Source organism: Symphodus melops (assembly GCF_947650265.1).
Source record: "Symphodus melops genome assembly, chromosome: 15".
Taxonomy (NCBI): Eukaryota; Metazoa; Chordata; class Actinopteri; order Labriformes; family Labridae; genus Symphodus; species Symphodus melops.
In genome coordinates, this window is record NC_136705.1 from 9,198,656 (window position 1) to 9,328,412 (window position 129,757).

At 39.5% G+C, this 129,757-nt stretch overlaps 3 protein-coding genes across 5 annotated transcripts; 2 read left to right on the forward strand and 1 right to left on the reverse strand.

Moving 5' to 3' along the window:
- The first annotated feature begins 10,947 nt into the window (after nt 1-10,947).
- On the forward strand, nt 10,948-13,623 carry LOC306836063 (uncharacterized protein). Its single transcript, XM_079362962.1, has 6 exons — nt 10,948-11,072; nt 11,179-11,261; nt 11,467-11,584; nt 12,762-12,874; nt 12,981-13,095; nt 13,334-13,623. The coding sequence occupies exons 1-6, from the start codon at nt 11,030-11,032 to the stop codon at nt 13,513-13,515; spliced, it is 654 nt and encodes a 217-aa protein (XP_079219088.1). The 5' UTR covers nt 10,948-11,029; the 3' UTR covers nt 13,516-13,623.
- Nucleotides 13,624-16,483: 2,860 nt separating this feature from the next.
- On the reverse strand, nt 16,484-28,078 carry LOC306835864 (coiled-coil domain-containing protein 172-like). Its single transcript, XM_079362642.1, has 8 exons — nt 28,072-28,078; nt 27,374-27,459; nt 26,407-26,538; nt 25,304-25,469; nt 24,427-24,528; nt 23,739-23,841; nt 17,040-17,133; nt 16,484-16,811 (listed from the first exon to the last, which is right to left on the reverse strand). Exons 3-8 carry the CDS (start codon nt 26,482-26,484, stop codon nt 16,782-16,784), a joined length of 573 nt encoding a protein of 190 aa, XP_079218768.1. The 5' UTR covers nt 26,485-26,538; nt 27,374-27,459; nt 28,072-28,078; the 3' UTR covers nt 16,484-16,781.
- On the forward strand, nt 27,629-118,292 carry gfra1a (gdnf family receptor alpha 1a). Of its 3 annotated transcripts, none has more exons than XM_079362635.1 (11): nt 27,629-27,998; nt 30,870-31,166; nt 32,604-32,684; nt 45,152-45,289; nt 90,877-91,055; nt 92,529-92,701; nt 96,144-96,253; nt 97,726-97,860; nt 105,769-105,950; nt 112,938-112,985; nt 116,734-118,292. In XM_079362635.1, the coding sequence occupies exons 2-11, from the start codon at nt 30,938-30,940 to the stop codon at nt 116,884-116,886; spliced, it is 1,428 nt and encodes a 475-aa protein (XP_079218761.1). In that variant the 5' UTR covers nt 27,629-27,998; nt 30,870-30,937; the 3' UTR covers nt 116,887-118,292. The 3 variants fall into 3 exon arrangements, with proteins under 3 accessions (XP_079218761.1, XP_079218760.1, XP_079218762.1); XM_079362634.1 differs by lacking the exon at nt 27,629-27,998 and adding an exon at nt 28,933-30,421; XM_079362636.1 differs by lacking the exons at nt 27,629-27,998; nt 45,152-45,289 and adding an exon at nt 28,933-30,421.
- The last annotated feature ends 11,465 nt before the right edge of the window (nt 118,293-129,757 follow it).

Consider the following 129,757-nt stretch of genomic DNA (forward strand, 5'->3'; position numbering starts at 1 on the left):
ACTGGTCTGATTAATGCTATATACCAGGGGTGGGCAAACTTTTTGGTTCAGGGGCCACATTGACTTTTAAACTTTAACAGATGGGCCAAGTCAGCACCAGACAAATACATATGAAACATAAACAAAAGTCATTACACTGGTAATACTTTATTTTCTTTTAGTGAGAACAGTGTTGTTGATAACTATTTTTTGCAAGTGCATCAAAGTCTGGTGTTAGTTTTGTTGTGGCAATTCTCAGAACAGACCCGAGGTGTTCATCACTCAGCCGGGATCTGTGGGGTGCTTTGTTGGTGTTCACACTAAAAGGCTGTTCACACACATACGTGGAGCCAAACAACACCAGCATCCTCTGTGCCATCTTCTGGATGTTTGGAAATTTGGCTCTGTTTAGTGAAGCATAAAACTCATCCAGCTTAAGCGAATTAAACTTCTCCTTTAAGACGGTGTCACTTTGGAGATCAATCAGTTCCAACTGCAACTCCTGTGGCGCCATTTCTGGATCCTGTGTGAAGGGACATGACACCAGCTGAAGTGACTTGTTGATTTTTCCAAAGTCAGAGAACCGACGGTCGAATTCTCCATGCAGGTCGTCCAGCGATCTCCTGTATTTTTTCACATGTCGGGATGCCTCTTTTAATGTAGCCAGTGTGGGGAAATGCCCGAACCACTTGTTCGACATTTGCTTTGAGAACAAAGCTAGCTTAGTTTTGAAGGCTCTGACGTTTGTGTACATTTCATGCACAAACTGGTCTTTCCCTTGTAGCTTCACATTCAGCTCATTCATGGGTGTCAGTATGTCCACAGCAAACGCTAAATCACAGAGCCAATCTGTGTCACTCAGGAAAATCGCCAGCTTTGTCAAGCAGCTCCAAAAATGAGATTATCTCCTGTTTGAGCTCCCACACTCATTGACATACTTTTCCCAAACTTAACCAGCGAACATTTGAGTGGTCAAGTAAGTCCTGGTGATCTGCATCAGTTTCTTCGAGAAACTTAATAAACTGACGATGCTGAAGTTCCCTCGCTCGAATAAAGTTCACAAGTTTTACAACTGGCTTCACTACAGGTTCAAATTTAAGTACAGATTTACACAGCGCTTCCTGGTGGATTATGCAGTGGAAGAAAATTACCTCCTGTTCAGGGTTGTCCTCTTTCACCCTGTCCTGGATTCTTTTGAGCAGTCCGATGTTTATTCCAGTCAGATTCGGTGAGCCATCCGTGGTAACGTTGGCGAGCGTACTCCAAGGTAGCTTGTGCTTGTTTATGATCCCCGACACGCTTTCATACAAGTCCTCTCTCCGTGTTTTCCCCTTTAGGGACTCCATGGCCAAAAACTCATCCGTAATGTCAAAATTGTCATTGTCACGGGTTCGTGTTTTAAAATGAAAAGATGATGGCTCAGTCAGGAAAGCTTCCGTTGGTGGGTTTTTATTCACCACACAAAAATATATACAACCATGTAAAAAGTGTGCCCAAATCCCTGTCAGTGACCACACCAAAGGAAAAACAAAGTATTTACAAGATTGTACAGAAAAACAGCAACACGACAACTTCAGCATCAACCTCCACTTTCAACTCCTACTCCCACACTGGCAGAGCAGAAGTGCTCTGCTTTTATACCCCCTGGCCCCTCCTTCGTGCGGACCAACATTAATTGAATGGGGGGGTCTTTCCTAAAGCACAGGTTTACTCCATATAACCACAAAATTAATAAAACATAATGATATAAATCAGACAGACCCAAACTACCCCACATTTGGCCTCTTAATGGTTACAACACTCAAGAAAACACTTAATGAGTTTAACCCTCAACCCCAAATGGTTTGTTCCGTGTCACCTGATGGCCACAAGCGCCACAATGCACTATTTAATTCACCACCCGGAACACCTCGGTTTGGCCGTGCGGGGGACCGGCAGCAGAACCCCGTGGGTGAGTCATTGTGTGTGTGTGTGTGTGTGTGTTGTCTTTACATAGCCCCGTTTATATGGCCCCGTAGGCGTTCAAGTGTGCACCCCTGACGCACTTACGGGACCAGAGTCTTTGACTGGAGAACACAGTTTGTATTCAGGAAAATGTTTGAGCAGAACCGCGTGAGTGCGGACCTGCCGGGGAAACAATGCGAGCGCCGTACGCGCGCTCCCGCTGCTGCTTCTCTCCTGGCTGAGGAGAGAGGTGCGCGCAGCGAGAGAGGGAGACGGAGCAGTCTAGCGCTCCGTCACAGTCATTAATCCCTCTGATAAAAATCAAAAGCTGAGCGGTGTCCTTTATATCATTACTTTCGTCCAGTGCCAAGGAATATAATTTAAATAACTCCGCTTTTTCGTTTAGCTTGCTAGCTAAGTCTTTTGCTCTCCGAACACAAGATACCTGCTGTCTCTACCATGCAGTGTTTGAGAAACTCTCCTTCGGAGAAAGGCTTGCTGGTCATTGCCAACTTGAATGCCAGTAAATAACTTGCCTTCGTGCTTGACTCTTGGATTGCAGTTTGTCGAATAAAGGTGTTTTGCTGAGCTTGCAAACTAGCTGCCAACTTCTGAGCTGTAGCCGCTCGTTCTGGCGCCGACTGGTTTCTGGCGTAGTTGGCATGCTTGGTGGAAAAGTGACGGCTGATGTATGTATTCATTAAAAACCGCAACCATTTCTCGGCAAATAAGACATACAGCCTTTGAACGGACTTCAGTGAAAAAGTATTTAGTTGTCCAGTCCTTATTAAACACTCGACACTCACTGTCAACTTTCCTTTTTATCGGCCCACTCATTGCTAAAACGTAGATGGGTCGGTTCAGAGCAGTAATATAGGTAAACGACAGAAAATGTAAAGAGCAAGCCAAGCATACGCGCCATCTGGTGGACCACCAAAGCATTGCAGAATACGGCCAAATGAATGAATTCATAAATATGATTTAATTTGGGCAATTTTATACCAATTTTGGGCCGGATTAAAAAGGCCAACGGGTCAGATATGGCCAGGGGGCCGTAGTTTGCCCACCCCTGCTATATACAGTATATGGCTTTCAGAGCATTTTCTTCTGCCCCCCACTCACTTCCAACTAAACACCTCACAACATTTTAAACGTTCTTACATTATTCACTCCTTGACATGCACTGCCCATGTATTTCTCTCATTAAACCACAATCCCAAAAACCTAAAAGGGTTTTACTCGTTCCAGTTCTGGATTATACAATTTTAATCACCGCCAATCCTTTCATTGTGAAAAACATTGTTCTTGTTTTCTCTTCTGAATACCTAAAACCCCATTTATAGGACCACTGCTACAAATCACAATAGGTTTGGACCCAAACACACGACTCAGAGACAGAGTAGTCAATATAAACAATTTTAATTAACATGAAGTAGTGACACGAGTGAAGTAAATGTGCAAAAGTCAACTATAAGCAGTGAAGCAAAAATAAATGTAGTGACAATCCATGTGAATCCCAAATCCAGCAAGCGTTATGTGAAGCCAGGTATGATGAGCAGGAGACGACAGGACGACAGAGGCACAGGTGAGTCTTGACAGGGAGCTGACGTAGGGAAAAAACACGGGAGGGTAAGTACACAGGAAAATCACAAAACCTCTAGGAATCCAAAAATGTTCAAGAGAGAGCCTGATACAAACTACGATACCACAGTGTGTAGAACAATAATCTGGCGATGACTGCACGTGGAGAGCAGGCTTAAAGCCATGAGTTGATGATGATTAGCTGCACCTGTGAACCACACCTGCTGCAAATGTAGATCTGGGGGTGGAGACACAGGAGGAGCAGACAGACAATACACACGTGGAAGGCACTATCAACCCCAGATCATGACAACCACTCCTTTACTTTCCATATGGCTGCCTGCAGTTTCTTCACAATGAACTCCACCTTTCTTCCCCATGTCCACATTGCCCCATCATCTCCAAAAAGTGAAAACCCCATTCCATTCTCTATTTCTCTAAATACATCATTTATCATTACAGAAAATAGCACAGGGCTTATTATGCTGCCTTGAAGTATTCCATGTTCAATCACACACTTCCCAGAGTAGCCTATTTCGTTCCTATTCTTACCTCTGTTGTTCAAATAACATTATTGATTCATCTATAAATCCTACCCTTGATTTCAAATTTATAAAGTTTGATTAACAATCCCTCTCTTCACATTATATCATACTCCTCTATGTCAAAAAAATACTGCCACGATGTTTTACTTGTTTATTTGTGCCTTCCTAATGTCATGTTCCAAAGATAAAGCTGGATCCATGTTTTTTCTTTCTCTCCTAAAACCACTCTGGTATTTTGACATGTATCCTTTATTTTATAAATAATAGATTAATGTTATGATGCACAGAGGTGATTAATATTTTGATCCAGGCGCACGACTCAGAGACAGGTTTCAAGATAAACAGTGTTCTTTAATGTTCCAAAGTGAATAGTGAGTAACCAGGAGGTGAAGTGAGATCCCAGTGAGTATCTTGAAGTCCACAGGAGAAAAAAAAAAAACACGTGAAGGGAGTGTTGATCCGCAGAGCAGCAGGTGAGACCAGTTGTCACACACTGATGACGCAGGGAAGAAACATGAGAAAAATAATTAGTAATGAGGAACATGTAAAACTAATATTTTCACAAAGAAGTTCTGGAGCCAAGATTTGAGTATGCTACCACTGAAGTAGTACAATAATCCGGCAGGGAGTGGTCGAAGAGTCCAGAGAAATAAGCGCAGGAGGTTGATGAGTTGAAGAAGATCAGCTGACTGCCAAACCCCCGCTGATTGCACACAGAAGACACACATGGGGTGAGAAACAGGAGGAGCAAGACAGACAGGGAAAAACAGACAACACACAAGTGGGAGGGCACTATACGGAACAGAATCGTAACAGATTAACCTATCATTGATAATTTTCTCCATTATTTTGCAGACGTTAGACGTTTTGGCTGTTGTCCCTTCCCTCTCTCTTTTCCCCTCTTCACTAATATTGTCAGAACTATGTATTTCAACAAATGTTTTTACCTGCTTTCTCCTCGTCTCTTATTTGTTTTTTCACCATCACTTAAGACTGGATATCCATACACTCTTTTAACCCCCTTCATTCTTTGAATCATTCTCCAAACCTTATCAATTCTTGTTTCCCTTCCTATTGAGTTACAAAATGTCCTTTTTGCATTGTTAACAGTTCTCCTCACCGTTGCTTGCAATTTCTTATATGTAATGAAATTCTGCAAACTATGATTCTTCTTTAACAGTTTAAAAGCTTTATTTCGCAACTTCATTATTTCACCACTGCTTTGTCCACAATGAAAGTCTTTTTCCTGTACTTACCGCCATTCTCTTGAATGGACTGCTTTGGTGCTTCAAGAATAGCTCTACAAAAAGAAACGTTTAATTTATCAACATTCTCAGTAATATCAACTTTTTCCATTTCTTGATCACTAATACATCTACTTTTTTCTCAAGCTCCACTGCTAAACGACCATTTCTGTTTACATCCATTGTCACATTCTTCTAATCTTAAACCGACTTCAGTTATTATAGGATAGTGGTCACTTCTTATTGTTGTTCTCTTAATTACGTTCCATGTACAAATCCCAGCTAATGTTTTGACACCAGTGTAAGGTCTATTGCTGATTCTGTCCCAGTTCTAATATTTATTCTTGTACCACTCCTATCATTTAAACACACCACATTTTTTTTAAATTTCTATTAACTCTTAAATCCCCATTCCATTTCCATTATTACAATTACCCCATGCTGTGCTATTTGCATTAAAATCTCGACACCATCTCTTTCCCTGCTAACAGCTAGTTCATCCATTAATTTAACTGACAACCTGTTACAAGGATTGTAAAAATTCACTTTTATAATGTTTCCTTTTTTTGTCTAAAGTTCAGTTATAATATATTCCAACTCTGATCCTTTTCCTATTACTGTATACTGACTTCCTTGTTTAAGAATTGTTGTACATCCTCCTCCACTACCCTCCATTCTATCTCTGCAAATACTTTCATAACCACTAATGACAAAATCTAATGTGGGCTTCAGCTATGTTTCTTGAATACATATAACCTGTGGTTTCTTTCTTTGAACTCTTGGCCATTTGCTTAGAGACTTCTTACATTCCATTGTACACTATTCAGGTTGTTCTACCACCTGACCCTCCTTGCATCTGTTCAAGGCTTTTATTCCTCTGCTTACAAACTCAGCAAATGACATTTATCCAGAGGTGAATTATTATAGCGGTCCAGAGGCATTTTTTTTATACCCCAAAACTTCTCAGCTCCCTTCACAATGATTTTGATTTTTTTTGTTTGGTACAGTTGATTACATAAGCCACAAACAACGTCAACTTTTCCATTGTCAGTGCTAGATTCATTTCCTCTAATTGACCTACCCTTACTGTTGACATTCTGTTTACTCAATTTGGTCATCTTACATTCTGTCTTTGAACCCTCTTCACTGCCTCTGCAAAACGTAAGTTGTTTACTGCTTTCACATGTTCAATCTCCACTGCCTTCTTTCTAGCCTCACAGCCACCATACCCTGTGTTGCCCACCACCATTACAACATTTCACCTGCTCGTTTTCTTTGTATTCTTCAAATCTGTGATCTCCCCCACATTTAGGACCTCTCTAACTGGAAAACTCATGTATCCAACTTTAATCCTGTCTGGAAGTACAGGTCCCTGAACTTCCAGAGGCATAGACAAGTTCGCCATTCTGTCACCATGAATTGCTCTTAGAAGTCTCTTTATTCCACTTATCCTGGCCCCACAAATACTGCGTTTGAGTTTTTCCAAATCCTCATCTACAGGAATACCTGTTATCACTCCTCTCACCACTCTCTTCTCCCCCAAAACTCTTCTTTCACTCACCATTTTCTTGCAAACACTTTCGACGTGTAGCATTTTATTATTCTGTTCTGCCATTGTACTATTACCAACAAACTTCCATCCTTCAGCACTTTGGCCGTTTCCACCCCTCCTAGCTTTTTCTTTAGCTCCCTTAACAATGCTATCAGACTAGGCTGAATGTGCTCACCCTCTTTTCTAAATTGACGGATTTATTTGACAGTTCTTGCTCGACATCTTTTGGCAAACAACTCTGCTCTCTTCACCTGAACTGTTCTCCTCTCAGTTCCTTATTATTTTGACTCCTGAAGAGAACATCTTCATCTCGCCTGGTTTGACCCCTACCTTGTCCTATCTGGCTAGGTACTGAAGTCCAGCTCCCTAACTCCATATCATCCTCCTCATCTTCTTCCTGTGTTCCCATTCTGATCCAGTCACAAACCAGTTTATGCCAACCGCAGAGTCCAAATTCCAACATCTTTGTCAAAATTCTAAAAGAAATCCAAGATGTTTGATGTATGTTTGTTTGAATTGACCGCCAAACTCCACTTCCCATTTCCATTTTTCCCTCCCCTACCCAGCTGTTGTCCAGTTCTCCATACAGTCCCAGATTAAAGGGGATGGCCCAGCACTTCTTGGGTATTTTTAATGTTGATGATGCCATCGCTGACATAACTAGGACAAACCATATGGAAGAGTTTTGTTTTCTGTGAAATGTTTTCTGCTGTATCATGTCTTTTTTTTTTTTTTTTAATCTAAGTTACAGGTAAAATATAATTGAAGTATTTTAAGTTCCTTTTGATGAGTAAATGATCTGACGTTGAAGGTAAAGGTTTATTTGTAGTCCGGGCAGCCATTTTGTTAATGGGGCAGTCTGTAAAAGGAGGTGACATTTGTTTCTTGGGGGGAGAAGGGTGAGGTTGTACTGCCTTAAACACGGTCCTTAATCTGATTTAGGTGTGTGTTAATATACCTTATTATTAATTGAACTTTTGCTGTTTTATTGAGTGTTGGGATTATCACTGCAAATTGATGCTCACCTCTAGATAAATGTCATCTGCTGAGTTTGCCTTCCTATCATCTATAGACACTTTTGTCAAAATATTTTACAGAATGACAGCATGTTGAAAAATTAACCGGGATTGAACACTTTTGACATCACAGGTATCATTTAACTTTATATACCTCTGAGCCTCTGCTTTTATCCAACACATGAATCCTTTTTGCTGTGAACTGTACCTACCTGAGATGTCTTTACTATTTCATTGGTCCACAGCTGAATGGAAATTATTTACATTTTAATGTTGAGAGAAGCTGTCAGTCATGTTTCACAAATTTCAAACAACAGACCTTTTTGTTTGTAGTTTTTGAATTAGAGTTTGAGGTTAGGACAGCAGGTAAGAAGAAAGGCTTTTATTCTGCAACTTCCTGCTGTGATTATAATGTTTGATGTGGCACAGCTGGAGTTACAGAGCATACTTTCAACTGCTCTGTTGCCTACTTGTATCCTAATTTCATTCCCTTTGTTTTTTGTAATGACAGAAAAGCCTGTTTTGACTGGCAACAGCCGCTTGTTTTTGTCTGCATGAGCTCAGAGTTGAATATCCGTGTTTAACCTTCGATTTTGGAGGCTTGTGCACATTAATCTCCTCAAATCTCTTCCATGGCTGTGGGCTGCACCTTCAAATTTATGAGCAAGTGCTGTAACTTCTGTGTGTAATAAATAAATAAATCAGCTTTCTGTGATGAAAGCGAAGGGGTAATTAAAATGAAATAATAGCTATTATTAGCTATTTGTCAGCTATGATTGCATTGAAACATTCCCGAGAGGCACAGTGATTGTACCAGATGTTAAGAAATAAAGTATTTTATACAGGTAGTGGCGCGTCCTTTGGAATACCAATTAGATCCGACTGCTCAGGTGTCTATGGCTCCACTGTTTGAATACTTTGACAACATAGAAACCATTTTCCACGGCTGGCTAATTCGCCACAGCGCCTCTGACAGAGGTAGACAAGGAGCAGTGTGGGGAGAATGTCACAAGTGTTCGAGAAAGGTTAGACAGAGAGAAAAGCATGTCGCTATCATGCGCGCTATTCATCACGACTTTTATACCATACAAGCACAAAGGGCAGCTGTAGGTGTGTCTGTGCTGACAAGTTTGGAGGTGTCAAGGTAGATTACCCCACTGTGCGTTTGTATTCTAAATCTGTCCATTCATACTGAAGCTCTTGTGTTTATTGTATTGCCATGACTTGGATGATCTGTCTTGTGATGCCCCAGTAGGGACATTAGATAATGTTTCATTGTATTGTTTGTCTTGGAGGTATGCCTATACTGTCTTCACGTTTCAACACTAATCAGACTAACTTATCCCACCTGGCCCTGGTGTGCAGAATTTACTTAAAGGTCCCATATTATGTCCTTTTTGGGGTCCATATATCTAATTTATGGGCCTACTAAAGTGTTCACAATTGTGTGTTTGTATCATACATTATTCTACCGTATATGAGAATGAATTGCCTTCATATGTCTTCCTCATAGATCAGTAATTGCTGTCAGTAAATAAGTGGATTCATCAGCATATCTGTGCTTTGTATTTTTGTTATCTTGGTAGTCAGGTTGTGACGTCCTCCCAGTCTTACATCATGAGCAAAAGGAGAAGACTGAATGCTCCTACATAATGTGCTACGAAGTATTGTAATCTTTGTCAGCCTGCTCATGTTGTTGTGTATTGCTTTGACTCTCTTTCTTATGAGATTGACGCTTACGCCCTTCTGCTTCTCTGCAAATGACACTCAAAAGACAAATTTTGTCTCACCGGTGATTTCTTTATCGTTTATCTCATCGTTCAGTAAATATTTTCACTGCACTCTTTTGCTGTTGTTGATCAAATACGATGTATACACCTTAATCTGAATCAAGTCCCATAGTAAGTGTCCCTGTTTAAACACACTGAGGTGACCAGTACCTGTGTGCAAACTTTTGGATGCTTAGTGGAGTCAATGTGCTCCTAATTGGATAAATCAACCAGAGCATCCATCTTCAAGTACTTAGAGACAGTTCATTTTGATTACAATAGCCAGTAGTGTTGGTCAGAGAAGTGCACAAATTAAATAAAAGCAGGAGACATGATCATGAAGCGTTGTATAACAGTAAAGTTCATACATGTATAATTGCTGGGACAATTCAGAGGTAGCCAAATAACCATATAGGGTATGTCTGTTCAGCAGCATCATGAACACACAAAGACAAGTTCATCATTAATGGAAAATGTTGTACTTGTCCTCCTTTTACTTTTGTTCCTCTTTTTTAGTTTGGCAGCACAGTCTTTCAACAAAATCAGTACATCCATTCAACTATTTGTGCTGTGTGTCATGTCTTTATTAAACTGAAGAACACTTTGTATTTCTTTGATCTCTTGAAAAGAATTACAGACCAAAAGGCCAAATGTGGGTACATGAGAGTACTCATTGGTAAGAACATGATGACAGCTCTTGAGGTCCTTTCAGAAGACAAATCTTTGTTCGCAAAATCAAACATAAAACGGCAATTCTGCAAGTTAATTAAGAGTTTCAACGACTTTTTTTATGAAAGCTTCAATAATTCATTCTTTTTCCAGATTGTCAGATATCTATAATGAATTACATCCACAGTGAATTATTTACACAGGCATCCTTCTCTGCACAACTTACTGACTGACACTGAGTCCCCCAGTGTGTCTAGTGTGTGCGCGCGTGTAGGTTTCCTACTGACATTTGGCTCTATAATGGGCTCACATCCAAGAGTTACTAGTGACAACCTGCGTGAAGACAAACAGTACAAAGTATAATTCCACATGTTGTTGTGTACTACCAGCTCCCCCAGCAGCACAGTGGAGGAACATAGAGTACAATGTACAGCAATGACTGAATTATTTGTGGAATCCAGGACAGAATTTTTAGATCAAATCAAATCTAAAATGATATTGCACTTGTGACAATATGAGATTCTCGTCTGCAGGGCCAGAATCCATGTTACATTACAGCTTGGAAATGGAAGTTGTGAAACATGGGCAAGAACAGTGACTCCCTTCTTGGCTACAGACCATAAAATTGGCCAATTCCGTAAACTTTGTCCTCACAGGCTGAGTCAATAAATTCACCTGTCACAGCTTTCTGCCTCAGGTTTTGGGTGAGAAAAAGTCAAATTCAGTGGCTATGGCATTAAAAGGAGCGCTCATTTGGCTCTGCTCACTAGCAGGTACTGTAATATCAAAGTTTTATTTTCATTTTGAGAGAGATCAAGAGGGTACATGCATGTACATAGCAGGAAGCAAGATAAATTGTGTATGTTTGTTATGTTGCAGTTTTGTCCTTCTCTGCACCTCAGGATGAAAGTGTTCTTCAGAGCTGTAACTTACAAACTGAGGAACTATCTGCTTGTCTCAAGGTAAACTATTTATTTTCCCCCAAAAAGTCCTGTAAAAAGCACATTTATGTATCTGGCATTGTTGTTATTGAGGATGAAACTGAAATCCTAAATTATTTATTAAAGTCTTTAATATTTTTGATATTTTTTATTTGATATTAACCTCTGTATCACAGCACATTGTCAGAAAAGTAAAAGCAGTGTTGTCTTTAATATTAACCAACAGAAGGCAGAAGAGTGCCTTGATCAACTACCATCCGCTTTGAGTGATGGACAGCAAGCAGCTTCACTACTGCTGTTGATGAGGAATCTGACAGAATCTCTGTATAAACAGCAGGTGACAGGTAGGATCATGAGCCTGAGGCATGTCTATGTTTGAATTCTGTTGTTTGACTTTACGATAACTGCTTTTCACAAAAATATCTTTGGCTATGTAAGCAAATAAATCAGAATAAAGGTGTTCTTCTTCAATACTGAGAGTTAGAAGTATCTGCCCTGGTTTCTGATTTTGGGGCATGGAGAACCAAACTGTCTGGGTATTTGTAATTATAATGGAAGCATATTTGGGCCAGACTTAGGTAAAATGAGGTAGAGCAGGCACCAAATGAACAGAGGCTACTGTTGTCCTTGGTGCATTGGTCTCAGGTTTGACTGCAGATCTTTACAGTTTTTGGTGCACCATATATACACACTCTTCCTGTAAATCCTCAGCTGCCCTGTCCCATTAATGCAAAACGCCCCAAAATGTGTTTTTAAAAAAGAGAAGGTTAAGAGTTACTTTAGGATTTTGAATGTAATATATAATTTGGTTGAAATACCATTATGAGGCTAAGGTTGAAATCAAAATACATAATACAATTTGAAATCGGATTTTTTTTTTTTTTCCTATTTTCTAAACACTCATACTAAAGTTTTTAGATTTTACATTCTTCGTTCCTTGCTCTATTGTTGCTTCATACCTTTGTTGTAAAATATCCACTGTTAACGGACGGAAGAATAGAGAAATCATCCCTATGAGCAGAAGGGAGCTCATGAAAGCAGAAGGCTTCCCTATTATTCCGGGCAAATCTATCGCTGTATTGAGTAAAATCCACCTGTAACACAGATTCCCAGATCAAACATGAATGAGAATCAAAAATATGTCATTAACCCCAGGGGAAATTCGGTTGTTGTCGTTGCTTAAAAACACAGTACAGAAGTTGTATAGACATGCTCTCATAACTGATGAATGTAAAATGCAGGTTTATAATATCTGCTAATCAACCCTTGCAGCTCGTAATTGCTGAAGTGGCTTTTAATTTATGATTAAAATATACAGTATACGGAGGGTTTGACTTGTTCAGGCAGCTTCATATTTCAACAGGTTTGATGAGATTGTCTGGAAAGATTGAGTAGTGTCGGGCTAAGGCCTGAATAAGTGTGACTGAAAATAGAAAAAATGAAACAAGGCGTACCCAAAATAAAGATCTACCTGATTCATTAATTATTTTCCACATTTATGAAATAATCTTGGATTTATAGAATGCCATGGTGCCGAGCCAACAAAATGTCCCGCTGCTGAAGTTCCCAACAATGGAGGGTTGGTATGTGTCACAGTGGACAGCAAGCGTTATTGCAAACCTCTTTGTAACTGGGTGAGTGGTTCATACAATCCTACATATGGGATTTAAAAACATATTGGAATACATATAGGCACTTTTCTTCACGCCTGAAGAAAACTCAAGGTCTCCTTTTCCACAGGGTTATGATTTTGGGTTCATGAGGAGGAGTCGTATCTATGATGAATGCAGTAAGCAGACAGGATATAAATGGAATACTCAGTACGTAGGAGGAAACAAACTGGCTGTGTGTAACGGTAAGTTGTCTTCTATAAACTAATGCAAAGCTGTATGTAAATTTGCTCCTTTACTTTATCTCCAGCTGTCTTCATGTGAACTCTTGTTTTTCTTTTCCAGTTCAGTTGTGTTTATTACTTTTTAATGCCTTTAACTGTCTGTTCACGAAAAACGCACATTATATATTTATGCAGTGGCACTTATTGTAGGATGTCCAAGTTAGGAAGTTGACATAACTTGCCTACTTTCCGTTTCTAGATGCATCTATCCAAGTTTCTGGGGCAGCGACGGCCTATTTTCCCAAAGATCAGGACTGCCTAACAACCAAGAGCAGCAGCCAACTGGTGGCGAGCATTATTCAACTTTTTACCTCTGAGCTGGAGAGTCAGGGCATACAGGGAGAGTCACAGAACAGTTGTTTAGTATGTGGACGCCCATGAGTCAAACAAGTTCAGGGAACAACAAGTTGGGCTGTTAAAGGTTGCACTAAGACATAAAGCTTTGTAATAATTAAAGAACATATAGTCATAAATATACCTGAGCCTGAAGTGTTTCTTTTCTTGACTACTGGGTTATTTAGTGGGAGATGATTTTTAATTCTTTAGCCCATAAGGTAGGGAAGGCATTTTATTGTTCAGCAGTGTACGCCTTTAACTTTAACTTACTGACGAACACACTTTCGTCCCACTTTTACTAATACTTTAGCCATTCTAGCAGATCTGTAATGGGTTAAAAAGTTGGAAAGTATGTTTTTGTTACACACCTCACTATAGCTGAACGCTAGCATATGGTGTTGTGAGTTTCCTATGGGTAGCTCATTAGTGGGGGTTTTTCCTTTAAAAAGGACATACAGTCCCTCTGGAGTTTCTCCATCTATTGTTTTTTACAGTTAGTAATTATTTAAGAAGTTGGGTTACATCAATCATTTTTATGTCCCCTATAACGATCTGAAACAAAGCTGTACAAAATTATACCATTCGAGCTTTTATCACTGTGTTGTCAGAGGACAAAACGCTCAGTGAATATGGACAGAAAACAAAAAACAAAAAAACAAAACTCCATTTCTTCAGTACATCCATCGGTTTCAGTCTGACTAGCACCAGGGGAAATGGCCAATATATCAGGGCTTATGGCGTGTCTGTCGTATAACAGGGAATAAACTTCGTCTCTCTCTCTCTCTCTCTCTCTCTCTCGTACTGCTCATAACTCATCGTTGGACGACAAACTTGAGATGTGAGGATAAGGTTGAGAGACCACGTAAACAATCGAGTTGTTATCTGCAGACAATGTTGAGATAGCTGAGAAGAGCATGAAATTGCTTTCTACTGGTCACCAACTCAAGTTCTGGGATTGCGTAACTCTCTTTCTCTCACTGCCAACGACCAATGCCAGTTCGTCATGATTATTTTGTACTCCGACTACAATCAAAAAGCAACAAGATAAATAAATAGTAAGGTTGGGTGTTGGCTTCTAACCACTCAACTACATCAGCAGAGTTTCCCATGGTGCTGTTGTTGATTGTAGCATTCATTCAAAGACAATTGGCATTAAGAGGTGACGTGTCCCTGAAAATAAACAGCCTACTATAGTTCTGATTGCTATCTTCACTACTTTTCTTTCTTCATTTAATTGAGAGTCATTTAGTATTCATGCCTTTAATGACAATTTGTGGATGAGAGAGACAGTTTAAATGAGCCTAACCACTCAGCCAAATGGACTGCTTTGTCTGCTGTTTTTTCTGCCCTCAGTTTTTGCCAATGCTTCCAGACGTGATTCACTGAGGTCAGAGTTGAAAAGCCAAAATGAGATTGCAGGAACTCATTAGGCCGCCATTGACATTCCACATCATTCTATTAGGAATCACACTAATCAGAGACAAGAAATACCCACCCAATGACCCTCTGGTTCAGGCCCCCTGACATCTAATCATCGATCATGGGAATTACATTCTGTGGAATAAGGGATTAAAAGTGGGGACCTGTAAAGCCACACTATACCATGAGGTGGAAACAAACATAAAACTGTTGTTCTTCCCAGCATTTTCTTTCCTTTCAGTTTGGCAGTATGCTTTATTTCTTTTTTTATCTTATTTTAACTTAAACATATATTGATAAGTTTGTGAGAGAGTTTTCACCAGACTATTAAGTCCTGACCTCAATTCAGCTACTGTGATAAAATAAAAACCTCTAATGTGAGCCAGACTTTGTAACGGAACGTTAGTTTTTGACCTCACTCACATCTTGTTTGGGTAAATCAGAGCGAATACATGAAGCCAGGTTCTCAAATGTGCAGAAATTCATTTGAATTTAGTTTTGGTTCAGGTATTTTTGGCCAACAATGGTCATTCCCTCTCTTGTTACTTCTTCAGCATTTATTCACCTTGAATTGCATCCTGTTATTATACTTGTGGATCTCAAACTAAATGGTATTTTAATAGATAGATAGATAGATAGATAGATACTTTATTGATCCCGAGGGAAATTCAGGGCATCCAGTAGCAGTATACAGACAGGCAGGACACAAGACATTTCAGAGTTTCTGTTTTCACAATAGTTTAATAGTCTACTTTTTGTTCCCCATATGTGTGTAATTTTGTCTCTTTTTTGTTGTGTTTCCTAAATACCTGTTCACTTATTCTAAAGGCTTATCTCGCGATGGCAACTGAAGAGTGTTGTGTTGCGACATCTATTTACATGCTACATCCTTTCACCTACACATGGAACTATTTAATAAATAAATTGTGTATTTATTGTCACTTCTGGACTAAGAACGTCAGAATGTCAATTAAATCTGAAATCTATCATGAAATAAGGAACATTTTCTTTTTAAAGCTTGTGTGTTGTCTGTTTTTCAGGTGTCCAGATAATGAAGTATCAAAGTAAGACAATGTATGTTTAGGTCATAAGTAATATGATGACTTAATAGAATGATCATCCACACTGTATGCATATATTGAACTACAATATTGAGCCAATAAGGAAGTGTTCATTCCTTATTAGCTCAGTTTGTCAACCTCTGCTTTAGTTTCACTTTTAAAGGTCATACAAGGTCACCTCTAAAAGGCAGTCATACAAAAGAAGATTTTTTTCCAGATTTTTGTCTCCCTGCTCCAACGCAGCTGAAACCAATGAGCGACTTGTTATCAGGCTTCTGCAGAGCTTGATGACAACACATTGGTTTAAAGCAGGTGTGTTGGAGCAGGGAGACATCTAAAAGTCTCAGGTATCTGGCCCTCGAGGACTGGAGTTCGACACCCGTGCTTTAAACGAAAAAAGTGGAATCCTTTAACAGCAATGATGATCTTTGTACACTAGAGGGCAGTGTTAAATCACTTTTAAATGTATGTTGGTTGTCTGTTCACTGTGCATCTGTGTCGTTGCAAATAAATACAAGGCAAATGCAAATAACTAGAAGGTTAAAAAACTGACTAGAAGTGTATTGTGTTTATTAATAAAACAAATATCACAGTTACACGTCTTGCATTTTCATGTTACACTTTCGTTGATTGTTGATCGTTCATTGAGCAACCGCTTACACCTGTTGTTAACATTTGTAATACACTGACCAAGAGAAGTGATGGAAAGGAAAATTTTCTGTTCACAGTTAAGAACCCTGTTTCGAATGTCTCTGCATGCTTGTTTATTTAACAGAACAGAACAGAACACCAGTGAAACCCTCCTGTATCACCGTTGTGTCAAACCAAGTGCTAATCACTTCCCTGGCTGCTGAACAGCTTCTGAAAATAGAAAAATAAAAAAAACCCCAAGTGAAAGACTTCATTGACTTGAAACAACACCTTTTCCATTCCTAAATTTTAAAAATGAAAAACAATTTGCTGTGCCTAATCTTTATTTGAAACGTATAATTATTCCGGCACTTGTCTGAGAGATTCTAATTCTGGTGGGATAAGAGTAATTGTGTCATATAAGCATATAAGAGCTTTCTTCAATATACATCAACTTACTGGTTTCAGGAACTGAATCTCAGAACTCAGTGCCTCTTTGTGACGCTGAAGCTCCAGCTCTCCTTCTTTATAGCTCTCCAGCTCCTTCTTTAGTCTGGGAAACACAAGAAACCAATGTCAGAAGTAAAAAGAATAAAACAAAGAAAGGCATCTTCTAAAATGAAGCTCCAAAAGTTCTTGTTGTGCAGATCAAGTTTACATCTACTGATGTTTATCTTTTCAATCACTGACATTGTCTACCTAATCTCTCTATAAGTAAAGTTCAGAATGATAGCTTATTTTTGTCTTTTACAAGTCTGCTTTGATATAAACAGAGGACTGTGTATTAAGTATTCAACAGACACTTCGGACTTCAGTGTTTACATACATAAACAGTTCTGTGTGAGACCGTATGAGTTTCAACACTGGCCACTACCTCCAAATTAAGTACTTTGACTTTGTTTTAATTTTTAACTGGTGTTTTACTATCAAGAACAGTGTTTTGTAATGTCAGTATGTAGCTCCTCCTTGATACTAGAACCTGAATGTATTTGGCCCAACCAATATTCCCTATTGAATACGAAAAACAATTTTTTCACTGGACAGATACCTGGGAAACCCTGATGGAGGTTTTATAAGCAAGTAATATGTATTTATATGACACTTCAAAACAATCACATGCGTCACAAAATGCTTCACAAGAGAAGATAAGATAATCCTTTATTCATCTCGCGAGTGGAGAAATTTACAGTGTTACAGCAGCAAAGCAGGATAGCAGAAAAAAAATCAGTTTAAAAAATTAAAATAGATAAAAATATAAGTATGGAAAAAAAACAATTCATACGGTGAGAAAATGTACATAAATGTACATCGATAAATCACAATCAAACGAGGCAAAGGTAAGATCATGAAAACAAACATAAGTAAGCACACAAAAGGGTTTTGGGGGTTACTTGAAGGCTTGTCTGTACAGCTGAGTATTTATTTGCTTTTTGAAACAGTCCAATGAGTGTGCAGATCTGATGGTTTGTGGGGGTTGATTCCAGAGAGTTGGGACTAGAACAGGAAAAGCACAATCAGCTTTTGTTTTCTAATGAGAGCAGGGGATGGAAAGAAGGCCCAGATTAGATGATCTGAGAGGAGGGATGGAATGAGGGTGTCAGAAGTGTAGTTTGAGGCGAGGTCATGCTTTGGATGTGAGTGCATCAGTATTTTGAAGTGGATTCTGAATTTTACTTGGGGGGGGTTGTGGGAATGACGGCTGGCTCGTGTTAATAATCTGGCATCTGTAGTGAAACCTCCTAATTATGCATAACTCCAAACTGGGAAAACAAAAAAACAAAACTTGGAAGTGATTACCAGCTTAATTAATTTTTTTTTTTTTAAAAACAGCCTCCGCTAATTGCACCAGATAATAGTAAAACTTAAATTTAATTTAATTGAAAGAATTCATAAAGGCTGTTTGATGTTAAAGGTTTATTAACACGTTGTTTTGAAACAGCCACTGAAGAAGTAAGGGTACAGAGCAGCATGGAAAGTGACAGTCTACAATGTTTACTTGACTGATGAGCTGCATCCTCTGCTGCTCTAACAAGCTGCAGTCAGTGTTGTCAGTTGCCTTTTATTCTGTATTTGATTATGTTATCCGTAAGGCACAGAGGTGAAGGTATACGGAGGCCCCTGAGGGACAAATTACTAAGCAGAGAGTGGACTGACGGCAATAAATCAAGTTTAGACATAATCATCCAACTGGAGCAAATCTCAGAGGTCCGCACAGCTGTTGCACAATGATGCTTTAGAAGTAATATTAGCATCCCTTACATGAGAGATGACCATGTAAACAGACTTCATCAGTCAACTCCATAATTGTAAGAATACACTTTATTCTGTTTCGTCTTTTGTATTAAATAAGGAAATCCTTTTGTTTCTTGGATAATGCCTTTAAAAACAAGCAAGAACGGGGCGCCGGTGGCGCAGCGGCAGCGCGCGCGCCCCATATAGCGAGGCTTTGCTCCTCGCGCGGGCGGCCCAGGTTCGCGTCCGGCCCGTGGCCACTTTCCCGCATGTCTCTCCCTGCTCTCTCCCTTTTTCCGACTCTATCCACTGTCCTATCAATAAAGGCATAAAAGGCCAAAAATAAACCTTTAAAAAAAAACAAAAAACAAGCAAGAACATCTCCAAAATTCACTTCCACGAGCAGATAAATGAAGTGTATGGCAACACTGCAGAAGAGACTGCAGTCCCTTTGTTGTGGTTTAAAACGCCAACTGATTTTGTCTTTAAAAAAAAAAAAAAAAAGTTTTTACAATGTTGCATCACAAATCCAAAATTGGATTTCTTTATTCAGTTTGCTCGGAGAAAAGCCCTGCACCTGGTCCCTGATAATTCCTTTCATGGAAGTGATTTACCTGCTATGCTTGGTGTTTCAAGGTTCCACACAATCTATACTATCTCTCTGATTGAAAGTTAATGAAAAAAATAAAACAACTGAGCTTTTATTGCATTCACACAGCTACTGTACGTCGTCAACCTTCCACTCCTCTGTGGAAATTGCAAATCAGATCTTCAAGGTGAGCATGCAATTTTTCTTTTTTTTTCCAAGAACTTCAAAGATTTATTCCTACAGTGACTGACTCAGGATGGCATTCTGGATATCTGTGGTTTCTGCAGTTTGAAATTAGATTTCTGCAGCACCATGACATCTTCAAATGAGCCTTCAGAGAGGATGTAGCAGGAATATATCAATGGAGAAAACATCCAGAGGAATCCTAAATCATCAATCCCAAGTGCCGAAGATTCCAGGTATCTTTCTGTCGCGGCGGAGAACCCTGTTTTGCACACTGAACACTTTTTAAATGGCTGTAGCACTCATTCAAATTGACATGCACTCAATTTCCAACAATCAATGAGCGGAGGGTTTAAATATGCGTTTTAAAGAGACACTGCAGCGGCTGTGGGGAGGATTGATAGTTTCAGTTCCGATGGATGATCATAAGAATGAGTGAGAGGAGGCCGCTCTCTTCTAAAGCCACGTCCTCAGCACTTCCTGAAGGCTAATAAGCTCAGGGGTAATGAAGGACCAACTATGTTTAATGAGGCTAACGGATGAACAGGACATGCTGCTCACATGCATGATTTAAGGCAGGGCCCGGGAGAGGCGAGGGAGGGGGCTCAGAAAAGGACAAGAGCAAAAACATGCAGAGGCAATAAAAGAGAAAAAAAAAAAAAGCCAAACAAACAGATGATTGAAGAGGCGAGGTCATCGACACACACACACATTTTACACCTCATCCTATTAAATGGCATCCAAAAAACTGAAGAAGTGTACAAATCATCATCAAGATTTTTTAGTTAGTTTTTTTTTTCCCCCTTCACATGGACAGTATCGTAGGGAAGACATTATCAAAATTAGTGGCATCAGCAATAACAATGACCTTTCCTTCCTGGAACACTATTGATCTGGAGTCTTTAATCACATAAAGGAAGGCTCTTTGTGGAGAATGAAGGAGGGCCAGCTCTCCCAGTTATGTTTCAAAACAGAAGGTCCTCCATTTATGTCTGACATGACGTCTCATGGTGTACTGTGATGGGCAGACAGATGTCAGAGAGGATTTTTTTTTGCTTGTTGTGATCTTTGTAAATACATTGAGCCACATATGTTGGAAATCTGTGTTTAGTAAACTGGTTAAACATTAACACCAAAAAGTAAAAGATGCCCCATAAAAAAATGTTTTTAATGGAATGTCATTTTCTACTATGAAAATAAATGTGTTTTAAATTAGAATAGCTTACTTTTGCATCAAATGAAAAGGTCATTTTCTCCAGATAAACTTTCTAAGATTCTGGTTGAAATTGTCTTTATTTCCTGACAGTAATTATTAATTTGCGTGCTCTGAAAAAGAAATGAAAAAAATCTCTGTCATCTGCAGCAGCTGTACACACTTAAAAACTACACTCAAAGCATGAGCTGAAATCCGTTCTGGACCAATGGCGCTAGTGCATGTAAGTGAGGGGCGGAGCTTTTGAGGGAGCACAGAGGGGAGGGGGGGGGGGGGGGGGGGGTGAATACTGAGAACGGAGAGGATGCTACTTTCAAAATCATGCTAGTTTTAGAAAATTACAGACCCTGCCTTTAATACAATAACAAAAAGATTATGTCAAGGCTGGCAGAGAATCATGGGAGTTCCCTCTGCTACCCACCAACCCCGATGAAAACAAACCCAGAGTTGACCGTACTCAAATGGGCGAAACAGATCTGAGGAAGAGAATCCGTTTACAAACGATGTAACAAACTCACATTTACAGTACGGTGCATTTAGTAGCAGTTACGGCTTCCTTATGTAGCCGCCTTTGACGTAATATAAGTTGTTTGACTGAGGATGAAATCTGTTCTGCTCTCCACCCACCTAGACACCAAGAACTCTTATGTCAGAATGCTGTTCATAGACTTTGGCTCCGCATTCACTACCATCATACCACAACAGTAAGTTTTGTAAATCTGTTTTTATCCTTTGTATTTCTGTACGCTTAAAATCTTTCTATTGTTAATTTACAACTCAGACAGAAAAGTTTTTTCGATTTTTCTGTATGTCCAGCACATGTTGAGAAATTGACAATAAAGATGACTTTGATTCTTTCCATGGATTTTTTCCATTTTGTCATGGCGGCTACTGCAACGAGACACTTCCTGTAACAACTATAAAATTACAGATTTCTCTGGCTTTGATAAGTGTTGGAAATATCTGAGGTAATTTAAGTACTCGACACCAACAAAATATGTGAAGCATAAGTTTAGCCCGTTTTTAATCATTTAGATTTGTTCGTGTCAAATTCTACGTATTACACCTTTCAGACTTTATTCAATCGTCTGTCGACCTAGAACCTCGTTCACATGTTTTTGAGTTTCACATTTTGTTTAATCCAGCACCTGAAAAATCCTGAGTGGTACATTTGCCAATTTAAAATAAATCCACGAAAGGGGCTTTTCCCCATCTCATTCAAGGAGCTCATATTATTATTAAAACTGTCCAGCAACATTAAGAAGAGTATTCCTACAGATATGTCACACTGACTTTAAGAGCGAGCTGCTTCTTGAGAATCGTCAAAAGCAGCTGTGGCGGATTTTGTAAAGTATATCTCTGGAATACTATGCTGACAGCTTGCAGAAAAGCGATCACCAGGAAGTGGATGTCTGATGAACTACCCACACTGGAAGAATGGGTAGAGCTGGTTCAAGATATTGCTCAGATGGGAAAACTCACATTTGTATTGAGACTCGACCATGATAAATTTTAAGATTGCTGGGACCCTTGGATGGACTTTATGAACTTTTTAAGGTGATTCCACATGTGACACCATATGTTCGGGAGCTACTCAAATGTTCTTGGTTTTATGTTTCTACAAAAAAAAAAAAAAAGGTAATGAGAAAAATAATTGTTCATGGAGAGGAAAACTACTTAAAAAGGAAAGCTAAGAAATTCAGTTAAACTGTATATGTATATATATAATGTTTTATGTATGTGATTGTGCGATGTGTATCTCCATTGCAAAACCGAATAAAAAAATTTAATGGAAAAAAAAGCAGCTGTGACATCACTCTCTTCAAGGTTACCAGCTTCCATTGACAAAAAGGTCATTTTTACCTCACAGAAAACAGGAGCTGTCTGTCTGCTTCTGCCTGAATGAGTCGTTGTTTGTGTTCACTTGTGTTTCACACAAAGGAAGGGACCCATCAAGGCAGCAGTAGACCAGCACCTCAGCTGCTTTGCTGAATAAAATCACTGCTTCTGACTGCTTTTGAAAAGAGGATCTGGTGACAGATGAAAGTGGTGTAAAAGCTGACTCTAGTCACAAGACAAAGGCCTTTTACGCTGAATGGTTTGATTGTATAGTCTGATGAGAGACTTAAACATGAATGCACATATACGTCTGAGCTACTGTCACAGATTCAAACATAAGAAGGCTCCTCTATGTGATGTGTGATGTCAGGATTGAGTAAGGCAGATCATTGCTCAGCTTATTGGGAGCAGTCACCTGTTTAAAAGCCCAGAGAGCATGCACACCTGTTAAAACATTTCTTTTTACGTTTTCTGTGAAACAAATGTCTCCACAGGTTTCTTTTAAACTTCACCGCTTCAAGACTTGAACCTTTCTTTTTTTTTTTTTTCATTCCTTCAAATATTGTAAGTGTCCACATTAGAAATAGACATTTTTTTTCTGCCAAAACATGATGTATGATTACACTAAAACCATCAAGTATTACTTGGTTGCTGAGAAGATGGATTAGCAGTCAGTATTAATGTTTGAAGTCTCTGGCCCTCATTAATTTTCCCTTACAAACCTCCCTGCATCAATCACATTAGCCTCAGTCTCTCTCCCACTTGTTGACTGAATGAAATACACTGCAGATCAAAGCATTCATTAAGCTAAATGCTCTAAATGCTCTGTTATTTACACTTCTAGATTTGGAGTCCAGCCAGCAGGATACAGAGAGAGAAACACAGTTTGTTCAGCACTTCTCACGGCATGATTCACTTCAGCTTGTCATAAATAACACCTTCTATTTTAAATGGGCCTGAAGACCGCTGTGGCTAATTTGTTTCATCCTACATTGCCTTTTATTTGCCTGTCCGTCACATCAGCATCACTCACTTTGATTATATTCTTAGACGTGTCTATGTTACCTGTGCAAACCCACCTCAGCATCCTGATGACACTCACCTCAGACAGTTGCTGTCAGTGAGAGGTTTCTGACTGACAAACAGGCTCTCTGCTCTCAGACTTCCTGCCACTGCTTCCGCCTCTTTCAACTGAAGCTCCAGCTCTGTAGTCAAGAGTCATAAATAACACACACACACACACACACACACACACACACACACACACACACACACACACACACACACACACACACACACACACACACACACACACACACACACGCACACACACACACACACACACACACACACACCACCAGTTCAGGGGAGGCGCTTCCAGTGGGGGCAGCCGCCGCACTCTTAGCATCTCTTCATTAGTGCATTAGTCCCAGGTCCTGCTTGTGCATGTGTGTGAGTGAAGCATGTCTACAATAACAGAAAGTGAAGCACAATTTCCCCCTCTAGGATTAACAAAGTATATACACAAAAAAGAGACTCTTTTTGGTATTTCATGTTCATAACACAACCTTTAGACATCTTTCAACCTGACCACCCCGACCAAAAACAAACATGTGAGTGAAGCTTCTGTCAGATCATCAAATGATGCTCGCTTACAGGAGGTGTAAATGAAACAACTCGCAGTTTGTCACATGGTGTCACAGGAAAACAAAGTCAAAGTTACTAATTAGTGATTTCATATTATGTTCAGAACCACATGAAGTATAAGGAAATGAACTGTGGGTGTTCACCTTTGTCGCTGTGATCCAGGCCCTGTCGTTCAAGTTGCAGTGCTCTCTTCTGCTCCCGCAGAGAGCTCAAGTGACTGTTGCTGTGGATCATCATGTCCATGTCTGATTGTGGAGAAACAAAAAAAGAATCATGTTCGGACCTCCATCGCTTGGAGGGCTCAACCTTGTATTTAATGTCTTCTGCAGAATCGGAAAAAAAACAAAAAACATTGCATCTTCTGAGGAATGCAATGCTGTTGTTAAAAACACACACAATTCATTTGTGGACCAAACACGACGGATGAATAAGAGAGTGGGTGCTGAACCTTGAGGCTGTAGGTTGAGAACAAATTCATGATATATGTTAATGTACTTGACAATAAAAAAAACAACAACATTCTGATTCTGAAGATATAAGCAGCAGAGTCCTGGACTTCACTGCCTTTTGTTCAGAAAAATGAAATGTGCTCAGTATCATTTAGACCTGGGTTCAAGCTGTGTCGGAGTAAATATACAGCATGTTTTCCGTTGTTTTGTGTTTCTAATATAAGATGGAAGAGGAATGACGGGGACAGGTGGGGTTTAGCAGGTACCTGTAACAACAGGATGAAAACCTTTAATCACCAAACACAACCTTCAAGAGCTCCGGTTAATTTCCCTCCATTCAGCATTCAAATCTCATTTCTTTCTAGTATCAGTTGGATTTTCTCTCTCCACCAAACATTCATCAGTCTGAACAGAATTCTGCCTGAAATCACAATCCTTCACGTTACCTGTTAACTCCTTCTAACTTTGTTATCGACAAACAATAATGATGATTTCAGAAAAAGCAACCAGTGCTACATGTGCGTTCTACAACCAGAGTCTACAGTGACAACAGTATTAAAAAAAAAACGACCTCTGTGCAATGATTCCGCCTTCCTCTCCAGCTCGTATAATTCAGTGCGTGTTTGGCTCTCAGACTCGGTCTCTCTGTTCCCTCCGAGACAGAAGTCACTGTTAAATCTCGTGATCTCTCCGAGGAATGTTTCCCTTTCCTGCGTTGACTCCATCTTTATCTTGGCCTGGTAAGAAAGACGTATGGTGAGAAAGTGTCCCAGGAATAATACAGCTAATACAGACTATAGCTGCTTGATAAGTGGTGCTATGTTGATGATTTATGCGAAGGTCAAGAGACAGAAGGGTTTATATCACTTCTACAGAACTTTTTAACACGTGTACTATTTTCCGTCTCTCTCTCTCTTTGTGCGCCCTTTAACACGCACTGCATGGTTCTGTTTCACAACAGACAAAGACAATGGGTGAGTTTCTATGAACTGTATTTCTCTTGTCCCAACATGACTTTGTACCTGAGATCAGCTCACCAATACTTTTGTTGAAATAAAGATGTTAGTTGTTTTGTTTTTTTGTTTTTTAAATCAGATCATTTTTTTTTTTTTTTTTTAAGATTTATTTTTGGCCTTTCGCCTTTATTATGATAGAGGGAGGAAGGTGGATAGAGGCAGAAAATAGGGAGAGAGCGGGGAGAGACATGCGGGAAAGGAGCCACAGGCCAGACGCGAACTCAGGCCAGACGCGAACTCGGCCCGCCCGCGCGAGGGCTACGGCCTCGCTACATGGGACGCGCACGCTGCCGCTGCGCCCCAATCAGATCAATCATTTAAATTAAAAAAACTGTAAAAGTAATTTTGAAATAAACACAAAACAATAAAACACTTAACTCTTTTCGTACGTCTCAGAGATTTGTGCTTTGAACTTTTGGTAGTATGAAAACCTCCTTGTGGCCTATGGTGACAAAAGCAACAGGCACTTTTCCATATGTTGATATTTTATACACAAACCAATCCAATATGTCAGACGATGTTTTAGTTATAGCTCATGGTTTGTTTTTGTTCCAACCGACTTCTCTAAACAGATGAGTAAGTCGGTCTGTGGACACCAAAGCTGCACGACAAAGATTAAAAAGGTACAGTCTGATATACGCTGTAAATATTGACCCACTAGACGTTCCTGGAGGTGGCTCCTCTGGCAGAGCAGCTCCTTCTCTTTGGTCAACATCTGCTTTTCTTGTTTCTTCATCAGCTCAAACTGCAGCCTCAGTGCTGACAACTTCTGATCCTGGAGCCCAAAGAGCTGAGTGAGCAGTTTAGCCAATTTGCAGACAGGAGCAAGACATGACGACTGATTAAAGACATGTTAGTTCTCTCAACTAACGTAAACGTATACGTGTATAAGACTCCCTTTTAATCTGGTTTATGTTTATATTCCTGTCCTCAGCCTGTTGATTATAACGTTCACCACAAAGAAAAGAACATTGCTTCATTATACAGAAAGGTGGCTTCATGTAAGATGATTTGTAAACATGCCTGACTCTCAGCCTATTATTCCCGCTCTTCATCGCTTCTTACACCTTAAGTGGAGGGGCACTGTATGTTTTCAGCAGGTTTTCTTAACACTGTAATTATCTTAAGACAGCTCTTATAAACAGTAAGCCATAAACACACTGTGTGGTAAACACACCCTGCATATATGCATGATGTAAACACTTCATTCTACCGGGTTGGAAAAGGGTTTTCTGAGCTGTGTGCTGTCAGATCATCATTTCTAATTCGAAAAAAAAAAACAGTTTGCTCTTTTGATTGGATGTCGGCTTTTACAACAGGAAGAAGTTGGGGGATTTTTCCGAGAGGTCCATGAGCCGCCCTTTGACATCATATCTCACACATACTTAAAGGTTTCACTAATGTTATCCGGTGGAAATTAGACATTGATTTTACAGGGGCACTTGCAATGTGCGCAGTTGATGAAATGAATGGGAGAAATGAAGTGTTTTCAATCATCTAAGCAGATCGACTGATCAATATGCCATTATGCACCCCTTGTGTGAATGACACTTACAAGTTACGCTTTTAAAGTAGGCGTTATGACAGTTGCTTCTCTAGTCGAAAGATAATGATTGTTTTCTCACCTGTTTATCACGCTCTTCTTTCTTCTTTTCCAGCTCTTCAGTGTTTCTCTTTGTCTCCTCCTGGCATCTGATGATGTCTTTGTCGACTGTACAACACCAGATAAAGATTATATATTAATAACCAGCTAAAGTCATTGGTTAGCAGCATAAAGCCAATTCTAGACATAGGTTAAAATACACTTACTATAATATGATGACATTGGTACCAAAGGTAGTTAACATGTTAGGAAGCTATAGTTTTAATGAAGAAATGTGATAGGCTTTTTAACTTGACCTGCCTTCTTTGAGTTGCTGTGCCTGATCAGTTGAATGTTGTTCAGCTAGAAGGATCTGCTTAAACAGTGAGTCTAGACTCATTTTGTCAAAAAAAATGGCTTAATGTAAAAAAAAATAAAAAATGAATAAGTTTAACTGTGTGCAATGTGAGCCAGTAAACACCGAACTAGTCAGACAAAACAGCGAACTAGCTAGTACGGTAAATTTCTTGCGCCCAAATACTTTGGAGCCATGAGCCCGCCAAACCTCTGCACCTGATAGGCCAAAACACCAAACAAGACAACGACTAAGAGCCAATCAGTGGTAGAGGGCGGGCCACATACATAATCACTGCCTGAAGAATACACCTGTGGGTTTTCATAATTTAAGTTGCAAATAAGCGTAATATTATCGATATTGTGTCACTTTTAACTGTTGTTTACCTCTCAATAGTGTTAGCTAACAGTAGGCGCTGCACTGACAGGTCAGTCTTCACTCACTCTTGTGTTGAATGAACCGCTGTAGGCTAATGTAACCTAGGACTCAAGGACTACATCATTCTGACATTCATTTGCAAAATGAACATTATATATTGATTGAGCCCTTTTCATAAATCATCAGACTGAGCCTTACCCTGACTGGCAAGGCTCCCTTTGAGACTTTGGAACAGCTAAGTCATCAAATTGCGAGCAGACAATTATCCCAGGTAGTAGCCTGCACCCGTCTTTCATTTGAACCCGGTAGGCGTATCTTCTTGTCAGTGACTTTCTAAAACAGCTCTATGGACACTCGCCCATGTTTTTGACATGGGACAAGTCATTCAAAAAACCTCCAAGATTAATAATCATATCGTAGAATGGTTTCCTTTTAAATCAGGAACTAATTGTTAGCGCTCTCATTATAGGCTACGGCTCTAGACAAACCAGTGGAGTCGTTTTAAGGTGAAACTTTTCTTGTTAGACGCTCTTCCCGTAATGCTTTTATTAAACGCGCACCTTAAAATAGCGTGAAGGCTGGCTTGAACGCAGTGTGGGTGTGTGCCGTCTTGATTTACTGCACTGCACGCCGGTATCCTTGATTGATTTATCCCACTCTTCACTGTAGAGGCAGTCTCATTGACATCGCCTTTTCCAATGTATTTAGCCAAGTGGATTGGCCTCTGAATAAACCTTATAAGCAATCAATGTGCAATAGGATGAGTTACAAGTCACATGATGAATGTTCCTCTGTTATTATAATCATGCTGTTGTTGAATTTCTAATAAGTTCAGTCCAATTGATCAGACTGTGGTGTTTAAAATGTATTATCTTAACGTGAAGGCTACTTTTAATAAAGACCTGCTATACTCTAACTCACCATCAGATGGCGACAGTCGCACAGTGTCCACCACCCCAGTGTGTGGACGGAGCGCAGCGCTGACACACTGCTCTAAGTATCAGTGACACATTTTTCCCAGGCTGTATTTTATCAAACGACCCCTGAAGCGTGTCATAATCCAAGCCTATCAAATAAACCAACCTCCTCAGAGTTGGCAGCTACTATTGCATAACCCTTTTTGTCATTTGAAAATTGGATTATCATCATGGCAATCTGGGAGGAGCGCCACAAACACACAAGTATCTTGGAATATTGTGCGTATAGGGATGAAAGTGCAGCAAAAATGTGTCTATTATATTTCAAAGCACTTCAGATTTTAAGCTGATCCAGATCTAAAAAATTGCCACGAATGATAAAGTTAAACACATGTTACCGCATGCTACAATCATGTTGTAAAAATGCACTTGAGTCATGCTTTTTGTCCTTTTCTTGTCAGCAAAGTAAGACTCAAATGTATAAAAAAAAAAAAAAAAAACATCCCACACAGAAAGTGATTGGACTGCTTGTTTTGAATTCTTAACAGATTAAATGAAACCAAATGCCCTCTGGGGTTTGACAACAAGCACGGCTTTCAGTGCATGGACTCTAAAAGTGGTTATTACTTTGGTTTGGATTTGTTTGTTTTATTCAGAGAGAGAGAGAATGTGCAGACTTTATAAAAAGTAACGATTGAAAATAATGTAATTATCAACCGAAAAAAAATAAAAAATAGGTGGTAGTGTGCAGTGAACCTTTCAAAATAAAGATCCCTGTATGTCTCCAGTGCAGCTCCTAATTAGAAAGTGCGCTTTAAACTTTATTTGCCTGAGTTTTCATTGTGAAACAGATCCGGGAAGCAATGGGGAAATAAGTCATGTAGGCTATCTTTGCCGTTTTATGATCAGATTACTGTACATCATTGCGAGGGGGGAACTGGCACTCTCCTCCTGCTGAATTCGCTGTAGACAGCAGTGGGGCTCCAGTTGGCTGTGTGCGCTCAGACGCACAGACGCAAAGCATCCACACTGGCTGGAGTTGGACGACACTCGGCTTTCGCTTCCACCGCTCTTCTGATCCGCTGCCTTTGTCTCCCCGCGGTGAGAAGACCACCCGCACGGGAGGAAAAAGGAAGAAAGCAACATTTTTTGTTGTTGTTGGTGGGGTAAAGACTTGTGAGAGTCAGAGACTGTGTGAAATCGGGACTTCACGGAGGGAGAATTATTTCTCGCATGAGGCGAGCAGGATCAGTTCTGTGAAGCGAGGCGCACATTGTTACGTCTTTTCAATGGATTTCAGTATCGCGGAGGTACCCTGGGAATTAAACTCTTATTAAGTCACTTTTAGTATAAACTCATTCCATCCAACAAGGGTAAATGACTCGTATTGAAAGGAAGACGATGATCCTCGCAGTGCTGTATGTGGTTTTGCCTCTTTTGGGTAAGTTTTACTTATATTTTCTCTACAAGCATTTGTCCATAGCCTAGCTGAGACTACCAAATATTGTTGCTTATCGTAGGCTACTGATGGGGTAATAGCAGTTCTATTATTCAAGGGGAGCCCATGGTAAAGACTGCTCTTCGGGAGTGTGTTTTGGAGACACTGTACAGTGGTTCTCCGAAGTGCACTAAAAGAACTAAGTGATTGGAAACTGTCACTCTCATCAGTAAACTTGAAAACGCAACACTCCTGCAGAGTGCGTTCAAATTAAAATGCCAGTAAACTGGCAGCGTGGGTCAAGAAGTTGTAAACAGTTCGCAGCCCATGGAGCCTGCGTAATATTATCATCCCTCAAATCAGCTTGCGAAGTGCATAAGCTTTTAGTGAATTACAGAAAAGAAAATATAACTTATGGTTACTAAAGAAGGAGTGTGTATTTTTGTTCCAGATGTGTTGTGTTATGCTGAGGAGAACCTGCGTGCCAGGCTGGACTGTGTGAGGGCCAGTGAGCAGTGCATGAAGGAGCAGGCGTGCAGCACCAAGTACCGCACCATGAGGCAGTGCGTGGCCGGGGGCAGGGAGAGCAACTTCAGCATGATGGCCGGCCAGGAGGCGAAAGACGAGTGCCGGAGCGCTATGGACGCTCTCAAACAGAGCTCGCTATACAACTGTCGGTGTAAAAGGGGCATGAAGAAAGAGAAGAACTGCCTGCGCATTTACTGGGGAATCTACCAGACATTACAGGGTAGGACAGGAGCCTTTGTTTTCACCTTTTTGTTTTCATACAAATCTCTCCCACTCTCTTCAAAATAGCTCAAACTTTGGATGTAGCTTTATCATTGATTTCATCCCCCTATTGTAATATCCGAACACCTAGTCTTTTTTACTTGTACCTTTTTACTTCTTTCCCTAACCCTATTTATTTTCAAGTATAAAAATATTCTGAGATGGCACGATATGTTTTTTGTATAGTTTAACATGCCCTCAAAATGACTTGATGTTCAGATGCAAGAATTTATAAAAAGTTATCCCAAGACGTTTTTGAAGTGGAAATATACCTTTTCTGTTCGAATGTCCATTGTTTATAATCAAATGGACATTTACCATAGTATTTTTTTTCAATCTGTTCTGTAAGGGGTGGAGATGATTAGTTGCCTGAGCGACTCCTCCTTTCTGTATGTGAGAAGAGGAGGAACCATCGCCCTCCATTCTCCCCCCTCCAGCTCTCTGACTCCCTCCGCTTTGCAACCACAAATACTCCTAAAAGTAGCACACAGCTATTTGCTACGAACGGTCCAATGAGATCATGCACAATCACTCAACTTTCATTCAAATTTGACCCCAGGCCCCCCACTCGGTTCACAGCCACAGTCCTGCAGAAGCCGTGGTAATTTTTGAACTCCATAATCACGGCTCCCTGCGGGCGATGGAGCATGAAGCCCCTCAGCGATGGCTGGCAGTGTCACAGAAGGAGGGCCCTTCGTAGTCCCTAAACTGCATCCAGACCATGGCTGGAGTCAACTTCCAGTTGTGCAACACAGCTGACCAACCTACCTAACCAAGCGTGGTGCTATGTGGCAGGCTGCGTGGATATCGACTGACCCAAATATCCCATGTCACATGCAGGTCAATGTGAGGGGTGATTAAGGATAAACAAAAGAGGAAAGGGGTTAAAAACAGATCTATCCAGCGAGCAATCAATCTTTATACATATAGGGTTCAAACAACAACAAACGTTATCTCAGGACACTTTACATATCAGCAGGCATAGACCATACTCTTTGTTATATTACTTAGAGAGACAGCATTGATCCAGTGGTAGAGAAATGAAGTTTTGAGAGGCGGGACCAGAACTTTAAAAAACAAGTATTTATTTAACAGGGACAAGAACATTGACTTATGTGTGAAATATAAAGTATATGCCATATATATAGAGGTTTCTATGTGGCTAAATTGCAAACCCTCTCCCTGGCTCGGCTTCAAAATATACACATTAAACTCAATACACGTAAGAGACCAGATATAAGAAAACAAATAAAAATGAGGATTATAATGGGAACAGTCAGTGCTCACTGACTTGCTTGTCTCAGCCAGTGTTTTTACTCAAAATTTGGTCGAACGTCTTCTGCCAATACTCTCTCTTGATGCCTATCCGCCTCATATCTGTTTTCGTTTCTCACAGGTAATGATTTCTTGGAGGATTCTCCGTACGAACCAGTCAACAGCCGTCTATCAGACATTTTCCGCCTGGCTCCCATCATAGGTAAGAATTGAAAGAGAAAAAAAAAAAAAAACATTTCTTGGAGGCTTTCTCTCCATCCCTCATTTTTTATTTTTTTTATTTTCTGCATTGTTTTATTGGTCACTTGTCTGAGTTGAGATACAGTTAAAGCTCCAAGCTGTGCATGCTTTCACTGAAGGTTATCTGTGTGTCAAGTGTTTTGTCCTCCTTCCTCATCCTCTCTCTGCTATCTGTCTGTCCTCCTCTCTGCTCGTTCTCTCGCTCCAGCAGCACTTGCATGTTGGCTGGAAGTGACCTTGCTCGGGGGAGCTATAGTTCTGAGTCTCATCAAGCAGTGGATACAAGTGTTTCAGTGGTGGAAGAAGGCCCTCTGTTTGCTGCTGGTGTGTTTGACTGTGTGGTGGTGGACAGATTGGATCCACTTGTTGAAGAGAGTGAGTGAAGAGCCCTGTTGGGAAAGAGCATGACAGGCATTTTTTTTTTTTCCCTCTTCACATCTGTGTATTGGGAGCGATGCCGACACTAGCCTCTAGATGGCGATGCTATTCCCCTCTTAACAGCCACTCAGGTACTCCGTGGTCCTTCTAATGCTGCTATTTGAGAGCCCTGATCTATGAATGCGGTGCAATTATGTAGCTGCTTACATTTTAATTATTGCACTGCAGGTGATGAGTTCTGTGTCGAATCAAACAGACGTGCTCTGCCCCCACATCTTCAAAGAACAAGGCTGGTATTTTGACCCCTTTTGATGATGACGAGCCTTTTCTTTCCTTTTCCTCTGCCATTTTTATACCACAATAGACTGATTTGCCCCCAAACCAAAGCTTCTCCCACCGTCTGCTTAGATCATAATGTGGGTGGTGAGGTACGGATAAACAAAATCTTGGACTGGGTACTGGCTTCATGACCAATTTGCTTCCTAAGAAAAACCGGGTGCTGTTTTGTTTTTTGTAAAGCCTGTTCTCTGCTCCCTGCTACTCTCAAGCGGAGGACTTTGAAAGAATGATCATGTCACTCCAAATAATGGTATGCCTCTGGCCCTTAATATGCCAGCAGGTCTCAATAAGGACGAGACACCCATGGGCCGTCAAGCGCTGAAGCATGTGCAGCACAGGATCATAGTTCACATCAAAGACAGGTGACGTGTCTCCAGTGTGAGCTGGAGGATTCAGGAGTAAGAGCAGATTTATGGTGCAACTTTCATAGTGGAGGCAGGTACTGATTAGATATATAAATGCGTCTGTACCTTTATTGATGGCTGTGCATATACTCAGCAGCAGTGCTCTGACATGTACATTTATTGTATGACCCGAAGACACTCAAAAGACATTGGTCTGAAACAGAAAAAAAAACATTCTTATTTCTGAGATATATGATTCACATTTTTTTTAGATTCTTCTCTTTTTAAATGTATAATCAACTTCACTGCTGCAGTACGCTTGAGATGCTGAGGTGATTCGGCATATGATCCCTAATTATGAAAAAATAGCCGCATGTCCTTCCTTATTCTATTACTCATTTCATTAAGACATATATATATATTTTTTTCATAATAGTCTGAGGAAAATATAATAATTTAGAATCTGTTGGTTTAGTAGAGGAGGTTAAAAAAGGCCTGACAACACCTGCATCTGAACCTTTTTTCCTTACTGTTGCGTCATTGATTGGAGTATTTTCTGATGCTTTTTAATCTGACAATCTATACAGCCTAAACACAAAGAATTTGAAATATACACATTACTCTTGTAAGAACTCAGCGGGGGAAATAAAAAACCCTTCGTCATAATTATGCCCCTTTGCCCTTCTGTGAAGTTACATAACCTACCCTGTGGTCCTCAGTCTCCACCACAACCAAAACAGCATTGCCCCTTCAACAAATCCCAGGCTCTGTTTATGTGAGCTCCAGGTAGAGACAACACCGATATTACACTGTCCATAATGGCCCCCAGGACATCGTCAGGCTGGTTAAGGGGAACTGGTGTTTCACCAAATAAGTCTTGACACCTCAGGAAGACTGGACAGTTAACCTAAACGTAAAGATTATACCTCTAATCTTTCCTCTCCAAAATCATTATTTTGTTTTTGCGAAACAAGACTGATGCAATGGTGCAATGTTACTATCTGCATTGAAGTAAACACAGGGACTAGGTGTGTTTTTGTGACGAGTCACTTGAAGTATGTGCTACATATACCTAAAATCCGTACTACAATCTGTTGTACGGATTTTAGGATTTTAACTCGTACAGGTATTTTTAGATCCATTAAAACAGGGCTCTTGTAAGACTCTTCAAAGAGTTAACAACAATTGAGAGAAGTCAGAACAACTTAGAAAGATAAACTTCATCTTCTGGTAAATCTGACATTTTGACACTTCAGATTTTTTTTTTCTGGGACACCTTAAGAGGTTTGAATTCTTAAAATGGCGTGTCTCTACTTCCTGTATATAGATGAGGAGTGTGTGTCAGAGAAAAAACACACAAAAGAAACAGTGACAGTACAGAAAACAGAGCAAGAGTGAGAACTGGATGGAGAATACCTGTCTGATCAGCAGAGGAGTCTCAGAGATGGAGGGGTTGGGAGAAGACTGCGGGGGGTCAGGGGTTCATCGGGGAATTGCATGGGTAAGACTGAGAGGATGCAGAGCTCAGAATCAGGGTGCATGGGATCACTCCGCTCTCTCCGTGGGAACTAAAAGGCAAAGCTGACAGGAGGGGGGACCGAGGCAGACATTCATAGAGCTTAAAGTCTGTTTTTGGTCATTCAGTGTGATGCTGCAGCGTGCTTGAGTGAAAAGGGGCCTGAAAAGCCACAAAACAAATGTGATCGAGGACAGTGCAATACCAAACCTGATTCGTTTCTGTCAGTCCCCTGCACATTTTTTCTATTTTTAGAGGTGCAACATCACCAGCATTTTTCTCCTGAACATAGTTTTTGACTTTTACATACCATCATTTCACTTTATCGGATCACACAAGTATACCTCTGGAGCTCAGGTCCTCAGACAGCAGTTTGGGTACAACTTCAGTCGGTCTGTGGTCCGCGCACAATTTCAGGAGTCTCTCCGAACATGTCTAACGTTTGACTCAGTTCGACAGTGTGACTTGTTGATCCCAGGCTATAGGAACAATGGATAGCGACAGTGATCCTGTAATTCCACGACCGACCCCCTCGTCTCTGACTTGAAGCGACTAATCCATAGTGACACCAATACATAACGTGCGCAGATGCACACACAGTGCTGCGCCCTGCACACCTGTTCCTAGTGATGCACGCATGGGCGTCAATCGGACTTCACAAGGGAAACGTGCCGTACACATAACAGGCATGCACCTTTGGTGGATACATGTGCTGATTTACACAAAGTCATCCAAACCTTTTTAAATATTTTCCTTTTTTTTCCAGATAGGACAGCTGAAGAGAGACAGGAAATGTTGGGAGGGGAGAGTGGGGGACTACAGGCAGCAAAGGGTTGGCATGAGGAATGTACATGGGGTGTGCAGACCTAAACCCAAAGGCTACCCGGCACCCAAAATGATCAAATCTTAATCCATTTCTTTAAACTCTAGATTCTGTGTAGATAATAAAAAATACTTTGATTTGTAATATGTTTGAAACATTAAAATTGTAGGAAGATAATCCATGAGAGAAAAAAAGAGCAGTTATTCTGGTTTCATTTAGCTTTTTTTTTTTTTTTTTTTTAGATCTTTACCGGCGGCAGAGTGCCGTTACCTCTGGGGTTTAGTCTATTTAATTACAGTCAAGTGTGATCTGCTCACTTTGGTTTTTAAATGTTGTTTCAGACCCACAGCAGAATTTAGGAACACATAAAAAAAAAGCCTCATCACTAAAAAAATACAAAATAAAAAACAGAACCTTTCAAAGGTGGAGAGCAGAAGATAGAATTGTACTTCTAAGACTTACTTTGCAACTGATGTCATCACTTCTGGTTGAAACAATCTTCTGGTGCAATTCCAAAAAAATATTTAGTACCTATTTAGTCAATTAGACCGCAAAATATGTAAGGAAAGAGGGCAATAGTTTTAATATAAGAGTAGTACACAAGAATGTGTGTGACGTTTATTACATTGCCCACATATGTTAGTGTGCATGTTAGTTTTGGACTTTTCTGCTTCTGTCTGCACACTTCACTTGTATAACCTTTCTTTGAACTCAACAGCGACATGCTAGCATTGTAAGGGACTATAAAGCAGTAAACAAAAAAGGTAGCCATCATGCTGAGAGGAGAAATAAATAATATCCCATCACACCCTATGAGTTTATATGTAAGCTGAGAGGAAGGAGAGGGTAGAGTTTAGATGAAATGGAGGGCCCGTGTTTATGAGTCACTGATCCATGCAGGAGGGAGCAACACAGAAACAGAGAGCATTATTCTGAGATTAAAGTGGAGTTGGAATTACTGCCACACCATTTGGCCCGGGCGGCTAGAAAATCAAAGTAGTGCAGGAAATGGATGACTACACAGTGCGGGTACTTGACTTTATTCATGAAGACTTACTGTTCCAGATTTTCTTTTTGGGTGCCTTTCTGGAATTTTTTTTCCCTTTTTCTGCTATTTTTGAAGTTTTTGAAAAACATTTACATGAACGATGTAGTTTTTTTAATTTATTTATTTTTCCCAGCTAACCCCATCGTCATGACCTCTTATTTATTATTCCTTTTACCCTTTACAGGGCACTCATTTAAATTCTTTGAAATTCAAAAATTCAACCGGATCTGTGACATAGGGTGATCTCTTCTGATTGGATGAGTGAGAATCACATGTTTCTCGATCTTACTGAGGTGCAGAAGGCTGGCCATATGTAATATGTAATGTTTGTGGAAATTACTAAAAATAGTCACTTATTATTGTTGTACTTTGCTGCCTTAAATGGCAGCAAAGTACAACAGAGGTATACTTGCTTTGGAATTTTAAAAATGTTCCATGAATCTTGAATGATTTTAGTGTTTACAAAGAAAGTACCACTTTATTGTGTTAGCCCAGAGTAGGATGCAAGATCTAGGAAATATAACACTGGGCACTATGTGCGGTCTATAATCGACAGTCTGGGCTGTGGCCAAATGCGCCTCAACGTAAAGGCAGCAGCTGTGGATAAATGATGGGGTGACAGCGGGGGAAAACGGATAAAAACACCACAGATTCCTGGAGGTTGCAAACCACGAATAACAATGAGTTCATACAGCTGTCACTCTCCACTGACCTTTACAGCTGTTGGGCAGTTTTGAAGTGATAATACAGCATTTAGGTTGGCAGCACTTATCTTAAACCACTCTTTGAGTAAACAGGGCAGCGTTTGGTTTTTGCTGCATTTTCAACTTAACTTTCTCCTCCATGTTTTTTTCCCTGTTACATGTCAAGAGCATGAGAAACGGTTTCTCAAATTATACTTCTCAGAGATGTTATTTGGAGTTAGAGTTTTTTTTCTTTTTTTCTTCTCCAACCTGTGTATGTTTTAAATTTTCCGCCAGCAGTTATGCAGAAATCACAAACTGTGTTCTCTATAGCTAGTAATGAATTTGTTCGTACTGATGTCTGCTTGGCTTAAATGCTCTCCTTAAGCTCTGTCCTCTTCCCAGTTGGCTCTCTCTGTATCACCCACTCACAACTCATAAGCCCCACCATGCTAAAGCTCAATATTGTGTCTCTTCCATGTGTCAAGACTTCAAACACATCTCCCTCCTCCTCCCTTCCCCCTCCCACCACCGAAGTCAAGCTCAAGGGGAGCAGTCGCGGCGAATGTGTGCATATGTGCAAATGTGAAAACATCTGTAAGTGCGTGGCCCCGGCTGTCAAGCAAAGGCAGCGCTTCAAATCCCCCCCCCCCGACACGCAGCGCTCAGAGGCTGTCAGCACCACTCAACCCTTTGCTGCAGAGGAAGTCAGTCTCATTATGAGCTGCCAATGGTAGAGATAAGAGTGTCTCCCACTATCTCTTTCCCTACTTTTGTTTGTGCATGTGTTTACGTGAGTGCACGGTAGAGTCAGGCGGGGAATGCAGGGGAGTTACAGATGCAGGGATATAGTTTGTTGTGTTGCAGGAGAGAGAGAGAGAGAGAGAGAGACAGACAGAGAGAGAGAGGGACTATCTAGCATGTTGTCTTAACTTTATTTTCCTGCTTTTATTTATCCTGGGTTGGTTGACTGAACACACTGCCATTCCCCGCTTCACGCTTTCTCAGTCAAATGTATTTGGAGTTGGTAGTTGCTCTGGATATTTAGAGTCATGCACTCTTTGCCACCGGGTAGATTCTGGGCTTTTTATATAGTTCTTGTTTGAGTGGGTGTTTCTTTTTTTTTTTTTTGCCTTAGCCCAGAGATGCAAAATTTAGATCAGGTCTGAACCTTGAATATAAACAATTTGAACCCATCTCTTAGGAGGACCCAAGTCAAACTTTTGTTTTCTCAGCTAAACCGCTGCTCTAAGTTTTAGGCTGCATCATGGTTAAAAGTGCAATTCAGGATCAACAGCATGGCCGACTATAAACTGTAGAAACTGAGTCTCAGAATGATCCTTAATGATTTTACCAGGGGCTAAATGATCCTCTGAGGTTGTCATCTCCAACACAAAGAAACCTGTTTTTTTTTTGTTTTTTTTTTAAAGTGAAAAAACAAAAACCAGGGTGCTGGTGGCGTATGGGTGTCGCATGCATCCCATGTGTAGAGGCTTCACTCATTCCCCCACTCTGTCTTACCTTGGTCTAGTTAGAGAGTGGGGGGAATGACATGCAGGAAAAGAACCACAGGTGGGATTTGAACCCGAGCTGTTTGCTTTGAGGACTGTAGCCTCTGTACATGCTGCGACTTACCACTAGCTCATCGACGCCACAGTTTGGCCAACATTAACTTTAACTATTTGTTTCTCTTTGATCTTAGCATACAGATGTTTAAGTATGAAAATCAGTGAACTGCTTAAAATATATATTTAAAAACTGCAGAGACAGGAGTAAGAAAGTAGTGCGTTGGTAAAGTTTAACTGCCGATTTTTAAAACGGATACAATTGCATCCCAGAGATAAAACATGAAACTGTTTATTGGACGACCAAATCTGATCCGACAGACAGCCTCCTGAAAAACTTGGCTATGTCATTACTTAATCCTCATGCCAGCTCGGAGTCACAGCACTTAGAATATGATCTTCAGTTTTTCTAAGAACAAGCCGGTGAAGTCGTGGAGGTTCCCAGTTTGGTGTTTAGTGTCATAGTCATGCACTTCTGACCTCATCAATGCTCTTAAGCCTATCCAACGTCAGTTTTCAGGAAGTTTTCCCTCATAGTGTCAGCTAAGTAACTTAGTTTCTGTGGGAAGTTTCACTCAAACTCCATCACAACATCTACTCTGTCACTGGCATGTGGATCTTCATTACAAAAGTCAATCAAGCTTTGTTTTACAGAAGGCTGTGTACGGTGAGGAGAAAGTGGGACGGTACGGATCGGTTATTTGGGAATCTTTCCCGGGATTAGTCTATGGAAACGCCGCAAAATGTGCGCTGTACCGAGACGAACCGAGCCGGACCGCTCGGTGGAAACGGGGCTTTAGAAGAGAAAGCTATGCAATCATCAAACCTGAGTGTTATTTAGTGAACCTAAAAAAGACAGCCTGCTTTCCGACATCTCTTGAAGGGTGTTTTTCACCAAACGATAACGTAGAGTTGAAATTCAATCAGCTCTTGGTTTGACCACCTTCAGGGTTGCAGTTCCAACAATTACATCTGATTAAAAAAATGTTGAAGTCCTTTTTGATGAGGACTTTCTGAGTCTGTCGAGGAGTGTTTGTACCGAGGTTTAGAAGTCTTTTCTAGTGTAGCAGTTAACATTAATCATGTTTACTCCATAATGCAAGTCCTTATCCACACTGTGTCCTCTGTTCTGAAGCAAAAGAAAGAAAAAAAACAATGTAGACACCATTTTCCTGTCCTCTGCTAGAGTTTGTTTTGTTAAAGACTCCCAAATCCACTGCTGACATTACAGTCCCTGTGCCTTGTCTCATGTGAACCCTAATCAATAGAGCGCTGTGTTAGATTGGAAACTAGAGGCTGTGTCTACAAGAATATATTGATTGCTCCCTTTTTTTTCCGCTGTTCCCTCCTCCTTTTCTGCCTAAACTCTTCCGCTCAGGCCGGGATCAAAGGATTTATCCTTCAGCAAGGTTTAAGGTGTACAATTCCAGACTCAGCTCCGCTCTCATGTTCTGAGGGGAAGGACACAGCCCATTGGGGATTTGTGTTTTCACTGACCTGTATGTATTGTACAGCTGATTTTAGGATAAGTGTGCAGCAGCGTGACCCAGACAGAGAGTCTTAGAGATGAATCTGTGTATTTTAAGCCGAGTAGAGGTGGATAGAAGCCCTTTGTGGTTTGGGAGGAAAGTCAAGGCTTTGGGAAAATTCCTCTGAATTGTGGTAAAAAAAAAAAAAAAGATTCTGATTCACTAGCTGTCAGTTTGCATCGTTAAACGTGCTCTTATTGTGCAGCTAAATCCAAATCCTCAAGGCAAGGTCAAGGGAATGCCTTACATTGTATGTATCGCTGACTTCATTTTTATATTCCCCCACTCAAACCAGCCTTTTTTACATTTTCCCCCCTCCCCATGCAGCGACATGTCAGCAGGCCACTTAATTCACCACACTGTTTCAGAAATGACTGATCCAGCTGTGGGACATTGGCAGAATAATTCAAACAGCAGCCAGATCATCAGGTCGCCGGTCCAGTCGCTAGCTGGCGCGCCATGGGCCAAGAAAAATCATTTAGTTAAAGGTGACCAGCTTTGAGTCCCTCGGAGAGGCCTTTGATTGGATGTGAACTGGAGGGGTGATTCATCATACTTAATAAATGTGGCTGACAGCTCAAATCAGCAGGAGGGAGGCTGTGCCAGGTCTGCGTCTCCCCACCGCTTTATACTGCATGCAAATATGGACAATTAACTTTTCTCATACACTACTTCAGACACCTACGCTGATAGAGTTATAGCTGTATAAGCACACATAGAGTCAGGCAAAGGATGTACTGCTTCAACTTACACAGTTATAACTTTACAGTTTCTTGAGTGCAACTTCTGAGTTAGAAGTAGTTTCCCGGAAACATGTTGGTGTGAAATGTAAGTTGATCAAAGTTTAGTTTTAACACACATATGCTGGATGTATATGGAGTGGTAGCTTTTTGTTTATTGTCATAGGTCTGTAAGGTAGACGTCTTAAACAACTCTTGTTCTCTTCTCAACGAAGTCGATCTATGCTTTTACCAAGATTTCAGCCTAATTTTGAGACGAAAACAAAACAATCACTAAATCAATGCATTCAGACTTGTCTGGGCCTTGGTTTACCTCCTTCTTCAGCCTTGTTTGAACACTCTGCATCAAGGGCACATTATGTTGTCTCAGGATGGACATCACAATGAGGGCATGTGTGACACACAAATTATAGGTGGTGCAGTGTCAAGCAACTCAGACATTTCATAATACAAGTGTCGCTCCACCACCTTCCCCCGACTCCACGTGTGGCCGTGTCAGAGCCACTGTCAGAGGGCTGGACTCAGTGTGTCATGAAAGAAGGTTTAGAAAGTTGGAAAATAACTCTACTGCAGATTGCTTGTGGAGATGATCTGCGGCAGAATGATTCCTTTCGTTGCTACACCTGCTGTGAACACACCGCGCAAGGTTGTACCAGTCAGAGGTGGTAAAAGACCGAGAAACAGAACTATTTGTGCATTTTATTGCAATATAGATAAATTAGTTTGTAGCTGGGTTGGAGGGTTTCACCTCCTCAGCTGCATGTTTATTTTCCACTACATAGATTACGATTGTCATACTTGGTTATTGAATGTGCAGTTACACAACTGGGGTATAAAATGTATTGTTTTTTTCCCAAACCCAACAGTTCTCTCTCTCTCTCTCTCTCTCTCTCTCTCTCTCTCTCTCTCTCTCTCTCTCTCTCTCTCTACACGCTGGTGTCAGATGTTGGCATAGGGCTTGAACCATATCTGGAAGAAGTAGGAGAGGGCGCTGGTTTTGTTAGAAGATTCTGAAAGTACCTTCATGATAACAGTAAAGATATCTGTACATGCATTGTACAGATGTCCAACACCATGTCCATTATTTTGTAGCACATGTGATGGAGGGAAAAAAAAAAAGAAAACCTGCCAACTTAAGTCTTTCAAATGCTTTTAAATCTTGTACATGACTGTGTTTTAGACCAAAATTTAAGAGGAGATTGTTTTAGCACACTGTTGTTAATTAAGGCTTCTTATCATCCCATTGTGCTTTGCTCAGTTGGCTGTAGGCATGACTGACCGCTGGCAGGTGCGCCAGAGCTGCGGCCTCGTGTTAAGCTGCTACTCTAAGCCCTCAGCTGCACACAGTCAACTCGCTAGGATTAACTCAGTCGACTCCGGCAGTCAGAGCTTTCACTTACGCCGCCTGTGTCTTAATAGAATTTCATACTCTTACAAGTGAAGCTGTGCTGGTTTGGACTACAGCATATACAGATACAGTCTTTTCTAGACGTGGATTTGTTAAGGTGTGCGTCCTCCCCTTGCTGTAAATTGCTGGAATGTGACATCCAATCGAAATGATCAAGTAGTCTATCAAAGGGGAAATGAAGTCCAGTCTCACTTGGTTTACTAAGTTTATTTGTGCCATAAGTGTGTTGATGATAAGAGACAGCTTCCATTGGCAGATCTCAAACAGGACAATATTAGCATAGTAGCATAAGCTATGCAGTGATTTTAATAATAAGATGTCTTGGTAGGGAGTGCAACATCTAACTCTACTGTACGAGCCAATTCAGTACATTCAGTACTCAACTGTGAATTTATGTATTTGGTTCAAAAATGTGACGGACACAACAATGCTAAGCTAATGAGGTGGAGTGTTTCTGTCACAACAGCTGGTTGGTTCTGTCATATAGCAGCAGGGTCGGCCGTACTGTACTAATTAATTAATAAAGACAATGAACGTCTTATTATGATTTTATTTTCTTTCTCCGCCGGGTTCTTCTTTATTCTGTTTGATGGTGCAACTAGCTTCTGCTCTGTTCCTGATTTTGAAGATACGATGAGGCAGTTCTTAAAGTGTTGTTTGTTAATTGTGCAGTATGCAGATTGTTTATTTGGGTCGGATTGTCAGTGTTTTGGTTCAATCTTTTTAACTACTTTTTGGGAATCGTAAATTCCCCCCTTTTCGGGGGAAATTTCGAGTCGCTTTCAAAAGTATTAAAAGCATCATTGTGAAGCTTTTCTTTTTGTTATTGTCTCATTTCTTGCTTTGCACACTTTAAAGTTCCCGTTCTGTTTAATTGGTATATCCAGTTTCCTCCTCTGGTGTCATGTTGGTCAACAGTGACAGAGCATCTGTTTAAAGAAGGGGCTCTAACTAACAAACGCTGCTCTGATGAGGGTAATAGATTCTCCCATTTTGTTTTTTTCCTCTTTTCCCTTTGTGCCTCTTCTTTTGATCACAGAACAGCAGCAAAACCCTGAAAAGCAAACACAGCCTTAAACACATACACAACCAAGAGTATACATGCGCCCATGGCTCCCAAAACACACACACACACACACACACACACACACACACACACACACAAACAGGGCACCCAGCTGAGCTCTTGTTCTGTGCCAGTCTTGTTACAGGGATGTTAAATGAGGGCATTGATACATAAATTTGCATATGTTTCAACCTCACAGTCCTCCTAACTAAAAATCTATATCTGCATGCCCCCAATTTGCCAAGCAGCTTCAGATGCTTTCTCTCCGGGCTTTTTTTTTTTTTTTTTTTCCATGTGAGGCTAGCGTGACTGTCAATCGATCCAGCTGTCTGTAGTGTACACTCTGCCAATAAGTGGGCTAAAACAACGACCTTTCACAACATGGACTGTGCCTTAAACCAATGGGTAATCTTGGTAAACAACGTGCATTTGTCGCAGCCAGGTTCTTCTTTTTTAGTAAAAGCACCTTTCAGCTCTGGTTTGGGTTTGTGAAGAAAATTTCAGAAAAGACACTGATGTGAAAGGATTTCAGGTGTGAAATGTGTTCAGCTTGGGATCGGATTTCACTGATTGACTCTCGCAGGAAATTAAAAAACGATTACATCTTCTTCTCGGCTACTGATAAGAACTATACTCCCTCAGCGATGTTACAGGCAACAGTTCCTCTTCCCTTTTTCTCTCTGTAGTGTTCTGAATGTTTTCTACAATTCTTCCTACTCAGTGTCCGCTTGAACTTTTCTCCTGTCTGCCCTTTCTGCCTTCACCTATTCCTACCTGTGAAACACCCAGAGTATGACCTTTTGCCCTTCAGGTGAATGATCTGAACGTTCTCTTTCCAAGTTCTTGTTTGACCTTTTCCCCCTTTTGACCTGTGAGTATCCCCGTTTTATATCGTTTGGAGTCTTGACCTCCCTGTGACCTTTGTGAACCCTGATGACCCCTTGATGGTTGTTTTGGTTGGTGGTCCTGAATGAAGCGCATCTCTTGCAGAGGGCGGGGAACCTTGGAGCAGCTCGGCCACTTCGGCTCCAGGCAGGGGGGGCGCCCAGGGCAAAGGGAACCCCTCCTCCACGGAACTTCAGGATCCCAGTAGAAACAGGAGAGCTCATCCCAATTGGGCCATATTGGGTAATGAAACAGAGTTGTGCTCTTGTGTGATCATGCTCGATTTACGTCTTGAGGTAATGAAAGACAGAATACATTGATTACATGGTGCTTTCATTTAAATAATAACCTTTTATTTATAGGTGCCTTTCAAAAAACCTAAAGGACACCTTACAAGCAGGGTTAAAAACAAACAATATAAAATGCAGAAATTAGAAACTTAATAGCAAATAATCAACAGTTTACATAGCCAAATGAAAAACAGGAGTTTTGCAGTGAAATGGATGGAAATCAGAATGAGAAAGGCTTGTTTGAACAGGTGGGTTTTGAGACGTGATTTGAAGATGGACAGAGAGTCAATGTTACGGATGTCAGGTGGGAGGGAGTTCCAGAGGTGGAGGCGCAGAGCGGCTGAAGGCTCTGGACCCCATGGTGGTCATGTGGGCAGGAGGGATGAGGAGGCGAGGAGGGCGGAAGATGATCTGAGGGTCTGATTGGGTGAGTTTATGTGGAGGAGTTCAGTGAGGTACGGAGGGGCGAGGTTATGGAGGGCATTGAAGGTTAGGAGGGGAGTTTTGTAGACAATGCGGTGTGTGATTGGGATGAAAGGTGCAGCATTCTGACCCAGTTGGAGTTCATGTAGGGGCTTTTTCGGGAGACGAGAGAGAAGGGCAGTAATCCAGACGGGAGGTGACCAGAGAGTGGACCAGGATGGCGGTGCTGGGAGAGGTAAGGGAGGGACGGAGGCGGCTTATGTTTTCAAAGATGGAAGTATGCAGACCGAGTGATGTTATTGATGTGGGTTTGGAATGACAGAGTGCCATCGAGGACGACACCCTTGACCTGAGGGGAGCGGGAGACAGAAGAGTTGTCGATGGTAATAGTAAATCTGTTTGCGTTTGTGAGAGTGGATTTGGAACCAATGACTTGGTTCTTTTCTTTGAAACTTTTTGAAACTTTTTCCAAGTTTGGAGAAGGGGCAGTTGGAGTGGACTTGAGATGCAACTGTTTATTCCAGGATTTTTGAAAGGAATGGTAAGTTTGAAATGGGACAACGGTTATTGAAGTTGCTGAGGTCTGAACCAGGCTTTTTGAGAATGGGAGCAGCAGTTTTGAGAAGTGAGGGGACAGAACCAGAGAGAGAGAGTGGATGACAGAGGTAACCAAAGGTGACAAGGAGTGAAGACGGGCTTTGAATAGGGGTGTCGGAAGGGGTTCTAGTTGACAGGCGTATGCTTTAGGTTTCCTGATGAGTTCAGATATGTCAGCAGAGGAGCGAAGGTGGAAACATGAGAGTGGCTGACACGAGCTGGGGGAACAGGAGGGAGTGGACTGCAGGAGATGTGACAAGTCAGTTTCTGTTTGATATTACCAATTTTTGTGTTGAAAAAGTTCATCAGTGACATTTGATGCAATGTCTTCACTTGGTATGGAACAGACTTAAAAACAAACAAAGTCTACTGCCATGTTTCAAAGGCAAAATGTGTCAGAGTGGCTTTTCCACTGCACAACAAAAGAAGCAGACATAACCACCATGATACGATACCCATTGGTTTGTGGACTACAATTTTGAAGATTGTAGTTTTGATTCCGACCATTCTCAGATTGGACATTTGATTTGGCGCTTAATGACAATCTGCTTGTATCGTGACTTGTCATCTTGGGTAGCCAATCCCTTTAGCGGACCAAGACCTTTCGTCAATTTCACTTTAAATGAACTTTAAGATTTACCAAAGAAAGTTAAAGGCTAAAACTCTTTCGGTAAATGTTTAAAGGGAAAGTGTACAACTTTTGGATTGACTAAATTTCGCTCTACGAGCCCCAGCATGAAACAAACTGTTTGGCAACGCTTCCACCATACTGAAGCCTCTGCTCTCCTCCATGACTGCCATCCATATTGCGCCATAAAGTTAAGAGAAAGTGAAGGACAAAATCCTTTTTTGCTCATAGTTTCACATATTTATATTGAAGACAGGATGGCCATGCTATAAAAAGGCTTGTGTTACATCAAAATAAATGGTGACTATATATATTTTTCTCTAGCCCTTGACTGAAACATCTAAACATCATGTAAACACAGCTCAAACAACAACACAGCCAGATGAACTATCTCATTCATAGTAGACTGTCATTTACATAGGGTACACTTGATTTCTGAAATCCTTATGTGTAAGATGTTGCACTTTCAATAGATTTAGGCAATATATCTATTGAGAAGTAGGCTAGTTTCTCATCTGCATCTTTACAATAAGACCAGTTTTCTAACTAGTGGCTTCATTTTTTAAACAAAGTGGCTGTGTCCACTGGTCGACTGAATTCTTCGATCTTTTCTCATTTTGTTAACGGTGGACTTCTAAAGCATGAACTACCACTGGTTATAGACTTTCTTCTGTTTCTACACAGAAGACAATGTGTTCAGGCTGTTCAGCCTGCATTTAGTTTAGACAGGCATCTGTAGATTTGTTGGTTTGCAGGTAATACTAACATTCGATAGACAGACATTTTTATTTGACACATCTTTATTTAACACATCTGTGACACATTTTTATTTAACACATCTGTTCCAAAGAGACATGAAACCTGGAATCGCCATTTACCTTGATTCATTTACTGACTTTAACATTTTTGGTGTCAGATTTAGCCGCTTAGAGAAAGAACAATAGATTGTGGTTCCCTTGGGTCCATGTCAGAGAGTTGTCCACCTGTCTCCTTAGTGAGCTATGTCAGGGAGGGTCAACATGTCCTTCAGAAGAGTTTCTCCAGCAGATGTGCTCTCTGTTGAAAAACCCACGAGAAAAGCAAGGGGCTGCGGCAAGAAGCACTGAGAAGTGAGGGGGTAGAAGAAGGAGAGGATATGTCATTTTTGATATTCCCACTGTGTCATTTTGGCTTATAAATTTCCATTTTAGAGGGCAATCAATGTCTGTGACTGCTACACTAGTTGTATGGCCAAATACAGCTTATTGCCGGTTGTATTGCATCAGATTTTTTTTATTTTTTTTTTTTCTCGACATGGTGTTCAAAAAAAAAAAAATCACTGCATTATTCCAATGTGTATGTTTATAACTGGAGTCTAAATGCAAACAAACAAAGCAAATACTTGTTCTGGACTAAAAAGACTTTGAGTATTTCTCACAAACATGTGCTATGTGTGTGTGTGCATGAGCACACACGCACAGACAAAGCCCATCAGGTGAATTGGTGTGCATCTTTTTGAATGCACAACTCCACCAAGAAGCAAGCATGGAAAAACACGCGTCTCTCGCTGTGAGTCTTGCTGAAGGGAGGATTACATCAATAAGGTTGAGAGGTTGAATCATGCTGTGTGTGTGCTCTGACTAAAACCTGAGGGGAGACTAAACCTGTCCCCTCCTCCTCCTTTAGTTACTCAAAGACCATTTCCATCCCCTTGTTTTAATACATGTTTTCAATATTCATGCCACTGGAAATATCAGAAATACATTGTAATAAAAAAAGGGCAAAATCTACCAAGTTAATTTTGTAGGTTAATATTTTTCATGTTAAAAACAAACTTAATGCAGGTGTTTGCTCCAGTAGAAGTACCACACTTCTTGATGTTCTGTAGCCTACAATTTAATATCTCTGTGCAAACAGACTAAAAACAAACGAATAAAAATAACACTAGCAGCATATAGCCCAAGCTTACATGCTAATATGTCATGTTTTGTACCTCATGGAGAGGTCTGAGTGTCACTGAGGTGCATGTTGAGGTTTGCCTGCTGGTACCCTTCATGTGTAGCACTTTTAGCCTACAGGTTCAATAAACCAGTATTTTCTCCATCAGCCTTAGCTCTGTAGGTAAGCAAGTCCCACAGGAGATGTTGGCAGCCCGTTCCAGCCAGAGGAACACCCTGCCTTTGCATGTTAAGGGCAGGGTTAGATATTTTCAAAAACTAGCATGATTTTGAAAGTCGCATTGCCTGAAGTGCTCCATCTTCAGCCACTCCTCCTCTCTATACTACCGCAAAACCACGCCCCTCACTTACATGCACAAATATCATTGGGCCTGGAGGCATAATCCCCCCTCCCCCTCCCCAATGACACTTTAAGATTGGCAAACTGTCTTGGTCAGACTTTTGGAGTAGAAACACTTTGGCTCGACAGGTTGAAGGGTCAGAACTAAACTTTGCATGCACTGCATTTTGTGAGTTTGTGTGTGTGTGTGCGTGTGTGTGTGTGTGTTTAGAAGAGAGTGAGTATTTGATTTTGTATTCTGAAGGATGCTAGCGTTCAGATTAATTCAAAAACTTCCATCCCCCTTTTCTCTGACATTAATGTGGATGCCACCCGGGGTTATACTTGTAAATACTCTTTGTCTTAATTTGTAATTTTTAAAAATGTCAAATCTGTGTCTGACATTTCCTTATGTGTGACGCACCACAGTGAGGATTTTAAAGAATAATAATATATCAATGGATGGGAATTTTTTGAAACTCTTGTGTGAGGATCTCTTGCTCGAAGTTGCTATCATTAAACATCCATGAAATAAATCATATATCACATTACACCTCGTTCTTAAACAATTGATGTTGTAGTCTTTTTTTCTCCCCCCTCCCATTTTCTACGTCTTGCATAATTACAAATAGAGCAGTGTCACATGTCCATATTTTTTTCAGATATGACTTTAAATTGATTTAAAGAAAACACAGAACAGTTGAATCGCCCCACTGACGGGGATTTCTTCAGGGAGAATCAAACCTGCGATATTCCCCGTCATTCCCTCACCACCTAGAAAAAAAAACACTCATCATCTTGTAGTCTCATCAGCTCAGGAGATTTGGCCAGCGGCTTGCAGTCTCTTGGATGAAGCATTATCTTTAAATGAGGAAGCTGAAAATCTTCTCCCGAACCAAATGAGTCATGACTGTCTGAAAGAGAGAGAGCTTATTTTAAATCAGCATTTTCAGACAGAGGAGCTTATGATGGGCCACGCCCAGAGCGTTTATCCTCTTATTTCATTCTAAACTTTGCGGAATTCTCACAGACTTAATATAAAATACTGATGATTCATTAGAAACAGAGCTGTGAGGTTAATACTGTCTGGCTCTGTAACGCTATTAAGTGTTTGAAATTAGCATTTTTAAAGGAAAAGTATTATACCTCATAAGAATGCAAATACAACAATTAAAACCGCATGCGGTGATGAAGGGGCACGAAGCACCCCGTGCATGTCAGGGTGTGTTGCAACTGCGAGAGTGCGACCGCTGGAGTGCAACCGTGACACGTGGCCAAGCAGCAGGTCATACAGTTTGATTTGTGTAAAAGTCAAAGTTCGACGGTACGCAGTGGCCACGCCCCTTTTATGTAGCACATGCGAGAGATCTTCAACTGACATTGAGTGTGCGATGATCTGATGAATAGAAAGTAAATATGTTTAACAGTAAATACACATTGCAAAGATTTTTTTTCTTCCAAAATCAGTCTTCTTCTTTGATACATTACTCTTAGTTTGTGTCCTAAATAACTCATCATGAGTTTGAACGTCATGATCATGATGTGAACATATCATATACTCAGATCATTCTTATTATGTCAATCACAGAAACACAACCTAAAATGCTATATATTACAAATCACAGGTAAAAAAAAAAAAAAAGATCATTGTGAGCTTTCAAAAGTGCAACACACTTTTGACAAATACTGCTTTTAAAGGTCACATAACATTCTCCTTTTCAACCAGTCTGAATAAGATTTAGAGTTCCCAAAACATGTCTGCCAAAGTGTCCTTCTAAAAACAATCAACTCTGATGGATGGACTCAGAGGGCAAAACAAATACCTAGCTGTGGAAGTGTCACCTACCTGGGATACTAGTTACTGCCCTTTGTGATGTCATGAAGGGAAAATCTCTTAATGGCCAGTTTAAGCAGACATGTTCTGGAAAAATGAATCAAGCAGAAGACATAGAAGATGGACTTTTCTCATAATTAGGGTTTGTATAGAGACTGGGGATGCACAGTAGTGTTAGAAAAACATAATAAAGTCATAATATGTGACTTTTTATCCTGAAAGGGAAATTCAGTACAAATATTTCTAAATATAGTATAAAGAAATAAAAATATAAACTGATTTCAGTCTTGCCCCGCAGCGTACCAGAGCATGTGAATGATTTTGACAAGGCAAAAAAAAGCCATTTTATTTCACTTGAATGAACACAATATTGAATGATTCAACACACAGGTACTAGAACTACGGTAAGACATGTCTAAAACGGTTTCAGAAAAACAATCATTGAGTTCTAGAAAACCCCAAAACACAAACATCATCAGGGCTGATTGTCAAAACAGGGATGGACTCAAAAGATCACACAGTTATTTATCTCTTTTTATATCCTTCCCTCCCTCACCTATGTCTGCAGTATTTCCTCTCGCAGGGCAGCACAGGTCACTGAGCGTGGCATGAGCCCCGGCGAGAGCAGCGGTTGCCGACTTACTCGGCGGGAGTGAAATACCCGCTGCTACCCCCATAGGTTACTGGCACTGAGCCACAAACACCTTACCAAATGCCACATTGACTGTTCACTACACTTAGATCATGTTTCCACCAGCGACCACACGTGTTCTCTGTACACATGCCCGCTGAGAAAAAAAAAAAAGAAGAAGAGAACGACAGAGAGAGCATTCTGGGAGAGCTCGAAATAACACACATAAAGAGCATTGTGAGAATCAGAGCTGGCATGGTCGTGCCACCTTGAGGGGATGGAAAGGAGTGTGTGTGTGTGTGTTGGCGGTGCTTTTATTCATGGATGGAGACAGACCTGGTGTGAGTGTTTTTAAGGTCAAAATAAAGCAGTAAACAGTGAAGCTTTTCCACTCAGGGTTTAAATAACACCTGGTTTAGCCAGGCAGGACAACTAGCTCGCTGAAATTAATTTTCAGCAGCCTGATGTGTGTTATTTTGGAGTTAAAAAGAGAAATATTATCCTGCCGATTGGTTATCATAAAGGTTGGAGAGTCCAAAATCAGAGAGGACAGCGTCAGAGAGGAATGCCTGCTGTCCCTGCCATGTCTCTCTTTGTGTCCGCATCCATCATGTGAGTTTCTGTGATGCGGTCGCTCACAACTTGTACTTCATCCATTATTCACAGCTTCACGTTGACTTATCATCGTCCGACCAGAGGGAGGGAGAGGTGAAAGGGACGTAATATGCAATTGCATGGCCAACCGCGCTAATGTGTACCTCAGTTTGTGTTTGTGTGTGCAGGTGCTTATGTGTCGGTGAGCATGGAGTCGGCCATGGTGTGTGTGTGTTGCAGAGTGCCAGGTATCCTGATGTGCGATGCACAATACTTCGCTGTTGGAGCCGTGGAGCATATCCATTTAAATCGCCCATGTTGACACAGACACACACACACACACACACACACATTCATGCACTCCCATCCGAGTGCCACCTTGGATCCGTTCTGTTGACTCAAAAATGAGCAGGGGCATTTTCTTTTCGACTGCTCCCAGTATGCAGTGATGGTGGAAAGCCAGTGGTACGCTCAGACCCCAGCGGGCAGTGTGATGTGCTGTTTTGACTCGGCACATTACGCTCCCGAGGACAAGCTAAATTACTCGGCAAAACGGCTGCAGCATTTCAGGTTGTAGGAAGCATAGCTGATTTGGAGTGTTTAAAATTCTAAAGGAAGACATCAAATATACAGCAACAGTGATGAAACAACGCTAAACTCTTTTTTTCATAACCATTATTATGTGAAGCCTTACATCTTCATACTTTAGGCAGTAAAGCCTTTTTCTTCAGTTTTACCTGGAATACAAAAGCCTTTCCTCCACAGGGAGACCATTAATCGTAAACTTTTCATGCTATGTTTCTTCCAGATGTAACCCAACCTTTGGGTCAGTTCAGCTGTAGACAGTTCTACACTGTAATTGGTCCTAATAAGACACTCATTTTCCATTCAAGGCTCTGAGTATAACAGACATTGTTCTTCTTTCTTTCTAAGAGTTATCAGTTAATTATCTGCATGTTGTGAAAAGCAAGTCAACTGGTGGTGCGAGCCAAAAATCCAGTATCAATTTCAAGGTTTCTTGTACCCATAATACAACAGGCCTGGAGCTATACACTTCTCCTCCAATGCAATACTATGAAGAGACTTCCTGTAGGCATTGATTCAATATTGGAAATCACAAGTTTTGCAACTTAAAAAGTTCCATTCCATTTAGATGGAATGATTTGGGTTCAGCAGCAAACAATTCTTATTGTTGGCTTGATATATCTTTATGGAAAAATTAAAAATATGTTTCCATATATCTGTTTATTTAAATTGAACTGGAGTTGGGACTTTGTCATTGTAAGCATAATGATTTGATTACATACCTTGTACAGTTGTTAAATGCACAATGACTGTAAAGGTCAAAGGTATTTACTAGGTCAAAACTTGATTCATACAGTGAATGTTTGTCTTTAAATTCTGAGTTGTCAGCAGTTGACAGGCAGCAAGATTCTTGTGTCAGATTGCTGCTGTGCTGATTGAGTGTTGTAAGTGGGGAAGGCAGAGGGGATCATGGTGCAAATATTGAACCTTTAAAGCCACAGTGGTGCAGAAGCGGATTTTAGCTTATGCTTTGAGTGTGAACTCGTGCATGGATGGTGTAGTGAACAAGCAGGGAAACAAGGAGGCATGATTGGTTTTATGAAACTCGAACCAAGCGCAGACATTGGTCGATGTTTTAACGTGCTTACAAGTGGTACAAACGATGGATATTCTTTGTTTATATTTCAGAGCACGTGAATTAATCATTTCTGTCAGGACCTCAAGACAATTTCAACCAAAATCTTAAAAAGTGTATCTGCACAAAATTAGCAACCCTGCCTTTAATGACAGACAGACAGACAGACAGACAGACAGACAGACAGACAGACAGACAGACAGACAGACAGACAGACAGACAGACAGACAGACAGACAGACAGACAGACAGACAGACAGGATGTTTAGTCTCAGAAGGGAAAAGAAAAAGAAAATGTGCAAGTTTAGATGACAGGAAAATGTTGATAAGTGTGTGTAGGCGTCTGTGTGTGAACTTGCCAGAGACTTAGCCTTACAGGTGTGTTAATGAGTCTGGGTTTTCACTCCATCTGCATTTCTGCCAATGTCAGTCAGTTTGAAACTGCCCTACAGGGAATTTCACAAGGAATACAACTTATGGAGTTTTAAGAGAGTTAAAGTCAGAGTTGGATTTGCCGCGCAGCTTTATGAGTGTGGGGGCATGAGGGAGCCTGTGTTTGCGTGTGTATGTGTGTGTGTGTATGTGTGTGTGTGCGTGTGTGCATGCATGTGTGTGTTACAGAAAAAAGAACGAGTCAGAGAGAGTCAGAGCGAGCCAGCGAGCGTAGGCTGTGTGCTTAAACTTGAGAGATTTACATGCAAAGCGCCGGTGCTCCTGCATCTTAACTTGGGGAAGTGAAGGTTGAAATGCACTCATTGCAAATGCGCTTAGGAATAGCGAGGAAACCAATTTCATTTACAAGTGGGAACTCAAAGTAATGTATTCGTACACTCAGGCGCACTCCATCTTAAGATGTTTGACTTGTTTTTGTAGGGAAAGAGATTTACACCCCGGAATAACAAGGCAGGGATATGATAAGTTCATTTGTATCCGCAGCAGTTTGGCTGATGCACTTTTGAGACAGAATTAGCCGACCCCTATGCTCACCTTGTGATAAATTACACAGTGAAACCCCTCTATGATGAAACATCTGTATCTAACATTTCCAATTACGTATAAAGCAGAAGTTTGACATTTCTCAGAAGTGGACACCATGTAAAGTACAATTGTCCTCTGGGTAAAAGGAGGGGTTAATGCAGATTAAAAAAAAGAATAAAAAAAAGGATGAAAGCGTTCCTGAAGTGAGCCGATGAATATAAAAAGATGTATTAACGCACCAGTTCATTTGTTGGAGGAGAGCGAATTTGATCCCGATGGAGGCTGGGGTCATTCTTGCAATTTGGCTTCACTTTCACAAGGGAGCAAAACTCTTTAATTTGAGCACTTTCAAGCCTCTTTTCAGATGAAGTTAAAATGTGCATAGGCATAGAAACTTTAAGTGGTGAGATCAAGTGTATTTGAAACTTAAAGCAGAGATGGCGGGTCTGTGACCCTTTACTTCAGAGCCAGCTCTGACATCATTGTATGTAGTTTAATAACTCAACCTTATGGACAAGTCTTAGTTGCCTGCAGCCTCATCAATAATCAATAATGGACAATCACTTCTGATATTGTAGGCTCTGAGATGATCTTTACATCTGGGTTTATAGGTTATAGTAAGAGATCTCGAAACGGCCATGACAGAATTTTTTTTTTGTCCAAAGTGAAAAGTTAAAGCTTACTTCTGAACTCATGTTTTTGGCTATAGATCAAGAATTCATACAAATATAATGTCCTGATCACACAATAAACATCTGAACGATGAAAATAAAGTAAATAATGAGACTACTTTCCCCTTGAGGTCGAGGTCAGCTTTAACTGTGACATAGCATAACAGATATCGTTGGATGATCTCCTCGACATGTGTCCCAGATGAACCTCTTGTTTTTTTCTCATCTTTTTTATCGGGAAGCTCTTTGTGACGTCTTCTCTTGAAAGGTGCTGTACGGGTACACCTTCGACTTCGTCCACATGAAACGATAACTTGAAGACAATGATGGACTGACTTCGTTTTGTATCAGATTTGATATCTTCATCTCACTTTTTCCTCATGTCTGTCCCAGGATGAGGATGACGATATTGTTAGAAATATTCGAGCAAATGTAAGTACTCAGAAGAAATATATTTAAAATGAGATTAGTCCATTTTTAACTAAATCATGTATGTTATTGTGAAAACTGTAGTGAAAATTGTAATAACACTTTACATATTATACGTTGAATTTTTTTAAAATCTGATTGTTTCCAGCCCCTTTAGATTAACGGACATTCCTCCCTCGTTTTGATCCTGAAATACTTATTTTATCTTTCTTGAGATTGAAGGCTCTCCTGACTCACACTCCTCTGAAGAGAGAAACATAGAGAGAGAGAGAGAGAGAGAGAGAGAGAGATACAATCCCTGGTATTATTATCCTCCTCTAAATGATTGTGGTGAGACCGTTCATGTTTAATTTAGGCCTAGTCATGCTGTTAGTTATACTTTCATTTTGTGGGAAACACTGTTCATGGATCTCATTAAAAAGTGTCTGTGTGGTAACTTTGCACCTGATTTGATTTGTATCAATACTAAAACGTTCAGGACAAAAGATGATCTCAATCTTTGCTTTCTGAGAATTTTCTTTTGAAATCATTCAAGTGTGCAAAATGGGAAAAATACAATTATTGCATTGCAGGATTTACAATTGCATGACACATTCCCAATGCAGTGTCCTTGGATTTAATTTTTTTTGTCTGTGTGAGAGCTGTGAAGTTAAAATGCTGCATTTGAAAGATCTTTAAGGGGAAAAATCTACAAATAGGTAGCGCACAATTAATCACCATGTTGCCTTGTTCACAGAAAGTGACGTCAAGCTCATGTGTCCGTTTCTTTTACTTCTTGTTCTTGCCACCTGCAAATGATCTGCACCTTTCTCTCTCTCTCTCTCTCTCTCTCTCTCTCTCTCTCTCTCTCTCTCTCTCTCTCTTTTCGTTGTTCACATTTTATTTATCATTCCTCCTCTTTCCCCACCTCCCCTCCTCCCCTCCTCTCCTCCTCTGCTTTGTGCCATGTTGTAGTTGGGATTATGTGCTCAGGCTGCCAGTTATGCGAGGCTTGCTCGAGCTGTGCTTCCTGGCCTATACAGAGTATTTACACAAGGAATTGAATCAGTTGGAGGACTGCCTGAAACCACTTCCTAATATTTGGCTCCAGATGCGTTATGAATTTGAACTTTTAGTTGTCAAATAGCTGTTGGAACAACCTGGTTTGATTTAGGTTTTTGCATTTTTGAAGCATCATACTTCATATTGAAGCACATTGTCTGTAAAACAGTCAAATATAGGGTAATAAAGGGTTTTTTAATGAGTCAACCAGAAACCTGTTGATGCAGTGAACTCCAGCCTCGACTCTGTTCTGCTGCGGGAAATAGACCCTGAAACTCTCCCGTTTGTCTGTAGATGCTTAGTAAAGGAAAGCTTGATTCCTGAGCCATAAATCTGGATGTGGAGAACAGATGTTACCCGTTCAGGCCGGGCCTGGCATATCTCTAACTGCAGCTAATCTGATTGTCTACACACTAGATCATATAGCATCTCCATTCGCACACAGACAGAGCGGCACTTAACTGCACAAAGCCAGCGTGAAGTCTCACAAGAGCAATTAATTTGTGTGTCCTGGCCAAGCCTGAGCAATATGGGAATATGACCTTTGACTGTATATTGTGTTTTCTTTTTTCTATGAAGACATTTATCGTCGATCCATCAACCAGCTGTTGATAAGGACTGTGGTCCATGTTAGTAAGTCCCTTCACTGTTGATTTATAGAATTTAACAGCTCTTAAAAAAAAAAAAACATTCACCACAGACATACAGTGTAATGCCATTTGTGGTTACTGGAAAGTGAAAGTGAGATCCAATAAAAAGTGGCAGCTGCAAGTTATTGGGATAGAATGTAAAGCTGACTGATGTTTGGGATGTAAGGGAGATGGAGAGATTATGAGGAAGAATGTTGTATCCAAAACAACACAACAGTTAAATGTCACCACATTTGTGTTCAAAGCAGAGCCAGCTTTCTCTGTTTTTAGTTCACTTTCATCACCTACAGACTCATGGGTGTCGACTTGCAGGGTTTTATTTGTTTACTTCAAATGTGCGGGTTGTTTTTGTACGTAGTTTATTTTATAAAAAAAAAAAAGCCTAATTAATTTACTCTAAACATGAGGTAAGAATAATGATGTACACATGTTTTAATTCCTGTGGACACTTGAGAACATGTGTGAAAGAATATGAATCATGAGGCAAAGTAAAATGGCTGACACACAGAGTCAGCGGTCATAGCGGCATGGAGGAAAGAAAGGAGGACTTGGCAGACAACTTTTGATGTGACAAGAGCTCCAAGAAGGCAGAAGAGTATGAGCTGAGAGAGGCAAAGAGAGACAAAAGAAGTGAAGAGAGAGAGAGAAAAAAAAAAACACGTTTGAATTGCATGAATAAAAGACTGACATAAGATAACAATTAAATAATGTGGCCTTTGTGTCACGATTCCCATCACGTATCTACTCTTTCTTAGTTTGGATTCCAGTCTGTATTTGTCTGACCAGAGAAGGTCTGCGGCTTTAGGGGACCGGCAAACCATCAGACGTTACAGTGATAGATGTAGGCAAGCAAAATGGTTCGGATATAACTGATTGTTACCCTGAAAAGCCTCTTCTTCTTTGTCATAGAAAATTGTAAAGCTGTAGGATGAATATTGGGGATGCTTTTGAAAAAGGGAGAGAGGTTAGAACGCAGAAAGGTGGAGGTGGGGGGAAGACAGCACTCTCCAATGTTTTGAATTTGGAATGAAGAGTTACATATTGCTCCTTTAACAGGAGGATATTAAGGGAAAAGAATGTTCACTGACATCGTATTTTGTCATAAAGTCTCTCATTGCTTTGATTGAATAACATCTCAATGGACTCTGCGCTTGTTGAATTTTCCCTGCACACTCCATATGTCAGTCAGTCTGTGGTAGCATTCCAAAATGAGTCTTATATCGAAAGCTCATGTTGCTTTTAGCTTGATGCTACAAATATTGACAGTGAGAGGAGTCTGTTTGTGAAATGAAGTTAAAAAATCAGGAGATTGAGGCCCGGGAGTGTGTTATTACTTTGTTTCTTGCCTCTTGCCAGAGTAATCTCTTTAGGCGCTGACACTAGATCTAATCAGTTGTCTGATAGACGGACGGAGAGCTGCACATTTACGTCTGCGTAGAGAAAAACTGTGTGAATCAAGAAAAGTAATAGCCATCTAAAAGTTAGATTAAAACACATGAAACACACAAACATAGATTTACAGACACATAGATGCACACACAGAATGGAACATACACCAGCACAGGCACAACCTCCCACAAAAAGTCAATTTAAGATGGAATTGCTGGGACATGGGTGCAGTGGCAAAAAAAAAAAGAATCCTTTGTGTACATTATACCTGCTGCTCACAGGTAAGGAGACAATGCAGTGCACTGATTGTTTTGCGCTTTTTGTCCTCTTCTGTCAGGAAGAATACTTCATAGACATTTCCGTGTGGGAGGCTCTCATTTAAGGAAAAAAAAAAAGAGGAGAGGAGAGGAGGGAGCATCTAGGATGTTGTTGCTGTGGTAACGCTGCTAAGCTCAAGATTTCATTAGCATACTCATTTTGTGTGTGAGGTGGAGCAGAGTTATGTGGTACTTTAAAGAGGCTGGACATAAGTGTGTCTTGGGCCACAGGGGGGGTTCTTTATATTTTATTTACAGGGACAAAGGACCTATCAAGCCTTAGAGATGCAGATAATAACTATGACAACCTCTCTAATATGGAGGTCTATAATTTCATCCGGAGCAATTATTTGACTTGGACTTTGAGTCACCGTAATGGGTTTTCTAAGAAACTGAATAATGGCTTTTCTGTGAAGTTGCTTTATCTGCCTTATTCACTCTCAAATCGTGCCAGATTACCATTATTACCACAGAGTTTGGGCCTGTGATGTTAACGAGTTTGAACCAATGTGTGATAGCTATCAGTTATTCTCTGTCATATATTCTTTCGTATTCTTCTTCACTCAATCAAACTGTATTTCTTTGACCAAGTGTCAAATGAAACCTAAAGGTGCAGTTGTTGTTAAACACCACACATGCAGTACATGCCCTTTTCACCTTTTGTCCTGAATATTTCACTCTGTTTTGCTACTTGAGCTCCAAAGTCGTGAATAATGAAGAGCAAAGCTGCATGGTGTAATATAGTTTCACCTGTTCACCAGTGTGTGCAGGTGGTCCAGCCTGAACGGAGTTTTGGCATTTGAAGTGTCTGCAAGTCTGCGTTATGGTGACTTTGTAAGTCAAGATATTACACATGCCCATTTACACTACAGAAGGCACAAACACTGACAGCCAACCCATGAGACGTCGGTATGTGTTCTGATTCAACCACCACAGCAGCAACAATCTCCGCATCTGTCAGACCACTGACAAAGAAACAACAATTTTACTGTCTTTTGACACAGGTTCATTATAGTCTCCCCATAACACAATCACCATAAAAAACCAGTATAGCTGCCTCGGAAAGGGTCCCCACAATCCATAACCAGTGAAAGATCGAATCCAAATACAATGCATCCATACAGTGCAACCTGCTTCTTCAATTTTGCCAAAGCTGTACTTTCTGTAATGATTTTTTTTTTCATGTATGACATGGAAGATTGGAGACAAGAAGTTTGGAAGACACCCCATTTGGCCATTTAGGAACTTCCATTTACTGTTCAGCCTATAATAGCCAATGAGAGCCTTTGTTGAAAGGAGGTGCCTGAGAGTGTTCTGTTCCAGCCAATTGCCTGTGACTGTGCCGATGACTGACTTTTTTGTGGAGATGGTGATTTCTTCATGTTCTTTTCAGAATTGCACAAAAAATATTAATAAGTTCATATTCATAGCAAGATAGGCTATGAGTCCTCTCCTCTCCTATCACATGTCCTGTCCTGTCTTTCTTCACTACCTGTTCTTTCAAATCTTTACTTAGCCCCCCCCCCCTCCCCCCGCACCCTAAGGTTCTGGTTCAGTCTATCTGTGCATTGATTTTCCAAAGAGCTATCGGAGTTGTCAAGGCCAGGCAGAAGTGCTCTCGCTAGGCACAAGTTATGAACGTTATTAAGGAGATGTTTCTGGAGGGAAGGACGCCAAGAATAAAGAAGGATGATACACCGCAAACACGCTTCATATTTGTGTGTTTATGTTTTCACGGCGTACAAATGAACTCTGTTGCAGCTGCGGCTTGGTTGCCATCATCATTTATTTGTCTACAAATATGGCGAAAAAGTTGTCGAATTGAAGTTACTGATTGATTGACGTATTGTCAAACGACTAATTGAGTTTTTTTATTTGAATTGTAATTTGTATTTGCCATTCCTCTTTCTTGTTTGTATGTCTTTGTGTTTGGCTGAACATTTTCCTCTAGAGGCACAGAAAGATTTGATCAATGTAATATAAGGGCTACTAGCGATCAGCTGCAGGCGTCTATATGCATTCATGAGACCAGGACTGAGCAGAATTGAACTTTAAGATGGAGAGCTTCAGTCACGGGAATGGTGGCAATTATTTTTGATGTGTATGATGTGCTGTATTTGATGTGTGTGTGTGTGTGTGTGTGTGTGTGTGTGTGTGTTTATGTGTAGGTATGTTGATGGAGAATACAGCTTAGCCCTCCAGTCTTTCGTCCTTCCAGCCAGCCAGCCTGCTAAGCTCCTGCATTCATCTGAAGCTGTTTACATCCAGCTAGGTTAGGCCTTCGCTGCTCTGCCACCAGTGACAAAATCTATCAACAAGGGGCTGGATAAAGTGCTTGAATGATCTATACATGCAAGTTATAAGTATATGCATACGTGAGGAGAACAGATTTACAGAAAGGATCTATTTGACAAATGCTGTACCATAATAGTGTTTTTCCAAATGCAGGAAGAGTGAAAATGTCAAATCGGCAGAACAGCTTTTTTTGTATCTGTCTGTACTTAACAGCATACCACATACTGAGAAAGAAGCAGCGATTACTGGCCTTTTCGTTGCTAGTTTGTTTTTGTTTTTTTCGACAATATCCTTACTGTTTTTTTCGCATTTGCGTTGCTAGTTTATGATCCTGGAAATCACAACCCTGGCAAGGACGAGGTGAATGAAACTTCTTCTACGTCTTTGCCGATTGTAAAGCTGATATCAGAAGTCCTGCCCCTGCTTGATTGTGATTGGACAGTGAAGAAGTGTTATTGATGAGCGAGCTGGTTTTCGAAATGTCAAACTTTTTAACTGAAGGCAGTGTGAAGAAAAACAAAATTGATGCTGATTTAGTTTCTCAACTGTCAGAGAGCTTCCTTTAATTCTATAGCAGACACAACAAGTCGCACTTTCATGGTACCGGTGGGAAATGAAGTCGACAATCAAAAGGAATATTTTCATTAAGAGTTGAGTTTGCTGTGTGCAAGTCAATGTTAACTCCATTTGAGAGCAACATGGGAGTACATGCTAGAGGGAAAGACTTGTGTAAAACAATTTCAACTTCTTCTGTTGTCTCCTTGCAGACAAGGTATTTGTAATAAAAATAATATAACAGCTCATACAGGGGGGTTGGAAAATTTCGCTCACAAGAGCCTTTTAAAGTATTAAGTATTTGTTCTAACTTGAATAAACACTCCTGGATTTAGTAGTAGAGTGTATTTTGTGAGTTTTTCGGGTATTAGGACTTATTTCAAAGTCGAATGAAGTGCACACAGTTGAATATGCACGGAAGCTCCTGCTGCTGATTGGCGGTCACTTTCTCCTTTCGTCTTGTCTCTCACACATGCACACACTTTTATTCACACACCAAAAGAACACGTTGACACGCAAGTAGAAAAAGTAGAAAAAAAATACATCTTTGGTATCAAATGGAGCTGTTTGCTTTCCTTCTCTTATGCTTAGATAGAGTATTCAATATCCGCTGAAACTGTAGCCTGTTCCTGTGTTTTTCTTCTGAGAGCTTATTCAGGCATATTTATGGCTAAACCCCCAGGGGAGGCAGACAAGGCCTCTGGCAATGGTAAAAAAGCAAATGTACATTTTCATAGGTTATTAGGCATTGATTTTCCCCCAGATTAGGAAGTGTCGTAATGCTAAGGAGTCAAAATTGGAAATGTGTCCTGAAATACAGTTATCAGCTGGATGGGAAAAGCTGTAGAGAGTCAAGGCAATGACTAGGACATATATAAACGCTCACACGCACACAAGCAAATATACACACATTCTGCTTCACTATATGTGCCGTGATAGAAGGACATACCTTCGTGAGTGAAATCCAAAAGGAGACAGATAGGAATATCTACTTAGAGAACGATGGAAGCAAATGCTTCTTTAAAAAATTCACATCTAATCTGTGTATGAGCAGCCTCTCCAATTAGCTCTCCTTATTATTCCAATCTGTCAGATGGAAGGGAGCACAGCAGAGAGAAATCAAACATCCCCAGGCCAAGCACATTTAACATATCCTCTCAGGATGGCATGCAGGCGGGCAGGGAAATTAAACAGGAAAATTTCCAGGGAGAAACACTGGCTGTGTTCTACACCTGCAGCTATCATACAAGCATGATGGAAATTTGACGGCAACCATTTGCTGTGTGCTTGTTTTATCTCCATTCGCTAAACGCTGAAAAATATCCACATCTTGGAAGAAAGCTGATTTCTTTTCCTTTGAACTACAGTCCACTTGGAGTGCACTTGGGTGGGATGACTCTTATTTGTCTGCAGGAATCAAAAATAATAACGATTTCACTTTACTTATATGCCGTGCTGAGGTAGCCTTTATACACCATGCCGTGATAGATCCTTCACCTCGGAGAAAACTTTTGATTCAAGTGTTGTCAGCCGTTTGACGGTATAAGAAACATTCTGCTCGGTGCAAAGTTTTCTATTTTCCTCTTCCATACATGTATTCAACTCAGTCAGGAAGTTGAACAATGACTGTTCCGAGGTGTTTCAAAGGATAATTGCAGCTCAGATGTAGGGTAAGGATTTTTATTCAGTGGCAAGCACTATAATTATACTGTCCAAAATCAGATCCTTGCTGCTGCTGAACGCCCAAAAGTCCCGATAATACTGTGTTAAAATTTTGACAGGAGAAATAGTCACGTTTATGTTGATGCTGGGTGATATGTCACTGAGACTACACTATACAGACAGTAAAATGTGTGCCTATGATGCAGTTGAAGTCACACAATGAATGAGCTTTAGCTGTGTCTTGCTAGCTAGAATTTCACATGTGGCTAAAGGGAAGGGAATGAGCCCTACAACTCTATGTTTTGGTGTGTATGCTGCATATGTGTGAGAATGTTGAGCTGTTTGACCCAGATCTGCATGTGTCTGTCAAGGTCAAACCATTTCCATTAAATTAGATAGTCAATAGCTTTGGAAACTGCTCTGCCAGTTTTAGCCTGGAGGCTGAAATTCACATTATTGACAATGTTTGCCGGCAGCGACAGGAGTTTAAAAAAAAGTGTGTCTAATTTGGTGACAATAAATTAGAACCACTTGTTTCATTTTCCTATCTTACAAACTTATCTCTCCTTCCCTTTCTTTACCACAGACAATCTATTTTTTAACCACAGATTTTTTTTTCTTTTTTTTTTCACATTTGCCTGAAATAAATATTGTTTCCAAGCATTGGCGCTGCAATATCATCCTTATTGAATAATAAATTACCCTCTCTGTGAAATGCCTTCAGGTTAATAGACATTCAATGAATAAATAACAGGAAAACCCAACAGTGAGTTAGTGGAACAGGATATGCAGCTTTTTAATGATTATTTTAGGCCAAATGAATGAATTCTTTTGTGTGCTCAAATTGCAGTTGAGTGCACTGGTTGCTTTAGAATTTAATTAATGCACTAGGGTGTTTAATATGGATGTTGGTTGAGCCATATTGTGCTGGCAGCAGTTAAAAGAGAATTAATTTTCCATTCCAACATTGTCTCTTTTAATTGAATAAATAAAGCTGTTTCTTGTTCAAATAGGTTTTTTTTTTTCAAGGAGTCAATATTTGAGCCAACCGTGATAATGATAGGTAAGTTTGATCAGCGCTGTTGTTAAAATAGCACGTAGGGAAATGGGTATGTTTGAGCCCCGTGTCTCTTATAATATTCTGTATATTCTCGTCCAAAGTTACAGTTAATCTGCTATGTCTCTCATGCTGTCCATAAGGAAACAGGACATATTCATATACTTGTCTCTCTGTGTTATATCTATTGTCCATCTCGTTTCTCTGCATTTCTCTACTTACCCTCTATTTGCCTTTGTTCTGCTTTGACTCGCTTAGTTTCTCACTGTGGCCCACCTGTGGGTCAAAAAAGCCTTCGCCTGTTCTTTAATCGCCAACCCCTGTCACCTTCTTATTCCAAAGTTCACCACTATTGTTCCCCTCAGTTCCCATCACGTTCACACAAACCACTCAAACATATCAAAAGCCCAGCAGGCCATTGTTGCTTCGATCGGCTTTCATCTCGAGCCGCCCTGACACAGTCACCTCTCAGACAAAGGTACAGAGAGAGAGAGAGAAATGGGAGAGTATACAGTTCCACCGCCTGGATAGATTGAAATCATATTTCACAGCTGGAAACCATGTCATGAAGTGTTATGTCTAAGAAATAAGAGCAGTCCTCACTTTACAAATGGTCAGGGGTAACATATTATTTAAGTGCTACTCTATGCTGCAGAAGTGCAGCTATAAGTCAGGTATTTTAGCTTACAATCAAGAGCGGCACAGCATGCCACATTTCATTTAGAGGAATCTCTCTTTCTCATGAATAATCTCTAAGGGTATTTTGGCATTTAGAACCAAAGTCTGTAGTTTTTTTCCCCCTAATGTTTCTGTTGAAGTGGTTTCAAGAGGTGCTTGTGTGGATGTTTCCTTTTACTTTTCTGGATTTTAGGTAATGTCTGTGTTTAGGATAGACATTCAGCGTCAAATTGCAGTACCAACACAAAAGTCCTTATTAAGTTTTTAAATCTTGCTGTAAACCTTAAACAATTCAATCCCCTCTTTGTTGTAGGTTTGGTCAGCAAAAAGTTCAAGGTTCAGAATGATTGGACTTCAGGTTCAATCAATCAATCAATCTTTATTTATATAGTGTCAATTCATAACAGGCGTTATCTCGAGACACTTTACAGTTCTCACAGGTTGTGAGCAATGTACTGTAACTTCCAACCATCCTCCTCAACTTCCTTCCTTAGAGGTTTTAGGGCCATACATGCTTTTTGTACCTCCTCCTTTGGTGCTTAGATAGCTTTTGTTACATGCATTATTGCCAAAGGTCTCATAGGTCATGCAAAGGTAGTTTTAAGCAGACGACTAATACAGTATTTTTTTAGGTTAAATCGTCTTTTTTTATGGCTCAATCTTTTGTCTGCATATTGCACAGGTATGCTATCCAAATATTTGGCAGGTGCAAAACACTGATCAAAATCACAAATTGTTTGTCTCATTCAGGTCTGCGATATCAAGGCTTTGTAGAATTCTCCATAAAACTTCTAGCTAATAAATAAACTCAGTTTCCTGGAAAATAGTCAGACAAACCATTTCACTTTGGCCACAGGTTTGCCAGGCCATTGCTCACAACGACATGTCTAAAGGGGTAGAGAAAGAAATTGCACAACAACTTGAGCACCTAATGAATGGTCGCTCAACCAAAACAACAGGAGACCCCCGCTGTCTTCTATTGGCTCCCTGGTTCCCTCTCCATGTTGTTTATCTTCTCCATCATCTTTACAACCTGGGAACATGCACACTTTTTCACTGGGGTTGAGATAGTCTGACATCTGGACTGTGTCTAGAAGACTAAAGGGGCCTGCAGTGATAGAGGGAATGGTTTGGTAGGGAATAGTTTTTCACTGATAAATGTGCTCTAGAAATAAACCTTGATTGATTGATTGATTGATTGATAGATAGTTTGAATTACAAGGCAAAACAAACATCCTTCTGGGAAACTTAGTGGGACTTAGTGATCAAATGGGAGAGCACTTCAAATATTCACACACATATCTAGTCTGCAAAACGGGTCTCACTACCCTGAATAATTGTATATATAAGTAGGATTTTGTCTAAAGTCATCATTTCGTCATTATGTTAAAAAAAAATGTATGCATACCACAGGGGCAGTCACTGTTATCTGGACGGTTTCCATAAGGTCAGAGGTCACAGGCGGGTTCACAGTGCGGTCGCTTCTCCATGGTCACAGATTTGTTCAGAGTGTTATTCAAACACTGTCAGAGAGGTGCAGCTCTGTTTCACAAGCTGATGGATGAGAGAGCAGCTTTTACAAGGTAGGCCGTGAGTGTGTGAGTGTGTCTATGCTCCTGCGTCCTCATTTGTTTGTGGAGCTCTAGGTCCTCTTATAAACAGAAAAGGATCAGGAGTGTAACAGCATCTGGGTGGACATAGGCAAATCTGTGTGGCATCAAGAGCTCCTCAATGGCTTTTTACATAGTAACTGTTTAACTGACAGACATGACTCATTTTGCTAGTGGTGCAAGTCAAGGAATTATGGTCAACACAGGTAATACAGTTGATTGTGTATTATTGTGTACTATTTTTTCAATTTAAATTTTATTTTTTCTTAGCCGAGGATCAAGCTGAATTTAAAAGCAAATAAGTCAAAAAGTCCTTAATTACATCAAATTATTTTTTGGCGATACATTTAAAAAAAAAAAGAAGCATTTTTTGTATCAGAAATCCCAGTTTGTGTTGTGTTGTGTTGTGCTATCAGTCATTGAGCTGTCTCAGCCAATCACAAGGTTTCAGACAGACCTAATTTCTCCCACTGAATAAATGTCTGGTCACAAGGTTTATGAGCACAACAAGCCCCATATTGCTTTGTCATGTACAGTATGTGTTGGACTTCAGTGGTTTAGGGTGTTGTGATTGTTTTTCATCCCCAGTTTTGAGAGGTTTTGAGCCTCAGTCTTTCAATCCTCAAATTCAAGTAACAAAAACTTGGTTTAAAGTTTGAATTAAGTTTGGACTCAAGTATAGCAACATCCCGTTTCCTCGCTTATAGCTGTTTTTTTATGTTGTTTTCCTCACCCTTTATGTTACAATTGACCCAATTTCACTGGAAATGATGTCACCGCTGGTGATCTCTACAATATAAATTAAGTTTGATTGATTACTCAGATTGTGTTCTTTGGGATCTCGTGTTGGTGTGAAATGTTACAGCTGTGAGAAGTCTAATCCTGATTGTGTTTTTTTGACAGTGTTGACTCTCTAACCACCTGATGACCTGATGGTCATAAAAAAATGTAGAATATAATCTGCTACAATTCACAGTTTGAATAACTGTTATACAGTATAACACACCCAGCAGCACTTCGAGTTAAACAGTCTCTGAAATATCAGTTATATATCTGGTCATATATATATATATAACGGCTTGCATGCAGTTGTGTATTGTAACCAATAACTAACTAAGTTAAGAACTTAAACACTTATATCGTTTAGTATTTTTTTGTGGCTTTTAGCATTTGGTAGATAAATTACATTTCAATGTGTCTGTTCTGTGAATGAAAACTTAAAGTTGTATATGTTGAGACAGCTGGGTAGGTAGAATATGATATGGGGGCCTGGGAACCTATTATGTTGAGTGCCCCATGTTTGAAATCTTGATGATGCTTTATGATGCTCATTGAAGGGCCCATTGGTTCAAATTCGACCTAAACCAATTGTTGCATGTTATCCCACTCTCTCACACTTCCTGTCCCTCTTCAGATGTTCTGTCAGTCACAAGAACAAGGTCCAGCAAACAGCTAAAGCAAAAAGTATAATCATTATCTCATATTTGACCTGCAAAAAAACACCTTTATTAGCGATGTTATTAAGCACTAGGTGGACCCTGGACAGCAGTTTTGTTATTTTTACCGTTTCGGCACATGTCGGTGTGATTTCCACTACATTTTTCTTTTTTTTAATTGATTGAAGGATTTTAGACATTGAGAATCTGGAGGATCTTAGGTTATCAGACAAACAAGCTAAGCTGAAGATAGTGTCAGCTCAGCTTGCAGGTTTTGACGCCCAGCCCAAAGAGTGTTGAAGAGACACTGTTTTTTTAAGATAAGGAAACCTTTGTGCATTAAATGGTGTAGAATGCTTGAAAATCAATGTGCAATTAATTGACTGAAAAAAAGGCAGGTTGATGGGAACTTCATTGGACAGCCCTGGTTAAACTCTTGTTTTTTGTAAACTCATATTGTAAAGATAGATATAACAATTCATAATCGCAAATTTGTCGTTCTTTAACTCTTTGTCAGATTAGGGGATTTCATGTCATGAGGAGTCAGATTTGAGGGTTCATCACATTCATGATGCCCTCAAAGATTGTTTTTTTTTTTTATCTCTATACCATCTGGAACAGTTAGTCTTTCTATCCTTCCCTCATTGTGTTCGAGCAGCTTGGTCTCCTGGAGGTTTTTGGAAATTAGCATAACATCTCAAAAATGCAAATCAAGTTATGTAGCATGAGATGTGTTGGAGAAAGTAAAACAGTTAATCCATGAAAACTGCTTTACAGAGCAGACAGAAATGTAATAATTCTGTGAAAAGTAAGGGTGTTGTATCACAGAGGTGGGTGTTTATACATCTGTTTGAGTTGAAAGTCAGAGAAATAAGTTTTGTTATGTTTTTTTTTTTTCTCATTTGGTATTTGTTATTCCTTTCCAGATGGATTTAATGAGGTTTACAGTAGCAACCTTCAATCAACATAAAACTTTAAAGAAACATTACAGTTTCTTAAAAAATAATGTGAGGATGATTCTGTAAGAACAGGCCATGAGGGAAACAGTCCACATGTAAAAACAAACATCGATGTCAGCGTGGTTAGGATTCTTTAAGGTTTAGCTCCACCTCCTCTGTCTGTCTTTATGAACTTAAAAACACTACGATAACTTGGACTACTAGAGGTGCAGCTAGTTGGGACTGCACAATCCTACTCCGGAAAACAACATTGGGCCAGGGTTTCTTTTCCTTCAGAGCATCACATCAATGTTATTTAATACCACAGTCAATCACAAGGTCAGCTGTATTATGGCCCATGTTAGATGTTAGTTGTTGTCATAACCCATACCAGGACCATACTGTAAATATCTGTATTTTTAATTAAACATTGGCTATATTTAATTATATGATGTCAAAGGGAGGGACTGCAGAAGAATATTAGCCTTTCAGTTAAATACGTTACATTGGTCATAATGTTGATTTAGAAGAGCGAGGTAACCGTGGAAACGTGAAACAATATTGATTTATAAACATATTACTACTTTGGTTGACTTTGTCCATTGATAGTACACATTTCTGTGAATACGTTCAGTTTGGTTACACTTTGTAGAGGTGACTTTGCTGTTTGCAGACTATGTTCTATTCTGAGAAGATATGACCATATTTGAAGAGAAGAATGTCATTAGAAGTATTCCAAAAGCATAATGTATGGCCTCAGTTGACAGTAGAATGAGGAATTGTTCTTCAAATGGAGGTTTGACATTGAAAGAGTAAAGGTGATGTGATTCTTCAGACCATGTATAGAAATATCCAAAGTGGGAAGGAATTTATGTCACCTGTTGTGCTGTATATAATGGCTCCAAACTGAACATTAAATCTTTCAGCCTGCACAGAGTCTCAGTGTCTGTTAGATTAGAACCACGGCCGTGATATGCTGCGTTAATATTATCCAGTCTGTTGATAGATTCAGCTTTAGGGACATTTATATTATTTATATTATCCACTTTTAACATTCAACCGTGTCCTGGTTTAGACTTAGACTTTAGACTTTGCTTTATTGTCCCTGGGGGGGAATTCTTTTCCACAACACAATACCATACATTTTACGGCTGCACGTGGGGAACAGACATAGAAGACAACAGGACATACAGTGCTTATAGTCATGAAAAACTATATGCACTGTACGTCCTTTAAAAGTTTTTAAAGTTTGATCCATCCTTTGCTCAGACCTTCACCTCCGGCAGAATCTTCCATACTTCCTACCTTGTCCCCAAAAAAGCCATCTGCCACTCGTTGTTGCTCAGTCCAGTGCTCCATATTAGCTTAGGATTTTATATGTAACATACAAGTTACAGATTTTTAAATTTTTTTGGAGGTATAGGTGCAAACACTGAATGAGAACAGCATTTCTAATTACTTCATAATCTGGGGTAAAGCTTCCAAAGCCAGATGGCTACCATAATTTCATTTCCAAAAAACACTTCACAACCAAGGTTTGCTTTTAGCGCAGGCTAGCTTCAGCCTCCTGTCGGTGCTGTTTCTGTTGAGGAAAAATTTACACCACATTCTTTGACTAATTGTTAAAATGTGAAACATTACCAAGTTTTATGTGAACGTTTGTGGTTTGAGAAGCCCTTTAAATTGGCTGCAAGACTTTCAGCTATACTTTCCGTCAATGACTGAGATGTACCGCAGTGCTGACAAAGTTTGGCAAACGCAGTTTATCTGCGGCTGTACTTGCTTGTGTCTATGTGTGTACGCTCTTATGTGTCTCTGAGTTTGATCAATTATTAATCGTTTCAGTAATGGGCCTAGAGCCTCTGGAACGGCTCCATGTGTCCCTGATTAATATAGCCACAGCACTCGATACGGTTCCTCTCATCAACATAGAGACAAACGGGCAGAGGGAAACAGAGAGCATCAGCTAAAAGAAATGCAAAGACACAAAGGTAAAGTTCTCGGGAGACAAAACTGGCCTCCCGCTGAGTAGCAGTTAGCTTGCGAGAGGGACGGGAAGACAAACAGAAAAAGAGACTTATCGCTAAGACAGGGAGCAACAGAGTGAAAAGGAGTGAATTAACAGCCAGGCAGAGGTGACGGCTCCATCCGTGCCTCTCCAGGCATACTTTACGAAATGGAGTGGACTCGACTGTGTTGAGTCCTACTTAATAGTCTCCAGTGCTGTTGTGAATGTCCTGATTAGCGCACACCTCTGAGATTGACTCTGGGTAAAGTGTGCGTTGATGAATACAAATCTGCAACGTGGCCTCGGCCTCAGCGGGATTTGTTGAGTGAGTGAATCCAGCGGGCAGGTAATCAGGCTGTTGCAGGTTTATCGGCGGGCTCTCGGCTCACCGTGTGATGCATGCAGTGCAGCACAGACATTATGTTTCCTTCCAGAGGAAATGTGTTCAATCACCACAGGCGCAATGCACTTTGCCTACACATATGAGGTGCAGCAAAGGAACTATTTCCAACGGTTTTGTGCACCTGCATGATAGAACAAAAAAAAAGAGCCCTGGCAAGCTTTGTTTAACACCTTGGAGAGTCTTGTTAAAAAACACACGATTCTAGTAGCTGCTACAGCTGCTCACGATCTTACTTTGGTCTTCCAAAAAAGCCCGAAAGAAAGCTTTCTCTCAAACACATCAGTCCCTGTTCCAATCAGTCACTGTCTAACTATCCCTGTCTCTCTCTATGTCTCTGTCACACTGTCACTCTCTGTCTCTGTCTCCAGTACAAGGATGAAACTAATGCCTCAGTGTCAGCAGCTGCCTGTTCCGTGGAAGCCCTTTTTTAGATTCAAACTGTCAGACCAAAGGCTGTTGTTACCAACCTTATAGCACATTTACAATCTCCTGTCATACGTTGTATTTGAGGGAGTTATGAGCCATTCCATCACACACTGACTTTTCTCTTCTGCTATTTGATTACTATATTAAACTACAGATGCTTACTTGGTCTGACCTGTCAATACTGATTTTCTTTCTTTAAAACACTTTAAAATATATATATATATATATATTTGTATTAATGATTTAATGGAAATTGTTTATCATGTTTATTGAACTGTAAAACATTGAATGTAGTATGTTTATTACAAACAATCTTAAAAAATATTCACCATCGAGGGCGAAGGTAGCACAGTTGCACTGCGTGCGTCCCCATGTACTGAGGCAAAGCCCTTGAGCGGGCGGCCCGGGTTCGCGTTCCCCCCCGACCCTATCCACCTTCCTCTCCACATTAAAGGCTCAAAAAGCCTGTAAATGAAACTTAAAAAAAAAATAAAATACCTGTTTTCCACTTTATTTTGTGTGACAACATTTAAAGTGGAAGTGTCTTCAAATAATTCAAAGTAAAACTTAAAAAAAGCCACTCAATTATATTTTAAAATAATACTCTGTGTACGTAAAATGTTCTCATTTAAGAGTCAAACAGTCATTATTAGGAATCTTTAGCCGTCATTAGGTTTTTAATCAAACTCGTGATTATATTCATTTACAGAAACATTTCACTCTGTTCATCTTAGCTCTCCCCTTAGTCCTCAAGAAATGATCACTGGCAGACTTTTACCCATCTCCCTCTGCTTCTCTCTTCCTCAGTGAACGGTTTCTGTGGTTTCAAATACTTTTTTTTAATCACGTTCACAACAGCCACGTGGTTCATCCATGGACAGAGAGGTACTGTACGGCAAGAGGAGCAGGTGCAAAGGAAGCAGTCTTTGTTGGTCCTACTGTATGTGAGCCAGAAGGGAAGTTCACTGAGCCTAAGTTCCTTCTCATTGTCTGAAAATATTTGCTTCCCATGTGCTTCTTCAAATATAAACCATCAAAATGTGTCTTATGTGTAAAGTTACTGAGAAGAGTTTTAATGTGACTGAAAGCTTATAAAGAGCACTCGTGTATCTCTAGCACTCCGTGTTGCCTAGTTTCCTTTCTTTTTGCTCTTTTGTTGCTGTTCCCTCTTTTCGCAGCTGAAACAATGACGAAGTGACCGACACTGTGAACACTGTGGGTTAAATGAGTGAATGTGTGCTGTCTATTAGAGCAGATTAGTTCATGTAGCCCCTGAGGCTCATCCAGCCTGGAGCAAATGTCCTGTGTTTATCGCCTTAACATGACCACAGGCCCTCGCTGGCTTATGGGCTTCTTTCTCTCATCTCTTGTACTCAAAACAAACCCTCCCCCAAGCTTTAAAAAAAAAAAACAATAATAACACTAGCAGCTCAGCAAGAATGAGCCGCAAATTATTTTCAGTTTGTAAGACCTACTTTTCAAGAAACTGTGTCTCTGTATAGCCGTAATGAATGTGTTTGTTTGTGTGTTTGTTTGGGGCTTTAACGAACAGACATATTTTTGGAGTTTTTCTTTTCTGCATCTGTGTCATGGTTGAACACTGACAGGGATGTTTTAATAGCATTTAAGAAACACAAGTCTACATTGTTTACCACCTGACCCAGTTTTTTTCTGTGCTTTTGAAGAAGTTGTTTAAAGGCAGAATGTTCGACAGTCATGACTGTCTACAATGGGTGAGAAGAGGATTCCCGCCCGCTGTACTGTTGTCTGAGCCGTGTTTACGTCATGTTTACAAGGGGCCACCTTGCGTATAGAACAGTTTCAGTCAAAGACAAGAGAAAAGAAGAATAACACAGTCTACTCACTGCTTATTTGGATGTCACATAAGTGTCTTTAGATTATGGTCATTCTGCATCAATGTATGTGCAATATGAAGCCTTGAGTTAACCAAAGTGGGCTAACACTAGCCTGCGAACACCACAATGCAGGCCACAAGCCTCTCGAGCCAAGAACAATTTAGTCTGCTGCGTGTGCTTCATGCCGAGGTGTGCCAAACAGCAGTTTGTTGGTGCTCAAGGGCGACATCTACTGGATCAATAAGTCGCACATTCTTCCTTTAAAGGCGAAAAAGGCACACTTCTGAAAAAATATTAAAATGCCAATTTCAACTTACACACTGAGTTAAGTTGCTCTTTAGTTTAAGGCGATATATCCCATATATTGATGTTCCCATAACTGTTGTAACATGCTGTCCAGTATTCCAATGACTGCCATGAGAGCTGAAGGTTTGACGCATATATTTCGTCTATTTCATCTTAATGGAGTAAGTGGCAAATGAAAACACTGATTATTTCAGCTGAAAGCGCCTCAGGCGAGACATCCGCTAGCAGTAACTGACACATGATGCAATCAGCTACGACGATCAATGCTATTGATCAGGCCAGGAATATGGGATTGATCCTGCATAGGGGAATGGCAGATGAACGTAATTTAAGTTTGCCTGGTGTAAACTTAGGAATGCGATTTGTTTGCTGTTGACACGCAAGGGTTTTAATGAAGCTCAATTACAAGGGAGTCGTCTTTACTAATGGCTACCTGCAGGGCTGCACGTTTCTGGACTTCCTCTGATTCAATTGTCCAGGAAGTAGCAGATAGGAATGTGTTTGTGTGATTTGTTTCTCATCATCTCACTTCACAGCCGCTGCAGACGAGGGGTCGATCCGCCACGCAGGATGATAGATTCTTTCATTCCTGGGATGTCAAGAGATATGGATGTGTGTGTGTCTGTGTGTGTGTGGGTGTGTGTGTGTGTGTGTGTGCGCGCATGCTTGTGTTCGTGTGTTCTTTTGTTTTATGCATTAGTAGATAAAACATCCCTCCCGTCCCGTGTAACCTCTGCTGTAATGGTTCTGAAATGAATATCCATAAACCACAGGCAGGCATCAGGCACACACACACACACACACACACACACTCACATGCTCACTCAAACCTGCACACTCATGTTGACTGAAAACAAATACAAGTCAACAAACACGCACAGTCATAAATACAGTCAGGTTTGGCTGCAAACATGCACAGATGGATTAGAGGGAAAAAAAAGTACACTGCAAATTTAATTCCTTCTAGAAACACACAAACGTTTAACTATTCCCAGAAGAAGACAACACGCAGAGTGTATTCAGATAATAAACACTGGATTTAGCAAAGAGGATGAATAAACTTCTGTTATTGTGCACTGTAGCAGTAACATCAAGCTTACATAACAAATGACAAGAATGAGTCATGACTGAGCCTTATAGTCCAAATCATAGCGAGTTGACTTAAGGGATACTTCACCCATTTGCATTAAGCTTTGTATCATTAGAAACCTGGCAGTATTTTTTGTTGGTTGTGCGTCCTGCCTTCATTTTCCCATGAGATGTGAAAGCTCAGTAATACTTTTCTGAAAAGGAGTCTCCGATGATGCAAAAATGATCGCGACTGTCGGCCCACATATTTTCGATCGCTGAAGCTACAGACCTATGACCTATGCTGAATGAACTTCCTAGTTTCACAGTAAATTATCCAAGACGGAGGTGTGGCCAGAACCGTGGGAGTTGATCCGAGCAGAGCATCCGAAAGCATCCGGAGACGCTGTTGGATTTCACATAGAGAGACAGGAGGATTGTTTGTTTGTTTTTGTTTTTTTCTCAACAGCAGATGCGATAAACTTTGCCACTGCTTAAATGTGGGTAGCTGTGGCCAACATAGATGCTTCTGAGTAGACATTTTCCCTTAGGTTCATACTTCATAATCGAGAGAATAATTTGCAGTCTTGTCAACAGTGAATCTGGAAAACTCTGCAGATGTTCGGATGTGTCTGACTCGAGCCTTTATAAAGTCTTGGGTGTATGTTTTGGATCACAAAAAATAATTCTAAACAAAAAAACAGAACACCAGATTTTCTCTTTGCTTTGTAAAACAGTGTTACATAAAAGCAGCCTTATACAATCACAAAATATAAAACCTGTCCTACAGAGTTCACTTTTACAGTTCAAAAATCAAAGCCACAGGAAACTCACAGTAAGTGATGAGTCAACCAACTTGAAAGTTTAAATCAGTGTTTCGAAAAATGGGTCTTAAATCATCTACTTACATGTCTAGACATCCTGCTGCAATTTAGAAGTGGCCAAAGAACCACTGGCACGGTCAGAGACACTTAAGACATCTTTGCAGAACCTTTTGCCTCCTGTCTGTCTGTCAATTTCACTCTAACTTTGTTGTGATGGATGGGAAAAAATAACAGATCCTGATTTACTCAGCGTGGCTTCCTCAATGTATAAAATAAGTGAAGGCATCATGTGTTAGCTGCAGCAGTGAAGCCAAATGGACAGCCCAGATGCTGGAGGCCACAGTTTATTTCCTCTGAGAGCTTTCTGTTTGGCTTGATTGTATTGAAAGGTACAGGCTTGAGTAGTTGAACAAAGCACGGGCGGCGTGAAACCCAGAAATGCACAGAAAGCAAAGAATGTGAAACATTGACGCAAACAGTGAAAAAAAGACGGCGACAAAACAAAAGAGGATAAAGTCGATCGCAGGGCTTGGCATCATCTTTAAAAATCCAAGAACTCTGAAACAAACTAAAATCATAAAGGATGAAAGATGCTCTTGAGTTGAACTTTATGATTAAAGCATGACCAAATGAAAACAACTCATATGTTAGCATCCTTCTCTCCTCTTTATGTTTTCCTTTTTTTCCCCATGCAACTCGTTTCAGAGACGGCATCTGCAGTGAATGTAATAAGAGGACACACTGACCCATTGTTCTCATGTTTCCAAATAATAAGCATGAAGGGGAAGTCATCGGTCAGTAAATGAGCCTGGGGTCGCCTGTCAAGTCATTAAGTAATCATTAACTAATCTCATTTAATCATGACCTCATCATCCGGACACCCCCCAACCACCAGATTGCTTTACTAACATCACAGGCTCAGGTCACTGCTCACACATGGCAGGGGACGAACTGGACAACAAGATAATGTTACAATCCTTTTCAACACAGGAGAGCTGCACACTTATACATTTCAGAAAAGTTGGAATGGTATTATTTTGACTTTGGCTGAATTAAACCAACTATGACATTTATTCCCATGGATTCAATTTTGGACTTCACTAATCAAATAGATGAATACACAAGGATGCTGCAAATGGCTGGTTGCTATTTTGGTTGATGCTAAAACTAAAACCTGGTCCCCTCTCCTTGGCCTTGAAGCCCCACTGTTAGCATTCATCATGCATCCTATACCGTCACTATTTGTTGTAATGTCATGTAATGCCAAGCCTGGGGGAAGACTTTTATAACTTGTTACCAACGTGTTTGAAAGTTGTTGTTGTTGACTTAAATGGGAAAGCATCACCTGCTTGTTAACAACTAAATAAATGTACATTTCTCAAACTTAAAATGAATTTGATGGTGGCCTTTGCCTCTGTTATATCTGCGATTCACTGTGAAAAAAGGATAGCTGCTCTTTCTCTCACTGCTCGACAGCTTGCTTTGTTTCCTCCTTTACAATCACCTTGTTCTCTCGTCTCCATTTATGCTTTTGCTCCCCAAACACCATTTTTAGCTTTGTCTCTGTGTTTGACTTCTTTCCCTCTCTCTCTCTCTCTCTCTCGCTATCCCATTTTGCCTTTCTCTCTCTTTCTTTGTTCCTCCTTTCCTCTCCTCTCGCCTCATCTGCTTTTTTGAGCAGTCTGGATGGTGTCAGCACTCACTTCTCTTTCTTTTTCATTCCTTATATGGCCTCTTTCTTACACTCTCTATCTTGCTCTCCCTGCAGCTCCTCCCATACAAATCTCATCCCCTCCCACCGCGTTTTCAGCTTTCAACCTGCCAGCAGAGGTAGAGGAGGCCTCATCCATCTTGCAGCCAGACTTTGACGCGGCTGGATGTTAAATTAAAAACATATAGCCCCCAAAAAATTGGGTTGTATGCACCCAAAGTGTCTTAGACACGCCTTAGAAAATGAGCATCATCCATCAAAACCTTCCTGCATTTTTTTAAAAAGCTTTGAGAGGAGAAAACGCTGTCGGACATCAGCTATCCAAATAACCAATTATAGGGGGAATGTGTCTACAAAACTTTGCAAGTGTATTCACATGTAAATGGCTCCTTAGACAAGAAAACAACACAAGACTAGTTAGAAAAGACACACAACGACATATCAGCACTACTCTAATATTCAGATTGAGGATATGTGCATCTCTCTTATCCAAGTGCCAAACACTTAAGAAGCATGGCTGGCTAAAAGCTGTGTTTCCCCAAAGTACTCTCGGGTCAGTCACTCTTTTTAGAAAAGCTACTTTCAAATCTCTGTAATCGGTTTCATCTATCGGATGAGATTTCACTATTTTTCTTCATGGCATAAGTTCACTCTCTTTAACATTCATGTTTAAATACCATCATCAAGTAACTCAGCTTTTTCATAGCCGTACACCAACCATCATGCTACCATTTTTATACTATGTAAACATGAAGCCAAACATTAGGAGTGTTTTCGGTCATTTTAAGTGATGCACAATCATGCAAGGTCAGTTCCAATGTGTCAGCTTAGTGGTCATCATTCCCCAACCCCGACCAATATTTTGCTGATTGTTAAGACAGAGTTTCCAAAAAACAAATTTTCGACCCTATCCAGCAGTTTTTCTTTTCAGATTCCGCCAAGTAGTCGTTCTTGTTCGCTAGTTAGTTTGGTACTGGATTCTGGAGTACAAATTGAAATATGAAACAATATGAAACAAAGCCTCTACACAACAGTCTTACCAAACAAAAGAAGCTGTTTTACAACTAAAAGACAACCCAACAATCATTCCAAATGCATATGTGTCCCCACTTTTATCGTCTTGTTGACTCTGCTGCAACAATCACGTTTGCCAAACACTATGGACAACATGCCTATATTACAAAATGTGTTTTTTATTGTGTTTTTTTCAAGAAGATTATCACAGTGGATAGAACATTGTTTATTAAAAATGCTTGATACCTCTTTTAAATATGATTAACTAATCTTTGAAGAATAGGTTTTTAGAATGGACCTGGGAAACTCTTCGAGATGTGTCATGACATTTGAGCAGGGGTAATTTGAAGACTAGAACCAGAGTCCTTTGGTTTTCCATCTTGCAGTAGTAAAGCATTTATCTTTGAATGTATCTTTAGTGTCTGACTCATATTTGTGTCTGGATACATTGAGACATATCCATTAATAATTACCTATCTCTCATTGCCAGTTTGAAAGATTTAAAAGACTCTGTCTTAAGTTGTCAAACTCTCCTGCTAGTAATCCTGGTGATCCTCTCGTCCAGACAGTGACAAACTCTCTCTCTCTCTCTCTCTCTCCTCTCTCTCTCTCTCTCTCTCTCTCTCTCTCTCTCTCTCTCTCTCTCTCTCTCTCTCTCTCTCTCTCTCTCTCTACTCACTTTGCTGCCAGAGTGCAGTTAGCTGACTGTGCTACTGTCCTTCAGTATTGATCAGAAAGTCCTGGGCCGCCAGATTGCTTTCAGCAGCCATCACCTCCTCCTGTCATAAAGGAAAAGCAGCACAGATTTCACTCTGTTTTTAGTAGACAAGGGGAAAAGAAAGATAGGTGATGGAAGCAAGACTTAGATGTTGCTCTGAAACTTGGAGTACATGGTCTGAAATTGATGAGGAATGTTGCCTTAATTGATGAGCTTCTTGGATAGGATAAACAGAAATCTTCTTCTGATAAAAATAAATCTGTTTATATACAACGACAACCCCTTTTAGTCTTCCTCTCACTGTCTCTTTCTCATCTCCGCCCTCACTCAAGCACCTGAAAGGGCACCAGCAGGACTAATTATGGACCAACAATAGCTCCCCCCTCAGCTTCTCTGTGCTCCCAGCTGTGTAGCAAATTCATTGGCACATTGCTGCCACTATTGTAAATCAATCTGACAGATTCTGAGGTAAGATACTGAATAAAATGATGTGCCATGTGCTTTTGCTGCAACATGTACTGTGAGTACAGAGTACTCCAGAGTAAATAAGCTATCCAGTTGTTAGTTGTCCACATCCATCTCCTCTGTGGACTTTTTGATGTTCAGAGAGAGGCCTCAGATGGGGGACAGTGAAGGCAGAAGGGCTTGAAGATATTGGAGGCTAGGGAGCTAGGACAGATGATTTTAGAAGGGAGACCCCTGGTAGTAGATGGTGTAGACAGAATGATTAGATATATTACACAGAAGAAAATAGGCACTTAGGGTATTGTCCAAATCTGACGGTGGAAGGGAGGGGGGTTAGATGGGGAGATTTGTTGCATTCGTTGTTGAGTAACTGAAGGCTATAAGAACCATAAAATCTGACATCAAGAATGGGTTTGGTTCTTGAAAAAGTTGTAAAGCTTCCAGCATACAGTCATAGCAGTCATGAAATTGGTAACACCAATTAACGTTTGAGAGTAAATTTGGATATGAATACTCAACCAAAAGATTTACGTCCTTTAATGAAGACTCTTATTGCACATTAAGAACCTAAAACGTTTTAGCTTTCAAGGGTCACAGGGAATGGTATGTGCTCTGAAGTGTATTCACTGGCTCCATCCAAAAGTTCTGCTCACAGTGATGATGTCATGTACACTTATTTTGGCTAAAGGAAACTTTAAAAAAATGTTAAACTGACATTAATTAAACAGTAACAGACGTTCATTAATTTAACAGTATAGTTGCCTTTAGAAAATGGTCTTCAGTGGGGGTTATTACTGAAGCATAACTAGAAGTTGGCTCTGCACAAAATTAAAAGCAGGGCTTAGGGTCAATAAAATACTCGCATTCTCACAAGACATCCATGATGATTTTACATGTCTTAAAGGGAAATGGAACTTATTCTGCAATTCTCACATCAATTGACAATTAATAGGCATACATTATGTTGTTATTAAAAGATTAACAGAGACCCAACACAAATTATACCTAGTTTGCTGATAAATACTATCGTGATGTTTTTAGTTTCAAAAAGATTTACCTGCTTGATTTAAAATGTCCTGACCCATAAGTTGAAAGAGATTTGAAATCAAAACTGGTGTCAGAATATTTACAGATATAGGTATTGCCTTTTTATTCTTTGGTGATAGATTTGACTGATGCAAACAGAAGGAATATGTTTTGTTTTAGCAATTACATAAACAACATAAAACAAGACTGATCAGAGTAAAAAAAGGAACAATGCTTTACATGTTTAAAATGCAACAAATAGAATAACTATGTCCAAAATATTCAATGATTCTAGAATTCTCATGTTTGCTGCAGCTGACTCATGGCTTCTTACTTAAAGTAAGATGTGCCAATGTAGGAGTATGGATAGTGCAAGGGCTCTGGTCCTTGAACGCCGGGGAGCATTGTGGGGGTGGAGTACTGTACTGCACTGTATGGTACAGTACTGGAATGTGTTTGTGGAGATTATTAAAGAGCCATATATTTTTGCTGCAGCCCCAAAGGGCCTGCTCTTACCGGCTGATCTTCACTCTGGCAGATGGGTAATGAAACAGGCCACGCTGGAGATTCATCAATGTGGAGAGGCAAGGCGATTCTCTTTCCTCTCTTCCACCCACTCTTCTCTCCTTTTTCTGTCTTAAGTTTTATTTCCCTCTTTCTCTCTGTCTCCATTTTGGTCTGCTGAATGTTCTAAGCTGCAATATGAACTTCTGTCTTTACAGCCTTTGTGTCATGTCACAACTCTCTGTTTGACTCTTTCCTGTCCATTTTTGCTTCTCTTTCACGACAGGAGAGCTTTAATACAGTTATTTGGTTTGCTTAGAATCCCAAGAGTCAAACCAACTAGCATGCTCAATACTTAATTAGCAAATCAACTGTTTACTCACAGTCTAAAATGCACTTGGCAAGTAAAAAAAATAAATAAAAAAAAGAGTCTTGCAATGATTTCCTGAAAACTACTTTCCAATCAGCTCATTAGCTTGCGTCCCTGCTTGCTAGTTAGCTACTAGATAAGCCTATAGCCAAACATTTGCTGCTTTGTCTTACCTTAGTTAGTTCAGTTACTACAATGTAGTGTTTCAAACACTTGAAACATACCTGCATAGTGTGTGATTTTCAACAGATTACCACTTTTTCATGTTTCGTCAGTAACCAATTCCTATCATGCAAAACATTTCTCTGCTTTGTAATCAACTTGGACATCTACCAGCTTTCATGAAATAGAATCTTGAAAAAGTTTTTGTACTCTTTATTTTTCATGCATTGTGGAACATACATTTCCACAACAAGACCAAGGTGAGCCTTTAAATACTTAGAAGTATCCACCATCAACACTGGAGACAATAACAGTATGAGTACACCATCAAGATAAGTGTATTATATTGTTGCATGGTAGCATATTAAGGCTCATGATCATTTAGCATGTTTGCTAAGAAGCTAATTTAAATGTGCCTTGCCATGCTTTTTTTGAAATACATACACAGTATGTCTCAGTAATGTGGTTATTTTGAGCAAAGTTAACACTTGGACAAGTTAAGCGGAAAACTCTGTATTTTGTTCCTATCTTGTTCCTCGTTCCAAGGAAAAGGAATTGGACACAGCCCCGTTAATTTTAATCCTTGCCTTCGGATTACATCAGGGGAACTTTTAGCCACGGAGGTGCTAAAGTTCGCCACTCAACTATGATAGGCACATAGCTAATAGCTTGTTGATATTACAAGCTACACCAGAGGGGTTCAAAAAGGAATATGTTTGGGGAAGGACAGAAACCAAACAGAAAGCTGGGAGGAAGGATTTTTTTTTTTTTTTTTTTTTTTTTTTTTTTTGCCAACACACACGATTTGCCAAGGGGTTATATTTGTACTTCTCCATCAGCTTCAGCAGTCTGAATCCCAGGTTTGGGGAAGAGCAATTTGGACCAAATGTGAATTTTCAGGCCAGGTAATAACTTTCATGTATGAAATTGGAAGAGCTGATGACGTACCAAGAGCATGATTTGTATGCGGTTGAGCAGTGTTTTTTGAGACCTGGCTTGAAATGTTTGTGAAACTGGTTAGATGGAATGAGTTGATGGATATTTGTTGATGGAGAGAGAAGTATAACACTTGTATAGCATGAGATGTCAGAAGAATGAAAAAAAGCAGCTAATGGAAAAGACAGGAGTAATTGTCTTTGGCAGAATTTTATTGGACAGTGTGCCAATAAAGCTCAATAAATTCTATAGAATTGGAGGGAAAGCGCAGGTGGAGATGGCAAGCGGTGATGGAAGAGGGGGAGATATGGACGAAAGTGTGGAAAAGAGAGAGGAAGAGAGAACGACTGTTGCACTGCAGGGATCAATTACTAGGAACTGTGAGTTATGGTATTTGCTGTACCGAGTGCCATGTGGCTTTATTGCACTGGGACAGCATTGGAAGGGAGAAGGAGATTATTAACCACACGGAGAGAGGGAGAGAAAAAAAAGAAAGAAAGCTGAAGGAAAATCAGAAAGTGTTGAAAGAAAAGTGGAGCGTTAAGAAAGAAAAAGAAAAACAAAGGTAGGGGCACAGAAAGATGAGTAAACCTTGAGTCGCTCTCTTCATTCTGCCTCTTGGAACCCTCCACTCACTCCCTTTCTGCTTGTCTTGCACTTTTAAGTGTGGGGCCCGTTAAAGTGTTGAATGTACCGGTAACTCACTTCTGATAATCAACAGAGAGAGGAAGGGGGAACATATTCCCAGAGAGTGGAAACCTTAGCCCTTGTTTATTTTTTCGTATCTGATCTGACTGTGCTACAACTCCTGTTAGTGGGAGGAAGGTGGGGAACTAATTTATGCAATGAACTATTAAGATATATTAAGTAATAGTGTATATAGCTGATGTAAAATCGTCCTCATTTCCACATCAGTATTAGCGCAATTCTTTCAACGATGATATTTCAGCGTCATGTTTTTAGACTCTGTGAACACAAACTCTTCCCCCAAACCTTCTGGCTGTACTTCATTCAGTGTAGATATGACTTCATTCCATTTCCTGCTATCACAAAGTGTTGGGTTTTTTTGGCATTTTGCATTCATGGTGATGTGCACGAACTTTTTTTAAATAAGACAATGCGCCAGGTCTAATGGAGACCTACACCTGCATGTTCAGTAAATATTGACTTACCATGGAAATGACACCAAACTGCTGAACCTCTGATTTCAAAGCCAAATAATAATATGATATGACTCTTTATCTGTAAGATAACCTAAATTTTCCTCACTTGCTGAATTTGATTCATACAAAAGATAGACTAGTTAGAAACAAATACTAAGTAAAGTATTAACACTTCATACCATATAATGTTCTTCCACTATTAAATTCCATCCTAAATACCCGGAATTCAAGTTGATTTCTTCAAAGTTCAAACATCTAAAACCTGAAACCGTGAAAACATGAATGCCGTAAAGAAAGTTATCTTCTAACTTCTTGTCGAAAAAATTAGGAGTTAAATAACTCCACGTATGCACTATTTACCATGTTTCTGTGCAGATGACATGGTAGCTGCAGTTTAAGAGCTAAATATAAATATAAATCTTAAGCTACAAACGGTTTCCTTTTATTGTATATGAAGTCTTGTTACCCCTCTGTGTCAGCGCGTTTGTTGTGTAATCCCCTGCAGCCACGCCAGAAGGACAAATCCCTGCACTTCTATTGTACTTAGCAAACAAAGAGGCAGTGAATTATAGTCAGACACCCAGTGGCACATCATCCAGCCGCCGACTGTTTCCACTGCTGCAGTACTTTGAGTAGTGGAAACAAAAACACCTGTCAAGCGCTCCCAGTTTCCCCTCACTGACCCTCGGCTGGCTGGCTGAAGTACAGAAATGTATTCTGCCAGGCTGGGTTAAAAAAAGATGATGACAGTCTGTTGGGACAATATTTAAGGTAGCTATAAAAGACAGTTACATATTGTTATATTTTCTCCCCTCCACACCATCACCTCAATGATATATGAATGCCAAGTTTGGAGCTTTTGGATAATGACAGCAGTAGGCCAATGGTCTCCAATAGTAACCTCTTGGTTCTTAATGAACTGGTGCTTATCAAAAGGAATGTGAACACTTATTAGGACCAACCATTATTAGGTCAGCAAAATGAGTTGTTCATAGAGTTGGCTGCAAAGCTTCTAATCCATCAAATACAACAATATTGTGTCCAGAATATTTAAACATCCATCTCTTACCATTTGTACATCACATAAACAACAGACCATTGTTTATGTTATTTAATTTAGGAGAGATCATTGCATATCAGCAGGAGCCATATTGGTTATGTACAAACATACCTTAACAGCACTAAGACCAGACCACATTAGATCAACCTGGGATTGGCCCACGCTTAATAAGGTCAGATGTACTCTCAATAATTGAGAGCAGAAAAATGATTTTATTCCTATGGAAAGTGAAACTCAAATGTTAAAACCTTGGCTGTTAACGCTTATGGCATTTAAGTGTAGATGGGACTCTTGAACAGAAAACCAAAAGCCACCAAAGGCCATTAAGTGATTCCACTTTGCTCCAAAGACAAAAATAAAGGACAGATGGCAGAGGGGAGGAAAGACTCAGGACGCCGTAAGAGAGAAAGAAGTCACAAGAGAAAAGCAAAGACATGGATAATGATGATTGAGAAAGAGGAAGAGAGGTAATGAGTGGAATACATTCAGAGCCACATGGAGAAAGAAATGAAAGAGGAGCAGAGAGGAAGACAAAAATGAGGGACTGTGTTAGAATGAAGAAAAACTCCAGAGGACAGGAAAAAAAAAAAAAGAGAGAAGATGAAGAGAGGGACTACAGGAGTTCTGTTGGGGGGGTACAGAGGTGCTTGAGGTCAGGATTCGACCCTGTGGTGTCTCATGATAATTGAAATTAGGTGGGGGTTGTGGGGTTGAAGGGGTGCAGCGGGACTGGAGGAAACAGGCGACATGATAATCAATTTGAGGCTGAATCGGAAACATGAGCCACTGGGGGGGCCTCGTTCCCCCTACCAGGTCTCCAGATGGCCCCGGCCCCAACCCTGTGTGGGCGCTGTTAGAGCATGCAGTATGTGCTTCGATATGTGTGTGTTTTTGTGTGTTTGAGAGACAATGCCATCTGGCAGGGGTGCAAAGGGAGTTCAGAAGATGTATCGCTGACACTAGGGGCGCTGTAGGGTATATACCATTACTGTATGAATGTGTGTGTGCGTACACAGACCCTTTGGTATGTATTATTTTAAGCAATATAAAACAGTCAACATATATCATTAAAAGTGTCAAACGAATCAATAATCATAAGCCCAAACCTGAAAGATTAAACAAGGTTACACACTTGCACAACCCATACTGCTACTGCCATACTGACGGCTGAAGATACTTATATGTCCTCAAGGTTGAAACTGTAACATTGGGGTGCTCTGGCTGTTTGTTTTCTTACATAATGCCTGGAAGTAAGCATGATTACATGGTTATTTTGAAGACATTTTGAAAGGTGCGTTGTGTAAGGTTGATTAGGGGCTGTGCATCACACTCAATGAAATCCTTTGTGTTAAGATGTTCTTCATGTTATTTACATACTATTTTGAAGGTGTTTGGATGTGTTTTTTTTCTTCTTGGGGAAGACCCCGACCTTGCTCGAATTAAGATATTTTATAAATACGGATCATGATGTTGTTAATTTAGCAATCCTTTGACCAACTGTTTTTGCAGAGTGGAAAAGGCCAAAATGGTTTGTTTTGGGTTCATAACATTAGTAGGACAGATTTCAGCCAATGTATAACGACAATGAAATAGTCCCAATCTTAACAGCTGAAGAAAAGGACACTTGTAATTGTCAAGCAAGATTTAGCTAACAAGTCATGATAGCAGGTCTGCACTGCCCTTCTGGCCCATAACGCTCTACCAATGAAAGGCAACCGGTCCAACCTTTACAACAGGGCCCTAAGTCTGTAGCTTGACTCTTCTGCTCTCTAGTCGCTTTGCACCTTTAGGAAAAAAGCTAAAGACCCAGCTCTTCCACAAACACTAACACAAATAATGATATTGATAGCAGCATTGATGAAATCGAGTGCAGGACGTGTGTCCATTCTGACTTGAAGTTAATTGTTCCCAACTCTTTAGATCCTTTCTTTTGTTGTGTCTTATGTGTGTCACACAAGTGTCTGCCTAGAGAATTGTAAATGATTGCGCTGAGTAGTGTCCTGTTGAGCACTTCAAAATAAAAAGTTATATTCAAATAATATCAAAATTGACTGTATATGTTCTACTAATGAATTTTTTTGAAGTTGTAACCATAGCACCCATCAGGCATGCTCCTTTTTTCTTGGGAGTTTGGATCATAACTTGACTTGACACATCTTTAATCTGCCTAATTTTGTCACCGGATAACCACACACGATTCTGCAGCTGTTACAAAAAACAAAAAACTGATTTGGTTACTGGGAAACCTATTTCTCACCTTACAGATACTCATAAAATGTAGGTGGGGGAAAAAATCTGAGCGACTTTATGTTTCATGAAAAGGCACTAAAGACTTCAGTCGGCACTGCATTTGATATAAACAGAATTCAGAGGCCAAGTGCTCCGTCAGCTTCACATACATCAAGTCCAGGGATATGTAAGGGGCTGCTGAAGATGGAAAAGAAAGATGCTCACTGAGGATAAAAAGGCACACAGGCACCCAGGCAGGGTTATGGTTTAAAAGAATATTAAAAGGCTTTAAATAGTCAGGCGTAATGGTTAAAATACAGACTGCCCTGGACCTCAAAGGGTCTTCAAAACTATGCATTCAAACTAATCTTACGACACAAGCTCAAACTCTGGCTTTGTAGCTTGAAGTTTCTCCTCCTTTTCTTTTTCCTTCCTCTTGGATTAATGCTGCCGCCATCATTAGTGCTTACGTCTTAATGTGTCTTTTCTGCACTCCGCTAAAAAGCTCTCGAAACAGTGATCTTATGGGCTTTTATTCAATGAAAGAAGAGAAGTGATCCTTGTAATAGGACCTATGGCAAACATCTGGATCCTTCTATATATGATAACAGGTATAAGGTGAGTCTGACATACTTAATCAAAAGAGTTCTTGTGTGTAGAAACGTTAAGGCGCAAAGATCAAGTCCTTTTAAACAAGGGGGAAAGATACTGAAAAACTGAAAGAAAAGAAAACCCGACTTTGCACAGCTGTCAGAAGATGACTGCAGGGGTAGCAGATGACAGTCTATCTGTGGCCAGCTGTAAGAAAGTGAAAAATACAAGTATTAGGTTTATGTGTGCACACTGATCCAGAGAAACGAAACAGAGAGGGAGAATATGGACACTGAAGGGACGAGGTTGTGGAGGTGTCTGAGAGAGTTTTGAAGTGATGGAGAAAAATAAAAGTTTTGGAGAAGGGAACAAAAGAAAACTACCATCTGCAAGGGAAAACAGATAATTAAAATAAGTGTTACTACATGAAAAGTATAACATAGAGAGATTTTATTCTGTTTAAAAAATCCCAGTTTTTTTTTTTCTTCATTGAATAAAAGCACTTGCCTCGTCGGAGTCAGCCTTTGTTTGAACCATCCAATAACAATGACAAGTATCATTAAACAGAAGAAGATTGACTGCAGAATTTACCTTTAATTTTTACAATGCAATATCCCAGGGTTCTAAGGGGTAAATAGTGAATTTGTTCAAACTCACTGACTAATTAACTAGCTGACTAAAATCTTAACTTTACTGAGTATTGTCTCTATTTCATCCAAATAAACTGCATTCTCACTGTCACCAATTAATACAGCAGGCCTTCAGTTTAAAGTCCCTTCATGTTTCTGTGTCCCTTTTTAATCTCCCCCCTCTCCTTTCTCCCCTTGATGTGTTGAATCTTATTAACACCATTTGCCATCACAACACAACCCACGCTCTATCAACCGCTCACTTTGTTGATTTGCTTACATTGCTCGTGTTCTCGTCTGCTGCCTGCCTTGCACCACTTCTGTAAGTTTGACACGCCGGACTTCCCCCCTTTTTTATTTAATTGGCACTGGTAAAAGAGGGAAGAAAGAAGCTGTTTTTCTCCATTTTCACATTAAAAAAAATGCGAGGAGGGTGAGAAGTGTATAAAAATGTTAATTGATCGTGGATCGAGGACAACACTGGTAATTAGTGCAGGCTGACAGACGAGAAAGGCACTGCACTGGAGAATGTGATGAGTAAAGGAACTCAGGCCAGGCTGCAAAATGTGTCTGGTCTTCTGAGCATCAACCCACACAGACACTTGAACAGTTGAATGATAGACATGAGGACAAACACTGATATCAGCCAACAAACAAACACACACACACACGCACACACACAAACACAAAGACAAATCTGTTGCTGAGGGTCTATTAGAGTCATAGAGCTTCTGCACTGACTTTTGAGGCTGTTAAAAATATCACTATTCAAGAGAAAAGATCAATCATAGTATATTACTCTTTTTGTGTAAACAAGTGTTTTACTAGGGTTCACCCCAAAGAAATGCAGACAACTCAATTAGTGTCCCAGAAAGGGGGTCTCAATAGCCTCAGATCAACTATTTAGAAGGAAACGGACAGAGCTCCAGCAGCCACATATTTCCTTAAGATTTCTTCAGTTTATTTACAAAATGCAAATCAATTTTAACTTTCCTCTAATACCCACGGGGCCTTTTATTAGACACAGAATTCGCAAACATTTGGCTATTTTGTGTTTAACGTGTATATGTAGGGGTATGTGTTAGATAATACCTGCCACAAACACATCGTATCAACTAAAGCAGGTGATGCTTCTTTTTTCATAGCTGATTTTTGAGACTCCTGAAAGGCCATGTGTTCAAATGATTCAATATAACTTGATTTTCCTTTTATATTTATTCTGCTCATCTGGTATTTGTCCTACAAATAGTTGCCCCAGGACACTGCACATCAGGCCACTAAGATAATTAAGTCAGATGTTTTCTCATCAAACGTCGCAGTTTCTCTGGATATGAACAGATTTCTGGGACATTTGGTGGAAAGTTAGCCCACAGGAAAACATTCAGAAAAACTTCACCATTCTTCCTGATATTTTTTAATGATGTCACAGAGTCCACATTAAATGTCTGTGTTATTGGAAAATCGCCATTTCTTGAGGAATTTTTGCATTTTGCATGATGCTTTATAATGTACTGTATCTGTGTTTACTGTTTTTGTGACAGAATCTGCATGTTCTGGCATTGCTGAGATACTCATTTTTTTTATATTCATTTTTAGGCTACTTTACTTTACTGACACTTTTGATTTTTGATTAACATGAAACACTAACTGGGGTGTAAATTAGCACCACAAGCACATTGTTTAACCTTTGCTGTCACTTCTCTTCCCCCCCCCTTTCCTGTATTTTCTCTCGTCTGTCTTTAGGTGAACCTGCAGTGGCCAGAGAGAACAACTGTCTGAACGCAGCCAAAGCCTGCAACCTGAACGACACGTGCAAGAAGTACCGCTCGGCATACATCAGCCCCTGCACCAGCCGCGTCTCAACGGCTGAAGTCTGCAACAAGAGAAAGTGCCACAAGGCCCTGCGGCAATTCTTCGACAAGGCAAGGCATTTCAGACACAAGCTTCAAAAAGATAAAAATCATTAAAAAGCAAACGTTATGGAGGTGTTTCTACATTTTTGATTTTGATATATGATTTAAAAAAAGAAGCTGACTGTCCACCAAAAGGCTCTGCTTTAAAATGAGGAATGATTTTGAAGTGCATACAGTTAGAGAGGTTGTCAAAATAACAATAAATAATAATGTGGTTCTTTTGTCTGGGATTTGCTTTCCAGCAACAAGCTTTGAGATTGATTCAGTCATCAAACACAAAAGATGCTTTGGCTGTGTGCGGCACGTTGTAAAAAATGATGTGAAAAATTGTAATTACAGCCTAGCTCCCATCATGACTCTGTGGAATAACTCAACTAAGATCGCCTCAAATGATCAACATCAATGAATAGAAATGCACATAGAATACATCATGTTATGATGTGTAGCTTTTGTTTTTATTTCTCCACCACAGAACTCTCTGAGCAAACAGCCTTCAGCTTTGACTTTTCTCTGACAATTTGGTGTTTGTGTCATTCATAGTTTTTCATATCATAGGCAACAGAGAATATATATCTTGTTATATGACCTCCTCTCATGTCTTCTATTGTTAATATAAAGCAATATGTTTCCTTTTCCTTGGACATGTTTCTTAACTACGTCATTGATGATAAACTACAAAGTTTTAAATCATTCAAATTCCAACAATGTCATAATTCTCTTAATCAAGATGAAAAGGCAGTTAGTAGGGATGTTCTAAGGCAACTAATTTCCCAGTTGGTTAAAAGCACGGTAGGCAATTCATAATAATGACATATCGAGATGATATCGTGGTTGGCGGGGAATCATGGGAGTGATTTTCTCTACTAATCCAACCCTAGGAAGAGAAGAATTATGTTTACCCATGAGTTAATGTAGCATGACGATTTTAACATACCAGCACATACAGTACAGGAGCTTTCAGTATTATTTCATACTTCCTTGTACTGTGTTCTTTGACATAATATGGCCACCACAAAAGAAAGACACAGGATTAGGGATTTATCTGGCTTTGATAACTGTTGGAAATAATAGAGTTAATGTAAGATCTCAACCAAAAAGAAATATAACATAGGTTCAGTACATTTTTAATCAATGTATATGTTTTAATGTAAAACTTCTACAAATTTAAATTCAGCCTAACCAACTCTGAGAAGGGTATTTAAAATGGTCTGCTGGTAAACAGTGTTATTTGGTTTGCCATGTGTCGCTATCATTGGCATGAGCAGCCTTCAGGTCCTCCCTGCAGACTAACATGCCCATGCTGCTACGCATTGTTTATGCATCATCATGTGTTATGTGGTCACACGTGTGAGGGTGATGTCATATTCGACTGAATGCACACATGCCTAGTTAGCATGATTAATAAAGAAATGAAGAATTAAACAATAGAACTTCAGAACTCTACACAAATGCAACATAAAGTTGTAATCTTGTGCTCTACAGGTTCCTCCCAAGCACAGCTACGGCATGCTGTACTGCTCATGCCCGCTAAGCGACCAGACAGCGTGTTCTGAACGCAGGCGTCAGACCATTGTCCCTGTCTGCTCCTACGAAGAAAAACAGAAGCCCAACTGTCTCGAACTGCAGGCCTCCTGCAAGACCAATTACATCTGCAGGTAGGAGACTGACCATCCAGAAGAAAGAAAGGAAAGGACTTGGTGTTATGGGAACCAGAAGGAGGGGGCAGACGCAAACTAGGTCCCCTGTCAGATGTGTACTATTGACACCTTAACACAAGTAATTTATTTAAAAAACTCTCAGAGTTTCAGTGCTGACATGACAAAACAATAGTAGTCAAATGTTACATAACATCATTTACTCAGCATACACCACTGGCAGGTGTCCCAGTACTCATGTGCAACCATGCATCCAGTTAAGACTGCTAAAAAAAATTTTCTTTTCCAGGATTGTTCAACCCTCTCTATCTTTGTGTCCAGAATGGTTTGTTTGTTTTGTTTTTTTAATGATGTTTGAATCTAAAGTAGGTGGGAAAAAAAGTCTCGAGCAAAGTAATTGTTTTGAAGAAATTAAAGTGGATTAATTTTTCACCACAAAGCAACCCATCATCTTCAAGAACCCAATAATCTCATAATACTTTGTAGCGTTTTCATCTAGCGCTTTGCTTATTCTAACTTTATTGCTGTGAGGAGAAGAATCACGTCTACTTTCATAATATTATTCATGTTTAAAGAGGTGGCTGTGGCTCTAGAGTTGGTCATCTCTCAACTGTAACGTTTGAGGTTCGATTCTCAGCTCCTGCAACCACATGTACAATGTGTTTTGGCAAGATACTTAACCCTAAGTTGCTCCTGTTAAAGAGCAGCTTCAGCCATCAGTGGGTCGGTGTGACATGCGGTGTAAAAGAGCTAGTCAGAAGACTAGAGAGAAGCTATATAGTACAAGCTCCAGTCTATTTCCCATTTTGAAGCCTGTGCCATTTCACATGCACGTCTGTCACGTTTACTGAATAAAAACTGTGTGAAGGTGCACAGTTGTCTTGTTCTGAAACACATGAACTCCTTTAATCTCTTAAGAGGTCCTTTGACATTGAAGGTAAATGGAGACTTACATTGTGGCGTTACTTAAACCTGTTACAACCCCTAAACCCCTAAGACTCAACATTATGTGTTGTTGTCTCTACTTTTCTCACATAGCCTGGATGCCCTATTTGACACACATACCCATTCTGTATTTCATGTCGTTAAATAAACAACAGAAACAAAAACAGGAGTTTGTGTATGTGTGTTGTGCAGTCTCTGGAGCCCACAGGTAGCAGTCCTGTGGTTCTCTGGGATTAAATGAAAGCATTAGGCATCATAAATGAGCTCCATTTGGACTGTGGCCTCAGGTCTCCCTCCCTCTCTTCTCGCACTTTGTCTCTACTTAACAGCAAGACAGCAGTACATTCATACTACAAGTCTCTGTCCTTCCATCTCTGGCTCTTGTCTCTCTGTGGCACTCTTTATCTGTCAGACATACGCTCAGGGCTCAAAAACAGCTCTAACTTGCAGCTCCACTTCCTCCTGGTCCATTCGTCGGCCATCATAGATAGATTAAAGCCATGCATTTCCACCAGCTCTCTCCCCATATGTCAGTTGTAGCATAGAGGCTTCTGTTTGACACCTCTGATTTCAGACAGATCTTCTCGGCTTAGCACCAGATTGGTGTACTAGATAGATAGACCCGTTGTGAGCGCATACATGTGAGTTTTCCCTCATATTTGCCTTTAACTGTCAATCAGTTAAATAAACTGAAATGTGAGCCTTTAAAACTGTTTTGTGAGTTTAAGAGTTTAATTTTAACCACTTGTGATGCTATGAAGCAACCTTTGTAATGAACAATTTCACACTATTCTAAAAATGACATGATGGTATGCTGCTTAAATAATGTATAGTTCTAGTGTTTGGTATCTAATTAGAAAAAGGTGAATTTGAACTGTGTGTGGTCACACGTATGTCCATGTGTATTTAAGATGTCGACTCAAAAATACAGTACACGCTCCAAACGTCACCAGTTAATAAACCCTTGAATGGATTTTTTATTTTTTTTGCTTTTTTATATAGTATTCCAAAAGAATCATAAATATGCCTGTAAGTCAGGATTTTAATTATTTCAGGAAATTGTCTTTGTGAAGGATTGACGAGGAACAAAAAGCTTTACCTCTTTCACTAAACCCTTAAAAAAATTACACAATGAGTTTCTATTGGAAAAGCTTAATGGGATTATAATGGTGTAAATCAGAATATGTTGTATTCCTGAGGAGGACACTTGAATGTCAAAGACAAGTCCTTGATTATTTTTTTTTTTTTGTTTCTTGGGCGTCATTAATGTAATTCTAAGTCTTTATTATTTTCACGAGATACTTTTTTGCCTTTCAGTTTTAATCTACACCTGTTTTATATTTAGTTTGTTTTTTTTATGTTTCCCATCATTAATTATGGGGACGTTAATGTATTACCAAATTCACCTAATTTTGGTTAAACAGTGTCTCCTTTATATACAGTACGTGTTGCCCACTGAATTAAAACAGGATGCTTTGTTTACAAGACAGGGCAACTCAAAAACTCAACTCAATTCAAATATAGAAAATAGAAGGGACACACGTCTGCACATCAGAGAACAACTCCGAGAACATGACAGCTATACTTTAATGATTGTGTTGCTTTTGAGTCAGTCAGATACAGCCATAACACTCCGGGGTTTCTCTATAATGGAAAGCTGTTCAAGTTTTGCAACTGTGATTGTGATTGTGCATTAACTGTACCGTGCCAAAGCACACCTTTTCCAAGTGTGCTAGGGTCATGGAAGTGTACCATGTATGATTACGGATTGGAGCACTCGTCAAACAAACTGGACTTTGAGGTTTAAATGTGCTTCGGCACTGTGCGGATAGTGTAGTGTGAGAGCACCCTAAATTACAAGATAATGAGGGCTGAACAATGGACTATATAGAAAATTAGGCTGAAGTGAGTTTTAATGTCTCTGCATAGTTAACACTTTTTGCATAGTAACAATTACTTTTCTAAATTAAATATTAACATTACAGGAAGTAAAAGTTTTTTTTCCATTCAGGCTGTCGATAAAGTTATCTCCTCAAAAAATATGTTACACTCTAAAAGACTCATCAGATGGTTTCGCTTTTTGTCAAAGTGTATGTATATCATACTCAGTCTAACTTAAATGTTGACTTACTTTGGAATCCAAACTTCATTCCAATTTCACATGCCACTGCACCTGTGGCAAAAGTGTAACAAACATTTATGAAGGCAGTAAATGAAACAGAATAGACCTGGTGGAGAAATACCTTTATGTTTGTTCATTCCAGGTTATAAACCAGCCACAGCATACATAAGAGGGTCATCTCACTGCAATGACGGCAGCCATTAAGACGCTTAATTACATTGAGAGAAATGACTTCCAGTGAACACTGATTTGGACGGGGCATACTGCTGCACATTCCAGTCACATTAGCCATCTATATTTCTCATATGAAATCTTTTGCAGTTCTAATGATGTTTGGCTCTGATATTTTATTAGGGGTGTGTTTTTTTGTTTCAGGTCACGACTGGCTGACTTTTTTGTCAACTGCCAGCCGGAGCCTCGCTCGCTGTCAGGTTGTCTTAAGGAGAACTACGCAGACTGCCTCCTTTCGTACTCGGGGCTGATTGGTGAGTTTGCTGACATTTGATTGCGATTGGTCAGCCTTGCACTGACATTTACTTCAGGGTTCAGTGGATTGCTCCAACTTTTTTTCATGTCTGAAATGCATCATTACATTTTGACAACCTTCTTTCATTGTTCTGTTACTTGAGCCTGAGGGTAGATTAAACAAATAAAATATCAGAGATTAAACCTGGTAACACAAATCGAATGATTCAAGAAACCCAAGCAGTGAGATGAACATACTCATTTGCATCAGTAAGTTATTGTTATGCTAGATCCAACCCAAAAAACATGTTTCCTTACAGTATACAGAAGTGTGACAGTTTATTTCACATGCAACCTGACAACATGGGATTAAGCAAAAAGGTTCATCCAGAATATTGATGAGAATTTATTTGCAGTTGAAACTCAAAAAATAGATTTGCTTGGACTTTTCTCATTGTCTGACTATTTACTTTTTTTAGCACTGCCAGTGCTCATCTTGATCTTCCCATTGACATGATAAAAGAAATGGAATTGGCAGACACTAATGAAATTATGGACCAAGTTGTGTTTCCCCATCACTTAACCTTGTTGGGACCCAACTCCCAATCAGGATGTGGAAAATCCAAACTAGCCCAGAAGCCCTCATGTCCTTTGTCCAAGTTGCCCATGGGATCGATAAATTGGGATATTGGGATAAAAACATAAAAATGAAGGCCTCACTTAAGGCCATTGTTAGGGCTAAACTAATGATTATTTGTACTAATTATGTATAAATTATCAATACATTTAAAATGATGATGATGTAAATGATGTATCCTGATTGGCCACCATCCAGTGTGTCACTCAAGCTGCTTCTCAGTAATAGCCCTTCAGTAGGTGTTGGCTCTAAAGACAGTTCTAACAGCTGGGATCATTTCAAGTTCTTGTAGAGGCCGGGTCTTGCAACCGATCTTAGAACTAATCTAAACTAAAAGTTCCTCTGGTACCAAAACACCTAATGAGCTGTCAAAAATCGACCCTCACAATTCACTAAACCGGGCCACACATGCACACCCAGTCCACACAGCGCCAATTCATTCTGTCTACTGCAAAACAAAAAGCCCTGTTTTGGAGTGCAGCCAGCACAAGGGAACAATCCATTGGGGGAGTGAGAAATCACTGACTGAAGCTATTTACTTTCCCTCGTAGAGAGAAGCCTATTCTTCACTCGGGCTTCTCTGCATTCTGCTCTCTGCAGAAACTCCACCACACTGCGTTAGTCCTCTACATGGGGGAAAGAGAAATTGAACAAAATATCACAGCATTTAACTTTGTTATCATGGGATTCATCATTTACCAGCACTTAAATGAGCGTTATTTTCTTTCTTGACTGTCAGCAGGATATTTGGGTTGTTGGCTAGAACAGTTTACTTATGACCCTTGTTAACAAATCACATTTCTTTAATAAAGACAGATGAAAACAAGAGTCAAAATCCTTTTGCATCTTCTGCAGGTACCGTGATGACTCCCAACTACCTGCGCTCACCCAAAATCAGCGTCTCACCATACTGCGACTGCAGCAACAGTGGCAACAACAAGGACGAGTGTGACAAATTCACAGAGTTTTTCACGGAGAACACCTGCCTCCGTAAGTAATCCTTCTTTCTGATCAGTACACTATTGTATGTTCTTCTTTGTGTCCCTGATAAACTTTAGCTGTATTGCTTTCTTTCAGTTCTTCTCTAACTTTTTATTTTCACCCACTTTGCTCTACCGGGATCTTTTTATCCTCTCTTTTCTTTTCCTGACTCTCCTTCTAACCAAATATATCCCATTGCTATGCTTGCATTGTTATGCTCTCGGCATTATAGAGAATCCAGTCACATTGCACCACGGTGCCTGAATGCGTGCAAGTCTGTGTGTGTGTGTGTGTGTGCGTGTGCCCAAGAGCTCTACCAGAACTCCTGCTCTACATCTTTGACAGAAAGCCACTTTATCATCTAGCCCACTTACACAACAACCTTAATTAACAAACCCCCTCAAACACGAACACACACACACACACACACACACACACCTACAGCACACACACAAACACACACTCACATATTCCCAGCCACAATTAATAAGTTGCGGTACATTTGTACCAAGCTGCTGAGATAAGAGCCAGATTTATTCTGTGTTTCTTTGTAATCAGAGCTAATTCTGTTCTTTTTGTTGTGGTCGCACACTCGATGTCAGTCAGCCAGCTGCTCTCCTGTCCTGATGTTTAAGTGTAAAGTGATTCCTCATTGATCGCCGTATGGGGGTCAGAACACAGGATCTTATAGGGGGTATCTTGCTCAAGGACACCTGAGCTGGAGGGATGTTTGTAATCACACACGCTTGATGGTCGGTCCCTGAAACCGAGACTGATGTTTAAATGGAAATAGATTTAGAATGAGGTTTTGTTAACTCCTGTGCAAACTAATCAGCTTATGAAACAAAGGTGATCTTATCGAGGGTTATCAAATTAGTTCAGGAGTAATCACAGTAATAATAGAAATACAAAGGGGTGAATTAATTGTTGAAAAATGAATGCACAAGGATTGTCAAGTGGAAGTGCATCTGCCATCTCAGGCTGGAAACACAAGTGGTGGGGACTAGGTCCTAACATGCTGTGTTGCCTCTCTGCTATTTTGAGTTAAATATTGGGTTTCATTGCCAGACAATCATCCATATGTTGTTTTTTTTTACATTCCTCACAAGATCCCAACCTTTAATTTTTGGTTTTAAGATGAATAGTTAAGATATATTTATGAATCATGAAAATTAGCTTAGCTTAGCTTAGCTTAAACACAATGAATAATAATTAGTTATTCTTTTGTTTTAAGTTGGATGTGGGGTTTAAAATATGGCTCTTAACATACTAAGCAAAAAGTAAAGGTAAAGAGTTAAAGCCCTGGTAGTTTAGCTCCATGCAACAAAGTGGGGGATTTACATTTCCGCAATCTGGATGTCAGTTACCAGTTTTCAACTCTCTCTCTCTCTTTCACTCTCATTTATTCTCCCTTTCCCCTCTCTTGTCCTTTTTCACTTCTCCTTCTCTTGTTTTATTTACTCTGTTGTCTTTTTACAAGTCAGGGTTAACAATGTTGGTCTACCAAAGATAATAGGGGCTGCCATGTTTGTGTGTGTTGTGTGTGTGTGTGTGTGTGTGTGTGTGTGTGTGTGTGTGTGTGTGTGTGTGTGTGTGTGTGTGTGTGTGTGTGTGTGTGTGTGTGTGTGTGTGTGTGTGTGTGTGTGTGTGTGTGTGTGTGTGTGTGTGTGTCTTCTGCTGCATGTTCATGTGTTTGGAGATGTGCTTTAAAGGGTGTGGACATGAGATTTGCAAGATCAAAGGGTAAACGTTGGTCTCTATGTATATTTTTATATATTTGCTTTTCAAATGGGCAAACTGATGGAAAATTCCTTGTCTTAATTTTCCATAATTAGTTTAGAAATGGCATTCTCTCGAACTCTTTTTGTACTCTCCATACTTATCTTCTCATTGCCCTCTCTTTCTTTCCCTTGTTTTCGCTGCTCGTGCTTCACCTAACTTCTTCCTGCTCATCCCATCTCTGTGTCTCCATCTCTCTCCTTTCATGCCCTCCCTCTTTCTACACTCATTAAGCCTGCTCAGCAGTAACTGGAACTGACAACTCTGAAGATCCTGACACACAGTCGGCTACAGGGTCATGACTAGAGAGAAACTTCAAGACAGACAAAAAAAAACTAAAACACTGAGCTGTTCTCATACCACTCTTTGTTTTTTTTTGTTTTTTTTATAGTTCTGCTTCTTTAATCAAGAGTCATTCTGTTGCAGACTCAGAATAACACATTAGCGCTACTGCTCTTAAACTCTTCAAGTGTCTTTAACAGGACCCATTGCACTATGTCACATTCTTCTGTGGATAAAATTACTAACAGTTAAAAGGAAAGGTTCTGGAATTGTTCCAGCAGATTGATTTTTTTTTTTAATACAACATTGAAAACAGATTAATTCCCCAACCGTTCCAAAGTAGACCTTAATTGTGTTCATCTATCATTAACCCTATAACACTAACACTTAAATTAGTAACACCATCACTAACGCCGGGTGATTTTTACCCGATATAATATCCCAAATAAAAAGTACTTGTCATCAAAATATGTCAAAAACTTTTGCTCGGGTGAAAATCACCCAGCGATTGTGTTCTATAGGGTTAAAGGTGAATGCTCTACGTCACAGTACATTCAATAAGGTTTCTGCTTTTTGCCACCAATAAGCTAAGATTATTTTCTACATTCTTGGGAACATTATTGAGAAGAACCTTATAGAAAGACCTTTTTGTGTAAGATTAAACAGCTGTTAACATTGATCTCTTTAAAACCACCAAGCTGCATAAACAAAAACAGTATAGCAGTCTACTTTGTGTTCTGTCCCTGTCTTTGTTTCATTTTTTCAAGTGAAGTGATTTCAAGTTTTAAAAGAATGACTAATAATTTTAATAATGATCCTTTTAATTTGTCGAGCACTTTTCAAGACACAGAGTGCTGTGCAGAAGCAATTAATGAAAAATGCAAAATTCAGATCAGTAAAAAAAAAAAAAAGTTAAAAGAGCCAAGAGTCAAATATAATTAATATCAATAAAACAGTGAAGTTAAAGTATGCACACAAGACCTCTGATAAAAGGATCCATCAGCTAAAAAGGCAAGTCTGTAAGAATGTGTCTTAACGCTGCTTAAGGCTCTAACTGTGTCAGACTCTTTAACAAGGGTTGTTTCTGCTGAGTGAGGCTGAGGTGGTTCTGTTCTAACTGAGTGCACACACGTGCATGAAGACTGTCCACACTGTAAAACACTTCTTAAAGCACTCTTAATGAGCAACATTTCTACAATTGTACAATCCTTATAATTTTATGGAGGACATTCTCACATTAAAGGTTTAATGTGAAGGTTAAAGCATCCATAAATCTATAAAGACCTGATAGAGGTTTACTTTCTATTAAACTGTACCATCAACTCACATATGAATGATCTAGATTCCTATAACTTTCTATGTGAATTGCACTTGGAATACTTTTTGTGCAAGTTATTCCACTTTAGAGTATCAATCAATCAATCAATTAATCAATCATCATTTGTATAGCGCCAATTCATAACAAGTGTTAGCTTGAGGCGCTTTTCAAAAGAGCATATGTGATTATATGGAGGCAGCATTTATCCTTTGTATTCCTCACATTCTTGTTGTCCACACTTCCTTGCTGCTGAGATGCACGTCAGAGCAGGCCGTGCATGATTGAGAACGTGAGCGGTTCTGGGGACGACACAGTCCGATGGGGTGGCTGGGCGTCGGGACGACATAGTCCAGAATAACATTTGAGCTGTTTTTATGACCTGTTGACGGAATTTTGACTGTAGCCTATAATTATGGACTCAATTATTTTTATCTGCCTCAGTGATAGATCTTTGTGGCAATAATGAGTTTGTACCTTGTTATTATCGTCTTACAATCACCATGTATTCCTCTACAAATTATAGGCATGTAAGAGCCTTATAATCACCCGCTACAAAGCTAAAACAAGATGCGAGGGTACTGAATCATAAATAAATAATAATTTGACTCATGTATAATTTAACTCTAACTTAAATTTAACACTCATTGATAGCATAGAGAAAAAGAGATGTTTGAATGTGGACTTAAATCTTGACGCGAAACAGAAACGAGATTTTACCTGAAATATCCCATTTTTCCTTTTGTGCCTTTTCAGGTGCACTGGACTTCATCGGCGCAGTGCTGCAGTTAAAATTTATATTAACATATTTCTGTCTTAAACAGAAAACAGAGTTAATAAGAAAAACACCTGTTAGACATTAATAAGGGCCAGGGGCTGGCAAGAAAAGCGCCAGAGAGGGCTGCCTGTGACATTTATTTGCAGAAAAAAATGTGGTAAAACTTGGAGCATCTAATGGAGACTTTATGGTTCCCTTTGATAAATGTTCACTTTCATATAGGTTTTTCTGTTTAGGAGGTTAGATACTGTCTGTGAAATGCTTTACCTGCCGAACTCAAACTGGAACTGCAATGGCATGTCGGAATTCAACCAGGAACACTTTTTAAAGAGGAACCAGTCTTGCAATGATGCATTGAGCTTGTTTGGTACTCTTTTATTTTGTGCATTTGCTTCTTAAAAAGGGATGATTTTGGGTTAGGGCGTTCTTCGGGGATTTGTTATCAGTACTTTGACAACTACGTTCTGGTGATGTCTTTCATTTCAGCAACTCCCAGAGGAACATCGAGTCGACTGCATTGTTGATTTCAGAGCCATCAATTCACCATCATTTAGTGGCTTGTTTGATATAAACATTACTAATGAGATCATAAAGCCATGATGAGTCTAATAATAGACCACAACACTGAGTAGTTATTCTCAGATTAATAGAATTCACGAGGCCTTTAAGCTTTCAGACCAAAAAGCAAAGATTACTTCGGGTGGCACAATTACATGCAGAGTGATTTTAAAGAGTTACATGACTATTTAATCCTGCTTGGAGGTTCAAATCAAGTGTCTGCGTTAGTCACTTATTGGTACAAACTGAGTGTTTCCAAATCGAGTTAGCAAGTTCACATGAGACTGTGTCATGAAGACTTGTTAGTGTGGTAACACTGCTGATGCATCAGAAATTACAGATCAGAATTCCATTCCGAAAAAAAAACATTTGTGGCTCTAAGTAGCTTGTTTGTCTCACACATAGGACTGACTTTCAGTGCTAAAGGCAGGAGGCAGAAGACAGGTACTCTGCAGCAGCAGCAGCAATGGGGCACCGCCAGTATTTGCTTTCCATCCAAAAAAACTGGCACTGTGTCCAGCAGAGTCGAGCCTGACCTATCTAACAGGTCATTAAACAATAAAGGCACTTTTCGGGCTAAAGTAGCTTAAAGGAGCAAAAAAGTTCGTTGACAGATTCTAGTGAAGTATCAGGACTGGAGAATACTTGTAAATTATGTTTTAACAATTTAAAAAATAATCCAGCAGTCAAACCTTCAGAAGCAAAAGGACTCGAAACAAAGGTGCTGAATATGCCGGATAAGATCAAACTCTTTTAAGGTAAGAGTTGAAGACACCCCCGAGGCCCCAAGCCTACAGTACGTGGGCCAGCAACCCATTGGAGGGAAGATAGAAAGTGGTTACGTGAGCAGATGTATGTATCACAGTTGATGTCTGCTGTGCTTGTAAATTAGCATTACTATTTGGTTGTGTTTTGGAGAGAAGATTAGCTCTGTAGTCTACCAAATGTTGATCAGGCTGGGATGTTCATTAAAAAAGTATGTATTCATTTTCAAGCAACACACAATGTTGTGTTGTATAAATGTTTCTGTACTAACCGAAGGAAAACTCACCGTATATAGGCCTGACGTGCCATGAAAAAAAAGACAAAGAATGAGAGAGTGATAATAAATGTGTGAACAGCTGTGGCAGACTTCTTATAAAACTTCACACAACTTGTCCTTTTTTATTTGAACTACTACTTTGGGATGCAAACACATACACAGCCACTGTGCAGCGATTGTAATTAGGCCTGAGGTCAGCAGACAGTGTGCATCAACACTTACAATAAGCTCATCAGACCTCTGCTGTCTGCTGTCTCGGCACAATGATGATAGCGACACTAAAACCTGCTCACGTACATAAACAAATGTTAAATATGCACATGCACACACTCAAGAGTAAAGTCGCAAAAATCAAGGCTGCAGGATATTGACAGAAAATATTTAGTTCTGATTAATGCACCTTAGATAACAATGCCAGTATGTGTTAACAGCTTGAGTTATGCATACTCTCTGTTTAAAAAATAAAACCATTAAATGAATACTTCCAGGAAATAAGAATGTAAATTGCAAATGTTGATTTGACGCCGTGTTTGTTTATTCCAGAGCCTCAGTTTTTCCCACATTCATGCAGTTTTTTTTGTTTTTTTTTCCCTCTGTTTTCTGTTCAGTGCTGCTACAATGATTAAGCTGAAATCAATTTAAAGGACACGCTTTTGAATGGAAGCATATGATCCAGAAGTAGGAGTTTATTCAAAGAGCTCAAACCAGGCCAAATGTTGATTTGAAAAATAAAAATGTGTATGAAAAATCTCAATTTGTTGTCATTTTTAAACATAAACGGAAAGAATGACATTCTTAAAATGTCTAATCCCTTGTTTTGTAGGGGGGTTGTTAGAGTAGATTTCTTAAAATACATACATCTTTAAAGAAAAAAAAAACACATGATCTGATGCAGCATAGGAAGGATTTGCTGATCATAATGTAGACATAGACTATCTCTGTCTTTGCACATGTATGGATATTAGAGTGGGGTTAAAGAGCTGTTATGCAGATCAGCTTTCTCCTCCTTTACCACAGTATCAGGGTCATAATTCACTGTTATAGGGAAGAACATTATTACATTCAAACTGCATCTCTGTTCAGCTCAGCTTTCCTCTGATGTGTGTATATGTGTGTATATACTGTATGTGTGTGTGTCTTTTACATCAAAGCAATAGCAGGCTATTAATAGGGCTACTAATGGACTCTAATGGTAAATAGCCACATCAGCACTCAGGTTTTTGACTGTGTGGTGAATTTATAATGGAGGGAAGTGATAACAAAACTTAAGTACCTTCTAACTCACCTTTAATTGTGGTTTAGACTGGTGCAGTATAAAGCTTTATTTGAATATGGGGACTAACAAGCTTTGTGATTCATGATAAGATCCAACTGGATCCTAAAGTGACATGCTATGAGTTACATTGTTGTAATTCTGGTGCAGCAAAGTACTATTCGCCAGCTCAGCACATAAACAAACTTAGGGGCATTAAGAGATGTGTTTCGAACCTTTATGATTAAAATATTAATAAAACTAACATAGTAGTCAGGATACATGGTTTTTATTCTGGAATAAAAACTTCAGGGCCAAAATAGGATTGTAGAGGTTGATGGTGCATTAGCTTATAACAGCCTGGCATTATACCCGGCATTTATAGCTCGGCAGCGATGTCGAGTCGCCATAGTATGCAATATAACAATAGAAGCAGATGCATGGGGAGTGATAGAGTGCAGCACATTTGTGGGAATGTTGGAGTCAGTGAATGGGTCATACAAACACATGACATGAGGCCTGGCTTCAACTTTCACTTGAGGCTAATGGTCATTGACCTGCTTGTGTAATGTCACAAATTTGCTTCGTGTTACTCATGCCATTTAAAAAAACACAACTAGTGCAACTGGGAGAGAGTGAGAAGAAAGTGGAAAAAGTCATATAAAAGCTCCACATACACACACACTCGACTGCGTCTGCACACAGCGCTGCTCTCCTATGCTGACTCAGTCAATACCGTCTCATCCCTCTAATGTTACTACCTTCAAAGGCGGCGCAGAGTTGGGATCAGTTCATTCCCCCCCATTACGCCTCTGTGGCATTCACATAACAGAACATCCTTGTAGGGATATGTCTACCATTCATCCCCCCTTTGGTTCAATGCTAAATTGTTTTATGTTTTCCATTTTTAGGTAATGCCATCCAGGCCTTTGGGAATGGGACAGATGTTGGAGTGTGGCAGCCAATGTCCCCTGTCCAGACCACCACCTCCACCACCACGCCTTACCAGAGGAAACGTGAACGCAACCCCAACACCATCGACAACCACATCAACACAGACCCTGGCATCTACCACTTCTGTGGCAACCTACAGGTAATAAAGGAACGCGCTCAAAAAACTATTTTGTTTTCTATGTGTAGAAAGTCAGTACTTGCAGAAGTTTCTGAAGTCACCAATGCTGACCTGCTGATCTCTCTTTCTTCATGTACTTGTCCATCCGTCTCAGTATCCACAGTGACTGCTCGTGTGTATAGTCATCTTACTGTTTGTCTGTTTCAGTTGCATACCTCACTGCCTTTCACTCCTCGAGGCCATGTTGTATTACTTTTTACTCTTTGTTGTGTTACTTTTTACAAGGTCCAGTTGTTTGTCAGGTTTTCTTATAAAATGAAATGTACCAAGTTAAAATACTGAAACACTTTCAAGTGAAGGTACTGTCCAGTCAATGTCTTGCATTATATTAACTATAGGATTAATGAATTTGAACTATTAAGAAGTTGTTTTATTTTAAAAAAGTGGAGCGTTTCGCTGCTTAGGACAGACATCTTTCAGGTGTTGGTGAAGACCAAAACAGTTCTTAAGGTAACTATTGGTATGGTATCTGGTTATGCACGGCAGTACATATGCATGCAGGAACTTATGTTTTATTTATTTAGTTAGTTAGTTAGTTTAGTTCGTAAAAACTGTTTTAGAGAACAAAATCATAGGAGGCCTGTGTGAGAGACATTTTGAGCAAATCCCAACATTTTTTACATCAACCTTGAAGATGTTTTTTTTTATTCACTGAACTTTACTTACATAACAGCTAAAGAGAGACAGACTTTGGATGACATTTTACAAATGGCCAACGTGGGATTCGAACCCACGGTTGCTGCAATGAAGACTAGCGTCGTGGTGATACATGGGATGTGTGATATAATCGCTTGGCTTTCGATGCTCCAACAAAGACAACTTTTAATGACATTTTCCCCAAAATAGTTTACTGAAACTCCCTTCAAATAATTCCATGTATGATTCAGTATTCTACTCTTGGTATATATCTTGCTTTCAGTATAGTGTCATCACCTGATCTGAATTTATATGTACCTATATGTGGGGGGTTTTTTCCTCTATGCCCAAGAAAACTGTCAAACTGTATTTCTCAGTTGGAGCGGCACCTCCTGCTCCACAGGAACAAAATATATCAGGCTGATGAAACAGACGGATCACAAGCAGCAATCCTGAACACAGAGGATGGGCTCCTCCTGGGTCAGAGAGGAAGTGGGGATAATACTGTCATTACCTGAAGTGATGACTGTTGCTCAGAGAACCATTTTCTAATATGATAACACTGCAACCTGATGGAGAATCATCAATTCACTCAAGCTATTCTTTACCCTTGTTGACAGAAAATCATCGTGCAATTTGAAACTCACTTTGCTGCAGTCTATCGATATCATTGTTGTTGTTGGGTTGTTGTTTTTTTTAATTGTTTTTAAAAAGTTGTGTAAAATATTGTCTCTCCTAAGGCTTGAAGGTCCTGATCCCAAAATATCAAAATAGATAAACCATCACTTTGTGTTTCCTCACAAAACAAAAGTGATGTTATGACATGTCCATTTCTTTCTTTCATTCTTTCTTTGTTTTAGTCTCCATCTGCTAAAGGTAATAACAGTCTCCTAAGCTTCTGATGTCATCACTTTTGTCTCCATCATTAGGGCTTTTGAGAAGAACAGCCTCTTCATATCCCCTTCCCTCAACTCAAAATCAACTCAAAGATGCTGAAATGGGGGAAATATAGAATGTGAAAGTAATTATCAGCGCGTTAATCACTTTTACAACCTGTTTTACACAAGATATTGTCAGTTTATCCCTTCTTAAAACGCTGATTTTTAATTAGCATTCAAGTTGAAGTTGGGGTCAGTTGAGAAAAATTAATTGGGCACCTGAATGAAACCTAAAGATTAAAGCCAAGTATAAGTAATTAGTGGCCTGGGTAACCCCTTTGATTAGATTTGGATCACAGCTTGTGCCTCTATCCAAGACTGGTTTAGGAAAAACAAAGATAGAATTTAATTGGATTGCCCGACACACACACACACACACACAAACACACACACACACACACACACACACACACACACACAAACACACAAACATGTAGTTGCACCGTCCTGCAAGTTTACTTCCAACAGCCAGTTATTGTGGATAGATGCGTTAACACATTCACTTGTGCACACACAAATACACACAGATGCTGCTCTCACTTACGGACACACAGTCTGCACTGATAATGAGCTGTGCTGGTGTACTGGTGCGTTTGTGCTGTTGGCACTGTTCTGATAGCATGTCAAGTACAAGTTAATGAGAGAGTTGTGTTAAACCACTTTTCTAGTGTGTGTGTGTGTGTGTGTGTGTGTGTGTGTGTGTGTGTGTGTGTGTGTGTGTGTGTGTGTGTGTGTGTGTGTGTGTGTGTGTGTGTGTGTGTGCGTGCGAGTATCAAGGCAGGCTACACTGTTGTAATGACACACTCATGGGACCCTCCTATGAGAAACACCCCGTCCACACACAAACACACTCTCTCCATTGATCTCCCTCTTGTTCAAACAAACTTACACACAGAAACACACACGTGCAAAACGATACCCATTAACCGGTGACTCAAAACCTCTCCACTTCCAGTAAACGACAGCTCAACAACACTTACAGTGGTGCATTTACATCTACTAAAAACGAAAAAGAATCAAAGGTTCTGGACTGAAAAATGAAAGGTGGAAAGCTTGAAAATTGGATCAAATTTTGATTCCTTTATGCAGTTCAGACAACACAAGAAAGGTGCTCTCTCTCTCCCCCCCCCCCCGGTAAGCCTATAAGACTAAATGAGAGGAGATCTGGTTGATGGTTTGGTCACAAATACCTGCAGTTCTTACACTTTGCAGCCATGCTATCTAAAAAGCTACAGGCATGAATAGGTTAGTCTATTGGGTGATTGGCTGAAGGGTTTAACCTGCATATCTCAACTTCACATTAAAAAGGTCATGATGAAATCTGGGGCAAATTAACTTGGTCCCCTGAGGATGGATCCTGCCGACTTAGGTAATCCCAATTTTTTATATTCCACAAACACTGTTTTTTTCCCACCTCAAAGGGAACATGCCAGAGTTCAAACAAAAGCATCCATTTGGACACACCTTTTATAGCCGAGGGTTGGATTTGTGGCTTTCACACCAGATTGAATCCAACTGTGCAAATGAATTCCTTGGTTTATTTTTATTAGGAGTGTAAAAAAGCACCCTTAGCCTTGCTTAGATTTTCTCTGTTTTGCCTTTTGTTATGTGAACTAACAGTCAGTGAGAATAATCGGTCTACATAACCCCCCCCCCCCCCCCCCCCCCCCCCGCCTCCCTTGAGGTTTTAGTGGAGATTAAAACACCAGAATGACTGCACTACCTTCATATCACACAACAGACAAAGCAGAGCCCACAGCATACCCAACACGAATAATACAACATATACACACGTGCCAAAACAGAGAGGCAGACATACATAAACAGTGAGTTTGTGAGCGCTCTGGGCAACTTGAGTCTGTTCTTTGAAATGCAGTTGACTCTAAAGCGAGTAGTACATGCCCTGGACAAATATGGAAATCTACCACATGCTAATGTGACTTTTAGAAAAGGCAGGTATTAGGCAAATACAGAACAGGCAAACACAAGGCAGGAATATGTATTTGAATACTTTGAAATCCAAATCTTTTTGAGTTTTCACTAAGCTAATATAAGAGAAAGAAAGAAGTGTACCAACTGCAGTAAGAAGAAAAAATTGTCCGTACACTGTTCAGCTCCAAGCAGGCAATTGTAACCAGGGCAATGTTTCACTCTGCAAGTTCTGTTATTCAATATCAAACAATACTTATAGGGCATTCAAAAGCTTTTATTGTTGTCTTGCTTTACATTTTAAGCAAGGTGTTTTTGGTGTGGTCTGCATGAGAGAAAGGTTCAGTTTTAACTTTACTACAAAAAATATTAAAACAATTATATCTTACCATGCACATAGTTTGGGCTTTATTTTTTAAAGTTCTAAGATGCTGTACTGTATCAAATTAGATAGGGCCAAAGAAAGTGATGTCTCAAAGACCTGTTTGGTGAGATAAAAGTAAAAGGATGTTTATGTCTATACAGTTTGAGATGTATGTAGGGAAACAGTCAGATCACTGATGTTGATGGTTTGGAATCAAACTCAAATTACCAGCTTAATCAAAGCACTCACAAGAGGAATGCCAAGGATTTAGTACTTACAGTAGTTACGCATGCTGGTCTACAATGTTCTGAAAACCTCCCTGCTTACTACGATGTTGCTACATGAGATGATGTGTATGTTATAACTGAGTCCTGGATGTAACAGAGCTGCTGTGTGTGTCTTGAACCTAGCCACTTAAGAATCATTTACATTTAGATACATGTTTTTTTTTTCAGAAATGTTGGTATTTCCAAAGTATAACAGCTCTGGTCTTATCTCGCAGTATGTTTGGCAATTCCATGACCCGTATTTGGATGGTACATTATTGCACTGATATTAGCAAGACAGAAACTTGCAGTGTTATGTTCTAAATGCTTTTGAAAAGGGTTGACATTAGAGATGAAACAGTCTAAACAAATGCATTGGCAGATGGAGCCCAACTTTAAAATGTATTCTACTTTTCTGAAGTCACTTTTTGCAATAAAAAATTCGGAATGTTTCGTTGTTGTCCTGCCCTCAGGATTACACGCTACAAACACCAAGCTGTAGACGTTTGTTGTCATTAGGATCTCTTAGTGTTTCTATCCGAGATGGAGAAATGTTTCAAACTTTTAATGCATCTTCAACGACAGTGAACACAGATGGGACCTCATTGTGCAACCCAAACTGATGTAAGATGTGTTTAATCATCATATGTGTAACAATAGCTTTACAAAGCCACTTTTTGTTTTTGGATAGCATGATTTGGATTCTTGGTTTGTTCTTTCTTCGGTCTTTGCATTATCAGCATGATTTATAAACATCATTTCATCTGAACCTGACTTTACTTTCCATTAAGTACTGAAGAAAATCTGTAATAACATCAAAAAAGGCTTCTTACTTTATATATTCTAACTGTGCATGCTATATGCTGTAAATCTCAAGTAGGATTTCACAGTACATTATCCTGGAGCCATTTATTATTTTGCCAAAGTGCAAACCTACATACACACGCTAAAATAGCCAGAAGGCAAAACTGAAGTAACACTCACATACAGCATTCATCCTGAAGAGACTAAAACACAGACAATGTCTATCTTTGGCCTGAAATGCACTAAATGTACAAAATCTTCATCTTGCAATCAGATGACAGAAATATGTTCAGCTGCTAATTACAACAGCTGTGATGCAAAAAAAACAAACAAAAAAACAAATCAACTCAACAACGAGCAGCATGAGCAAACATCACTTCTCACATGTTTAAAATGTACCTAAGCAACATGAACACAGAGAGCCAAAGTAATGTGTCACTGAATAAATGTCACATCTATTTGTCTTTTTCGGTTCATAACGTGTAATGAATTGCAGGCACATACAATAATTTAAACACGAGTTATAAGGTCATTGTTATAGTTGCAGCTTTTTAATAAGATCTTGTGAGCTTGATGTAAATAGCTAAGTCTGAGGTTTAAAATTAATTAACTTTACCTTGCTTCAAAGTGATCATTCTTTTTGTGTCCCATGGTTATTTTATTGGCTTTTTTATCACTTTGCCTTCCTCTTCAAGCAGGCTGCAACTTCTTTCTGTGTTTTTATGGTAGCCCAGACTGGACAATTCAAAGCAAACTTGCAAACTTTGACTGTCCTCCTACATTCCAGGAAGAGGGTGAGGGGTTTTAAGAAGTTTGTGAACCGTAATCTCCATATTTCACAAACTCCGACGCAGTGTCCCTCAAGCCAAATGTTTAACTACCTTACCTCCACCAAAAACACGATCCATCCACGATTACAATGTTTATGTTTGAGGGTGAAATTTTAACTCTGAACCTCAACACCTGCGATTTGCCCATGTATAGAAAACATGTTTTGCTTGTGGAAATGCAGAATATGGAATTTGAAAATAACTGAGCAAATTAAAAAAAGGTTTTTAGATAAATGACTTAAGCATCTGATCAGTTAGTTTTCTTCATTTCAAGTGTAAACTCTTGATGTAAACTCTTGATGTGACTCGTATTTAACAAAAAACAAAAGTCATGTTCCTGGGCCAGTGGTAAAAATAGTGGAGCCAATGATCTTGAGAAATTAGCAAATGTAACTTTATGGCACTCCTTCACATCACTGACACGTTTTTGTATCTGCTCTATCCAATGTCTAAATCAAAAAGCCAAAACAATTATTTAAAAAAAAGGAGGTTTGCATATTTATTCCGGAAAATACAAAAAAAACAAAAACTAATCACGCCTGTTGTCACATAACAGCTTCTACTTAGAGAAAACAGTGTGTTAGAGAGCAACAGAATCAAAGACAGTGTGTTTGAGCAGGCAGCAACAACTGAATGATAAATGTGAGATGAAATCACAGTCCAGGTTTGACTGTCCCTCTGTGCTTAGTCACACTCTTCCTCTCCTGTTAGTGAAAATATCAGAAGCTTTAAAGGTTTTACGGGCTCTCAGGGTAAACACTCCGAGGTTATTGTAGTGTTTCCAATTTAGCTTGAGCTTCCAATCTGCTTTTATGATCAGATGAGCACAAAGCGTTCATAAATGTAGCAACTGAATGTGATGGTTATTCGAAGTGTAGTCACAGTGTTTGAACACTGATGTCAATTGTTTGTGTCTGTTGTTTAAATGTATTGACAGATTATTTTCAGTGTAATGAGATTACAGATTGTTTCATCGATTGTTGAGCACAGTAAATTAATTACTGCAGATCCTCTGTCGACTTTCACTTCAGTCTTTGTGTAAAAGCTGCAATAGGACTGAACATTATGTTTGGTTGTGAGGTAACATTTCAACTTCTAAATGTAAACCTCAAATGTAATTAAGATGCTTATTAACATGTTTTTTTGATGATAATGATGTTCTTTTTATCTCTCTGTTGCAGGCTCAGAAATTAAAGTCAAACTCAACTGTTGATGGTGTTCTTTGTGTGGTAAGTTTTCACATAATTCCAATATTTTCAGGAATTAATAACAAATATCAAGGGATATTCTACTTCCAATTAAATGTGGTTGTCTGGAAGCAGCTGCATGACTTCCAGCAGGACAGGGTAAAATAATAATAAAATAATTGTTGGATAATCATAACTAACTCAAGGTTAGGCGAAAAGCAGAACGAGTGTCAAATAGCAGGTTTACAGTCTTACCACGTTGGTAGAAATAGTTGCTTGATTGTACTTTTTCCTGAAGGCTTTCTCATCAGTTGCTCAAGTGTAAACCTGTCCTCAACCTTTTTCTTAAACTATCTTCTAACATAAAAGTTTCATATTGTTAAAAGCTACCTGTTGTCATAAAAAAGCAAACTTTCATATAAAATATGCAAAGATTGGGTATAAAAGCAGACATAGCCCCTTGGTTTCAAAAGTGAAGCCAAAACAGAGCCAACTTAAACCTCCTTCCTTTTAATGGCCAGCACGACTGGAGGATTTATGAAGATGTCCAACTATGTTTTGTCAACCGGTACAGGACCTAGTTATCGCTTGCTTTATCACCTCAGTGAACATTTCCCTGAATATGTTTTTGGTTTATCACTAGTTTTGAATCTTCCTTAAACTGCATTTTGTAAAGGATGGTTCCATGACAAAAATGCCAAACTTGTGGCTTACAGTAGCCCGTACTGTGATTGGTGTCACAGTTGCTATGCCAACTTCTTAAATGCAAGCTATGATTCAAAATTGTTGTCTAAATTGTTGTTTTTTATTTAGCACATTTCAGTAACAAGTCAATCAAAGTGCTGCAGATTTCAGAGAGTTTGTAAATACTGTATGGAGCATAAACACTGAATGCTTCTTCTCCATGTGTGCTTCTGACTCTGGAGAGAGAAGCTACTGTACCGTTCTGTAAGTGGTCTGGATGGTTCAAACCAGATCAAAAGGTTTCTATACAGGAATACACTTTAAAGACTTCCGAGCTGGAGTGTTGCGCTTCTTGGTCATAGCAGAAGCCTTCTGAAAAATCTACAGTTGTCTGTTTAATCTTTTAGGAATACCTGTAAATACACTGTTACAGTTATTGAGTCTACTGACAACATATGCATGGAAAAGATTTGCCAGGTACTGAGACCTTGGTAAATTAAGTGTTAATATGTTCTTTAGTTGATAGTTGGCAGAATTGGTAATTGTCTTTATGTGGCTCTTGAAATTTAGATCAGAGTCCTTAATGACACCAACATGTCTTTGTCAGTGATTCTTTTAAGATGCATGCTAACTTGTATTCCCTTCTCCTTGGCCCCTGCTTCTTTTTGTAATTGAAAAAAAACAAATATGGCACAGCCGCTCAATGATTTACTGAGTGGTTGTATTCGGCCAATGTGACTTGGGACTGTTTTTGAAAAAAAAAAATCTGCCACTGGGGAGCATGCAGGTGTTTAACAGGAGAAGATTGAGCCTCAGGGAACTCCACATGTAACTCCACAAGTCATGCTGCGTGCAATGGGGGATGGTGGCGGTCAGCTTGCAGTCACAACAGCACATGTCTTCGCATTTTATATTGCTATATTAGTCACACCTGTATATCATTTGCAGCCAACTTTGAGATTAGAAAGATGTAATATTTGCATACATTTGAAAGTAAATTATATTTATTTTATATTTATTTTATATTTTATATTTAGAAAGCTTTATCTCACTGTATTATATTTCTCTGTAACGTAGGAAATTGAATTTCTTGCCTTTAATAATGGTAGCTCAGTTTTTTTTTCTGGAGCCCTAAAAAAAGTACTAGTATAATATTATAGGCTTGCAATGACTGGCCGACTCAAGGCTTACACTTACACAGGACTATGAAATCTGAAGTTGCATTTAAAAGAATAAATTCTTCAATGAAATATCACTGCATGTAAAAAGTCGTCCGAATCTTTTTGGGGTGATGACTTCTTAAGCTCTCTCACCTGCGTTTGTCAGAAAACAATTTTATTCATGACCACAAGGCAATTTTCAAAATTACAAAATAATCACAAACTGTTATCCACACTTGCTGTTTCAAGTCTCTGACCTCCCACAGAGAGTGATTGCCAGGGCAATCCTTCCTGCCTCCTTTTTAAACTCCTGCTCTTTGTAGTTCCTTTGAGGCTGGAAGAGGATTGTTGCTTATCTACTGGCTTTTAAAGTTCACAGTAAATGTCATTGTACAATAATAAGGCCCTGTTATGCACTGGACTGACATTTAATAGAGGCAGGGACAGGTCTGGAGGAAATGACCCGGCCATTAGCTTACAGCTATATTAGCAAGCCAAATACTCGTAATGAAGCTCTGTATAAACACTTGTGCAAATGTGCATATAGACAAATACAAAAAAAGATGAATATATTGAAGCGTTTTTACAGGTATAGCCTTAAATTAGAAAGACTTTTTGCCTTAAGGGTTACCAATCTTTTTATAGATGAATAAAACTGAATCCTCGTGGCAATAACGACTTAGTCCCTTTTTTTGTAATTACTAGATTTTCCTCACTTTGTTTGTTATCAAGTTGTCATTGATTTTGCCAAAATCAGATTTGGATATGATCAAGAGGTTCCTGCCAGAGCCGAGACATGACTGAACATCATCCTTATCCCACAATCTGACTTTCCGAGCAGGCAAATAAGTGATAAAAATGTTTGTCTCCGAATATACAATGTTTCCAAGATGACTTCTGGTTAATTGTATTTGGATAATTATTATGTAGACTTTAGACTTTATTGTCCCCGAGGGGAAATTCTTTTTCACCAAAAAAACAGTACAGTTTAAGGGCTGCGCGCCGACAGGGAGCGACAGAGAAACATACATGGGGGACAACAGGACATACAGTGCGTTTGGTTATGAGGGGATCGGGGAATGAAACTGAGGTGGATCTGTGTCATGCATTTTATTGAGGGCACCAGGCTTTTGCTGTGTCGCGCCCTCCTGCACAACAGGGACCTGTATCTGCGTCCAGATTGCATGATAGCTTAGCTTTGTATGCTTTAAGGTCAGATCACACAGCACTATACATCAAATCCATATATTTGGATAGATAGATGTGTATTTCTAAATAAAAAAATAAGTTGTTTTTTTTGGTTTTTTTAGATTCACTGTGGTGAATAATCTGCAGCACAGCTGCCGGGCAATGTGATGATTAGTTCTTCTAGACTTATCTCTAATCCTGACTCACTTATCCTTGAATGTTAAGATTCCTATTCGTCATGATTTTTGAACAGAATTAAAATGACAGAGATCAGTACACCAAAACTGGCGTCCCTTTTTAAATGCCAAACATTAACCAATATGCTGGTTGGATTTAATTTAAATCAAAGTTCGGAATGGTAGAACTCCATGGCTTCACTGTGGTATTTGATTGAAGAAATGAAAGAATAAGAGAACTGAAAAAAGTTGTCATGTTGCCAATTAAGCCAAGGTTAAATTAAACTTTCTCAGTAGGTCATTGTTCACATGGCTTAAAATGAAATCTTTCCTTCTGCTACAAATCGTTGTATGTTTTCCACAGTTTGTACTGTATTTCTTCTACATTTTATGTTCTACTACCAAAATAAGATCAACATCAGTACTCAACAACATTTGTAGTGTGCAGTGCTTAAAGAATAATAAGGATGAACCAATTCTACCTCCTTTTTGATTTCTTACTAACACTGATAACAAACTGGAATATGTCTTATGGAACTCTTTGACTTTAACAAATCTTTCCCTCTTATCCCTCTGTCCCAGGACCCTCAGATAGACGGTCCTAGCACATCCAATGCCATCCTGAGGGACTCTGCTGTCTCCAGACGGCCTGCAGACCTGGCCTCTCTGCTGCCCCCTCTGCTTTCGCTGTGGTACTGCAGCATGCATGCGCTAACCACGCTGGGCGTCTTGTAGCCTCGCTGCATCACAGCAACAAGCTCAAACGGACTGATAGACACACATTTGTATAAAAGAAAAAGCAAAAGAAGAAATTATATCCTTACTTTTCAGTAATACCTCTCTCTTTTGATTCCAACTTTTGTTTTTGTTTTTATGGATTTTTGAGAAGCTGTTTTATGTTTTGTCTTTTTTTTTCCTTTGCAATGCAGCTTTGTGCTTAAACAGTGATCTTCTCTACTTGTTAACTCAGTTTTGCTGTGTGTCCCCTGTGGGTTTGGTGAATAAAATCATGGATTTTAGAGCTTATGTGTCAGGCAGAAATGGGGAAAGGACTACATTCCAAAAAAACACAGCTGGTGGCTGTTGGAAAGGTACACAGAAAATGTAACCGAGCATAGATTTTTAAAGTTTCCATCCTCGTCTGTCTGTGTGTTGAGGCTAAAGATGGGATCTATTGCTTAAAGTCACAGTCAGTTCAGTAACGGCTACATGTTATCACTTGGGCAGCCTTTTTGGTGTTATTTAGTCTTCTCTGTGGTTAGTGTATGTTTTGATAATGACGTAATCTGGTGTTTTCCATTTTTATGAAAGGTTGTGGATATATACAGTAATTTACAAAGAAAGTCAATTGAAAGCCATGTTTTTTTCAAGGGGGAACACCAATGAGCCAAACCATCTGAGAAGTAAGAACACGTGCGCCCAAAATGTCTTTACTGAACACACATTGCCACCACCGGCAAAAGCACACAAGCAAAGACCCACTTACACACACTGCACATATTCACACATTCAGACTAAAACACACACAGCGCCAGGCTTTTAGCATACTTTTTTTTTTTTTTTCTTCTTACACCTTGTTATTGCAAACAGAGTGATACACAGAGATCACAGAAAATTAGCTCATATGCTGCTGTGGAAATCCACTCATTGGTGATTGTACATACTTGTAATTGTTAGACATCAAAGCCATGTTCCACGTTTCTCTTTGGAACGCTGTTAAAGTGTCACCTGAAGGATTTTCTGTCATCTTATTTTTTTTGTTTGTTTTGATGTACTTTGCTGCACTGTATCCACAAAAAACAAGAGCAGATGAAAGAAAAACAAGCTAACTGTTGTAAAGTTACTTACACCTCCATTGCTCCAAACCTTTTTTTTTGTCAGTTCAGTGTTACCATCTATTGCCTCAGTCTTGAAACTGTCAACAAATGTTTTGCAAGAGTTTGAGCGCCTAAAATTGACATTTGCTAAGCCCCACTCCTACCCCCAATTGCTGCAATTACAACCAGAGACAGGCAGGCTTGAAATTGGTAATGTTTTAAACATTGGCCTTTAAAAGACAAAAGAGGGGGAATTGCTTCTTGTTACTTTATTTAACATTATTTCGATTTTCGCAGTATTAAACTTGCCGTGTTTCAACTCCAGCTTATGAAGTCATGTATGTGTTGAAAGAAAACCTTCTTCACCTGAGTTTGTATGGTTTACAGGCTACTCAGTAAAAGACATGTAATTTCACGAATTTGTCCCCTGCAATACACCCCTCCAGTGAGTATGATAAAAGGGCTTTTGTTACATATTTGATGGCTGAGTTATGTCAAATAGCATATCCTGCTGATTCAGACCGTGTTTAATATGTTCCATTTGAACTCAAAGACTGAAATTCCTGATACATCATCAGGAATGCCCCCTGAAGTTTGCAACTAAAGCTAACACGGTACATCCCATTTCATGGAAACCACCCTTTGAGCCGGAATAAATGCATAAACTCTTGTTGATCAACTAACACTTCAATTAAGTTTCAGTTGAACACTTAACACATAATTTGGGGGTTTAGCAACTGATCAAGTAACCAACAAACTCTGGACAGTATGTGACATGTGGCTTTTGTAGTGTATGCAAATCATCAAACCATTTTATGTCTTCTCCCAAGGATTGCAGGGAAAATAAAAGGCCACAGCAGTGTTTCAGTAAACATGTGCCATCCATTTTCTTTAGCTTTTCAAATAGAGGCATACAGTTCTCAAATCTCCCATCTGTGAATACGTGCTTTGTATTTCTACAGACTTCTATAGAACATAATCAAGACGTTTACATACTGTACATCACTGTGGCATGTTCAACAGAGTTACTTTAGCCATTTGGACATTGGCAGAAGCATATACAATACGCTGCTCGGGTTTTATGTAGCTTCTCAAACATGATAAATGTATAGTAATACCTAAATGTTATATACCGAGCATAAACATGGTATATGCACTGTATGTACTTGGCTGAAACTATAAATTGGATAGATAAATGTCTGATGATATTCTATTCCAGAGCATTGTGAGCTATTTTGACATTCAGATACAACATGAAGTACATTGAATAAGCAAGATTATTGTTTTTTTTATATTGTGTATATTTCTCCCTTGTATGTACATGATTATGGAATATTATTGCATCTGAGAAAGAGGATATCAAAGTAACAGTTCTACTGTAGTTAAATAATCCCATTGATGACATTGCTTAAATAAAATATTTTGTTTTTAGCTAAGATTGGAGCATATTTTTATATATTTTGTTTTTACCAATTTTTGCTTTTTGGATGAGTTAAATTGAAACATTACCCTAACCCCAGCCCTACTGTTGATCATTTCAAAGTGTTCAACTTCTCTAAGACTGCCCAGAGCAGTTACCAAAAGGATTTTGGCCTTATTGCTGAAATAGATTTGGGGACAATAACTTAAATTTAGGAAAACAAGAAAATGGTCATTGCATGGTGATTGGGAAGTCACAGTATGGTACCGATAAAGGCTTTTTATTGTGTTTGACAAAAAGAGGGTCAGTCATTTGCAGATAAACATAAGGGAAATGTAACAAGCAGCATACCTGGTATGGATTCAATTTCACACATTTATGTTTTACAGAGCATCAAATAATTGTATACATGATCCTGAAGTCATATTTTTTGGCTCTGGAATATGAGTATATGTGTATGGAGGTGGTTCAGTAGTTCAATTTACTTTGATGAGCCTCAAAAATTTACTTTGAAGAGCCTTAAAGTGGGGTTCACTTCTAGCTGATAGGGATAATATAGGCCAAACGTTAAAGATATTATATAATGTCTGCTGACCATCTCCATCCCACATGTTGTTTAAAAATACCAAAAATGGATTTTTGGAGATTCACAGTCACTCAGATATCCGGAATCATTAACTTCTTAGCTTGTGAAAATGTAAAATCTATTGTACAAAAGTTATGATTAAAACTGTTAAATCATCCAATCTGTTTTTAATTTGTGTTATTTTATTTAACAATGTTGAAAAGAAACCATCATACAAGCAGACAATCACATGGAAAAGGTGTAGAAAGGTGTCATAAGAGATTTAAGGGAGTTCGAAGTTGTCCTGGTAAGCTAAAGGAATCAAAGGCCAAGAGGAAGAGAACAGATAAAAGATAGAGTCCTCCTGTAGCTTTGGCTTAAGGGGGAGGGATGGATGTGGGTCACTTGTAGAAGGGGACAACTCTCAACTGGAAAAGTTGGGGGTTCAATTCTCAGCTCCATCAGCCATGAGTTTTTAACTGGGCAAGACACTTAACCCAAAGTTACTCCTGTGGGGGCATATACAGTAAACGTGTATGAATGGGATTATCATTAGTGTGTGAAGAGTTGTGGATTGGTAGTCAAGTTCTAGGGGTGTAAAAATGCTCAAAGTAGTCAGAAAACTAGAAAAGTTTGATATAAGCTCATGTCAAATGACCATGTACCAATCCAGTTACCCTAACACTTTGGTGAAGTCCAGTGCTCAATGCAAAGAAAAAAAGGTAAGCTGCCATAGGTTGAGTCTGCTCTTAATATAAAACAATAGATTCATGTTTCAAAATAATCAACCAAATCATACTTGCAGATCCTTTGCTAAACAAGTTTTAACACTTGTTTTTCTCCTGACGATCTGTAATACATGTGAGGAGACATTTTATTTTATTTATAAAATGGTAAGAATACGCTTACTTACTGGACATATATTATAATACATCAGACGCTTTAGATGCAGAGACTATATCAATGTTATACAAATGTGTCTTTCCAATAACTGATAAGACATTGAATGGTGTTTTGATGTGATTCTATCTGTGCTGCTAAAATCAACCTACAGTCACATCAGGTCTCTTAGAAAATAAATATTTACCCATCCATTTGATCCTAAGGGATATATGCTTATTAAGAGTTACAGTCCTGTAGCTTAAGACCAATGATGATGATTCAATGCATAGCAAGCTAAATCAACGACAGCCATGGAGCTGCAACTAGCAGGTGCATGCTGAGCCTGACTTTAGCACTCAATGGTGGATCTTTGAGCTGCCACTTCTACCTGCAGTGATACCTACTAAGACTCATACTAAAACAGCACCTGCAGCCACAGCTGAGATCTCATTCTCAACTCATTAATATTCCAAAGTGTTTAAAGAGCACAGCAGAACAAAGTGTATAACTGTATGTGTTACATAAAGACTGAGAGCGAGCAAGCTAATAAGGCTAACCCTGAGGCAGACTGTGGAGGACCTCACTGTGTAGAAGCTTCCGGGACCCTGTTTAGGCAAGTGAATACAATTACGAACTCATATGGATTCTCAATCTTCACACATTATCTTTGAAAACGGCTTTGAGTACAGCTTTTTTATTTTTTTTTGCTGAAAAGTGTTTGTGAGGTCTTATGCAGGTTGCATGTGATCTTTCTATTCTTGTCAGCTGTTTTACTTTGCCATTGGTTTTTTTTTTTAAATGTTCTGGTTTATTTGATTTATGTTTCATTAATATTTTCCTAAAAAATCATGGGTCATGAGTCTTTCTTAAAAAAAAAAACAACAGCATGTTCTTACAACTTCTCACATGGGGGGGTCAAGGAAAACATTATTAAAAAGATCAAACATTACAATAACTAAGTTAAAAGATAGATCCTATTTAAAGTAAAATACACACAAATAGGCTAATGCTGTAAGGCCTGGTTACAGAGTTGTATCAGCGATCAATGTGCATTCTCCCTTGTCCAATCTTTGTTGGTAAGACACAAAAAGAGCAGGTCTTTACTGTAAGCAAGCTCAGAAAAGCAAGTAACTTTCACAACCAATCGCTGATGCTAAATGTAATTTTAAAATAATTGACATTTAATGTTAAGTAAACAAATAACAACCTACATACCTTCTTTTCCAGGATTTGGAGACAAAAAAGTCTGCAAAATACAAACATTAAATTCACACAGTCATTCTAAGTTTAACCGTACAAGAAGAAACATGAATCTTTTTTCATTTGTTCTGTTTTGAATATTATTAAACTGACCAAACTGTCTAGATATCCAGAGGAAGAACCTGTGCTCTACATGACAACCTAGGGTTCTTTAAATTCAAGCTCAATACGACTTAATTTTGCCATTATCCTGTCCAGTTTGCATTTCCTTCAAGGACATGAATTGTTTGGCTTTGCATGATTCTAGCAGCCTTGCAGTGATAGTACACCCCTATTGTCTTTGAGCGACTCCTGTTCAAAAAGTTAGTTGAAAATGATATACGATAACTGCCTTTGTAGCGATGCCTGTAGATACCGAGACAGAAATTAACATTTAAAACGACAATATTAAAATCTAATTTAACAGATCTTCTTGGTAGAGTTTGTATAAATTGCCTCAGTATGACATCTCATCAGATTTTCATTAATTATTATTCCAGAGTGGTATCCAAATTCCTCTACTGCGGTGCTGGGGTTATTAAAGACAATGAGAAAGACACAGAGCTGGAGTTATTAATTAAAATCACTCACATAATTTCATGGAGAATGTCAATGAGTTGAAAAGAAAAGTGATGACTTAAACAGGCCCATTTATGACTCTATGTGTCATACGAAATGGTGTTGATGGTCATAAAGGACATTTACTGACGCATTTTTGACATTATGAATAAAACATTAAATGTAAAACAGGAAGAAGTGATGGGAAAATGGCCTGATGTGTGCACATCATTGTCATGAAATGCCAGAAAATGAGTCTGACATTTGAATGTACTTTTTAGTCATAATTCTGCATTATCTTTCATGGCCATTAGAATAACTGCACTTCCTTAAGCCTCATTACAGTGAACTTTAAGAACAGTGACTGCAGTTTAACCACATTTTCTGGAAAAAAGAAGTTCATTTTGGGACTAGGCCATAAATGCCACATCACTTGTTACCCAAGAAGTGTAATACACAAGTAATCTGAGTCACTCTTTTTAATGAGTACATACTGTGTGTTGGTGGTAAAGTACTGCAGCTTTTAAATGATATTTGATTATATTTCTAAAAGGTTTTTCTTTATATTCCTAATGGAGTCTTAAAGTAGATCTTTAAATAGCATTACAGGAAAAGAAAGGAGAGACATTCAGTGTTTACAACAATTAAATTAAAATGACTTGAACTTACAATGACTTCAGTTACCGTATGTAAACTATTGGCCCTTATTACAGGCTGCCAGTTCAAAGCAGAATGTTCAAGCCATTATTACATCTTATCTGCAGGGCTAGGTTAGGTGGAGGGCTAGGGATAGGGTTAGGGCAACTAAGTTCTGTTGTCATTATGCCTTTTTACTAAAATATTGCCTCCATAACCTAAAACCGTAGTTGTATCATAACATGGTAAGTTTGCAGAATATTGATGTATCAGGTTTTGAATTCACATTGCATCACAGTGTCATGAAGGCGTAAGGAGATATTAAGTGTGAACACAAATGATGATGTTCACATCCAGACACACAGTCATTCACCCATACAATGCTGCTCAGCCTTGTATGGACATTACGTCTGAGCCAGCTAGCACATTGCTGCTCTCTTCCCCCACTTCTGTCTCTGTTACCCTCTCAGACTGCAGATTGGGGGCTGAATGACCATTCCGCCTCTGAGCATCACACCTTGTAAGTGTTATCAGGGCCTCAAATCTCGTCTTCAACTAGCAGTATGAAGGACCATCTGATACATGGAGTGGGGCAAAGCAGTGCCTTTCACAACTCTGCAACTATGTAATGTGGCGTTAAATCACACACTGGGACATGGGGCAATGGAGCTATTGTGTGATTTTTAGCTCAAAAGGCTTATGTGACTAAATTCTGAAATTAAAATCCAATCACCATCCAACTATAGTTTTATTAAGTCCAGATAAATAGTCCATAAATGTAGTCACTTTTCGTTCACTTAATGCTGGAGCAGAACCAGATTCAAACGGCATATATGCTTCGAGGCCTTCAACCCCCAGTGTAAAGTAAAGCTAATAAAGTTACATGAATACATTAGGCAACTGTGAAATTAATCCCCCACACTTAGAACACTGCTTAAAAACAGAATTGTAAAGACAGCAATCAAATATGACATCCACTGAATATGGGGAATTGAATTTTTGATAGCAGGCAGCATTTCACATGTAGAGATTGAGCTTATTAATGGTGATTAAAGTTTTATTTTCTCACTGCTGAATGGCTTTGGAGGATATGAGCACTGTGAGCTGGTATGAAGGCTGTGGAGCACAGTTAGATACTATTTTATTTGTCCTTTTTGAAGTAATAATGTAGAACCCTATGAAAAAGGAAGGGTAGCTGGTCACACCTGCAAATAACATCATTCATGAAATTGACAAGAAAGAGTTTCATCTCTATTTCAATGTAAAAGCCTAAATCCATCCTTCCACCTGTCAGTCCCTCCTACCATGCATCCATCCATCCATCCATCCATTCTTCCACCTGCCCTCCCTTCATCCATCCATCCCTAAATCCATCCCTCCCTTCTTCCATCATTCATGCATCCATGCCACAATGGAAAAACAGATAATACAAACGAGTTAACTGCCATTGTGATTAAATATTATACCCTTTGCCTCCTTTGTGAAGACTTGTAGCTGTAATCTTATTAGCACCTTGACTCAAGCTTCAAGGTTCTTCAGGACAGGTGATACACATGAAGAATCACCAAAATAAAACTGAGCCAGACTGATCATTAGAATTGACCCTCATGCAGCAGTCTCATCTGCCCACATACAATCACCAAGATACTACATTCATATTTTTTTTTATAGTTTTTCAATACCCAATCTCTATTTATTAATGGGCAGTTTATAAGAGGAGGACATAAAACTTCACATAAACACGTTAGCTCTCCTGACACCAGCATGAATTAAATACTATTAATGCGTCATGAGGGAGTTGTTGTTAGACGTAATAAAGTCCTGTGTGGCCAATTCATGTCATTTTGATAAATAGGTTATGAATACTAATAGATGTGTTTGTCATAATCATCTTTGGTTCTTTACAATCATAGTTTAATTAGGCAGCTTGTTTACAACTCTAATGTCTGAACTTTTTCACCTAATCTATTCTGCTGTAAAACAGACAGTAACAGGGACTATAATGGGGTTTGTTATAGTCAGGCGGTAATACGAACACTTGTGTGCTGGGGAGTTTGACTGCATCAACGTTGTGGAGGAAAATGAGTGAAAACCTGATGTGAACCTAAAGGACAAAGCATGCAACACCCATAACAACAACGACAACAATATTGTAATACTCAAGAATTTCTTCTTACTTTTTTTGTGGCTCGCCATACCTTTTGTTTCCTCCTTAGTACAAATAAAGGTGCGATACCTATATTTTGTTTGATCAAAAACACCATTGCGCTTTTTTTTTACAGAACCCCCCCCCAAAAAAACAAACAAAAAAACAACAAATACAAGGAAATGGTGCATTCCTTTTGTATTTTTTTTAATCTATTCCCTTCATGTCAGAGTAAAACCTTTTTTAAATAAAGGATACAGTTAGGGTTAAGCCTAGGCTTTAAAAAACCTGGCCAACAGCGTCAATGCAAAACAACAAAACATCAGTTTGAGGGCTCTGGTATCATATTATTACATTGTACTTTACAACATATTACACAATAGTAATAGTTATATTAGTAACGGTCTTCCAGAAGTGTTTCCAAGTGTTGAATAGAAAAACCTTCAATGACAGCACAGGACTGTGGTCACCTAGACCCATCAGCTGACCCTCCTGCAGGCGTCCATGATGTGTCTGTGGTTACAGCTCACATATCTAGCTGATGAAGTGCTTCAATAGCTTCTCACCATCACTTTCATCCTTCATGTCTTGGGGAAAAAATACCCTCTTTGTTAGCGCAGAAGGCCACTTATGACAGAGCAATGCATGCTGGGACTATGAAGAGGACGAAGCTGACAGGGACGACATTCTTCAAATTGTCATAGAGGCTGGCTGACTGGTTGGTGGTTAGGGTGGATGTGTGTGTGTGTGTGTGTGTGTGTGTGTGTGTGTGTGTGTGTGTGTGTGTGTGTGTGTGTGTGAAGGGGTGCAGAGGACAGCAGTGTGCTTTGTAATCCTGTGTCAGCACCTTCAGCCACTTGTCCTCAGACTGCGGCCCAAATTACCCGTCCGCAATTGGTGCGTAATGGCATAAAGATTGAGGTCTGGATGAGGCATCAATCACAAGAGCGTGACTCAGCTGACCCTGAGTCCTCAACAAGAGGGAGGTGAGGCGAGAGTAAGGGGCTGAGAGGGGATAAAGGAGGGAGAAGAGTATGGAGCGATTATTGTAGCAAAACTATTTGAATATACATACATAGATCAACAAATGCGTGTACTGATCTGGAGAAACACCAATTACAAAATGTTTAATGATTTAGTAATGCCAAAAAAGTTCATCCTGAAAATACACAAAACATCACTTATAGCTGAGGCGGGCATGAGACATAAGGCTGCCGCAATGCTTGACTCTGCGGTACGCAGACTGACAACCGAGCCTGTGAGTCGGAGATCGGGGCAACAAACTCCCACAGCTATGTTTGCAGACACACCTTTGAAGATATACATTTGTAGATCTTACACGACAAGAATGTTGCAAAAGTCATGTGTAAAATGACGGCCAATGGAGAGGCCTGCCTTGGTTGTAAGCGTTGTGTGTATTTTTTTTTTAGGACAGCAAACATGCGAACTTTTCTGTCATTATTAAATCAGTCAACATTTTGCAATTGGTATATTGCAGATCAGTACACACATTTGTTGACCTGTGTGTGCATTTGTGGATCTGTGTACGTATTTTCAAACCCGTTTTGCCAACATTATTAGCGCTACAAAAGAGTATCAGAGATGGAAAGAAGACCGGCATACATTAAATGTACTGATACAAAGCTTCTGACAGTATGTGCTTGCATGTGTGTGAATTGAATTTGAATACATTTGATTTAATATTTAACATAGTTTCAATACAAAGCATACAAGGGATGTGCTGCATAAGAGTTTTAAAGGCCTCTGGGTAAACAAACAGAATGAAAATGTAGATTGACAGATTGTGTGTGTATGCGCCTATGTTAAGGGGGCTAAGTCCTATAGAAACTGCTTTGGCTGACTTGACATAAGGACAATTATTCTATTTTATTGCTGCCCTTCTTTCCAAACTTTGTCTTGAATTTAGGCCAAATTAACAATATTAGTCACTCTCTTCTCAGTTTAATGGCATTGCTCAAAATTAACCATGGAAAGTGAATAGAAAGTACATTTACTGAATTGTGCTGGAAAGTACAGATAGTGCTATACTGTAATGCTATCGTTTTTATTGATTAAATTAATCAGGAAATGACTAAAATTCAGAATTAAAGAAAGGCAACAAGTCTGAAAATATCATACTGAACTGGTTTGAAGTAATGTCAATGTGCTGATTGAGGAATGTTTTTTAATGTGGATAAAACGACACAGGAGAGCATTCATAAAAATATTGCCTTGTAAATAAAACGTAATGCCCCTGATCCTGAGTTGAATCCAAAGGAAAATATGCATCACACATTTGCACAAAAAAACCTACTCTGAAAGCAAAACTAAGGCTGCTTTGGTGCTGCAAGCCCTTAAAGCTCAATACAAATTTTTCATGTCGGATTCACTTCTTTTGTTTCGCTGTTCACATTGCTCTTTAAATGTGGCCTGTGTCTGACTCCTGTAGGAGTCCATTTATAAAAGTGTACCAAATCTGGTTTGAAAACACAAGATTTGATATAACGTGTGCTCTTTAAACCAGCGTGTGATTAAGCCATAAAAATATCAGCTGTGAGTCACATGGAGAAAAATGTCAGTGTGAATGTAGTCACATAGATAGCGGTAAGTAATTTTGTGCACACATATGTGAATGCATGATACCCATGTTTGAAATATGTCAGGCTCTTTATCTTTGTTCTCTACTGAAGACTAATGCCGGCTGAGCAGATGTTTGGGGGGTTAACACAACACTCTCATGTAACTCCACTCAAACATTGGCAGAATGTCATTAATCTAACGTGCCTTTTTTTCTCCTTTCTTCCCCTCTTTGTACTGTATGTTAGCAATGATTGTGTGTGCTTGGGTAGCTAGCGTTGAACATTGACTTTACACTAAAAACACAAACCCTCCTTTCATCCTCAGAAAAGGTTTAAAAACATCTTAGATCAGGATAAAAGGCTAAGTGCACCACTTCCTGCAGCCTCTTGATGTGCAGGTATTGAGCAGAGCGGAGATGCCAGCAGCCCACTTAATGCTAAATGCTGCACTGTTTTATCTTGACAAAGAAAAAAAAATACATACAGTGTGCTGAGAGGATAAAAAGGAGCACTTATCTCCTTCTGGTCGCTAATGGTGGTGACAGTAGCAGCTTTGCCCTCATGTAATGTTGAGATTACAAGTTTCAAAGGACACTTTTTAAAGAGAGCATGTAAAGCAACATTTGGGTAAAACGGCCACTAAAATTGATCTATTTTATTTCAACAGACATTCAATTTTTCATACTGTGTGATGTATGGCTGAGTGAGAAGTTAAACAATGATAACAAGAAGAGAAGGTATTTTAAGGTAAAATAAAGCATATGCAAATGATTATTGACATGAAAGCATTGTTTACCCAGCTTTTATTTACCACCACATCACCGACTGTGAAGGATTCTGAAATGCAGCCAGACTGTAGAGAGCTGCATCCTCTAGATCTTCCACTGCTGTTCCCTGGAAAACATGTTTGCCATTTGCTTATAGCAATACACATTTGCATACAAGTGTTTAATTCTTGAAGATGTTGAGATCACCTCGACAATCCAGCCCACAGCGCTTTCATGACATATGCCATGGTCCTTTGTGAGGCACGTAGCAGCCGTTTGTTAGTGTAATACAAACAAAGAAGACAGGACTGATTTTATATGCAGCTCTATAAAATGCAACTCTATGTGGCACCACATTTTTAAACAATGTCCCACTGGAATGCTCTTTGCACATAAAAGGATGATTATATGTGTGCACCGTGGAGCAGGGCCTTTGGAGGCATACCTTGATTCAATACAGAGGTTATTATTGTTCAGTTACTGTGACAGAGAAATAAAGATATTTTATATGGACAGAATAACCAACATACTTACACGGCTCAGGTTTGTTATTTGGACCTTGTGACAAAAAAGAGACAATACAATTAAAATGTTTTAGATCATGAAAATGTTATCATTCATAATTTCACTGTGACCTGCCCAAAGGCCATTGTGAACATCCATTCAGTTTAATACTTTACAAGGTACAAATAATAAGCAGCCATCTTGGTTGTTAAAAAAATGCCTTAACAATGCTGCTCCTGAGCCAAATCTATGTCTTAGATATTGGGACTACTGGTTATATTACATTAGTAGGAAGGTCATCAAAAAGTTAGATTTAGTTCACCATGTAACTCGGTTGACATCCAAGACAAAGCACCAACTATTAGTTCAAGTTGTTCTCCATTCAGTGCCAAATTAACCAAAGTATGAGCCTGAATTACTCTTACGTTGCTCATCTAAGATGCTTTTTTGTCACTGTCCTTATCATTAAAGCTTAAACACTAAATTTACAGTG

Bases quoted from the DNA above. Each gene is read 5' to 3' on its own strand.
- gfra1a (XM_079362634.1), top strand. From the start codon at position 30,358: ATGACTCGTATTGAAAGGAAGACGATGATCCTCGCAGTGCTGTATGTG. The intron at 31,167-32,603 runs GTAGGACAGGAG...CGTTTCTCACAG, and splicing joins AATCTACCAGACATTACAGG to GTAATGATTTCTTGGAGGAT. The intron at 96,254-97,725 runs GTGAGTTTGCTG...CATCTTCTGCAG, and splicing joins TTCGTACTCGGGGCTGATTG to GTACCGTGATGACTCCCAAC.
- LOC306835864 (XM_079362642.1), bottom strand. From the start codon at position 26,484: ATGAAGAAACAAGAAAAGCAGATGTTGACCAAAGAGAAGGAGCTGCTC. The intron at 25,470-26,406 runs GTGGGTCAATAT...CTTTCTTACCAG, and splicing joins GCCACCTCCAGGAACGTCTA to GCCAAGATAAAGATGGAGTC. The intron at 24,529-25,303 runs GTCGTTTTTTTT...CTCCACAATCAG, and splicing joins GGCGGAATCATTGCACAGAG to ACATGGACATGATGATCCAC.
- LOC306836063 (XM_079362962.1), top strand. From the start codon at position 11,030: ATGGCATTAAAAGGAGCGCTCATTTGGCTCTGCTCACTAGCAG. The intron at 11,262-11,466 runs GTAAACTATTTA...ATTAACCAACAG, and splicing joins AACTATCTGCTTGTCTCAAG to AAGGCAGAAGAGTGCCTTGA. The intron at 11,585-12,761 runs GTAGGATCATGA...TTGGATTTATAG, and splicing joins GTATAAACAGCAGGTGACAG to AATGCCATGGTGCCGAGCCA.